The following is a 144,179-nucleotide window of genomic DNA, read 5'->3' as shown; positions in this document are numbered from 1 at the left end:
AAGAGGGTATTTGGGTGTTTAAGTAACAGCAAGGAGACCCATTTGGCAGGAGCAGTACGGGTGAGTAGAATATACTTCAGATGTGTCCAGAGAAGTAGCAGGAGCCAAATCATGAAAGACCTAACAGGCCTAACAACTTTGAGTTGGTGGACATGCATCGTTAATAGATATTTTCACACACATTCTGTGTATTGCTTTTTAAGATACGGTTCCCAAAATAACATTATTTGGCATGAGTCCCAATCCATGTAAGCTTACAGAATTTCTTCCCATTCCAATCCCCCCAAATTCACCCTCTTGCAATCATTCTTTAATGGCTATTAATGACTTTAAGAGCTCTGTTCTTAAAAGCCTTGTTGTTATGTCAAGCAGAGACAAGGATAAAAGCTGAAAACAAAAAGCAAGTGGAAGTAAACATTTTTCTGGGTACAAAATGGAGTTTCCAGAAAGATCAGAATTGGGATCATCTAATGTGAAGAGAAAGCTCCCAGCCTATAAATGATGCTAAGATATCTAAAATGGAAAATGCTAAAGTGATAGGACAAAATGGTAGAAGGATCTCACAACACTGTATAATTTGAGATAAAATTGAGAGATGAATGTCAGTATCTAGAAGTCATGCAAAATGTACCTATCGAACTCCAGGATCTGGATTTTCAGTTTTGCCAAAGAAAAAGTTCAAGGACTGTCTACATCTACTGATCCTTGCCATATTCTTACTTACACCTAGAGGAGTGGCCAAATTGGATGACACCAGAAAATGTATCAGAAGGAAACGTTTTCTTTCAGGAACTATATACTGAACACTATGCACCAAGCACTTTGCTTGCTGTTGGAAATACAAAGTTTATAGTCCAACAGGGGTGAAACATACATTGACAGAGTGGGATGAATGTGCTTCTGTACATAACCAGATGATGCTGTATGGAAAAGGAACTTGTACCCTGCATGGAAGGGGTCAATCAAGCTAAAGAAGTAATGGGAGTTGGTGGGATGTAGATGTGTTATAAAGATCCAGTGACCCAGAAACAAAATTTCTACAGCAAACACCACTTGGGGGTCCATGTGGAACTCATGGGGTGGTTGGAATGCAAAGATGGAGTCTAGAGAAGAACATTCTGATCAGAATCTCCAAAAGATGAGCCCAGGAATTTGTATTTTAACAAGTGTCTCAGATGATTCTGATGTTTGGGTAATTTGGGGGAACACTATATTTCTAAAAGTGTAGGTTGGAAAGTCCGAGAGTAAATAGTACTAATTGCAAAAAAAGTTCTCAGACTGCCAGAGGTTTTTCTTACATGTACTGATTAGCAGTTGGCCGGATTGCTTGGATCCCTTGTAGGGTGGTGCTGATGAAAAGTACAGAAGATGTTCAATGAAAAGGGGTGCACCATGATGGCTGGAGTTATCTGTGGGCCTCTCAACTGATGCCAGACCTCGCCAGCGTATGGAGATATAGAGGTCCAAATAACATTAACATTTGACTATGGCCAGCTCAGTGTCCCAAAGGCTTATGCAAAACCTCAGCCTCCTTCAAAGTTGCCCACTATTGGTTCCCCAAGTTCTGCTCCTAGGAATGAGCCTCAAGGTCTTCTTCTCAAGAGTCATCATGGAAGTTGGAAGCCTACAAGCTGTTCAAGGAAGTCACCACATGGCTACTGCAGCTCCTGGTGTCCTCTTGCTGTCTCTCTACAAATGCCCTTCTCTAAACCCCCATTCCCTCCTTCAGCCCTCATGATGAGCAATGGCTAGAATAAGGGATTAGGACTATTACTACATTCCCATTCCTGGCTTTATCCATGACTTTGCTGCTACAAGGCAAACCCCCTAAAAGGCATGGTTTTCACCTGCTTGTCAAATAGTGGATTTTTGTGACTATCATTTTAGATGGCATTCCTAAGCACGTAACACAGAGATTTTTAAAAACCATAACTAGAGGAGACATTGTTTTGCCAAATTTCAACTTGAGGCGTTTGAAATACTTAAAGTCAGAATCAATAAAATTATGAGGCTTCTGCTTCCTAGAAACCACTACAAGTCCTGGGAGAGGAAAATGCCTTTCCTGGGATTTGCATAAGTTGCCAGCATGTGGAAGATATATGCAGCTTCAAGAATATGGTGCATCAAAAATTCTAAAACACACTTAAACTTTCAATCATTTGTAATAAATGAATATATTCTAAGTAAGAGATCAGTTAACTATAATCATAAATATAACAGTTTCGCAACTCAAATCCCAAACTCCAAAAGTTTAGGACCAGGGTAAGATTCTCATTAGTGTAAGTCAAATTTGATCCCAGACCATGACATTTGTGAGCGCCTGGGTGGTGCAAACAGTTAATGTGCTCGGCTGCTAACCCAAAGATTGGCAGTTCAAGTCTACCCAGAGGTACCTTGGAAGAAAGCCCTGGTGATCTACTTCAAAAAAGTCCGCCATTGCAAACCCTGTGGAGCACAATTCTACTCTGACACACGGGTCTCCATGAGTCAGAGTTGACTCTGCAGTAACTGTCATTTTCATTACATTTGTATTTAGAAAGGACCGCCGTTCTTTCCCCATCTTCACTGCCCATGACCAGGGCTCATCTCCTGCGTCAGTGAAGGGCAGCCCGCTTGTTGCCCTTGGTTGTGTTAGGGTCACCATCAAGCTTTATTCCTCAAAACAAATTCTTCTATTCCCAATAAATCCTTACACTTTTCTTAATGACTTCATAAGAGTGTTCGAAACTCTTTTCCATTCTAATCTACATAAGAATGCAAGTTCATAGAAGACCAAGACCTCACCATGTAAATATTCCCTACAGTATCTATGATGTGGTAAAGATTAAATTTCCTAAACAATTTCATCATTTGGAATATTTTGCCATGTCATGTTTCAGCCTACACTCTGTTATTCAGATATTCTTAGTTGTGGAAATTCTGAGTCTTCTCAGTTTTTTTTATTTTGTTTTCCTTGCTTTTTGGTCATTTCTCTGCTTGCTAAAACTTTCAACAAAAGGCAGATGGAAGAAAGGTCACAAATCAATCAATGATAGATGTTGATTCACTATGTACTGACACCCACAATCTGAAATGTCTGAAGTCCAAGACCAAGATCAGCTTACTACAGCCACGTTACTTCTTAGGAGAGTTATATGAATTTCCTATAGGGAGAAGAAGCCATCATCAAACACAGGCACTTACATGTGCAATCTGTTGTTTTTATATAAAACACATATTGCCCACATGTGGCAAGTGTGTAGCCTTGAATGATAATTCTTCTGTTCAGACGCTTGCCCAGGAATGGGATGTGCTCGCTCTATCACTTCTCTTTCCCCCAAGTCATTAATAACTGGCCACTTGTAGATGTATCTTCTTAATGAGAAAAGAGGATAGTTTTCTCAAGATGATGTCAGGCCCCATTCTTAGGTACCTGTCAATCACTTCTCATTATTCAGTATTTTGTATTACAAGATCTTTTTCAAAATAAATTATGAGTCAATATATTTGTTCATCTCGTACGTTTTTAGAGCATAGACACACATCAATGTTGAGTTCTTATTTCCTCTTCAATTCACTGGATCATAGATCTTCATGCTAAAATGTTTCTTCCAATTAAACTTATGCAGTAGATCTAAAGATTTGGGACTGTAAGCTCATTATAATCAGAGCAACATGGGAGAACAATACCATTGCTGTTGGTCCTGGATACCCAGATGTAAGCATGGGAGCATTCTTACAAGTTTCAAATTGAATCTTGGTGTGAGTGGATTCAATTCCTGCGAAGGAGACAGAATCAGACATGAAAAATCAATAAAAGGAAACTCTGGCCATGAAAAATCAATAGTTGTGAAATATTTAACAAAAACCAAATATTGAACTTGGATTTGAGGAAGATTTTGTTCCTTCTGTGACCTGTTGGAGGTGAAATGGAAATACCCAATCTTATATTGAGCCAGACAACAGAAAGTAGGCCCACAATCTTGCTCTGAGAGACCATTAACTCCCTGTGGACAAGGTATGAGAGAAAAACAAGCAGCCTGGTAGTTGTGTTTTTTTTTTTTTTGGTAGTTGTTAGGCCAGAATATTTTATCTTACCATGTAACCATTCTAAAGGTTCCAGATGCTGAACAGGTAAGATGTACCAAGTGCTCTGGACAGGGTTTGCAGACAGATATAACCCTGCATCCTAAAACACACAGGTTTGAGTTTATTTTAGACACACTTCTGTGCTAAACTTCATACATATGTAAGTGCTAATGTCTGAAGAATGTTCTCTTTCCAAGAAGCCCAACAACTAGGATTGCCAGATTTAGCAAATAAAAATACAGAGCACCAGTTAAATTTGAATTTCAGATAAATGATAAATAACTTTTTGTAATATAAGTATGTCCCACGCAATTTTTGGGAAAAGCTCATACTAAAACTGTATTTGGTCTTTATCTGAAATTCAAATTTAAGTGCGTATATTTTACCTGGCAACCCTACCAGCTTCCTACCACAAAAGGAGACCACACTTGAACCTACAGATAAGAAACAGAATTTGAACTTAGGCAGAGAGCAGTAGATCTGGTACAGAGGGAAAGTGATAATCTTCCTCTTCCCTAAAATAGAAAGACACTGCATGTTGTAATAATGCTTTTATTTTATACATAATTTCCTTGAGTTACTATAATACAAAAACCAGAATATTTACATTTTGTAGTAGCCTGTGTGAAACAGGAAGCAAGGCTGAGCTAAGTGCACACCTTAGCTATATTTAACAACAAGAAAGGAGTTGCTGATACAACCCTATGGTAAAAGGTGGCCATTTTTTATCTGCTGTTGGGGGTTTGGGGTTTGCTGTATCTGTGTATATATGTGTGTCTGTGAGCTGCCCCCCTTAAAAATAGGATAAATCTCAGAAAGACACTAAATATTGCACTAGTCTGATCAAATTATTTTTTAACATCAGCAATAAACAAATAAAATTACCGATATGTTAGACTAAAGCAAAACATGTAAATCTCTTTTTACACATAGGTGCCTGTAAAGGGCACAGAACACCTCTCATCAAGCATTTATTTAAACTAAGAAATTAATTTATAGTAAAAAATACCAAGGTGGCTCAAAACCTAGGATTATCATATGTAATTCATTTCCAAATGCATCTTTTAGACCAAGGAAATTACTCTGTCATCTACTGTATTTCTAGGGCATGCTGAGGTTTTTTTTAGTATACATAAAAAATAAAATAAAATAAAACTGAGATGAATTTCTTTATTACACACATTAGTCTCCGTCTATTTAGCTAGAAATCATTTAAGCACAAGAACTTCAACTTAATTGTTTTTTTATGTCCTGGCAGCCTGCAAGTGTCTAACTTATAATAGGTGCTCAGTAAGATATGTTAAATAGATGAATCAGTGATGAATGGGGAAAATTTTAGCATCTTTGATCATAATAGGTTAATAATCATAATAACATATATCTAAAAATAGAGGAAAAATATCCATTACCGTGATAGTAAAAGAAAGGCAAATTGCCCTTTTAAAAAACTACACCCATTGCCAGCTCATAGCGACCCGATAGGACAGAGTAGAACTGCCCCAAAGTGTTTCCAAGGCTGTCATCTTTATGGAAACAGACTGCCACATCTTTCTCCATGGAGAGCTGGTGGGTTTGAGCTGCTGACCTTTCAGTTAGCAGCCCAGCACTTAACCACTGCGCTCCCAGGGCTCCTAAACTGCCGTTAATCATATGAAAAGTTGTCCAAACTCACTCATAATAAGAGAAATGAAAATTAAAAGTATAATGAGAGAAGGCATTCTTGCATCTGACTATAATAAATTAATTGGTACCAGAGTTGCTCTCTCACTAAAAAATGACTAGAACACTGGATAAAATACATGAAACAACTGTTTCAGATATTGGACAACATGCAGCACATTAGCATGATCACAGAGAGATGGGAAACAAAGATGTGAGCCCTACATTCACCCAATGTTCTGCCTAGAGGCACTTCGTGGACCATATTATAAGGAGGAGGAAGCCAGGCAGAGCAGAGTGGTGTCACTGAATTGAGACAAAGATTGGAGTTCAGGGAGGCTAAGGTGCAAGAATTTGTGGTACACTGTACTATAAAGGAGAGAGTTATTCAGTCCTACCAGAGTTTCAAAAATCTATACAAGGGTTCCCTTGAGTCTTTGACTGTATACTAAGGTTCACATGAAGAGGGTGAAAAATCCATGAGACCAAGCAAAGAACTAACAGGAAACTAGGCTAAACAATTACCAGAGCTCCAAAAGGGTTAGGAAATTCAAATTCTGAATTATCAGAGTTCAGAGATTTTGTTGTACTATCAGGCTATTCAGTAAAGACCCCAAAGAATCACAGCTAAAGAGAAAATCTAAACTAGCTCTAGGGTATAGTCTAGGGTATAGAACTGCCCTAAGAAAGATTAAGAGCAAGCCTCCAAAGAATCAAGTTCATCCCCAAGTAACTTAGTTCCTGTCAAATCAAAATTTAATATTCTTAAAGGTACACAAAAACATTCAGACAATAATGTAATATTCACAGTGTTTAGCATTTTATCAAATGCAAATAACTAGGAAGATGTGATCCGTCACCAGGAGGAAAACCTAGAACAGATTAGTAAATGACCTAGAACAGGCAATGACTTTAAAACAGCTCTTATAAATATGTTCAAAATTTTAAAGGAAACTATGAACATAATGAGGTGGGAAACTAAAGATATTTTAAAAAATGAAATCTTTACAGCTTAAAAAACACAACTCCTGAAGTAAAAAATTAATTCACTGGATAGGATTAACAGGAGATTAGACACTGCCAAAGAAAATATCAGTGAACATGAAGGCATAGCAATAAAAGTGATTCAAACTGAAGTATGGAAAAAAAAATTGAGGAAAATTTTAACAAAGTCTTGGTGACATATGGGATAATATCAAGCAAGTCAACATACAAGTATTTAGATAACTTTGAAAAAAGAGGGGGAAACAGAAAAAAAAATTCTGGAAAAAAAAAATTCCCGAAAGTTTACCAAGTTTGAGAAAACTATAAACCCAGAGATCTGAGAAGTTAACAAACCTCAGAAAGGTAAGCACACATCAAAAAAAGACAGAAAAGAAAAATGTACCTAGGTACATCGTAATCAAACTGCTGAAAACTAGTGAAAAATAGAAAATCTTATATACAGTTAGAGAATAAAAAGAAACATTACATTAGCGGAGCAAAACAAAACAAAAAAGAATGACAGCATATTTCTCATCAAAAACAACATAGCAAGAAGAGAATTGTCTTAGTCATTTAGTCCTGCTAACAGAAATTCCACAAGTGTATTGGTTTAACAAAGAGAAATTTATTTCTTCAAAGTAAAATAGGCTAAAAGTCCAAATTCAGGGCGTCAGCTCCAGGGGAAGTCTTTCACTCTCTGGCCTTCTTGTTAACCTTCCCCCAGACTAGGAGCTTCTCTGCACAGAGACCCTGGGTCCAAAGGACTCACTCTGCTCCCAGCACTGCTTTCTTGGTGGTATGAGATCCCTCACTCTCTGCTTGCTTCCCTTCCTTTTATCTCTTGTCAGAAACAATGTGGTGCAAGCCACACCCCAGGGAAACTCCCTTTACATTGGATCAGGAATGTGACCTGGGTAAGGGTGTTACAATTCCACCCTAATCCTCTTTAACATACAATCACAAAATGGAGGACAACCACACAATACTGGAAATCATGGCCCAGCCAAATTAATACACACATTTTTGGGGGGACATAATTCAATCCATGACAAGAATAAAACAATACCTTTGAACTGTTGAAAGAAATTGTCAACCTAAAATTCTATACTGAAGAAAAATATCCTTCAGAATGAGGGCAAAACAGACACTTGTACAGACATCCATAAGAAAACCGGAATGATTATTAGACATGGTAGATGTCAGAACAAGTAATATTACCAAGGATAAGGAGGACTATTTCTTAATGATAAAAGGGTAATTGTATCAAGAAGATCTAAGTAATATGATCCACCTAATAACAAAGTTTGAAAATACACAAAGCAAAAAATGAAAGAATACATGAATCCACAATATAATTGGATGCTTCAATATTCCTCTTCCAGTAATTGAGAGAACAAGTAGAAAATAAATAAGAACTGGAAGACCTGAACAAAACTATCAACCAACTTGACAAAATTGACAAAATTTAAAAGAAAACTATACTCAAGAAAATAGAATACACATTTTTTTTTAAGTGCATATGGAACATTCATCAAGATAGACCATATCCTGGACCATAAAACAAGTCTCAGTAAACGTAAAAAGATTAAAATTATACAGAGCATATTCTCTGATCATAATGGAATTAAATTAGAAATCAGAAACAAAAACAAACCTAGAAAGTCCTCAAATATTTATTAATTAACACACTCCTAAATAACACATGGATTAAAGAAGAAATTACAAAATATTTTTACCTGAAGGCTACTGAACACAACATATCAAAATTCATCAGATACATTGCTGAAGCAATGGCAAAAGGGAAATTTATAGCTTAAAATTTTTACATTGCAAAAAAGAAAGTTCTAAAATCAACTATGTATGCTTCCATTTTTAACAACTAGAAAGAGAAGAACAAATTAAACATAATACAAGTAGAGGGAGGAAATAATAAAAATGAGTGTGGAGATAATCAAAAGAGAAAATGGACAAATATAGAGAAAATCAATTAAACCAAAAGCTAGTTCTTTGAAAACATCAACAAAATTGATAAAATTCTAGCTAGACTGATCAAAAAACAGCAGAGAAGACACAAATTAATAATATCAGGAATGAAATAGGGAACATCACTACAGGTCATACAGATATTAAGATAATAATAAGAGATTTTTGTGTAAAAAATTTATTCCAATAAATTTGACAAGTTAGATGAAATGGACTTCTTTTAAAGACACAAATTACCAAAAATGACACAAAAAGAAATAGAAACTTTGAAGTGCTCTGTATCTATTAAAGATATTGAATTCATTACCAAAAAATTTCCCAGAAAGAAAACTCCAGGCCCAAATGGTTTTGCCAGGATGGGGAATTCTATCGAACATTTAAGAAAGAACTAATACCAATCCTACACAGAAAATAGAGGAGGAAGAAAGTTTTTGTAAATCATTTTATAAGGCCAACATTGATTACCCTGATACCAAAATAAGACTAAGACATTACAAGTAAAGGAAGCTCCAGTTATCCCTCAAGAAAATAGGTGCAGAATTCCTTAATAAACATATGTAATTTGAACTGAGCAATATATAAATAAAAGGTATTAAATCATGACCAAATGAGGTTTATCCCAGAAATTAAAGGGTGTTTTGATACTGTAAAAATCAATAAATGTATTTCATTATATAACAGAATAAAAAATAAAAACCTTATCTCAATAGATACAGAAAAAAAAACTGACAAACTAGGGAAATTGCTCAACTTGTTAAAGAGAGTCTATGAAAAACTTAAAAATAATATCATGTAATGGTGAAAGTCTGAGATCCCTGAGATTGAGAATAAGGCAAGGCCGTTCAATCTCACCATTTCTATCCGACATAGTACTGGAGATCCTAGACAGTACAATAAAGTGAGAAAAAGTAATAATAGGCACAGAGATTAGAAAAGAAGTAAAAACTGTCTTTATTTTCAGACAACATGATTGTGTATATAAAAATTCTGACTAATCTACAAAAAAAGCTACTAGGACTTGTAAGTGAACTTTGTAAAGTTGTAGGATACAAGATCAATACTGAAAACTTAATTAAACTTCTATATACTAACAATAAATGATTAGACAATAAAAATTCAGAACAATTTCAAATATGATAGTATAAAAACATGGAATACTTAGGAATAAATTTTTAAAAATATATGCAAGAACTCAAAACAAAAAATTTAAACAATCTAAATAGAGAGAAATATTATGGTACTTAAGCAAAGGAAACAATATTATTTAGATGTCAGATCTCCTCAAATTCAAAGAAATCTCAGTAAAAATCCCAGCAAGCATTTTTGCTAGAAATTGACGAGTGGATATATAAATTTATATAGAACTGAAAAGGATCTAGATTTTTGTATGTTTGAAAATTTTCGTGATTTAAAAAAAAAAAAAGCTTATTTTAAAATACTATATGTAAAACAGTTGGAAGAACTAAAGATGTTTGGCCTGAAGAAAAGTCTACATCTCTACATGTGAACTAAAAATAGATGTCACATACAAGAGAGATTAGACTTGGTGAAAACTATAACACAATATAAATTTAAACCTCAATCTATGCAAAAAAAAAAACAAATTCCATATACTGAGGTTAACAAGAAAAAAAGGAATGCCTTCTAAGGTTAACCATAAGTAACAATAAGATAATATTTGATAAGTACTGTTTGGTGAGATATGATGCCATTTGGTGAAAATGAATGAATGAGCGAGTGAATAAGTGAGTGAGCATATAAATAAATAGAGCATATATTAAGGCTTTGAGGCCCCAGAAGTAGGAAGATGGACCACTAGGAAACATGGGCCCAAACTAAAGCAAGAGGCAGAAAGAGGGAAACTCAATCTGGAGGGAATAGTTAGCAAAAAATAATAGAGGGATGATGGGGATCCTGAGAAAGCCTGAAACTAGGGAGAAGACAATGGGAATGAAGATGAGGGGATGAATTCTAGAGGTGATTTATAAGAACAATTGACACTACTTGATGATATTGAGATGACGAAGAAAGAGGAGCCAAAGATGATTCAATTCAACAAATATTTACCGAACATCTGTGTGCCTTACACCCTCGAAAAACTGACCGTCTAATTGGGGAGATAGACAACTAAAACAATTAACTATAATATATACAAATGTTCTATAACAGAAGTTAGCATGAAGTTGCATGGGACAGAAGAAGGAACAACTGAATAAATAGTGATACTAACTGAAGGAACAGCAGTCTTGAAAGGACACGTAGAACTTGAGGTGCTTATGGAACACCCAGTTGAATATGTTCAATAGGACGTTAGACATAGAGGTATGGATCTTATATATCAGCATATAGGTGATGAATTTCAAAATAAATGAATTAGTTAAGTTTGTTGGAAGACAGGGGAAAAAAAAATTGTCTTTGGCATCTTTATACTTTGGTCTTATAAATACAATATTTGATTTTATTGTCATTTTCATCAAGTTTAAATTTTTATTTAAATCTTTCTGAATACCAAATAAGAATGTCTCAGTTCAATGCTAAAGACTTTCAGAAATCTTCTGAATCTAATGTCGTATTCCCTGATGTACCATTAAGTGTGTCATTTAAGATAGATGGAAACAACTTATTTGCATATGTTTGTCTCACTGCATATATCAGTAAAAATAGCATGGTGATAATGACTACCTTCAATGAAAAAAAAAGTTCTTTCAATAATGCAAATGTTGGGATTAAATTGACAAGGGCAACTCGAAAGATTAGGTAGGAACTTACGGGGTAGTGAATTTATGTTAATGAGGGAGAAACAACTCAGAAAAGGAAGGTATCTTGGTCATCAAGTGCTGCTATAACAGAAATATCACAGGTGGATGGCTTTAACAAAGAGAAATTTATTCTCTCACAGTCTAGTAGGCTAGAAGTACAAATTTAGGGTGAAGGCTCCAGGGGAAGGCTTTCTCTCTCTGCTGGCTCTGGAGGAAGGTCTTTATCATCAGTCTTTCTTCCCTTGGCCTGGGAGCATCTCAGCACAGGAACCTCAGGTCCAAAGGACATGCTCTGCTCCCAGCACTGCTTTCTTGGTGGTATGAGGTCCCTATGTCTCTCTGCTTGCTTCTCTCTTTTATATCACAAAAGAGATTGGCTTAAGACACTATCTAATCTTGTATAACTGCCTATAATCCATCTTATTACATCATAGTGATAGGATTTACAACACACAGGGAAATCACATCAGATGATAAAACTGTAGACAATCATACAATACTGGGAATCATGACCCAGCCAAGTTGACAGATACTTTTAGGGGACACAATTCAATCCATAACCCAATCCATGACAGAGGGTGAGAATTGTTACACAACTCGAAGAGTGTAATCAATGTCACTAAATTGTACATGTAGAAACTATTTAGTTGGTGTATGTTTTGCTGTGTATGTATACTCTCAACAACAACAAAAATAAAATTTAGAAAAAAAGAAAAGAAAAATGTAAATGTAATAAATCGTAGTTTTAAGGGGTATATAATAAGGCAGATGTAGTTCTGCTGTTAGAACTGAATGGAAGTAACTTCTCCAAATGAAGACAAATTGTATTTCTCTTTAGAAATTTTGAAGTCAATTCTGAATGCCTTGTTAAAGAATGTATAGTTTTCTTGGGGACTTTGGAAAATTGAGGAATTGTCTCCAAAGTTCATTTATCAATTGGTCCAAATATATGTGATACAGCAATGACTCAGAAGTGTTTACAACATTTGCTATGTATGGTTAAACTGTAAAACAGTTTTCAACATCAACTGGCATCAAGAACTCAATAAGTAAAACCTGCCACATGGCATTAAGTGCATACAATAGAAACAGGGACAACATCATCTGCTATTTAATCACCATTTACAGCCATTTGGTTAAGTTGAGAAAGAAATCCAATAATACCATTTATAAAATTTTTAAGTTGGCTCTGAGGTATCATTTAACATTTGAATAGTAGCCTCTCAAATTTACCAGAAAACATACTTAAGAAAAACCCTTATGATGGACCATTTCCTATCTTATACACATTCTACACGTCTGTATACTAAGAAACAAAAGTTAACATTCTCACAAATAACCTCACTAACTTGAAAAACTAAAGATGAAAAATAGTAGAGGGAAAGTTTTATTTAACCACCACCTCATAAAGATATGAAATGGAAGACTGCCTCAAGATGCCCATCCTGTGGAATGTGCATTTTATTTTTATCTAAGCAATGTGCATGATACAGAACATGACTAAACTTAACCCAATTTGATTTGTTTTGCAGTGGTTCTCCAAAGAACAAATCTGTAAAATTACAACATGTGAAAGCTTAACACAGTGATATAAAATGGCAATGGCACGGTTCATATCTTAAACTGACAGACTGATGGTGATTATTGCAAGGACAATGCCTTGCATATGTCAAATGATTTGCAAATAATTTATGTCACCTTCCCCTCCATTATTGTTTTTGCAGAGGACATAAACTGTGTCACCAATATTAAACTGTCTACAAAAAGAGCCGAGCTCAGCTTTCTCCTCTCTGAGAACGCAGAGCCATCTGCACCCAGACAAACATGCATATGGCCATCATTTTTCCAACATCTTACACAATGTGAAGGTTTTTTGCTTGAAATGCCAACCTGTGTGGCAGATGATGTATGTGTTTCCTCAGTCCTGTGATTACCAGGCCTGCGTCGCTGTGCCGCGCTCTCACCTCATCAGTTCCACAAGCTGCGCTCCAAGGTGTGTGAAGCATTTGCAGCAAGATGGCTTCTGACACACAGTGAGGCAAAGGCATTCTGGTGTGAATATTTGACTCCAGATTTTGTTCCAATCAGGGTCAAAGTCTGACCCACAGAAATTAGTGTGGGTAGAGATTTAGGACTCAAAAACAGCAATTTGAAAACTGGAATGAATATATTTTGATAAAGGGGAGAGCAAAGGCTACCACTGCTATCCCCTGGTTGACTGCTATGGCAAATGCCTTAGGGATAGGCTGTGTTTTGTTTCTTTGGAAGAGAATGTAGTATAAAGCATATTTGTTATCACCAGTTGTAAACAGAAAAGGTTACACCTACAACTAGCAGATGTCGTTAGTTTCAGGGATTTGCCATTACTATAGACTAAAAATAGGAGAATTGTTATCCCTGGAAAATGACCAGGCAGCTCTTCTACAGATTTGCATAAACATTTATGCAAATAGAATTTTCATATATATATATATATATTTGTAGTTAGTTGCCATTGATTCAACTCCAATTCATGGCAACCCCATGTGTGCAGAGTAGAACTGCTCCCACAGGGTTTTCAAGACTGTAACCTTCTAGAGGTAGATCACCAGGTCTGTCTGTCGAGGCATTTCTGAGTGAGTTCAAACTGCCAACCTTTCAGTTGACAGTTGAGCGCTTAGCTGTTTGAGCTACCCAGGGATCATATATACATGTGTGCATGTACACACACACACACACGTAAGAGTGAGATTCTAAAACATAATTGTCTGAACTATTGAGATAGAAATTTTTTTGCAACAACAAGAGCTCTACAGAATCCAGACATCAATTCAAGGTAGAGTACAATATTTTTCTCTTAATATGATCCTCTGTTTTTATCAGGGAAGGTAAAGGAGCAATACAGGAACATGACTAAGAAGTTTAAAGATTGTCCCAAAGGAATCCGTTTAGACATCAAATAGCTTTTACAAAACCACACATTTTGATGAGTTAAGTGTAAATTCATCAGAAACACGTGGCTTTATTTTCCTATGAAGTTCACATGGACATAAAATACCTCCCCACCTCTTTTTTTCAAATATGGGTGGGTAGAAGGACTAAAAAAAAGACATGACATTTAGCTCTTGTCTTCTACTATTTACAATGTTTGGACATAAAAAAAGTTTCCAGACATTGGCTTTGAAAATTCACTGGAAAGTACATATTTTTCATAAGGGAAAATAATTCCTCAAAACTAATTTTACACAACAAATATCTATATACTTTCCAAAATGAAAATATATCCCACTTACGACTAGTTATACTCTGGGAGTAAGCTAAATCAAAGCCAGCAAGACCATCTTAGTTATGCACGATATCATTTCCAGAAACTGAATAGTCTCAATTTAAAATAATATGCAGTTAACAGAATTTCCGTCAATATTTGCCACTTCTGATTACCTGTCATTCTTTCAATTAATGACAAGAGGGAAGAAAATGGAAACACACATGTTAATAATAAAATTATAGAAAACAAGCAGGATGGATTTTCTGAATTTTAATTCAGGGAGTTTTTAAGATGTGGCCAATAGTCCCATAGGAGCTTATTCTGACAAGTTTGATTTACATATTTTAAAGTGAGCACTGTCAAGGTTGGCAGAGCAAAATTACACCCAGTATACCCTTCCTCCATTCCCAAGCTTTTTGTTCTCTTATACTCTAAAAATACTACAAACATGTGGATTAAAGATCTCTCTTATGTCACAGGTTCTTTGGGAAATTCTTTAAATTAGCATTGTGAAAATTAATGCCTTTTAAAACTGCTTCCTGGACATATCTACTTAGATATCCAACTGAATGTGTGCAAAACTGGCCTCCACATGAATTTGTTTTTCTATCAACTATAACTATTCTGCCACTAACAGTCTTTGACCATACTTCAACACATCCAATTAGCTATCAGCCCTGTTAGCTTTTCCTTCCTCTCAATTTTTTCTCAGATCTACCTTCTAGTACCTTTTTCTTAGCGACCTTCTAAATTACTTCACGCTTAAATTAATGAAATATCCTTTCATTTTTTTCTCCTTAGCTTGTAGCCTTCCTTGCCCACTCAAAAGCATTCTGCACATCACCTCCTGATCAATCTTGCTCAAAAGCCAACTGAATCATATCATATTCTTCTCTCCAATAAAAATAACACTTTGCACTTGTGGAGCGTTTCATAATTCACTAAGCACTTTCACGTGAATTAGCCCATCAAACCTGTGCGGTGAGCAGAACAGGTATTAACATTTCCATTTTGTAGGTGAAGAAATTAAAACTTGGAAAGGGAGTGACTTTCCTCAGGAAACAAAACTACCAGTTTTGACTCCAAGCCCAGAGCTATTTCCATTATACGATGTTATCTCCGATGGCTCCACATTGTTTAAATGTCTAAATTGGTTAAGTATATACTCAAGGTCTTTTGTAATCTAGTCCAAAATTACATTTATAACTTCATCTTCCTTAAATACCTTACAGAAACTTTCTGATCCAGCCACATTGGTTTAAAAACTGTTTATGAATTTGCTGGACACATTTTATTCATATCTTCTAATCTAAAGGATGTTCCCTGTTTATTCAAAGTCTACTACCTACTTTTTAAAATACAATTCAATTTGCTTTCTCCATGAAGCTGTCTGTAACCATTCCATTAAACATCAGTAACCTTTTACATGTGTAAACTCAGGGTCATTTTTTTAATACTTAAGTATATATGATCTTATGTCCTTTTTAAATTGTTACTTTTTTGAAATCACATTTAACTTTTCACACATCTTTGTCTTATCTACCCATATAGATCATAATCTTCTTGAGAGCAGGGGTTGTGTCTAATACTCTTTGTAGCCCCTTCAGAATCCAACAAATGCAACATAAAAGATATTCAATAAATATTTAATTGAATTGTTTTGTTAGTAGATGGCTTCTCTATTTGGAATTTCCATCCTGGCCTTATCATTGGAGACCCTATATGGATATCCTAACTACCTCCTATTAGATGTTTTTAATTTGCTATATTTTGTTTTAGTTATTCATTTTAAATATCATATAAATCATTATCATCTTCAAAGAAGAAGTTTAAAATAAAGTATATTTGGGATTATTTTAGAAATCAAGATTTTCTTTGGCACATTATTTTCTAATTAGGTATATTAACACAGATGGTGTTCACTAATTCTTGTAAGAAAACTACTTGAAGCTTTTCTTCCTATAGCAAAAATGTACAATTAATCATAATTATTAAATACAATGAAGTTTTGAAACATACCAAATGAAAAAGACATAGGCTTACACTTTGTTTATTCTCTTATATTTTTAATCATCTTAAGATCATTTCTAACACAAGCATAAATATGATAAAGTTCAGCATTTCAAGGTTTTCTACGCTTATTTAAGTGCATCTCCTAGAAAGCCAACCATATTAACCTTGGTTTATTTAAATTTATATAGCCCTTAACACACTTTTAAATTCTATCGTTGATTGTATGTCTAGAATGCTCATTTTACACAGTATTCTCTCCTTGCCTTCTTGAACATATGAAGTATATTTATAATAGCTGTTTTAGTACCCTTGTTTACTATCACCTGTATCATTTTGGGGCCTATTTCTCTTTAATGATTTTTCTCTTTATGGATATTTTTCTGCTTCTTTGCATGACTGGTAACTTTTTATTTGATACCAGACATTGTGAATTTTTCTTTATTGGTGCTTGAGATATTTGTGTTCCTTAAATATTTGGGGGCTTCATTCTGGGATGCAGTTATCCAATTTGATCCTTCTGAGGCTTGCTTTCAAGCTGTTAGCAGGTCCAGAACGGCCATTAGTCTAGATGTAATTTGGCCTTAGAAGTCCCTAGGTGTTGCAGATGGCTAAGTGCTCAACTACTTACTCAAAGATTGGCAGTTCAAACTTGCCCAGAGGTACCTCCAAAGAAAAGCCTGGTTATCTGCTTCTAAAAGGTCACGGCCTTGAAAACCCTATGGAGCAGTTCTACTCTGAAACACATGGGATCACCATGAGTTGGAATCGACAGCAACTGGCTTGGTTTTCTGCATTTTTTTTTTTTTAGTAATATAGCCCTGATACTGAGGCAATACCCTCCTGAGAACTCTATTTGATGCCATATGTGTCCAGAGGTTTTCTATTCTGACTTGTAGGACACCAACTATTTCCAGCTTGTCATGAGCTCTGAAGATTTTTTTGCTTTCTCTTTTCCCATAATTCTTTCCCTAGTCTCTGTAGTTTCTTTATGTGCACGTGCTGATAAATACTTGCTTGAAGGCTGGAAGAGGAATCCTCTACAGTTCTCAAGTTCTCATTCAATGCAGTTCTCTCCTCCCCAGTATTCTGCTCTGTGAACTCTAGCTACCTTGGCCTTCTCTCTTTTTTTTTTTAATTGTGCTTTAAGTGAAAGTTCACAATTCAAGTCAGTTTCTCATACAAAAACTCACACACACATTGTTATGTGACTCTAGTTGCTCTCCCTACAATGAGACAGCACACTCCTTCTCTCCATCCTGTATTTCCCATGTTCATTCTACCAGCTCCTGTACCCCCCTGCCTTCTCATCTCTCTTCCAGACAAGAGCTGCCCACATAGTCTCATGTGTCTGCTTGAGCTAAGAAGCATAGTTCTCACCAGAATCATTTTATGTCTTATAGTCCAGTCTAATCTTTGTCTGAAGAGTTGGCTTCAGGAATGGTTTTAATTTTGGGCTAACAGAGAGTCCGGGGACCATGACTTCTGGGGTCCTTCAAGTCTCACTCAGACCATTAAGTCTGGTCTTTTGACTAGAATTTGAGGCCTGCATTCCACTTTTGTCCTGCTCCACCAGGGATTCTCTGTTGTGTTCCCTGTCAGGGCAGTCTTTGGTGGTAGCTGGGCACCATCTAGTTCCTCCGGTCTCAGACAGATGGAGTCTCTGGTTTATGTGGCCCCTGTTTCTCTTGCACTCTTGTTTCCCTGTGTCTTTAGTATTCTTCATTCTTCTTTGCTCCAGGTGGGTTGAGGCCAACTGATGCATCTTAGATGGCTACTTGCTAGCTTTTAAGACCCCAGACACCACACACCAAAGTGGGATGCAGAACATTTTCTTAATACACTTTGTTATACCAATTGACCTAGATGTCCCCTGAAACCATGGTGCCCAGACTCCCATCCCTGCTACTCTGTCCCTCAAAGTGTTTGGTTGTATTCAGGAAATTTCTTAGCTTTTGTATTAGTCCAGTGGTGCTGACTTCCCTTGTATTGTGTGTTGTCCTTCCCTTCACCTAAAGTAGTTCTTGTCCTTCTTGAACTCTGAACTCTTGTCTCAATTCAGGGAAACTACTGAGCTCTTTGAGTTCCTCTCCTCCGTGGCTGCAGCCTGGGAATGCTCTCTAAGCAGAAGCTGGGGCAATGGAAGGGCTTACTTCCTTTGTTTCCCTTCATGCAGAGATCACTGTCCTGAACCAACTATTGTTCCATGTCTAAAAACTATTGTTTCTAATATTTTGTCTGGATTTTTTAGTTGTTAAGGCAAGATGATAAATCCAGTGCCTACTAGTCCCATATCATGACTGGAAGTTGAAGTTCTTAGACAGCTTTATGAAAGGTTAACTTTGCTTCAGGGACCAGAGTGAAAATTAGCTCTTCTTATTTGAAGTGGTCAAAGAATAAAAAACAATAGAAATGAAAATTTACCCTATCTAAAATAAAACCTTAAGCAATGACATTAAATCAAAATACAAAAAGTAAAATCTTTATACACATATGAAAAGGTAATTCAACATTTTAAAGGTAATTTATTATCTTTCAAAATCGCTTTAGTTTCTTAAAGTTCACAAAAACATTGTTTCAATTGTCAGAAACATTTTCTGATATAATATTAAAATACAAGGTATTTTTTCATTTTTGTTATTTGGTGGCAAAAAAACAAACAATATGATTGCAACACAAATCTATTGACAGTTCAAAAGGAGACAGAGAGACATAGAGGGAAAAAGGAATGAAATAAACAGAAAAATTGGTCTGAGCAAGCTTGCACTTTTTATTTTCTTTTACATGCCCCACTTTGTATTGGTAAGACCAGATAATGAGTAGCACTTTTTCTTTGTAACAATTCATTAATCAAAGAAATGATCCTTGCTAGTGTTTAGATGTTTTACTTAATTTGGTACCTCTGGCCTGCTGCCCCACTAGTGCCAAAATTATTATTTCTCACCCAGCAGGTGATAAATAACAACTTCAGTCGTGATTAATACCACAAATCCTTCAACCTGACTAATGCAAAAAACTTGAGACCTAAAGAACAAGTGGGTGATAATTGTTGTGAGAACTGTTGAAGCTCTTCTTAGCTTGTGAGGGAAGAAATCCACAGGAAATGAAGCGTTTGCTAGCAGTCCAGCTGATCCTAAGAGGCTTCATTAACCCCATCTCAGCGACATTCACCATTTGAATATCAGTGTTAGATTTCTTCACTCCAGACATTAAGTTTTAAGTATCATCAGAAGAAAGAAACCACTAACTCATTTTGCATATATTTAACTATTCATTGAATGGATGGATGGATGAATAATAAATGAGAAAACAGAATTCTTACCCAAGTACTCTACATTGTAATGCTGGTCACTTCAGAGTTAAACCAAAGCCAAACAAGTTGCCAGTGCAGTGGACTCTGTCCTGTAGTGACCCTATGTAGAACTTCCCTATGGGGTTTCCAAGGCTATAATCTTTATAGAAGCAGACTGTCACATCTTTCTCCTGCAGAGTCACTGCTGGGTTTGAACCACCAACCTTTCAGATTGCAGCGGAGCACTTAACCACTGTGCCACCGGGGCTCCTTGCTTGAGAGATATATATGATTATCTCTTGTCATTTCTCTAATAATGCAATTGTGCACAAATGTAGTTTTGCTAAAACCCACAGCAAAATTAACATTCTCTGCTGACAAAAAGACTGTTAGCAATGACCAGTAACTAAAGCCTCATGGTGCCATCAACTTGATTATTATCATTTATTTAGCACTAGATACCAAGGCATTGTTAGCTGCCGTTGAGTCGATTTCAACTCATGGAAACACTGCTTTAAATGGTACTATATATTTTAAGTCACCAATCAACAGATTCATAATGGTGGTCAACTAGTTGAATTTAGCCTACAGACATATTTGTTTGGCAGGCAAAGTTTTTAAATTATTTTAATACCTTTATATAGGGGGCTGCATTGTCCAGTTTGACATAGCTACCATTATTCCCTATTGTCTAATACCCAGTCTGTTCATTATATGCCTGGCTTCTGAATCAAGTCAGTGATCCCTGGCTAAATGGAAAGATTAAACAATAACAACCTAAAAAAAATAAATAACTTGGATACAGATATGGGGCTAAATATATCCAGATTTTCAAAAATAATTTTGCTGGTTTTGAATGTAGAGGGTGTCTTAGTCATCTAGTGCTGCTATAACAGAAATACCACAAGTGGATGGCTTTAACAAAGAAAAATTTATTTCCTCACAGTCTAGGAGGCTAGAAGTCCAAATTCTGGGTTATCAGCTCCAGGGGAAGGCTTTCTATCTCAGCTCTGGAGGAAGGTGCTTCTTGTCAATCTTCCCCTGGACTAGAATCTTCTCCGTGCAGGAACCCCACGTCCAAAGGATGCGCTCTGCTCCCGGTGCTTCTTTCTTGGGATATGAGGTCCCCAACTCTCTGCTTGCTTCCCTTTCTTTTATCTCTTGTAAGATAAAAGGTGGTGCAGGCCACACCCCAGGAAAACTCCCTTTACATTGGATCAGGGATGTGGCCTTAGCAAGGGTGTTATGTTACATCCCACCCTAATCTTTAACCACAGGCAGAGATTATAACACACAGGAAAATCACAAAATGGAGGACAACCCCACATGGCCTTACCAAGCTGGCACATATTTTGGAGGGACACATTTCAATCCACTACAGAGGGGCACAAACAAGAGCAAGTTCCATTTGTGACCCATTTCTGTGAAGTCATTCCTGAAAGCACAACCCAGAATGTTTCTTCAGTACTCTTTAAGCCATTTAATATTCTGTAATAAACTTGCTGGTTAAATTACCTAGAGTGAATTCTCATGGGTTTTGTTTGTTTTCTAATGCTTGTAAATGACTTTGCTTATTCATAGAGCCATCATAAGCTAGCCTTACATATCACACAGGAGCTAGGAATTCAAACAGTAGTCATTTCTAGGACAGCTCTTCCTGCTAACCAGAACCCGAAGGACTTGACTTTTGTTTCCCTTTTCCACAGGAGTTCTGTGCAGTTGGAAATTATACATTTTCAACAGATCTGATGTCAATTTCCCATTGTCTTGCTCCACAGACTTCAACAAAAAGTAAACTGAAATTTGCTTAGCAATTGCAGTGTTCTTTATCAGTATTACTTTTGACATATACTTTTTTTTAAGGTCTCTCCTTATTTGCTAAAGTGGCAAAAACTTACAAGCGGAAAACTAAAATACTCAGAAATATTTTGCTCAACATCATACAATGAGGTTTAAGTGTCCAGTCACCTGCTCCATGGCTGCATCCAGTTGGTTCCTAGTACTCTGATGGGTCCACCCAATGGGTTAAAAAAAAATTTAGGTTATAGAAAATAAGCCAACCACAAGGACTTGGCACTCATTTCCCACAGGAGAGAGTGAAGCCTTCTGAATCATAGGATTCATGGGACCTTAAAACTGAACCTGAATTATACATAAGGGTTGGGAAGGAATTCTTAAACAAGATGCAAAAAGCTTAAATCATAAAGGAAAAGATTGATCAGTTTGACTATATTAAAGTTAAGAATGTCTATACATCAAAAGATACCATAAAGAGAACCAAAAGACAACCACAAACTGGAAGGAGATATTTGTATCGTAAATAATCGCCTATGCAATAATATCTGTATTACTAATAAAACCAAAACCAAAACCCAGTGCCGTCAAGTCAATTCCAACTCGTAGCAACCCTAGAGGACAGAGCAGAATTGCTCCATAGAGTTTCCAAGGAGCACGTGGTAGATTTGAACAGCCAACCTTTTGGTCAGCAACTGTAGCACTTAAGCACTACGCCACCAGGGTTTCCATATTACTAATAAAAAAAAATAGGACTTCTATAAATCAATACAGATAGACAAAATACCCAAGAGAAAAATGGGCAAAAGCTATTATGAACAGCTATTTCACCAAAAAGACAGACAGACTGATAGGAGAAAAGAGAGAGAAAAAAGAAGGAAGGGAGGAAGGGTCAACAAACACATAAAAATATACTCATTTCATTGGTAATCTGGAAAATACAAATTAAAACTACATTGGAAAAAATTAAAGTCTAATAACTTCAAATGTTGGCAAAGATGTAGATAACTATTTAAATGTGTAAACTGACATGAATGCTTATGAAAACAAACTGGAATTACCAAAAAAATTCACTGCATAGAGTTGATTTTGATTCATAGCGATCCTATATTAAATATTCACATACCTAACAACCCAGCAATTCCACTCATAAGTATACACCCTGGAAACATTCTTGTGCATTTGTACCAAAAGATGTGTACAGAAATGTCCATAAGCAGTATCTTTTATAATAGCCAAACTCCGGAAACAACTTAGTCCACAGACAAAAGCACAGAGAAATAAATTGTAGTGTTAGCATATAAAAGAATACTATAGCAATGAAAGCTAATTAACTACTGCTGGGTGGGTGCAACAAGGAGACCTGGTGGTGTAGTGGTTAACAGTTCAGCTGCTAACTGTCATGGATTGAATTGTGTCCCCCCCCAAAATATAAGTCAACTTGGTTAGGCCACGATTCCAATATTGAGGGGTTGTCCTCCATTTTGTGATTGTAATTTTATGTTAAAAGGTTTAGGGTGGGATTGTAACACCACCCTTACTCAGGTCTCCTCCCTGATCCAATGTAATGAGTTTCCCTGGGGTGTGGCCTGTACCGCCTTTTATCTCTCAAGAGTTAAAAGGAAAGGGAAGCAAGCAGAGATTTGGGGACCTCAAACCACCAAGAATGCAGCACTGGGGGCAGAGCACATCCTTTGGACCCGGGGTCCCTGCGCCTGAGAAGCTCGTCTACCATGGGAAGCTTGAGGACAGAGACTTTCCACTAGAGCCGACAGAGACAGAAAGCCTTCTCCTGAAACTGATGTTCTGAATTTGGACTTTTAGCCTACTTTACTGTGATAAAATAAATTTCTCTTTGTTAAAGCCATTTACCTGTGGTGTTTCTGTTATAGCAGCACTAGATAACTTAGACACCAACCAAAAGGTTGGCAGTTCAAATCCACCAGCTGCTCCTTGGAAACCCTATTGGGCAGTTCTACTCTATCCTATAGGATTGTTATGAGTTGGAACCAACACGACAGCAATGGGTTTGGTTTTGAGTTTTTCAGATGCAATAAAAGGAGCCCTGGTTGCACAATGGTTAAGCACTTAGCCGCTAACCAAAGGTTGGTGGTTTGAACTTAGCAGCTGCTCCACAGGAGAAAACACCTGACGATTTGCTTCTGTAAAGATTACAGCCTAGGAAACCCCATGGGGCACTTCTACTCTGTCATATAGGGTCACTATGAGTCACAATTGACTCAAGAGCACACAACAAGGTGCAAGAAAATGAACGAATTTCAAAAATGTAATATTGTGTGAAAGAAACATAACACAGAATACATACAGTATGATTCCATTTACAAAAAGACCAAAAACAGAAAATTAAATCATGAGAATGATTAACTGAAATTCAGTATAGTGACAATATTTAGGGGTGGGGTAGAGGGCTGGGATTAGACTAGATTGGGGAGTGCTACATAGAGATCTTTTAAGATACTGCCAATGTTCTATTTTTTAATCTAAGTATGTATATAATCTATACAATAATAATAAAATTTTAAGGAAAAAGAATGCTTTTGTGTTACACTTTAAAAGAAAGCAAACTTATGTGAACTGATATGCAACACATGTTAATAAAGCATGTAAAAAAGAATGGGGGTAAAGGTTGGTCATGAGTCGATACCTGTTTAAGCAAGAACATGGGAAGTTCTTTTATTCTTTTCTCTACTTTTATACGTTTGACATTTTTCATAATACAACTTGTTTTAAAAAATTCAACAGGCATTGTAAATTGTATTTCTTATCTCAAGAATAAAAAGTGACCTAGATTTCCAGCTTCTTCTTAGAATGTAGAAAGTTGGAAAGAACATTGCTCCTACCCTTACAACAACAAATAATTCACCACTTTTCTTGAACTCATCAGAGAGCTGAGTTTGCAGAGCAAAGCAACACAATACCTAAGGAGAGAAGGGATGTGAGCACTTGCTAAAGGCTGAGAATGGGCTAACAAGAGAATATAAAAACTTTGGGGACAAAGACACAGGGGAATTCATACCACTCACAGGTTCTTTTCCAAGGACCTCAGTGGAAGTTCACCAAAAAATATTGGAGACAGAGTAAGAATCCTGAGAAAGTGTCCCCTGTGGTGCAAGACTTGGAGAGAACACCAGCAGCTGCAGAAAAGGCTCAAAGCCCTGTCTAGATCCTTCTTTCCTATCTCTCAAACGGAACAAAAACCTAAATCACTGGAGGAAGGGCAATACACACTGTTGTCCTTAGGGCACTGGTAAAAGTCCACTACAGCTGGAAGAAGGAAACACACACAAAAAAAGTCTCTGGGAAGGGAGGTGAGTGGCCCAGAAATAAGACCTAGAGCTGGGGGAAGAGCAAAATCACTGAGAACCCCCCATGCCTGAGACCCGGGAATACAGTGCCTGAGGCATAATTGGAGCAGACACACACACACTTAGAAGGCTAGCAAGCATCAAGTTACAAGAAAGCAACAGTCTGCTGCTGGGAAAGGAATAAGAACTTAAAGAGAAACGTTTTAGAGATATAGTGCAAAAGGAAGACCTAAAGCTGTGGGTTGAGTTGACACTGAGAAAAACTGTCTGGCAAACCAGACACTGTTCTAAACACAAGGCAACACTAGAGGAATCTGAACCCTGCAGTAGGTTGACCACAGCACCAACAAATCCCAAATCCAGCTAAACTCCTGACAGACTGACTCAACCCATCACAACAAAAGCACAGCAGAAGGAAAAGGATGCCCATTTCCAGGCATAAAAACTATTTACCTCAGTCTGTATTGTCTTACAAAAGACATCCAGCTTTATACAAAAAAGCACAAGACATACAAAAAAGCAAAACAAAGCCAAAAAAAATCACACTCTTAAACAGACAAAGCAATTTGACAGAATCAGACTCCCATATAACACAGATGTTGTAACTGTCAAAAGGGGGTTTAAAATAATTATGATTAATAGGTTAAGAAGGAGCCTAGTGGAAAAGGTGAAAAATATGTATGATCAGATGAGTAATTTAAGCACAGTGACAGAAGCTATAAGAAATAATCAAATGGAAGTTCTAGAAATAAATGAAAGAAAGATAAAGAATGCCTTCAATGGGCTCAGCAGTAGATTTGACACAGTGAAAAAGATGCAATGAACTTAAAGATAACCCATTGCTATTGAGTCGATTCCGACTCATAGCAACCCCATATGACAGAGTAGAACTGCCCCATGGAAATGCAGAGAAACTAGTATAACCAAAACCATTTGAAAAAGAACATAGTTGGAGGACTCATAATATCTGATTTCCAGACTTTCTATAAAGCTACGGTAGTCAACACAGAGTAGCACTGGCACCAAGACAGACAAACAGATTAATGGAACAGGATAGATAGTTCAGAAATACTCCCACACATATATAGATAACTGCTTTTTTACTAAGATGCAAAAGATATTTTTTCCACAAATGGTGCTGGCTATTTGTATTTAAAAAAAAAAAAAAAAATTAACATCAAACCTTACTTCACACCATATACAAAAATTAACTCAAAATAGATTATATTTGGAATCAAATGTAAAATCTAAAACTACAAAAATTTTAGAAGATGACACAGAAGAAAATCTTTGTCACCTTGGGTTAGGGAAAATTTTTTAGATATGACAGCAAACGCATAATCCATGAAATAAGGGATAAACTGGACTTCATCAAAATTAAAAACATCTGCTCTTTGGAAGACACTATTAATTAAAAAAAAAAAAAAAAAAACAAGCTGCAGTCTAGGAGAAAGTATTTCCAAATCACTTATCTGATAAAGGACTTGTATCTAGTATAAAGAACTCTCAAAACACAATCAGAAAACAACCCAATAAAACAATAGGCAAAAGATTTCAACAGTTACTTCATAAAAGAAGATATTCAGATGGCAAACAAGCATATGAAATATACCCAACATTCACACTGTTATTAGCGAAATGTAAATTTAAAAACCACAGCATGATACCTCTACACACTTACTTGTTGTTGTTAGTTGCCACTGAGTCAATTCCAACTCGTGGCAACCCCATGTGTGCAGAGTAGAATTGCTCCATAAGGTTTTCAAGGCTGTGACCTTTCGTAAGCAGATCACCAGGCCTGTCTTCCAGTGCGCCTCTGGGTGGTTCAAATCGCCAACATTTCAGCTAGGAATTGAGTGCTTAACTGTTTGCACTACCCAGGGACTCCTATACACTTTCTAGAATGGGTAAAATTAAAAAAAAAAAAAGTAATGACATCAAGTGCTAGTGACAATATGGCGCAACTGGAATACATTGTTGGTGGGAACGTAAAATGGTACAGCCACTTTTGAAACAGGCTGGCATTTCTGATAAAGTTATTCATAAGCTTACTGTGTAACCCAGTAATTCTACTCCTAGGTATTTACCCCTATGTTTACACAAAAGCCTGTACTCGAATGCTTATAGCAACTTCATTTGTAATCACCATAAACTGGAACAACCCAAATAGTCCTAACCTGGTGAACAGTTAAACTATGGTATACGGTATACTCATACAATGCAAAAATACCAACACAAAGGAGTAAAATACTAATACACACAACAACATGGATGAAGCTCAAAGGCCTTATAAATGAAAGAAGGCAGATTCAAAACACTACATACTCATAATTCCATTTATATGACATTCTTATAAAGGCAAAACTATAGGAATAGAAAAAAGATCAGAAGTTACGAGGCCTTAGGAGTAGGTGGCAGGGATAACTACAAAGGGGCTCAGGCATGGTTTCTTGTGACGACAGAACTGTTTTACACATTGATTGTGGTAGTGTTAACATGGTGTGTACACGTCGTTCAAAACTTACAGAACTGTACACAAAAAGAGTAAATTTTACCATATGTATAATACTATACCTTAATTTAAAAATGAAAGCAAAAACAAACTAAAAACTAGAAAAAGAGAATTTATTATCAGTTTACTCTTTTGGGACCAAGTTGTTTTTTGTTTTTTTTTTAAGTCTGCACTTGTGAGTCATCCAACGGCCCACAAGCCAAATCCAGTCCATTGCCTATTTTAGTAAATAAACCTGTATTGGAACACAGCTATCCCCACTGGTTTACATATTGTCTATGGCTGCTTTCATGCTACAACAGCAGGGTGGAGTAGTCAATGACAAAAACCATGGCTCACAAAGCCTTAAATATTTACTACCTGCGCTTTTCAGAAAAGTTTGCCAAACCCTGGTCTATACAATATAGTCATAATATGATTTCTAACGCTGGCACCTAGGATCCTGTCTGCATGATAAAGACACACATATGCTTATATTAATGTCTTTTAGGAAGTTTTATTTACCCCCAAGGAAACTTAGGCATTTTTCAAACATTCCTCACAAAATCATATAGGGTATAGTGATTACATAGGAAATGTTACTCACACTTCATGGAATTGGAAATGGAGTCCCAGGAAGATTTACTAAATTATCCCAAGTTACCCAGATATTTAGTAGGATAACCAAAATTGGATACAGTATTTCTAACTTTGTTAAGGTCTGTAACTATTCTCAATTTCATAAGGAGCATGAAATCATACTCTGGAGGGCAATCAGGCCGTTTCAGAAGCATTCAAGTAAGACACCCTTAAGTAAACTGAAGGGATTTTCATAGTCTTATCACAAATTGGATTATCTAATTTGATGAAAATGTAAAAAAAAAAAAAAAATTACAGATAGCAATCTGATCCCATGACAATAAATAATACCAAAGCTATAAAGAATTAAAACCCAGTCTTAGGAGCATAAAAATAAAAAAATAAAAAATGTTTACATCAGTCCAGATATAATAGTTCCTTTTATTTAAGGCTCAAGAAAGTTTACAGATTAAGTTTCATGTGTATGTGGATATAAATGGCTGAGACACACTACAAAATAGAAGCAGAATATATACAAGTATTTGGCAGTAGAGCAACATTCAGCTCTTTTGTCAGCAAACTGAGTAAACGGGAACGAGCATAGCTAACTTTTCAGTGATAATTTTTAGCTACTGTGATTGGGCGACTGGGCATAGAAACCTGGCAGTGTAGTGGTTAAGAGCTATGTCTGCCAACCAAAAGGTTGGCAGTTCAAATCCACCAGGTGCTCTTTGGAAACCCTATGAGGCAGTTCTACTCTGTCCTATAGGGTCAGAATCAACTTGACAGCAGTGGATTTGGTTTTTGGTTGGTGACTGGGCTTTATGAACCCAAATTTAAAAGATAAAGGCAGGAAATTGAATCACCATAACAGGATGACAAGATTTCCATTGTCTAATGCATTCTGTTTTGATAGTAATTCATCTCAACACTGGAGAGAAACAAGACCTCTCTAGCGTAATCCACAGGTTTTGTTCTTACTGTATTTTTACATAAATAACACACACTTTCTATGTTTGCCAACCTCACCCTCTTTTCCACCTCCCCCTGCAAGAGGTATTTTCGTAAGCATGCTATGCTAATTTTTTTTTTTTTTTACAAGTAAAAAAAACTTGCCACAGCAGCGCTTATGAAAATACCTCCGGGGGGGAGGGCGTGGTTGGCAAACAAACATAGAGGGCACGTGTTATTTGCATAAAAATATGGTAGTTGTCATCAAGTCGATTCTGACTCATGGCAACCCCATGTGGGCAGAGAACTGCTCCATAGGGTTTTCAAGGCTGTGATCTTTTGGAAGCAGAATGCCAGGCCTGTCTCCCAAGGTACCTCTTGGTGGGTTCAAACTGCCAACCTGTCGCTAGTAGTAAAGCACATAACTGTTGGCACCACCCAGGGACTCCAGTCCACAAATAAAACCAAACCAATCCAAACCCACTGCCGTGGAGTCGATTCTGACTCATAGTGGCCCTACAGAACAGAGTAGAACTGCCCCATTAGGTATCCAAGGAGCAGCTGGTAGAATCAAACTCACAACCTTTTGGTTGGCAGCCTGAACTCTTAACCATTGCGACACTAGGGCTCCAATTCATAAACAGTCTACCCATTACCCATTGCCATCAAGTCGATTCCAACTCATAGGGACCTTATAGGACAGAGTAGAACTGCCCCATAGGGTTTCCAAGGAGCACCTGGTGGATTCAAACTGCTGACCTTTTGGTTAGCAGCCATACCTCTTAGCCATTACGCCACCAGGGTTTCCGGATAGAAGTCTAGTAAGTATTAAACAAGAGGAAATAACTTGGAATAAACCACCACTGTCTCATCATGTTCCTCAGATTAAGATAAACCACTTGTAATTAATATTAAAATATTACAGCCCATGCTGATATAGTATCTTTATATCCAAAAATTCAAAGAAAAAAGTCTAGATCTTACATACTGAGATACAAATGGTGCTTATATAACTAAATGAATGAATGTGATGGCAATATTGAAACCAAAAAAAATGATTATATACAAAACAAATGCACAAAAATATACAAATAAACCTGTCATGAATATCATACAAAATACAGGTAGCTGCGAACTTTAGTAACAGTATAAAATTAGTTCAGAAAAGCTATAATAGCACTACAGTCTCAAGAGAGAACCCAAAATTGATGTGAGATTTGGATTAAAAGGAACCTAACATATTCTTTATATAGTAAAAATACATAATCCTTTAAAAAAAAAAAAAAGCATAGTGAGTAGTAAAAAGCTAAATGACACCAGACTGCCTGGGTTTGAATTCTAACTCTACCACTTAACTAACTCTATGACTTTGGGCAAGTTATCACCATTTCTGTGCCTCCATTTCCTCATCTGTAAACTTGGGATAATAACCTTCATGGTGTTCTCTTAAGAATTTAACTAGTTTAAAATGTTTAGTATAATACATCTATTGGTCTCTTACCGTCCAGAGCAAAGGACAGTGAAGAAAACCAAAGACTCAAAGGAGCAATTAGTCCAAATGACTAATGGACCACATGAACACAGCCTACACACCCCCAAGACCAGAAGAACTAGATGGTACCTGGCAACCACAACTGACTGCTCTGACTGGGATCACAACAGAGAGTCTGGGACAGAGCAGGAGAAAAAATTGTAGAACAAAAAATCAAATTCACAAAAAAGACCAGACTTACTGGTTTGACAAAGACTAGAAGAACTCCCAAGACTATGGCTCTAAGAAACCCTTCTGAATTGGAACTAAAGCCAGTCCCGGAGGCTACCTTTCAGCCAAACGATAGACAGGCCCATAAAATAAACAATTCCATTCCCAGAGATCACTTTTCAGCCAAACCATAGACAGGCCAATAAAATAAACAATACCACTGAGAGGAACATGCTCCTTAGAACCATCAATTATTTGAGATCAAAAGGGCAATACTAGCCCAGAAGCAAAGATGAGAAGGCAGAAAGGGACAGAAAATTAAGACAAAAGGAAATGGGGAACCTAGGACGGAAACGGGGAGAGCACTCACACATCGTCGGGAATGAAGCCATTGTTATGGAACGCTTTACGTACAAGCTATCCAATGGGAAACTAATTTGCTCTGTAAACTTTCACCTAATGCACAATAAAAAAAATTTTTTTTTTAATGTTTGGTATATAAAAGTATTATTCTACATATTTTCAAGAAATGATTTTTACATCTGATTATAGCATCCTTGGTTTTATTTATAAAGTAGAAAACTTGAAGACACAAAATATAATCATTAGTGCTTATACAGAAATTCCTGTTGATATTTCTGTGAAAACTATCCTCCCTATCCTACAAAAGAAATAAAATGGCATTATTAAAATGTGCTTGTACCAAAAAAAAAAAAAAAGATCTCTTTATCAAATGTAAATTATAGCTGCTATGGTAAACGTTTTTAAGGCAATTACATTTCTATATGAAAAATGTTTTTAAAAGTTAATCTGTTACAGGAATTAATAGCCATGTAAACGTTCACATTTTCTAAGTGCATACTTGTTAAGAATATTTTTCCCATGATTATGTACCTAGCAAAATAATCTTGGAGTATATAATACAAGTCACTTGCTTTTGAAAAAGCAGTTTATTCCACATGTATAAAGCTTAGTGAGTGGTTTTCAAAAGAAAAGAAAGTAAATATAACACCCATATAGTTAGTTAAACTTTATTTTTTATATGCATACACATTTCAAGGAAAAAGATTTCAGGATATAGAGTACAATATGTCAAATGGAATAATTCAGAATTATTTTAATGTGTACAGAAAGAACAGTAGAAAGCACATGTAAAGAATACAATATATAATTTGTTTTGAGGTTTCCAAAGCAGTGTTTTTGGTTTTAAAACTCTGATACCACTATCTATTATAACATTCAAGTAATATATACTTTAAAGGTTAGATTTTTTTAAAAAATAATAACTAAATTCACAAGTAATTCTAAGACAACCTGATAGATGAGCTACCACGATCTTCAAAATAATGATGTTCAATTCTTCTGCAGAAAGCAAGGAGGTTGCTATAGTTTTTCACCTTCTCAGAAAGTTCATCATTAGTCAACTGCGTGGTAAGAATGGTATACAAATGCCCAAATACCAGAGCATCTAGTTCTGTAGGCCTAAGGTAAAAGGAGAAATGAGAGTATCATGAATGGCATTTAACTTTTATGGTAGAAAATATAGTATATTCAAAAAATATTTTATTCATTAATTTAAAAGAAAAAAGTCACAGAAGAAAAAAATCCTACCCCAATGCTATAGAATTTTAAGAGTTCCTACTGTAAGATAGGAAAAAAAATATTTTAGAGTATGATTTGCTAGTTTTATGACTTGCTTTTTTAAATAGTTATATTATTCTGAGGTGAATCAAAACAAATTTTTTGTCATATGATTACCAATTAAATGTGTTAAAGTAATAAAGGTACAATGGATAATATTCATTTTATTCATTAATTCATTCACTGAATAAATAAAGTAGGTCTCCAGTGTGCCAGGAACTATGCTGATGCTAGGGACAGAAAAACAAGAAAGATACTCTAAGACATGGATACAAAACATAAATTACTAAACACAATTTAGTAAGTGCTTTAACAGATATACACACTGCTATCAAGGCACCAAGGATTTCGCTGTGGTGCTAAGGTAACAAAGGGATGACTGGATATCCCAACAATACATTAACAATATGTGTAACTTTAATTTTACCAGTTCTAAAGTTTTTTTTTAAAGTAACTTAGCTTTCTGAAGAAAACATAAATAATCATAGAGATGGCCTCAACAGAAAATTTTTTAGTTTTCCCTTTAGTTATATATTAAAAAAAAAATTAAATTAATCTACCTCACTACTAATGGTCTATAAATGGAGCATTACAATCTAAAAAAAAAAACCAAAAACACAAAACCTGTTCCCCTCAAGTAGATTTTGACTCATAGCAAACCTATAGGACAGAGTAGAACTGCCCCATACAATTTCTAAGGAGCGGCTTGCAGTATAAGGGATTGCTTTTCTGTGGCCTTTCTCTTCAGGGTCTTATAACTCCCACCCAGGTGATTGAGCTGGACTGTGAAGATATGGTAACTGTGGCCCACCAAAGGGATTGGTCAGTTTTGCAATCCCACTGGGTTTGAAATGAGCCACCCCAGAGGCAGGGAAGAGAGAAACCCACCATCACCAAGGACAAACAGCCAAGAGCACAAAGTGCGTCCTTTGGACCCCCCCTGCGCTGAGAAGCTCCTGGAAGCAGGAGACAGAGAGAGAAAGCTGTAACCCTGAAGACAGTGAGAAGCAGTAGCACTACTGTGCCACCAGGGCTCCATTACCGATCTACATTATAAGAAAATAATTACTAGTACAACATTACTTACAGGAGAAAATAACATCCTAAGTATGAACTAATTATCGCTATCGGTCCTGTAGTGAGAAAGTTTTTGAGAAAGTATTTTTTAGACTACCTAAATATGAAAATATGTTGAGGTAATCTGGTTTGACGAAAAGAGAACAGATTTTGGGGTCAGTTAAATTGAAAAAAAAAAAAAAAATTTTTTTTTTTTTTTTTAAATCGAAGTCTGAATCCTAACTATGCCAATTACTAGGTATGTGTCCTTAAAAGCTATTAATGAATGACCTCATGCAGTTGCATGGCTTTATATATCATCTTCATGCCATTAGCTCCCAAATCTCTCCCCTGGGCTCCAGACTCATACATTCAAATGTCTACAAGACATCTTCTCTTGAATGCTGAGTGTACCTCAAACCTATTCGTCCCCTATCTTTCCAAAATAAAAGGCATCACTATCTACTCAGCTGTTCAAACCAAATATCCAGGAGTTGCCCTTGAATCCTCTCTATTACCTTTCTATATCCACATCAGCAAGCCCAGTGAGACAGTACCACCAAAACATACCCTGAACGCCACCACTTAACTCACTCTCCATTATCATCTGCTAGGCTAAGCCGCCATCACCTCTCATCTGGACCATTGCAAGTCTCCTAATATGTTTTCCACTTCTATTTATTCTCCACCCAGTAGCCAGAGTAATTCTTTTTTCATGTCACCTGTTCATGCTACTCCACGTTTAAAATATTCTAATGGATTTCCATTCCACTTACACTAAAAGGCCAAACTCCTAACCATAACCATACAAAGACTAGATGATCTGGCCCGTGCCTACCTCTTCAGCCTAATCATCTAGCATTCTCTCCTTATCCTTCCTCTCAACAACCACCAAGCTGACCTTGTTCCTTTCATTTGAACATAACAAACTCAAGCCAATCTTTGGGCCTTGACAACAACTATTCCTGATGCCTAAAATATTCTTCCCCTGAACTTCATGTCTCTGGCTACTTCTTGTTTTTCAGATTAAGGCTTAAAGGTCACATCCTAAAGAAGCCTCTCCTGACCACCCAAACAAAAGTGGCCAGTCACTTACTACAACATGATCTTATTTTAATTATCCATGTGCCACTTAACATTATCATATTTTTTGTTTATTATCCGTCTCCCTCTACGGAATGTAAATTCTATAAGAGAAAGAATTTTATTTACCTGTTTCCTGCTGTGTCTCCAATACCCAGAATAATGCCCAGCACAAAGTTCTCAATAAATGTGTTGAATAAATCAATAAAAAGGTGACACTTCTCATACCACATTGTAACTGTATTTACTTAGCTATTTCCCCCACTATACTTCAAGCTCTTGAGGATAAACACTGTATTTATCTTCATATCCCCAACTGTTAGCAAATATCTAAGGAATTTAATGAGCATTTGCTAGATAAATTGAGTGAGACAGAAAATAAGGACTAAAGGTATACAGGGTATTTAATTTTTTCAATAGCAGTAATCACATTCTTTCAAAGCCTTCCCCCTTCTGACAGATTCATGAAGTATTCATCAAAATCAAGTGTGCAGTCTATGGCCATGTTTAAGAGGGCAGCCAACTACATAGTTCAAAAGATCATAAGTGTTCTTGGACTAAAGAGCACCATGATCTTATCATCACAGATAAATTATCATTAACAAACTGATCCCTGAAAAGAATCAAGGATGTAAAAGGTGAATAAATATAGAGATGACCTACTTTGTGAGATGTAATACAAACACCGACTCTTCCATATCCTAAACATATTTCTTAAAAGGTATATCTTACCTCACCAATTTACGATTTATTTTCCTAATCTTTGTTTAAGGCCAACTATCCTTCACTTCTTGTACTAGAGCCTAAAAAAAAGGTGACCATATTCCCTGATACAGTGTAGATGGACATCCTTTATCACTACGTAGAGACTTTGACTGAGTTCACGGATGAATATATGTTAAAATTAGAGTAGTTTAAAAGTGCCCCTGAAATGGCCAAAATGTTATTTGCTACAGATATACATCCACACAGCTCCAAAGGTGCTGAATTATATATAGGCATGAGCATACAAAAATTGATCTGATGTTACATATAGCTAGCAACTTTGTGGCAATCTACTTTAGAACATCTAACAGGAAATAAAATACAGTATACTAAGTCAAACTATACATACACACACAGATATATATACACACACACATACACATATAAATACATAAATATACATCACTTTTGAGCTTAGGTATTTATTCCCTTTTTTATTGTGGTAAAATATATTTTACAAAACGTTTGCCATTTGAACCATTTTTAAGTATACAATTCAGTGACATTCATACACATAACTTCTAACCAATTTTTTTCACATAATCCTTACAAATTTCAACAACTGCTTATATTTTCATTGACTCTGACATATATAAATTACCAATGTTAAAAATCTTGGCAACTGCTTATATTAATTGATTCTGACATATAAATTATCAATTCCTATAATTTTTTCATTTTAAAATACAGACTTTGTGATAGTGGTTGCATGACTGTGTACCTTTGTTAAAACTCATTAGAACTATACAACAAAAACTGTCAATTTGTATACGTAAATTACACCAAATTAAACCTAACTTGAAATTAAAAAGACAAGCAACAAACTGGAAAAACTCATATGAGAGACTTCAACAACAACAAAAAATACACTTTACGTAGTTATTTCTACTTAATTTCTTAATTATGTCAAGATCTTCAAATACCACTGGTTTTAATTAACTTTCTTACACAATATGAAAAGAAAACATAACTTTCTACTCTTCTGCTTACTAAAGAGTTTGTGAATTATAATTTGGCTATATATAGCAACTCTCCTAAGAACTCTAAGATCTTTCATATATATTGTCTCATTTATCTTTATAAGCTTTTTATTAGAAAAATATCCCAGGGTGACATACAAATATATTTTTTAAGCCCCAAGAAATTTGTTGTGATCTCATCTTGCATTATCATTCTTTCCACATTTCTGTTGGTTATCTACTATTCTTTCAATTTGAATATCAAAATGAAACTGTAGTGTAAAATGCGAATGTATTCCTAACCTTTCCCATTTTAAATTTTTCTGGTGCTCGTCTTTTTTGCTTTCTTTATTCATTATGATTTCATCTTTTTTCCTTTATGATACCTTCCATCTATCAGTCTAGTATCAAAAACATTAATTTTGTCTGGCTATTCCCTAATTTTCCTTTGCCAATACACTATTAACTTGTTATCTCTTGATACTACTATGTCTAATCTACATATCCTTTCTTTATACATTAATCACTATTCTTTAGGATTGTCATTCAAGTCTGTAAATCAAGCCCCTTGCCATCAACCTTTTTTCTATATTTTGCCTTAGAATATTTTTGAGTGATTTCCCCGTTTTTCTTAGCTGATGACTTCTTAATTGAATAGGTTAATAAAATCCTATTCCTCCTTGAAATTTTCCATCTTAAGACTCCCAGATTTTATTTTTTGCACCATTTCCTTAGTATGCTCTCCTATTAGCATACAAGCATATATCTTTAAATTTTGTCCTTTATTTAATGGTTATTAACAGTATTTTTTCTTTTTCAAGTCTAACTCCTTCTTCAATTTCTCATTCAATTTAATCTAGTTTAACAACATTTATTGAGCTTCTTCTAGCTAACAGGTTTTATTTGGAAAGCATCTAACCTGCAAAAAAAAAAAAAGTAAGGAGTTCATAAATGCTTTAAAATAATACAACTCTTGCTATCCTCATTATATTTAGGAAAAAATATATATTTATTTTATTTTATTTTCTTTTATTAAAATAACGTGAAAAGGTCACTTTAAGAAAAATTTTAGTTTTACCATTCCAAGTCCACATTCACCACCTGAAAGGGATTAAATGCCCTAGTAGTCTTGGGTAGTTGTCTTAACCGGTATCACATAAACAAGATAGCATGGGTGCAACGGACAGTACAGATTTTGTTTTAAAATTATGTTTTAAATAGTTAAATATTCAACATTATGTATTATGAAGGATAAAAAAGCCACCAATGTTACTAACCATCTTGTATTACTTTTTTTTTTTTTCAAATTCATTTACCTTTTTCCTTCTCACAATTTACCTTCTTGTCTTCTCATCCCAATTACTATTATTGCTCTAAGATTTCCTTTAACTACCTTTTTCTTTTCTCTCATTGATTAAAGCCATTTGGTTTCTTGCATGAGTCCTCTCAACAACCCCAGTAGGTAAGCTAGAAGGAAACCTGATTCTGTTGGGGGGAATGGGGCATACAGGAAAACAAAGTAATCTGCCCAAGTTCAGTATAAGTTAGAGCCAAGACTAAAATTCAGGGCCCTGACTTGGCAGTCCAATGTCATATATCTTGACTTAAGCAAGTGCTCTATTCACTAAGCTATAGTGTTTTACAAAGTAATGACCCTGCTACAGATAAAGGGGAGCCCTGTTGGTGCAGTGGTTCAAGCACCTGTCTGCTAACCCACCAGCTGCTCCACAGGAGAAAGATGTGGCAGTCTGCTTCTGTAAAGATTTATAGCCTTCAAAACCCTATAGGGCAGTTCTATTCTGTCTATAGAGTCACTATGAGTCAGAATGGACTCGATGGCAGTGGATTTGCTTTATAGATACAGGAATGAGAAAATTTTTGCCACAACAAAGTGAAAATACAAATTACTTTTTCTTAAATGTAATTTACTTACATTCTAATATTAATTGGGTAAAATTAAAGATTAAATCTATTCCATTCTTTGACCATAATTGCTTGTTAGGGGAAAATGTTTATCAGTTTAAGCTTCAGATAAGATAAAATTATTTCAAAACCTACAATTTCATATTATTTAAGGAGTTCCTCAAAAGCAAGCCTTTGGTTTTGCACGTTCTAAATTTTGAATTTTTCACAATAAGTTTAAATATAATTATTTCCTTATAAAGAAAAAAATTATCTTGATCATGCCACTGAACTATATGCCAAATGACCCCTGATCACTAACTCTTTGCCAGCGGGTTTAAATAAGAAGAAAAATAAGTTAGATCTATTCTCCTGGCCTCCCCTGAAGACAGTGTGCATAACAAAACCAACTCTTAAAACAAAATGATGCACTTCAAACAATAAAACACACTCCTTCTGAGCTTTTCAACTCCAAAAAATTCCTATATCAGAAAGAAAAAGAACTACATAATACTAACATTTGGGTACATTTCTTTTGTGTTAGGGACTAAGCAAGTAGAAAGAATCTGCATAGCAAACGTCACTAGAAACATAGCCGTAGAGTCTTTACCTACCAGCATTTCATGGTTTGAACTTTGTGACCTTTCTGCTTCAGAGATCAATGGAACTCAAATTTTAGTTTAATGTCAGTTTATATATAGTATACATGACTTATGCTACAACGTAATATAATTTAAATATTTCCAGGCTATCATCATAGTCATTTTTATCAAATCATCAAACCTCTATCAAAAGACGTTTGATATGGCTATAGAAGATGAATACCTTTGAAGATAAATAATCGCAAAGAAACCTTTTTAAAAATTACTAAAAAAAAAAAAATTAGCCATCTAAAAATCCAGAAATTTTAATTAAAAAGCCAAGAAAAGGTTAGAGTTTCTAAGCAAACCACTAAAATTAAAATGCTAATTTAAGCTCATCTTAAACTGGATCACAGGATAGCTGATTCTGATATATTAAAATTGTAAGAATGTAAAAGAAGAAAATCCATTTTCACCTACATCAGAGATTCTTTTCAGGTTGCAAAAATATCCTATCTTAATGAAACATGAATTCCTCAGCTCACATAGATATATACACACACTTATTTATTTATATTTATATACATACATACACATATATATTTAACCTATATCCTTTATACTCATTCATGTGTTCACAAATACTTTCATTCATCTTTAAAAGATAAATAAGTTCATAACAGTGCACGTCCACTCAGCAATATTTTTGGTTTAACTTTATTCACTTTTATTCACCCTACATAGACACCTAGGGTTACACTAGTAGCATCTTCATGTTTTAATAGTACTTTACAAGTTGACAATCTTAAGATTTCATAGTTCCATACACAGCACCCCAAATTACCTTTATTAGAACCTTACCATCATTAGACTAGTATACATATCTGCCCTTAAGAGAAACTGCTAATGGCAAGGACTGCATTTGAGAAATCTTAGTCTCCCGGAGCCTAGCACTGTGCCTGACACTGTGCCTGACACACGGGAAGTGCTAATAAATGTTTGATGAGTGCAAATATAAATTTGAAAAAATTAAATCTTTTCAAAAATAATAAATATTCCTTGAAACAGAACTCAGTTTTATATATTATTTATCTAATTTATTAGGCTATATGAAAAATAATATTAAAACATGATAATTTGGCTGTTTATTAATTGAGGAAAAAAAATCCTCTATCATGAAAGAAATTTGTAACCTAAATATATGGAAAAAATAAAATTTCTTACTGCTTATTGAAGAAATACGGTTGTGTTCCCAGTCTTTGAGAAAGAGCTTGACAGCACTGGTCTACATCTTCTAAGACCTAACATAGGTAACAGACCCCAAAGAAAAATATTTAAATGAGCAAAACAATAAAAAGGTGTCTAAAACAATTTATATCACATTTTATAACAAAAACATAAATTAATCTTTTATAATATATGGAGCTGTGGCAGTACAGTAGTTAAGAGCTCAGCTGCTAAACAAAAGGTTGGCAGTTTGAATCCACCAGCTGCTCCCTGGAAACCCTATGGGGCAGTTCTACTCTGTCCTATAGGGTCACTATGAGTCGGAATCAACTCGACAGCAATGGGTTTGGTTTGGTTTTTAATACTATATTTAATCAGACTATAGACTATTTATATAGGATGAGTAATACTTTTTATATAAGAAACAGGAAGAAAAATCGAGAGCAAATTTCCTTTAAACGCAAGTACATTTAAGTTACAATATAAGGATTATCACTGAGAAAGTTTTTCTCTCAAAACTCTACTCCCCGCAGAAATGTTTTCCTTGATCCGTATTTTCAAATGACTTTGCATATACAAAATAATCTGCTTCACAGAGATGACACTGCTGGCCCACCATGAGTAAAAGCATTTGACTTGTTTTCCCACTAGTAGTGATGGATTTTATTTACTCCATCCCTATTCATTTACAATCCCCCTTGTGGCCAATGGCATACATCAGTGAGAAGGCTGGCTAGGATTCGGGAAAAAGAGACATTAATTAGCTTAATGATGCTTAAACTCATGACCCTGAAAAGATATACATTTCTTAAATTTTGCTACTTCAGTAAATTTAGGACCAAAGACAAATACATATACTAAGCACTGGGTGTGTTTTTTTAAGCCCTGACGTTGCAGATCTATATTTATCGACACAAAAGACGACCACAATGTATAGGTTATACAGTGGCAGGTATAATATGGCTCCACTTAAGGAAAATGCTATTAAGATGCATCTAAGAGAAATGTTCTCCAAGTTGTCAACTGTGGCAATTTCTAGGTGGTAGAGTCTCAGGCAGTTTTTATATCCTTTTTAAACTTTTCTGTATTATATAACTTTTTTTTACTTATATAACTTTTTTTACAATTAAGCATGTGTGATTTTTATAAAATGAATCATACAATAAGTATATCATGTTACAGAGAACAATTAGCAAATGTTTTGCTAACTTTATATTATAAAGGGTTTTTTTTTACTTGAGTATCAACTCAAAGAATAAATTTCTTTAATGTATAAAGTTGAGGGTTTTGTCAACTTCAACCTGAACTGACCTGGTCCAGAGTCTTGTTACCCCATCCAATAGCTTTCATCTTACGTTTCACTTTCCACTGTTTCTGATAGGCCAAAATGTGATTCAGAGGCCAAGGGTAAGGGGATCCATACCTAGCATAAGTAATCTAAAGCAAAAAGATTCTGTTAAAAACATAGTTCTTCCTAAAAACAAAGGCTGTTTTTACAACTAAAATTCTGAAGGAAATACATTTTCAGAGAACACAAATAGAACAATCTGAAGAAAATACATAGCTTGCAGTCTAAAAAATTAAAATTTTAAACCATTCGCTTTAAAAATATATAAACTTTTATGTACTTTGCAACCAGTTATATCAAAGAATGACACATAACTTCCCTAAAATGTATGTGCAAGCAAAATTAAAGTAAGTGAAAAACTATATCTCTAATGGTATAAACCACAATGTTTCATTTATGAGCAGGGACTTGCGATTCTGAGCAAAAGTGTTTTCTCATTAAATTTTAATTAAGATAAATGCTGCAGAACCACTCACCTCCCCTACTGTAGCTTCATCGCACCACTGAAGATACAACTAGGAACAAAAGAATAGTCACTAAAACTTCACAATACCAAAGAGAAAATGGATAAAAAAAGTTATTTCTTGCCATAGTAATTTTTTATAAGTCAACTTTATAAAGGTCACATATGAGAGTTTTTCTCCCCTTAGCTAATATTGCCATAGAGAATCATAAAATTTAATGGTAATACTTTATAAAAATATTTCTTATTTATACAGTATATCTCTAAATACCATTAAAGTATTTTATAGATATTATTTAAGTAAACTTCACAAGGCTGAAGTAAAATAGTAATTGGGCAAGAATCACCCCTTTTTATAAATAGAAAAACTAGAACTGAAAACATCAATGATTAAACGATGTGGATAACCAGTTTAGCCCTACAGTTGCTTGACTATTTTTTTTATTTCTCAATAATTCTAAAACAATATAAAAGAAAGATGATATTTTATGGGCGGAAAAGCTTACTTTCAAGCCCTATTATCTTGTATTATACCTCTGCAGTCAACAGCATATTGTTGACTAATTCCATGTAGGCTTTCATTTCTGCTTTTTGGACTTCATCCAGCCCGTCACTAAGCGAATGGCCCTAAAGGGAATTTAAAAAAATTTAAAAGAAGATCATATTAAATACACAAAAACTTTCAGTTATCTTACTGCCAAGTAATATAATATCAATGTTCCTACTAGAGATGTCCAATGGATTAATTTCCAAAATTGATCCTAAAACAAAATTCTTTTATATGAATCCATATTTAATACTCTGCTATCATTAAAAAATACTCATTACTCGTATTTTTCATTATAAAAATGCATCTTTCAGTGGACAAAATTACATTAGTAATTATTTCACAAAAGAAAAAACAATGGTCAGTAAACTTTTTTTTAAGAGACTAAGCTTATTTGTAATAAAGAAATGCTAAAATATTAACATGTATTGTTTATAAAGTGTTCAGTGATGAAAAATAGCATCAGTAAAGGTATAGGGAAACAGAATTCGGAATCAACTCAACAGCAACTAACAACGATACACTATAGTAACTGGTAGATGCATAAAAAGATATAACCTTTAATTTTGATATAAGATTTTAAAAGTACATACACTATGACACTGTAATATCACTCTTAGGAATTTATCCTAAGGAGACAATCAGACAAATGTGCAAATGTTTATGTACAAGAATATGTATCTTAATACTCCTTGTAACAGCAAGAAATTGGCAACAACCTAAATAGCCATCAGTAAAGACTTAAATAAGTAAATTATAACATATCCGTATAACAATTAATATACTATACAGAATAATATACAATTTAAAAAGATGATACATAACTACAGTCATTAACGTGGAAAAATCTCCAAACATTGATAATTTTAAAAGTCAGTTTGTAAAATAACACATATATGCACAGAGATAGTTTTAGAAGGATGGCTCCCAAAGTGTTCATGGCGGTGGTCCTTAGATAAGTATTGAAATCTAAACTGAATAAATGAAAAGTATAATAATTCAAATGGATAGATTAGCACATTCAACTTTTAAACATATCCTATCTCCCTTCTCAAGGGTTAATCTGATATTGTATAACAATCTAACAGTTTTTATGACCAAAATTCTCAAAATAGTAAGCCGGAAAATTATCTACCGTTTTGGAAAGATTAAGCTACCTCTTATGCCACTGATTTATATTATAGAAAAAGAAAAACTTATATTGTAGAATTATTTCTCTAGTAGTTTATATCAGCATTTTATAAAACTAGGTTAAAATCAATGTAAATGTTAAAACGCACTAAAAAATGATGAATGGTTTATTTCTGGGTCATTGTGATCATTGTGTATTTTATTACCTTGGCTTTAACGAATTGGACAATTGGACCAAGTTCTGATACTACTTGATTTCCCACATGAATAAAAGGTACTTTACCTGTTGAGGAAAAAAAATGCATGAAAATACTTAGAAATTAAGTCTATGCTAACAAAAGGAAATTAACATAAAACTGGGATATATTTTATTAATACAGAGATTTCGTTAAACTAAACTTTTGAAAATTGTAGTCAAATGTGTGTTAAGTTCTATAAATTTTTAAACACTGGTTACTGACTGATTTTAAAGCAAAAGAAAAAAGAACAAGTAGATTCATTTCTTGAGTTCTTCACTTGGATAGACCAACAGATCACAGTATTTCCTTTTTCAGAAACTAATGCTAGCAAATCACTATAAAGCAGTAAGTACAAATTATTCAAATTACTAAACTAGGACATTGGTTCACGACCACGTGACCACTGATAAATTTCAAAGAAATTTAACTAGGTTTCTCTTCAGAGTACAAAGAATCAATCTGTATTTTAAACTACATTTAAGAAACGTTCTCTTTTTACATCTTTTAATTTTAAATATCTGATTCACATTAAGCTCAGTATTTTAAGCACATACTGGTACATTAATAAATGTCTTTGGCTCAAAAATACCATGAATTAAGAGAACTAAAAATCTTTGACAGTGTGCTAGTTTCTGAGTTAATAACACAATGTATGTTCCCAATACACGTGGGGTAAAAAGAATATGTAATACGCTTATAAAAGTTGGCTTCTCTAAGTAAATGCCACATTAAAAAAGTAACATCTCATATTAATACATACTAATATTTGATGACATTATCAGAGGTGGTAAGAATAAAATAGTCTCCAAACAGCAAAGTCTATCCCAAATGCCAGAAGATGAAACCTACTGTCAGACCTAGTTCAAATAGAGTTCACATTAACAGCAGGCTTCTTCATGCTCCTTTTCAATAGATTCACTCCTCTCTGGCTCAATCAGCCTAAGGGTAATGGATGGGGTGCACAGCACCAACAAAAGCTTCATCTGCATCCACGGGATAACATGCATTACAAAGGAAAGGCAGGCCTTTTGGAGCACAACAATTCAATAGATGTATTTAGAAGACCCTTCCATGTTACCAATGTAAGAGCACTGAATTCTGTATTCCTTTTTTCTATCTCTTTATAAACCTTGCAACTACTATTATGCTATAAATAATGCAGGCTCTCTGGGATAAAATGATCTGAGAATGAAATTTTGTCATAAATGAGTGCCTAGATTGAAGAGTACTTTGGGGGTGTGACACTTTTAGAGCAAGTATTTCTCATTTTCAATATATAGTTGGAGTCCCTGGAGAAAGAGTTTGCTTTTTTTTTTTCTTCTTTAAAAATATATTGAGCATTGTAGATTCTAAAGCAGGAAAGGAGTATGAGTAGTCAGTGAGTACTCATCTAATATATCTCTAAAGAGATATTTAAAAATCAAGGCAACAAGTTAGAAATGAATAATAATGTTTTCTGATGCTAACCTGACTGAAAATGAAACCAATGTTGTATCTTTATTATTGCAAGTATCAGGCAAAAGCACAGTCAGACAGTTATTCTCTGGTACCAATAAAAGGTCATTTTTCCTATAAAACTGAGGGGACCTCATTTTTCATTTTAGGCAGAATAATCATTTTTAAGAAATTTTACTTCTAAAGAATGCAAGAACACGTTGCCAAGCAAGTTTGTAGATTCAGAGAACAGACCTTGGATGTCATCCAATTCAACCACCTCAGGTTACAGATGTACTCTCTGAGGCTCAGAGGGGGGGGAAAAACCCAAGGAAATAGTTAATATGTGACAAAGTCACAGAAGGATTAGAGTAAATATTTCCTAACTTTTAACCAAGCGGTCTTTTGACTATTCCAGGCTACCGTCTGCTTTAAAAATCGACAAGATCAAATAAGTAAATGAAGTAAAAAATGTTCCTTCGATTATTCAAAATCACGATGAAAGGGAACAGTAATTTGAGACGTGATGAAATTTAAATATCTTACTAGAAAGTGCCATTTTCATCTACCTACAGGCGCTCCTCCTATGACTGTTATGTATGTATATCTCTGTAATATTTATCTGTTTGCCTTTCATATTAAAAAAAAAAAAAACCCATTGCCGTGAAGTTGATTCCAACTCAATGCGGCCCTATAGGACAGAGTAGAACTGTCCCATAGAGTTTCCAAGGAGCACCTGATGGATTCGAACTGCCAACCTTTTAGTTAGCAGCCATAGCACTTAACTACACTATGCCACCAGGGTTTTCTTGTCTTTCATAGAGTCTATAAAAAGAAGATAGATAAGTACTTTGGTGATACTAAGTACAGTACAGTCATTTTAGGAAATGGATGAACTATATGGCTTATCCTCACTTGCCAGAGATTTTAACTTTACTATTAGCTTATTGACCTTTTTATATGTATATACACAAACTCTATTTTGTAAAACCACATAGAGGAAAAAGATGGACAGAAAGCAACATAATTCGTTTGGCCAGAATTCAGTGTTTATAAAAACTTATGTATAATATCAGCACAGAGCGAGTCAATGAATATTCTACAAAAATCTAAAATATGTTTAGGCTTGTAAGTCTAGAAATTCTTTTATGGAAAATTTTTTAATGTATATTCATAAACCTATAAATGTAGATGTATTCATATAAAATTTTCAGGTACAGGGAGCATGTTTTCACACATTTTGACAATTTATTACCACGCTTAAGAACTTAAGATTTTTTTTAAATGTTTAACCAATGAAGAGATAAGTATCTGATTAAAAAGCAATGTAACACATTTATACCAAATGTTTATACTCACTGGATTTACTCATAAAGAAGCGGGAAGCAATTCTATGTATTATTACTGCTCCATTAAAACCATAATCTATATCAAGTATATTTAATATTTAAATTACCAGCTTTGCAGTACTATATTTTTATGCTAAAAGTTATTTTAATCATATTTATTTAAAATAGTACTTTAATCTACTAATACATGACATTGAAGGAAAAGGCAACACTGGTTATAAAAAATAGCACAAAAGTAGAAACTTTAATAAAAAGTTATCTTAAAATCTGTTAAAATAAAGCATTACGGGAAAAAGGTAGAAACAAAAACTTTCAGTAATGACTTTCACTCAGATCTATGACAAGCTAATTATTCCACAATGTCTCTTTTTCCCACCATATAATGGGTGAATATAATTTAGAGAAATGTGATGAATAATGAATGCATTCATTAATATTAAAATTTATTTTCTGACAAGTAAACAATCTTATATAAGGAAGACTGGGGAAATAAGAGGTCACACATTTCCTTAATATTTACTATTTAAAAATAATTCCCATAACATTTCAATAATCATTTCTGACCACAGAGTTGAAATAAGTAGACAGTCATTCCAAGATTGCCAAGTCTGCAATTGCTGCTTCATTTTAACTTTCTTCAAAAGGTTTAAAAAAATAGACATTTTTAATATCTGCGTATAAACTGGACTATCGATAATTTTATCAATGCAGAGTATTAACAGAGAAGGGAAAAAAAATCACACTTACCAGATGGAGACATGTATTCTGCATTTGACCTACAAACCACTTTGATAGGCAGATTACACATTTGCAAAAAGGCCTGTAATTAACAGAAGTACAGTAAGGCCAGTGAAGTACATGCACATTTGAACATAACTTCCCCCCCAAACTAAAGTAGTAGTTGATATAGTAACACAACTGAAGAATAATAACTCAATTTAAAGTAAAGGATTTTTGTTTTCTAAACAAATGCAAAATGTCATGTTAGTACTAAAAATCGATATGACTTAGACACAAATAGATAAATGAAATTTAAAGCATTTATTCAAGTTTAAGGAAGAAAATGTAAATTATCCACATTTCTTTTACTGTATTAGTTTATGTAAGTCAGTGACATTGTATATTGCTTTTGGTTTCTTTAAGAAATCATTAAAGTCCAAATTTTATAAGCCATTGATTTCACTGCTCTTCCCAGGATCATTGTCTTTCTCTTGTGAGGGGAAAAATCCTCAAAATGTTATTCTGCTACTTCAGCATTCTCTCTAATATAATACTCAATATCCTAAACTGTCACTTCTATGTTAATTCACTTTTTAAGGCTTAACTTGTTCATTTTAGCTTTTTTTTTTAATAATAGCAAACATTTTATAATCAACTTAAATATCCAACAATAAGGGAACAGTAAATACATTTATGGTAAATCCAAACTGTGGAATGTTATGCAGTCAGTTTTTAAAATCATATTTTTGAGGAATTTTTTATGACAAGGAATAATGTCCACATTACAATATTAAGTAAAAAAAAATACAAAACCGTATGTGCCAAATCACACTAAATCACTTTTAAATATTTCTAAAATACCAGCGAACTCTTTGCCAAACCCATATGCCTTCTGCCTGGGAAAATACATAACACTCAAAGCTTACTCCCTTGTTCTTTCTGCTGTTACTTCTGGGTAAAACTTTTTCTCCACCCACAAGATTTACGTATGCTCTTTCTATAAACATATTCAACTGGGGAAGACTTAGGTTACAATGGTTCTAATTTATCACATACAAATTAGAAAACAAAACTTTTATCTATTTTGAAACTGAGGAAACTATTTTAAGTAGCAATCAAATGTAAATTAAGATAAATAAATACATTAACAAGGATATTACTTATAATATAGTAAGATTACTAAAATATTAACATCATATTGTAGGATAAGCCTACTCCTACCCAATAGATATTTCTCATAGGGTGTCTTATTACAATTCCTTCCTCAGTTCTAGATTGGAAATCAATCCTGAAGACTCTTGCTGGGTAGTAAGAATATTAAACAGCGCTTGATATCTTATACAAAGAACTCCATTTACCCAAAAGCATGTCAATTCTCTTCATCAAACCTGTCTTCCCAAAAGTCTAGTCCACTGGAAATGCTTTCCTCTAAGATAAACCCCACACAAGTCTGATCCCTCGCTACTTACACCCTCTGATTCATACATTGCTCTGTAAACTTACGTATGTATGACTGATCTCTTCCAGTGAATGTAACCACTTAGAAAGCTAAGAACTAGGTTTTAATTTTTTTTGTAATTCTGTTTCCCCTTCTAATCTTCCTCATTCCTCCACACCTAATATAAGATAGGCAGTCCCCAGATTACAAACAAATTCCGTTCCTAAGTCTGTCTTTAAGTTGAATTTGTATTTAAGTAGGAACAGTTAGGTACAGTTCGTATCTAACACCAGATAAGTCAAATGTTTGTCCTAGTATATAGTATGTAGTGTACCTTTCTATACATAAAAAAACATTAAAGAAACACTTGCAGATACACTAAAACATCTTTAACATAATAATATAGTAATAATAATGTTTTGATATGTGCCACAAAGTAGCACCAGTTTGTTATTACGAATCATTGTACGTACCTCAAAATTTTACAGGGGTTAATTTGTAACTACAGGTTGTGTATAAGTCAGACGTTCCTAACCTGGGGTCTTCTTGTACTTATAATAAGCATTCAACACCGTTTACTGACTGCGCCAGTAATCACTTCCAAGCGTTTACTGTGGCAGAGGCTGTTAGTTATCTCTCCCCCCTACCCCACCACATACATGTTCTTTCCTGTCTCTACAGTGGTGGAACTATGAATTATATCTGAGCACACAGCTACCTGAAATTAAAAACTTTATTTCACTGTCTTCCTTACAGCTGGGTATGGCCAGGGTCTAAACTCTGGTCAATTCACTTAAAGTTCTGTTCAACTCCTGGGAAACTTCTTTCAAAGAGGAAAGTATGACCTTCTCTTTTCTCCTACTGAATAGACTGTAGAAAGGGTTATAGCTATAGCAGTCAAACTGAATCAGGGAGTAGAAACTTAGTATTTGGGATTATAAAGCAGCAATAAAAAAGTGCCTAGGTCCTCAGTAATCGTGTTGTCAATCTAAAACCTGGATTGCCTATGCTTATATGAAAGCGAAATAAAGCTTCTATTTCTTTTTTTTTTTTTTAAGGTAAAATATATATAATGAAGAGTTTACCATTTTAGCCACTTTCAAGTGTATAATTCAGCGACATTAATTACATTCACCGTGCTGCGCTACCTTCACCACTATACATTTCCAAAAGTTTGACATCACCCCAAAAAAAAGAAACTCAGTACTCCTTCAGCAATAACTCCCATTCCATCAGCCCCTCTCCGTCCTTAACCCAAACCAAAACCAAACCTGTTGCCGTAGAGTTGATTTCGACTCATAGCAACCCTATACGACAGAGTAAAACTGCCCCATAGGGCTGCCAAGGAGCAGCTGGTGGATTCGAACTGCCAACCTTTTGGTTAGCAACCGAGCTCTTAACCACTGCACCATCAAGGCTCCCCCCAGTAACCACTAATAAATGCCTGTCTCTATTCATTTGCCTATTCTAGATATTTCATATAAATGGGATCATACATTTGTCCTTTTGCGTCTGACTTATTTCACTCAGCATAATGTTTTCGAGGTTCGTCTACAGCAGAGTATATATCAGAATTTCATTTCTCTTTATGGCTGAATATTTCATTGTATGGACATACCATGTTTTGTTTATCCATTCATCTGCTGATGAGCACTTAGGTTGTTTCCACCTTTTGTGTATTGTGGATAATGCTGCAATGAATATTGGTGTACAACATATCTGAATTCCTGCTTTCAAGTCTATAAGCTAGAGGTGGGGCCAAGATGGCAGAGTAGTCAGATGCTTCCAGTGATCCCTCTTACAACAAAGACCTGATAAAACAAGTGAAGCGATTATATACATGACAAGTTAGGAGCCCTGAACCTCAAAGGCAAAGTTAGGAAATCGGATTGAGTAGCAGGGGTAGGGAGAGATGGTTCGGAAGCAGCGAGGAGTTGCTGGACCTGACTCAACAGGAACTGGCGCCCCTCAGGCATGATGCTCTGGTATGACTGTGGCGGGGCTGGTGGTAGCAATAGGGATGTGGTTTCCTCAGGGAGAGACAGCAAGCCACATAGTCTACTTACGCCTCTGGAATAAGAGAAGAACAGCACTCCTGGCAAAAGCTAAGTACTTCCATCTAATTTACTGCACCTCCAACCACCAAGCTGGCTTCAGTGGCTGTCGATTTCCCTGGGCCTGATACAGGTCCTACTCCATGTCTTGAGCCATTCTCCTGGCCTTGGAGAAGGAATAAATTAACAAGTGGGGGAAAAGATAATCTGCCAGATCCCTAAACTGGGTACTTGGGGCAGAAGCGGCTCCTGTCCAGGCACAAATGGTCCACAGATTTGAATATCTTTCACCCCTGCACGGACCTGTGTGGGGTCATTTCAGGAGTTTAGGCCCTTGTTGGCAGACTGCAATGGTGTGTGTGCCTGAGATCTGACTTCAGCTGTTTCAGTTGTGCAGTGAAGAGGTGACTTTTTGATGTTTGACACCATTTTTTCTATTAAACAGGGTCCTCACCTACCCACATTAGGGGCCTAAGGACTGGTGGATCCACCCATGTCACTTAACCACCCATGACAGGGGTCCAAGGATAAGTGGTGCCTCCCAGTCCTTATAACCAAAACCACTGGGTGCCCATGGTCCAGCTGCAGAACCCACCCATCTGTGCGCTCTAGGGAACAGGGACGCGCCTTCCTCACAGACACTTGGGGGACAGTTGTCAACCCCCTGCCTTGTTCAGAGAGTGACCCCCTGCTGTAATGAGATACGTGTGCCTACAACAATCACTCCTGCCCCTCTAAGGCTGTAGGGCAGAGCCTGCACCACACACTTGGTGACTGACTGCTTGGACAGCTGAGCTGAATCCATAAAAGAAAAGTGGATGGACTCCTAGGCTCATAGACCTGGTAACAGCTCTAACCATCTGGTGACAGGACATTAGAGCTTCAAAGGCATAAATAATCACACTAGCTCACTCAAGCAGCCGATCGGGCATATCAAAATAAAACAAGGCAAGAAGCTAGGATACAGTAAGCAAACATAAAATAGATTAATAACTGATAGATGGTTCAGAGACAACAGTCAATATTAAATCACATAGAGAAGCAGACCATGATCACTTCAATAAGCTCTCAAAACAAAGAATCAAGGAATCTTCTGGACAAAGAGGTCTTCCTGGAATTATCAGCAGTAGAATAAAAAAAGATTAATATACAGAACTCTTCAAGACATCAAGAACGAGATCAGGCAAAATGCAGAACAAGCCAAGGAACACACAGATAAAGGAGTTGAAGAAATTAAAAAGGTTATTCAAGAGCATAATGAAAAATTTAATAGGCTGCAAGAATCCATAGAGAGACAGCAATCAGAAATTCAGAAGATTAACAATAAAATTACAGAATTACACAACTCAACAGAAAGTCAGAGGAACAGAATTGAGGAAGTGGAAGGAAGAATTAGAGAGATTGAAGATAAAACACCTGGAACCAATATATTTGAAGAAAAATTAAATAAAAGAATTTTTAAAAAATGAAGAAGCCCTAAGAATCATGTGGGACTCTATCAAGAGAAATAACTTACGAGTGATTGGAGTACCAGAACAGGGAGGGAGAACAGAAAATACAGAGAGAATTGTTCAAGATTTGTTGGCAGAAAACTTTCCTGATACCGTGAAAAAGGAGAAGATACCTATCCAAGATGCTCAACAAACTCCCCATAAGGTAGATTCCAAAAGAAAGTCACCAAAACATATAATAATCGAACTTGCCAAAACCAAAGATAAAGAGAATTTTAAGAGCTGCTGGGGTAAATGAAAATTTACCTACAAAGGAGAGTCAATAAGAATAAGCTCACACTACTCAACAGAAACCATGCAGGCTAGAAGGCAATGGAATGACATATATAAAGCATTGAAGGAGAAAACTGCCAGCCAAGAATCATATACCCAGCAAAACTCTCTCTCAAATATGAAGGCGAAATCGGCACATTCCCAGATAAACAGAAGGTTTGAGAATTTGCAAAAACCAAACCAAAACTACAAATACAAAAGGGAGTTCTCTGGCTAGAAAATCAGTAATATCAGATATCAACCTAACACTAGAACACAGGACAGAATGACCAGATTTCCGGACAGGGAAATCACAAAAATAAATCAAGATTTTTTTTTAAAAAAAAAAAGCTCAAACAGGGAAATAGCAATGTCCTTATGTAAAAGGTGAACATTAAATCAATAAAGAGGGACCAAAAAAAGGAGTCATAGATCTTTCATATCGAGAGGAAGTCAAGGTGATATAAAGAAATAAAAGTTTGGTTTAAACTTAGAAAAACAGGAGTAAATATTAAGGTAACCACAAAGGAGACTAACAATCCTACACATCAAAATAAAATACAAGAAAAACATAAAGACTCAGCAGAAACAAAATTAACAACACATAAGAGGAAAAGACAATATATAAAGAAAAACTACTCAGCACAAAAAATTAAGCGGAAAAAAGAAACTGTCAACAGCACACAAAAAAAGACATCAAAATGACAGCACTAAACTCATAAAAAAAAAAAAACTCATACCTATCCATAATTATGCTGAATGTAAATGGACTAAACGCACCAATAAAGAGACAGAGAGTGGCAGGATGGATAAAAAAAACATGATCTGTCTATATGCTGCCTACAAGAGACAAACCTTAAAGACACAAACAAACTAAAATTCAAAGCATGAAAAAAATACATCAAGCAAACAATCAAAAAAAGAGCCAGAGTGGCAATAGCCATTTCTGACAAAATAGAATTTAAAGTTAAATCCACCACAAAGGATAAGGAAGGATGCTATATAATGATTAAAGGGACAATATACCAGGAGGATATAATCATATTAAATATTTACACACCCAATGACAGGGCTTCGAGATACATAAAACAAACTCTAACAGCATTGAAAAGTAAGATACACAGCTCCACAATAATAGTAGGAGACTTCAACACACCACTTTCGGAGAAGGACGGAACATCCAGAAAGAAGCTCAATAAAGACATGGAAGATCTAAATGCCACAATCAACCATTCTGACCTCATAGACACATACAGAACACTTCATCCAACAGCGGCCAAATATACTTTCTTTTCCAATGCACATGGAACATTCTCTAGAATAGACCACATATTAGGTCATAAAGCAAGCCTTAACAGAATCCAAAACATCAAAATATTACAAAGCATCTTCTCCGACCATAGAGCCATAAAAGTGGAAATCAGTAACAGAAAAAGCAGGGAAAAGAAACCAAACATTTGGAAACTGAACAACACCCTGCTCAAAAACAACTGAGTTATAGAAGAAATTAAGGACGGAATAAAGAAATTCATAGAATCCAATGAGAATGAAATACTTCCTATCAGAACCTCTGAGACACAGCTAAAGCAGTGCTCAGAGATCAATTTATATCACTAAATGAACACATCCTAAAAAAAGAAAGGACCAAAATCAAAGAATTATCCCTACAACTCAAACAAATAGAAAGAAAGCAACGAAAGAAACCATCAGGCACCAGAAGAAAGCAACTAATAATAATTAGAGCAGAATTAAATGAAATAGAGAACAGAAAAACAATTGAAAGAATTAACAAGACCAAAAGGTGGTTCTTTGAAGAAGTTAACAAAATCGATAAACCACTGGCCAAACTGACAAAAGAAAAATAGGAGGAAGCAAATAACCTGAATAAGAAATGAGATAGGTGATATCACAAGAGACCCAAATAAAATTAAAAGAATCACATCAGATTACTACAAAAAACTGTACTCTAACAAATTCGAAAACCTAGAAGAAATTCAAGTCTGTAAGCTTCTATCTTTTTAAGCCACTGCTACTTTGGGCTTTTCTGTCACTCACGGCCAAGCCGAATCCTAACCAATCTACCAATTACTGTTTCTAAGTTTAAACACCACCTCACCCAACCAAATGTTGATTCCCTCTAAATGTTAAATTTACAACAATAACGCTGTTTCTCGATAGACCCACAAGTGTAAACTAGGGCAGTGGTTCTCAAATTTCAGCAGGCATCAAAATCATCTGTAAGGTTTGTTAAAACACAGTTGCTAGGAGGGAAAGAATTAGAATAAGTATAATCAGCTCTTAAAAAGCCTGGCTGAGAAGAAAAAGAAGAAAGGAGTAGAATGGCCAACTCATTCCTATTACGTATGCATATGTATCAATGATAAAGAAGATTTGAGCCCATTAAAACGCAAATAGGAAAAAACAACAGTAGAAATAGGCTAAAATACAAGAAAGAGGTGGAATAACTGATATATACGATCCAGGAGAAGGTAAACAGAGATGAAGTAAAAGTATGGGTTGAAGGATTTGTTTGTCAGGAAACAGGACGCTTTTCCCACTGTAATATGAGGGAACTGGTCAAGAAGCTGTAAGGAAAGAAAAGAAAATGAGAGAGTGTCCACATTCTGTGAAGTGGAAAGAGAGGATATCTGCTAAGAATGAGGTACTAGGAGAGAGGAGGGGACTGAGGCCTTCGGAAGAGCGAAGAGTTTGAAAGAACTGCTTGATGTATCTTCTCAAGGGCCTGAATGATATTTAGTTGCTAATTAACAATTATAATACTATACGAAATAGGAAATATGGTATCTTTTGCTTAAACTACACACATAAAAACCAAAAAAACTAAACTCGTTGCCGTCAAGGCAATTCCGACTCATAGCAACCCTACAGGACAGAACAGAACTGCCCCATAGGGTTTCCAAGGAGCAGCTGGTGGATTCAAACTGCCAATCTTTTGGATAGCGGCTGGACGATTAACCACTGAAACATCAGAGCTCCAAACTACACACATAGTGGTAACTATACTAATCAATATTCCAAAAAAAAAGAGTTGTGTTTCACTAAAACAAGTATATAAGCAAAATTATGTTTTGCAATCAAACCCATGCTTTTGTCTTGATATTTTTACTTTACTAAAAACTGACTTAATTTTGACCAATTTAACAACACTCAGCTTACCAAAGACCTCAATAGTGATGTAATTCTGGTTAGCCAAAGATTAATTTTACAGCATTTACTACAATTACTCACCACTGATTCAAAATGAATTTTCTGAATTAATCTGAAGTTCACAAAGTTTCATGTCACAAGTAATGTTTTCATTCAAACATTAAAAATGCAAAAACAGAACACTGTCATGGCTATCTTCAAGAACATAAAGATCTAAAACCAAATCAGGCCTGGAAAGTATCTCTCCTTTCTGTTGCAGGATGGAAGAAAACCTCCTAAACCAAAAAAAAAAAAAGAAAAAAAACCTGCCGTCTAGTCCATTCCGATTCATAGCGACCCTATAGGACAGAGGAGAACTGCCCCATAGTGTTTCCAAGGCTACAAATCTTTACAGAAGCAGACTGCCACATCATTCTCCCTCACAGCAGCTGGTGGGTTCGAACCATCAACTATTCAGTTAGCTCTTGAGTGCTTTAACCACTGTGCCACCATCAGCATCCAAAAGTACTCCAAATAAAGCAGGTAATACACCAACTTAAACATGTTTTTATTATCAATTCTGAGATAGTAATCTGCATACTTTTATTCTTATGTAAATACAAAGAAAATGTTATTCTAATTATAATGACTTAGAATATTCACCTATTTTCTGTTCTCCAGGTAGATATTTTATTCCAAACTAATTTAAATAAATCGATAACATAAAATAATTTAAATAAAAAACTTAGAATATTCTATCAGAATAATATTCTATAACTGCACTGTCCAATATGGTAGCCACATTGACTATTTAAATCGAAATTAATAAAAGTACTTTTTTTTTTTTTAATTCAGTCACACTAGCCACATTTCAAGTACTCAACAGCTACAAGCGGCTAGCGGCTATGGACCAAATAGAGAATATATAGAATATCTCCATCATCACAGAAATTTCTAGTGGACAGTGTGGGTCTATAACAATGTCAATTACTGCTTAAGAGAAAGCTTAGTTAGAAAGACTGACATTATCTAAAAGTGATTAGACTAAGCACTATAAACAACATGGGTAATAGTACAGTACCCCACATATCCTGCAAGTGATCAATCAGCTTTTGATAATGGTGAAATATTAAACACTATAATATTTCTAATTTCAGAGAGAACTAATAATATGGTTTACTCGTTTGCTGAGCAACTCCCATTACTAAAATGATCAGGCAAATTTATTAACACATGAAAACTAAAAACTAAACAGTAGATAAAACTGAAACCAATAAATACACTCATTCTTTCTATATAAATTTATTAAGTGCTTAAGCATATAACATGATGGAAAATATTTTAATTTTTTATAATTTTAATTGCACTTGCAGTTCAGTGAAAGTTGACAAATCAAGTCAGTCTTTCACACAAAAACCCATATACACCTTGTTGTTGTTGTCAGGTGCCGTCGAGTTGGTTCCAACTCACGGCGACCCTACGCACAACAGAATGAAACACTGCGCGGTCCTGCACCATCCTTACAATCGTTGTTATGCTTGAGCTCATTGTTGCAGCCACTGTGTCAATCCAGCTCGTTGACGGTCTTCCTCTTTTCCGCTGACCCTGTACTCTGCCAAGCATGATGTCCTTCTCCAGGGACTGATCCCTCCTGACAACATGTCCAAAATATGTAAGACACAGTTTCGCCATCCTTGCCTCTAAGGAGCATTCTGGCTGCACTTCTTCCAAGACAGATTTGTTCGTTCTTTTGGCAGTCCATGGTATTTTAAATATTCTTCACCTACACCACAGTTCAAAGGCATCCTTATTCATTGTCCAGCTTTCACATACCTATGATGTGATTGAAAATACCATGGCTTGGTTTTTTTTTGGGGGGGGGGGGCTAGCGCGCCTCAGTCTTCAGGGTGACATCTTCGCTCTTCAACACTTTGAAGAGATCCTTTGCAGCACATTTGCCCAATGCAATGCGTCTTTTGATTTCTTGACTGCTGCTTCCATGGCTGTTGATTGTGGATCCAAGTCAAATGAAATCCTTGACAACTTCAATCTTTTCTCCGTATGTCATGATGTTGCTCATTGGTCCCGTTGTGAGGATTTCTGTTTTCTTTATGTTGAGGCGTAAGCCATACTGAAGGCTGCGGTCTTTGATCTTCATTAGCAAGTGCTTCAAGTCCTCTGCACTTTCAGCAAGCAAGGTTGTGTCATCTGCATAACACAGGCTGTTAAAGAGTCTTCCTCCAATCCTGATGCCCCGTTCTTTTTCATACAGTCCAGCTTCTCGGATTATTTGTTCAGCATACAGATTAAATAGGTATGGTGAAAGAATACAACCCTGACGCACACCTTTCCGGAATTTAAAACAATCAGTATCCCCTTGTTCTGTCCGAACAACTGCCTCTTGATCTATGTAAAGGTTCCTCACGAGCACAATTAAGTGTTCTGGAATTCCCATTCTTCGCAGTGTTATCCATAGTTTGTTATAATCCACACAGTCGAATGCCTTTGCATAGTCAATAAAACACAGGTAAACATCCCTCTGGTATTCTCTTTCAGCCAGGATCCATCTGACATCAGCAATGATGTCCCTGGTTCCACGTCCTCTTCTGAAACCAGCCTGAATTTCTGGCAGTTTCCTGTAGATATACAGCTGCAGCCATTTTTGAATGACCTTCAGCAAAATTTTGCTTGCGTGTGATATTAATGACATTGTTCTATAATTTCCACATTGAGCTGGATAACCTTTCTTGGAAATAGGCATAAATATGGATCTCTTGCAGTCAGTTGGCCAGGAAGCTGTATTCCATATTTCTTGGCATAGACAAGTGAGCACCTCCAGCGCTGCGTCTGTTTCTTGAAACATCTCAATTGATATTCCATCAGTTCCTGGAGCCTTGTTTTTCGCCAATGCCTTCAGAGCAGCTTGGATCTCTTCTTTCAGTACCATCGGTTCCTGATCATATGCCACCTCTTGAAATGGTTGAATATCGACTAATTCTTTTTGGTATAATGACTCTGTGTATTCCTTCCATCTTCTTTTGATGCTTCCTGCGTCATTTAATATTTTCCCCATGGAATCCTTCACTATCGCAACTCGAGGCTTGAATTTTTTCTTCAGTTCTTTCATCTTGAGAAACACCAAGCGTATTCTTCCCTTTTGGTTTTCCATCTCCAGCTCTTTGCACATGTCATTATAATACTTTACTTTGTCTTCTCGAGAGGCCCATTGAAATCTTCTGTTCAGTTCTTTTACTTCATCAATTCTTCCTTTTGCTTTAGCTGCTCGACGCTCAAGAGCAAGTTTCAGAGTCTCCTCTGGCATCCATCTTGGTCTTTTCTTTCTTTCCTGTCTTTTCAGTGACCTCTTGCTTTCTTCATGGATGATGTCCTTGATGTCATTCCACAACTCATCTGGTCTGCGGTCACTAGTGTTCAATGCATCAAATCTATTCTTCAGATGGTCTCTAAACTCAGGTGGGATATACTCAAGGTCATGCTTTGGCTGTCGTGGACTTGCTCTGATTTTCTTCAGTTTCAGCTTGAACTTGCATATGAGCAATTGATGGTCTGTTCCACAGTCGGCCCCTGGCCTTGTTCTGACTGATGATAGTGAGCTTTTCCATCTTCTCTTTCCACAGATGTAGTCAATTTGATTTCTGTGTGTTCCATCCAGTGAGGTCCATGTGTATAGTCGCCATTTATGTTGGTGAAAGAAGGTATTTGCAACGAAGAAGTCATTAGTCTTGCAAAATTCTATCATTCGATCTCTGGCATTGTTTCTATCACCAAGGCCATATTTTCCAACTGCTGATCTTTCTTGTTTCCAACTTGCACAGTCCAATCGCCGGTAATTATCAATGCATCCTGATTGCATATTCGATCAATTTCTGACTGTAGCACCTGATAAAAATCTTCTATTTCTTCATCTTTGGCCCTAGTGGTTGGTACGTAAATCTGAATAATAGTCGTATTAACTGGTCTTCCTTGTAGGCATATGGATATTATCCTATCGCTGACAGTGTTGTACTTCAGGATAGATCTTGAAACGTTCTTTTTGACTATGAACGCAACACCATTCCTGTTTGAGTTGTCATTCCCAGCATAGTAGACTATATGATTGTCTGATTCAAAATGGCCAATACCAGTCCATTTCAGCTCACTAATGCCTAGGATATCAATGTTTATGCATTCCATTACATTTTGACGATTTCCAATTTTCCTAGATTCATACTTTGTACATTGCAAGTTCCGATTATTAATGGATGTTTTCAGCTGTTTCTTCTCATTTTGAGTCGTGCCACATCAGCAAATGAAGGTCCCGAAAGCTCTACTCCATCGATGTCATTAAGGTCGACTCTACTTTGAGGACTCAGCTCTTCCCCAGTCATCTTTTGAGTGCCTTCCAACCTGGGGGGCTCATCTTCCAGAACTATATCAGACAACGTTCCGCTGCTATTCCTAAGGTTTTCACTGGCTAATGCTTTTCAGAAGTATACTCCCGGGTCCTTCTTCCTAGTCTGTCTTAGTCTGGAAGCTCAGCTGAAACCTGTCCTCCATGGGTGACCCGACTGGTATCTGAATACCGGTGGCATAGCTTCGAGCATCACAGCAACACACAAGCCCCCACAGTACGACAAACTGACAGACACGTGGGGGATACACCTTGTTACACACTCCCAATTACTCTCCCCCTAATGAGACAGCCCGCTCTCTCCCTCCACTCTCTCTTTTTGTGTCCATTTCACCAGCTTCTAACCCCCTCCACCCTCTCATCTCCCCTCCAGGCAGGAGATGCCAACATAGTCTCAAGTGTCCACCTGATCCAAGAAGCTCACTCCTCACCAGCATCCTTCTCCAACCCATTGTCCAGTCCAATCCATGTCTGAAGAGTTGGCTTCAGGAATGGTTCCTTTCCTGGGACAACAGAAGGTCTGGGGGCCATGACCACGGGGGTCCATCTAGTCTTAGTCAGACCATTAAGTCTGGTCTTATGAGAATTTGGGGTCTGCATCCCACTGCTCTCCTGCTCCCTCAGGGGTTCTCTTGTGTTCCTTGTCAGGGCAGTCATCAGTTGTAGCCAGGCACCATCTAGTTCTTCTGGTCTCAGGATGATGTAGTCTCTGGTTCATGTGGCCCTTTCTGTCTCTTGGGCTCGTAATCACCTTCTGTCCTTGGTGTTCTTCATTCTCCCTTGATCCAGATGGGTTGAGACCAAATGATGCATCTTAGATGGCTGCTTCCTAACGTTTAAGACCCCGGACTCCACTCTTCAAAGTGGGATGCAGAATGTTTTCTTAATGGATTTTATTATGCCATGTGACTTAGATGTCCCCTGATACCATGGTCCCCAGAACGCTGCCCCTGCTACGCTGGCCTTCGAAGCATTCAGTTTATTCAGGAAACTTCTTTGCTTTTGGTTTAGTCCAATTGTGCTGACCTCTCCTGTAATGTGTGCTATCTTTCCCTTCGCCTAAAGTAGTTCTTATCTACTATTTAATTAGCAAATACCCTTCTCCCATCCTCCCTCCCTCCCCCCTCTCGTAACCGCAAAAGAATGTTTTCTTCTCAGTTTAAACTATTTCTCAAGTTCTTAGAATAGTAGACTTATACAATATTTGTCCTTCTGCAACTGACTAATTTCACTCAGCATAATGCCTTCCAGGTTCCTCCATGTTATGAAATGTTTCACAGATTCCTCACTGTTCCTTATTGATGCGTAGTATTCCATTGTGTGTATATACCATAATTTATTTAGCCATTCATCCGTTGATGGGCACCTTAGTTGCTTCCATCTTTTTGCTATTGTAAACAGTGCTACAATAAACATGGGTGTGCATATATCTGTTGGCGTAAAGGCTCTTATTTCTCTAGGATATATTCCAAGGAGTGGGATTGCTGGATCGTATGGTAGTTCTATTTCTAGCTTTTTAAGGAAGCGCCAAATCGATTTCCAAAGTGGTTGTATCATTTTACATTCCCACCAGCAGTGTATAAGTGTTCCAATCCCTCCACAGCCTCTCCAACATTTATTATTTTGTGTTTTTTGGATTAACGCCAGCCTTGTTGGAGTGAGATGAAATCTCATTGTAGTTTTGTTCTGCATTTCTCTAATGGCTAATGATGGTGAACATTTCCTCATATATCTGTTAGCTACCAGGATGTCTTCTTTACTGAAGTGTCTATTCATATCTTTTGCCCATTTTCCAATTGGGTTATTTGTCTTTTAGTAGTTGAGTTTTTGCAGTATTATGTAGATTTTAGAGATCAGGCGCTGATCAGAAATGTCATAGCTAAAAACTTTTTCCCAGTCTGTAGGTAGTCTTTTTACTCTTTTGAAGTCTTTGGATGAGCATAGGTGTTTGATTTTTAGGAGCTCCCAGTTATCTAGTGTTTCTTCTACATTCTTAATAATGTTTTGTATACTGTTTATGCCACCTATTATGGCTCCTAACGTTGTCCCTATATTTTCTTCCATGATCTTTATCGTTTCAGATTTTATATTTAGGTCTTGATCCATTTTGAGTTAGTTTTTGTGCATGGAGTGAGGTATGGGTCTTGTTTCATTTTTTTGCAGATGGATATCCAGTTATGCCAGCACCATTTGTTAAAAAGACTGTCTTTCCCCCACTTAACTGTTTTGGGGCCTTTGTCAAATATCAACTGCTCATATGTGGATGGATTTATGTCTGGACTCTCAATTCTGTTCCATTGGTCCATGTATCTGTTGTTGTACCAGTACCACGCTGTTTTGACTACTGTGGCGCTATAAAAAAGAGGTTCTAAAATCAGGTAAAGAAAGGCCTCCCACTTTGTTCTTCTTTTTCGGTAATGCCTTATTTATCCGGGGCCTCTTTCCCTTCCATATGAAGTTGGTGATTTGTTTCTCCATCTCATTAAAGAATGTCATTGGGATTTGGATCAGAATTGCATTAAATGTATAGATCGCTTTTGGTAGAATAGATATTTTTATAATGTTCAGTCTTCCTATCCACGAGCAAGGTATGTTCTTCCACTTATGTAGGTCTCTTTTGGTTTCTTGCAGAAGTGTACTGTTGTTTTGTTTGTGTAAGTCTTTTACATCTCTGGTAAAATTTATTCCTAAGTATTTTATCTTCATGGGAAAATGGGAGCTACTGTAAATGGCACTGATTTGGTGATTTCCTCTTCAATGTTCTTTTTGTTGGTGTAGAGGAAACCAACTAATTTTTGTATCTTTATCTTGTAACCCTATACTCCGCTGAACTCTTCTATTAGTTTCAGTAGTTTTCTGGGGGATTCCTTAGGGTTTTCTGTGTATAAGATCATGTCATCTGCAAATAGAGATACTTTTACTTCTTCCTTGCCTATCTGGATGCCCTTTATTTCTTTATCTAGGCTAATTGCTCTGGCTAATTGCTCTGGCTAGGACTTCCAGCGCCATGTTTAATAAGTGTGGTGATAAATGGCATCCTTGTCTGGTTCCCGATCTCAGTGGGAATGCTTTCAGGCTCTCTCCATTTAGGGTGATGCTTGCTGTTATCTTTGATAAATGCCCTTTATTACGTTGAGGAATTTTCCTTCTATTTCTATTTTACAGCGAGTCATTATCATGAATGCATGCTGAACTTTGTCAAATGCCTTTTCTGCATCAATTGATAAAACCATGTGATTCTTGTGTTTTATTTATGTGGTGGATTACATTAATTGTTTTTCTAATGCTGAACCATCCCTGCATACCTGGTATGAATCCCGCTTGGTCATGGTGAATTATTTTTTTGATATGCAGTTGAATTCTATTGTTTTGAATTTTGTTGAGGATTTTTGCATCTACATTCATGAGGGATACAGGTCTATAATCTTCTTTTCTTGTGGTGTCTTTACCTAGTTTTGGTATCAGGGATATGACGGCTTCATAGAATGAGTTTGATAGTATTCCATCCTTTTCTATGCTCTGAAATACCTTTAGTAGTAGTGGTGTTAAGTCTTCTTTGAAAGTTTGGTAGAACTCTGCAGTGAAGCCATCTGGACCAGGGCTTTTTTTTTTGTTGGGAGTTTTTTGATTACCTTTTCAATCTCTTCTTTTGTTATGGGTCTATTTAGTTGTTCCACCTCTGTTTGTGTTAGTTTAGGTAGGTAGTGTGTTTCTAGGAATTCATCCATTTCTTCTAGGTTTTCAAGTTTGTTTGAGTATAGTTTTTCATAGTAATCTGATACGATTCTTTTAATTTCAGTTGGGTCTGTTGTAATATGGCCCATCTCATTGCTTTCTCTCCTGTTTTTCTTTTGTCAGTTCAGTGGTTTATCAATTTTGTTGATTTTTTCAAAAAACCAACTTTTGGTCTTATTAATTCTTTCAATTGTTTTTCTGTTTTCTGTTTCATTTAGTTCAGCTCTAATTTTTAGTATTTGTTTTCTTCTGGTGCCTGTGGGTTTCTTTTGTTGCTCTCTTTCTATTTGTTCAAGTTGTAGGGATAATTCTTTCGTTTTGGCCCTTTTTTCTTTTTGGATGTGTGCATTTATTGATATAAACTGGCCTCTGAGCACCGCTTTTGCTGTGTCCCAAAGGTTCTGATAGGAAGTGTTTTCATTCTCATTGGATTCTTTGAATTTTTTTATTCCATCCTTAATGTCTTCTATAAGCCAGTCTTTTTGGAGCAGGGTATTGTTCAGTTTCCAAGTGTTTGATTTCTTTTCCCTGCTTTTTCTGTTATTGATTTCCAATTTATGGCCTTATGGTCAGAGAAGATGGTTTGTAATATTTTGATGTTTTGGATTCTGCTAAGGGTTGCTTTATGACCTAATATGTGGTCTATTCTAGAGAATGTTTCATGTGCACTAGAAACAAAAGTATACTTTGTTGCTGTTGGATAGAGTGTTCTATACACGTCTGGGAGGTCAAGTTAGTTGATTGTGGCATTTAGATCTTCCGTGTCATTACTGAGCTTCTTTCTGGATATCCTGTCCTTCACCGAAAGTGGTGTGTTGAAGACTCCTACTATTATTGTGGAGCTGTCTATCTCACTTTTCAATGCTGACCAAGTTTGTATTATGTATCTTGCAGTCCTGTCATTGGGTGCATAAATATTTAATATGGTTATATCTTCTTGGTGTATTGTCCCTTTAATCATTACATAGTGTCCTTCCTTATCCTTTCTGATGGATTTAACTTTAAAGTCTATTTTGTCAGAAATTAATACTGCTACTCCTGCCTTTTTTTGATTGTCGTTTCCTTGATATATTTTTTCCATCCTTTGAGTTTTAGTTTGTGTCTCTAAGGTGTGTCTCTTGTAAGCAGCATATAAACAGATCTTGTTTTTTAATCCATTCTGCCACTCTCTGTCTCTTTATTGGTGCATTTAGTCCATTTACATTCAGGGTAATTATGGATAGGTACAAAAAATTGTTTTGTTTTTGTTATGAATTTAGTGCTATCATTTTTTTGTGTGTTATTGACAGTTTCTTTTTCCCACTTGATTTTATGTGCTGAGATTTTCTTTATATATTGTCCTTTCCTCATATTTGTTGTTGTTGATTTTGTTTCTGCTGAATCTGTATTTTTCCCTTGTATTTTATTTTGATGAGCAGGATAATTTGTCTCCTTTGTGGTTACCTTATTATTTACCGCTATTTTTCTAAATTTAAACCTAACTTTTTCTTTGTATCACCGTATCTTCCTCTCCATACGGAAGGTGTATGATTACATTTCTTAGTTGCTTTTTATTGTTTTAATGTTGTCTTCTTTTATATAATAACATCGCTGTTACCCTGTTTTGGGCTTTTTTTTTTTTTTTTAATCTTGCTTTGTTTTTTTTTGGATTTCCCTGTCTGGGTTGACTTCTGGTTGCTCTCCCCAGTGTTCTAGTCTTGGGTTGATACCTGATATTATTGATTTTCTAAACAAAGAACTCCCTTTAGTATTTCTTATAGTTTTGGTTTCGTTTTTACGAATTCCCTAAACTTCTGTTTATCTGGAAATGTCTGAATTTCACCTTCATATTTAAGAGACAGTTTTGCTGGATATATGATTCCTGGCAGGCAATTCTTTTCCTTCGATTTTTTAAATATGTCATCCCATGCCTTCTTGCCTGCATGGTTTCCGCCGAGTAGTCCAAGCTTATTCTTATTGGCTCTCCTTTGTAGGTGACTTTTCATTTATCTCTCGCTGTTCTTATAATTCTCTCTTTATCTTTGGTTTTGGCAAGTTTGATTATAATATGTCTTGGTGACTTTCTTTTAACATCTACCTTATGTGGAGTTTGATAAGCATTTTGGATAGATCTCTTCTCATCTTTCACAGTATCAGGGAAATTTTCTGTCAACAAATCTTCAACAATTTTCTCTGTATTTTCTGTTACCCCTCCCTGTTCTGGTACTCCAATCACTCGTAGGTTATTTCTCTTGATAGAGTCCCACATGATTCTTAAGGTTTCTTCATTTTTTTTAGTTGTTTTATCTGATTTTTCTTCAAATATATTAGTGCCAAGTGATTTATTTTCGAGTTCAGAAATTCTAGCTTTTACTTGCTCAATTCTGCTCCTCTGACTTTCTACTGAGTTGTCTAATTCTGTAATTTTATTGTTAATCTTCTGAATTTCTGATTGCTGTCTGTCTATGGAGTTTTCCAGCTTTTTAAACTTTTCATTATGTTCCTGAATAATCTTTCTAACTTCTTCAATTGCTCTATCTGTGTGTTCCTTGGCTTGTTCTGCATATTGCCTCATTTCCTTCCTGATGTCTTGAAGGGTTCTGTATATTAAACTTCTGTATTCTACATCTGGTAATTTCAGGAATGCACTTTCATCTAGAAGACCCCTGAATTCCTTGGTTTGAGAACTTGTTGCGGTGATCATGGTCTGTTTCTTTATGTCACTTGATATTGACTGTTGTCTTCGAGCCATCTATAAATTATTGTATTAGTTTATGCTTGCTTACTGTGTCGTAACTGCTTGCTTTTTTTTGTTTTGGTATACCCCTATCGGTTGCTTGAGTGAACTAGATTGTTTTCACCTTTGGAGCCCTGGTGTCCTGTCCCCAGCTGGCTAGAGCTGTTATCAGGTATATCAGTGTAGGAGTCCATTCAGTTTTCTTGTATGAATTCAGCTCAGGTTTCCAGGAGCTGATCATCAAGTGTGTGGTACAGGCTCTGTCCTACAGTCTTAGAGGGGCAGGGGTGATTGGCGTATATACCGGTATCTGATTGCAGCAGGGGGTCACGCTCTGAATAAGGCAGGGGGCTGAAAACTGACCCCCAAGTATCTCTGAGGAAAACACGTCTCTGTTTCCTAGAGTGTGCTGGTGGGTGGGTTCTGCAGACAGACCATGGGCACCCAAAGTTTTTGGTTACAAGAACTGGGAGGTATCAGGTATCTTTGGACCCCTGTCACAGGTGGCTGGGTGACCTGAGTGGAGCTACCAGTTCTTAGGTCCCTGATGTGGGTAGGTGAGGACACTGTTTAATAAGCAAAGCAATGTCAAACTTCAAACACCCACCTCTCCACCACACAGCTGAAATGGTTAAAGTTTGCCAACAAGGGCCTACTCTCCTGAAACAGGCCCACACAGGTCCATGCAGAAGGGAAAGGTGCTCGAGGTCCACAGACGGTTTACGCCTGGACAAGAACCGCTTCTGTCCTAAGCTCCCCCAGTCAATGGAGCTAGCAAATTATCTTTTCCCCCCAATTGCATTTTTTTTTACCTTCCCCAAGGCTAGGAGGATGGCTCTAAGTGCTCACCAGGGTCTGTCTCAGGCCCAGGGATTCAGCCACTGAATCCGGCTTGGGGGTGGGGGTGGGGGTGCGGTAAAATATACCCAAGTACTTAGCTTTTGCTGAGAGCGCCGTTCTCCTCAGGTTCCTGACGTGTGAGTAGGCTGTGTAGCTGGCTTCTTCTTTCTGAGGAAACTGCGGCCGAATGCTAGTACCAGCCCACTGCCACCGCTGCTGCTTCAGGAATGGTGCCTGAGGGCTCCCCGCAATTCAGGTCCGGTAACTCCTCTCCACTTCTGAACGTTCTGTTCCTCCCCCGCCCCTCAGTTCATTGTCTAAGCTTGCCTCTGATGCTCAGGGCTCCCAGCTTGTCACAAATATACTCGTTTCACTTGTTTTTTCGGGTCTTTGTTGTAAAGAGGGCTCGCTAGAAACGTCTATTCCACCATCTTGGATCCGCCTCCGGGAAATTTTTTTAAAACACACACACATACATTCACACAGGACTCAATACAAAGTACCTGACTTATAAACCTCCAAAAAAACCCAGTGCCGTGGAGTCAATTCCGACTCATAGCGACCCTATAGGACAGAGTAGAACTGCCCCATAGAGTTTCCAAGGAGCACCTGGCGGATTTGATCCGGTGACCCTTTGGTTAGCAGCCATAGCACTTAACCACATAAGATCCAAAAATTTAATATGCTTGAAGTAGTTTTAAAATATTGAGTAAATTAATTGAATTCATAATTTCAAAAAAAATTTATTGAAGGGTTAGGGTGTCAGGATATTCTTCATTTTCAAAAAAAAAATTAAAGGAAAAAATAACCAGATCATCAATAATTGGTTAAACATGAAAGACTGAATTTATACATTTATTTTTACAACCTGTTGAAAAACACTAAAATAGTAGTGAAGAAGTAGAAGAGGTATAAACCCAGAAAGACACAAAGAATGGGAAAGGAGACAATAGCAGACCAGAGACATCAACGAATTTTTGCAAGACGGAAAGCAGACAGATGAATGCTAACAGACCTAGCAAGGCAGAGGAAGCTGAAACCTTAGAGCCTGCAGAGGAACAATTCACTGTATTTGTATCACAGAACACTAGGAAGATTTCAAAGCTGGAGACACCAAGTACTACAGAAGAAAGGGGTAAGATATGAAACTGAAAACAGATGGCCTAGATGAAAGTGTACAAGCATCAGACAACTACACCCTCCCTCTTAAATCTGGCAGGAGACAGAAGGTTTATTCCATGGGAAAAGTAAACCAGAGAAGCTTGTGACTCAGGGACCCAAGGCACAGCAGAGGGCCGGGTAAGGTGTCACCCTGAAAATAGATAGGTTAAGTGAAAGCATACACAACGACTGAAAAAACCTACACACACACGCAACCCCAATCTCCCTCTCTGCTCTCAAACACTGGCAGTCAAGTTAAACTCCGCCATGACATCTCTCTGGGAAAGACCTACAAATGTTGACTAATGGTTCAACTCGGGTGGGGAGGGGCAACAAAAATGACAGTTCACTGTGTAATCAGTCCACAGTGAAGCCCACAAGTCAAAAAGCCCCTCCATTAGTTCTTTCCTCATTCCTAAATAAAACTTGTTAGCAGAGATCAATATTCGAGAAAAGCCTCAATCATAAAATACAGAGCCTAATCATAAAACAAACCACAGAAAAAGGAATTCAGAAGAAACAGAGAAAACGTAGAACAGAAGACAACTTCAAAAAAGAATTATAATGGCTGATAATATTTATTGAGGACTTACCATGTGCCAGGTACTTGTGTAAAAATTTTACCCGACGAGGTAGGTACAAGTATCCCTATCTGAAGATGAGAAAACTGGTGTACCGAGAGGTTCAGTAATTTGATTAAGGCATACAGCTATGATGTAGTAGAGCAGATATTTGAAACTAGGTTATCTGGCTTCAGAGTCTATATGCTTTCTCAGGAAGCTAATGAAGAATATGCTTCACCAAAACAAAAATAACAAACCAAGAAGAAAAGAATAAGGGATCCAGAAAACAGGGAATCCAACACAGAAGAAAGGCAAAAAGAACTCCCTGGATGCCGATGAACAGTAGTCACAGGAAAACCACTCTTCAGCCAGCCAAGAAAGAACCATTCCAGTTAAAGCAGAAGGAATGGGGCTTTCAAATGTGGTGTTTCCAAGGGAAAAAAAATAAAGGAACTGATAAACTGCCTGATGTGTTGACCATTGTGAGGCACAGCTTTACAGTTCTGCCAGAGATTGGGAGAGAAATACTAACCAAATGATTATTTAAATAAAGGAATTGCTTATCCAAGAGAAAAAAAAATTATATAGAAAGAATATGTTCACCGTACACTAAGTCACTCATCTGAGAACAATATTTACATTCTAATTAAATGTAAACATTGAATATTAATTTAACCAAAACAGTGAGATAACTATTGAGAAGATGGCAAAAGAGAGGGGAAGGAAAGCTAAATTCCACAGTGGATTTCAATAGATATAAAAAAAAAAAAAAAATAGTTAATATTAAAAGAAAAAAAAAAAAAAGGAACTTATGCACCTTACTTAGAAATACAGAGATAAATACCAGGAAAAATAAAATAGCTGAGACCATTAAAAGGTGTATCAGGATTTGGGGGTGGGTTAAGAGTGGTGCAGTACACTGGTTTTTTGTTATAAATCTCTCATATATTGCTGGTGGGAATATATTTACTATAAGCATATACCTCCACTATGAGCTGGCAATTTCACTCCTAGAAATATATCCAAGAGAAATGAGGCATATGGCACTAACACATACGTACAAGAATGCTCATCGCAACTTTATTCATAATAACCAAAAACTTGGAAACAACTAAAATGTCCATTAAAACAAATAGCAAATTTAACTCTAAAATGCGTAACTCCAAGCAAAAACTAATGCATGATGTGTCACCAATTGCTATTATGAGAAAGGAAAAAGTAAATATAAAAGGATTATACCTTTTTCTTGACTCTAAATTCCTTAGAAATAACATTGAGAATCTTTAAATCAGAGAAATTCCAGAAACAGTCTCTGAAGAAGATGACTTCTGTGATACTCCATGAAGATTCTAAATTTTATTTCTTCAGCTATTATTTCTGCATCGTCTATCTTCTTGGTAATATCAAGTGACTCAAATTTTTTAAAAGCTGGTTTGTTGTTAGGTGCCATCGAAATCAGTTTCGACTCATAGCGACCCCGTGTACAACAGAACAAAACACTGCCCGGTCCTGCGCCATCCTCACAACCATTTTTATTCTTGAGCCCATTGTTGCAGCCACTGTATCAAAAACTGGTTTACAGAAATAAAATATACTTTCATTTACACACAAATGAAAGTAAGGCTAGGGATCTAAAGAAACGAGAACTATCTGTTATCAGTCAGTTCAACGTGTACAAATTTCTTAAATTCAAGATTCAAAAGTTACTGTAAATAGCATTGCCACTATTTTTTATCGCACAGTTGTTAAGAGTTCAGCTGCTAACCAAAAGGTCAGCAGTTCAAATCTACCAGCTGCTCCTTGGAAACCCTATGAGGCAGTTCTTCTCTTTCCTATAGGGTCACTATGAGTCGGAATCGACTGGACAAGAGCAGGCTATTTTTTTTTTTTTAACCATTTTTTATTAGATTATAAACCTAGCAACTTAAACATTGGGAAAAAAACTTTCAAATGTTGCAGGTAACAAAATACCAAGAACATAGCTCAGGATTATATTACAGCATATTCCTTCAAGTTACATGGTGGCCAGGCTTCTCTGACTGCTCTTGCTTCCATTTCACATTCTCCTGTCTTCTAAAATTGTCTTTTTCCTAACAATTAATACAAAGATACCTAAGTTCATAGAAAACTAGTAAGCTCAACGAAGATTTGTTATTTCATGGGTCCAAAGATCACTGCTTTAAAAAGTCAGATGTCACTCCTGTTACATTCAGAGATATTTTTAAAAATCAATAGTTACATATATCAATAAGCAGATATTGTTTTAGAAAACAGTAACAGGAATTTAACTTACAGGAAAATAATTACCTGTGCAGAAATTATCAGAAACTACAATTCAATAAGCATAAAAAAAAAATAAACAGAGCAAATTTGCTACCAAAAATGTGAAATGTTATTTGAAACCATATACAAAGATGGATCACATCAGAAAATAGAACTCACACTCAGCTGCTGACCAAAAGGTTGGAGGTTCGAGTCTACCCAGAGGTACCTGGGGACCTACTTCCAAAAAACCAGCCACTGAAATCTGTGTAGCACAGCTCTAACCTGACACACACAGGGTCACATTGAGTTAGAACTGAGTCAATGACAAATGGTTTGGGGTTTTTTTTTTTTTTTGGTAATGTTAACTCTCATCTGAAAACTATTGCTGGAATACTTGACTCAATTTAGATAAATCAACATCTCACAGCTGTAAAAAAAAAAAAAATCAAGTTCAGAAAGAAAACAAGAAAAAACATAGCCAGAATAGGAAAAGGTATGAACTTTCCATCTTGGAATTGCATATAAATAAACTCGTAGGGTCAAAATTAAGCAAAAGAGTTATAAAAAAAAGTCAAAGGCACAGAAAGAATCATTCTTATAACCCAAGAACTTAACACAATACCACTGCTGGCACTCAATGAACAATCTGGAAGTAAAGAAAGGAAATTACTTTTTTTCTGAGCTCCTACGATTAACATTCTAAAGTTTTGTTAATTATGGACAAAAAAAAATACTCCCAAGTGATAAAAATAACAACGAAAAAAAAAGCCACCAGATTTAAAATCTTTACGATAAGCTAGGTAGTAGATAGCAGGGATATAACACGTATTCATCTCATTTAACTCACTATTGAATCATCTACCAATGAGCAGCACCAAAAACGAAATGAACATTTGTCTCCCAAGTTAAAATACATAACAATATTCTCCTTAAATGCATCTAAGCAATAAAAACAGCATTGTTTACCCAAAAAATGTAAAAACAATTCAAAATTTTAATTATTCTTAATAAGCTTTTCAAAAATTGGGTGCTTTATATTAATACCATGGAATTTAAGGGATTATAAACATAGCTTCTAAATGTATGTAAGCCACATTAACAAAGTTATCCCAAATTCTAGGTAGGGAACAATCCATTTTCAGACCAACCCCATAAAACTATCCTTAGACAGCAGACCTCAGGTTTTCTTCTTTGGGAGAAACCTGCTCTTCATTTCATATTTAAATTTGAAATACTTTATCTATGAATTCACTGAAGACTTATAAAACACACAACACCATTCTCAGGACACAAAGTGAACATGCTTCTGAATCTTAATTCATATCCTGTTTCACCAGGACACACAGGAAAATCTGTGACAACAAATGAAGAATATTTTTCACCTTACTGAAAAAGCATGTTTTAAAATTAAAAACCATGAACAAACCTACCTACAAAATAATTCATTTTTTATATCAAATAGCTGCACATGCTGTAATTGAAATAATGTATCTAAGGTTACAAATGAAAAGTGTTAGGTATCATTCTTGAAGTGACAGATTAAGTTACTAATCCAGTTACGGTAACAGCCATATTTGTAGTTTAACATAAATTAAGACCTTGATTATATTTGTGACTATTTTAAACCAAGTAACAAATTCCTTTGTACCTGTAAATGTAATTTATAGCAAAGCCAGGTTCATTTTCCAAACCAATCTATTTCACACTGTAGAAATACTCTGGTATAATGGTATAATGTAATTCTTGTTGTAGAATGTTGAAAAGAGTAGATTCACTAAAAGCACAGAAGAGGTTTGAAGATAAATGAAGATGCTATTCATTCAAGGGTAATTTCATCTTAGAACTATATGAAAGATGTTTCACTCACACAGGGTAGTATATGGCCTCATATTTAAGTGTATTTCCACTTCAAATATAATGCTACTAGATCGATTATGTTGATACTGTATATCTAATAATGAAGAATTCTAGCCTTTTCCTATTTAAAAAATAAGACTTTTTTTCTTACTGTCTTTTTATTGTTTTGCCTAACAGCAACAAATTTTAAAATCCAACTTGCTCTTTTCTTTTTAAACAAAGAAGTATACCCTATGACTGATATACTAATTAGTAACTCCTGTGAACTATAAGAGTGTGATTATTTGCTGTTAAATATTTATATTAGTAAACCATGTGCAACCATTTCATATTAATATATTTATTTCCTTAATTACTAAAAATGACAACTCTAATAGCCACCTAATCCTGACTATACCTCAATCCCACAAATCCTACAAAACTTTAATTTAAATGTTCTATTTACACCATACCATTTATATATTGAGATGAATACTGAGAATGTTTTTAATTTTCTAAAATCTGTTCGCAGTTTTAGTTCAGTTATCGTTTACAAAGATCACATTTCATATAACTTAATGTTTTATAAAGATCACTGGGAACCCTGGTAGCGTAGTGGTTAAGTGCTACGGCTGCTAACCAAGAGGTCCGCAGTTCGAATCCACCAGGCGCTCCTTGGAAACTCTATCGGGCAGTTCTACTCTGTCCTATAGGGTTGCTATGAGTCGGAATCGACTCGATGGCAGTGGGTTTGGTTTTTTGGTTTCTTATAAAGATCGTATTTTATATATTTAAATCATTCCATATAAGTATAAACCACCAAATATTTTAATACTTCTGCTACATAAAAGATAATGTAATACAAAGCAATCAATTTGAAGAATTTACATATCAAAGAAACATCTTCATTCTCTATTTTGCTAGTTTTCATTCATCTAGAACACTGATAAGGATTTAAAAAAAAAAATTGTCCTCAAGTTGATGCTGACTCATAGTGACCCTACAGGACAGAGCTGAACTGCCCAACAGGGTTTCCGAGGCTATAAATATTTATGGAAGCAGACTGCCACATCTTTCTCCAGCAGAACAGCTGGTGGGTTCAAACGGCCAACCTTTTGGTTAGCAGCTGAGCGCTTATCCATTGCGCCACCAGGGCTCCTTGAAAAGGATTTTACAAGTCCCCTTATTTAAGCAACGTTAACTAAAATCTCTCTACCCCTTAACTTTCCTTTTTTCTCCCAACTCTGAAAGTGAATACAAAAGCCTCATTTTGCAGAGGACAATCAAAATGGGATGAATGAACAAACATTAAGGACTAAAATTTCACACCTTATGCAACTTTAACAAAATTATATCAATTTTTAAAATGCTTTTCATAAAATATTATTCTATTAATTCCCTCTATTAAAATATACCCACTGGTGTCATCCTACTTGTACTTTTATCAGGTTTAAACTGACACTTAAAGTTGCATACAGCCACAAACAACTTGTTTAAAACAAAAATGTATTCAACCAGACTGAAAATTCAAAATACTTCCTTCTAAAATTTTCAGGGAAGCTGTATACTGTGGCCATCTGCATGACAAGACAAGTTTACAGAGGCAGTATTTTCATACTCATGGTTGTTTCTACAACTGACCTGTAGCCCCAAAGAAAATAGATTGCACCCTCCTGCTCTTCCCCATTCACATTAGGATATTACCATTTAACCACTAATTAATATGTCTACCTAAAAAGCACCGTTTGCTAAAAGGAAAAAGCAAGGGTCAGCTAACTATCAGCAGATCAGACAGTTAGTGTTCATGACCCAGCATTAATGGAACCTATAAAAATGCTGGCTTTTTTTTACTGATACAATATATTCAACAGAAAGTAAATTGTTTGTTTGTTGGCTTACTTTTTGCTTTTAGAGATCAAGTATTTATTCACAAAGCGTTGGGGAAAACAAAGTTATCCAATGGAAAAGGGATATTTCCCTTAACCTGCACTAAATGTTATTCTCATAGGAAGATTCCTCTTATAGCATTCTAATAATTGTCATTAGTTTGAGACACTCTCTAAAAATAAATTCAAACTTTTACAATATTTAGATTAAGTCATACATTAAAAGGAAAATCAGTTTTTCAGTTGGCTTCATACAAGCTAAATTAAATTCTTTCTAAAACTTATTAGAAAATATCATTTTATTACATAAAAGACACTTACAAAATATGTATCTAAATCTTCGAAGTCAAAACAGGCATTAATTCAGCACTCAGTATCATCGTATTTCTATTGCTTTCACTTTTGAAAAGAAATTTCTTACTTATTATCTAGCTTGATCCTCACAAGGAGCCCTGGTGGTGCAGTGGTTAAGCACTTGGCTGTTAACTGCAAGGTCGGACGTTCAAACCCACCAGCCGCTCCGCAGGAGAAAGATCTGGCAGTCTGCTTCTTTAAAGATTAAAACCAAAAACTGGTTGGTGTCGAATCAATTCCGACTCATAGTGACCCTATAAGACAGGACAGAATATCCCCATAGGGTTTCCAAGGAGCGGCTGGTGGATTTGAACTGCTGACCTTTTTGGTTGGTAGTCTAGCTCTTAACCAGTACACCACTAGAGCTTATCTGTAAAGATTACAGCCTTGAAAACCCTATGGGGCAGTTCTACTCTGTCCTATAGGGTTGCTCTGAGTCAGAATTGACTCGACGGCCGTGAGTTTGGTTGGTTTTGATTCTCACAATAACCCATAATACAGTTAAGACTGACTTTATCCCATTTCAAAGATCCAAAAATAAGACATTTACCTTTTTGCACTTCAGTATAAATTATAAATTGTAAGAGATTATTTGTTAGGCAATGTCAGAAATAATTTGTGAATTAAATGTTCACTTGCTTTTTGGACAAAATTCAAAGATTTGATATATAGCAAAGTATTATGAATATATACTCTCAGCTCAGACTTCCTGGGTTTACATTTCAGCTCTGCCAAGTATTATAACTTTGGGCCAACAGTTTAACCTCTCACTGTCTTAATTTCCTAATCCATAAAGTGGTAATATAGTAACTACCTCATAGGGTTGCTGTCTGTGAGGATTACCTAGGATATCTAAAGCACTTAATCTGTCTGACACACAGATTAAGTGCTGTGTAAGTTTTAACTACAATTATTATTTTTATTAACATTATCTGTAGAATAGGGATTATAATAACACCTACCTCATACAGGTGTTGTGAGAATTAAATGAATTAATAAGAATCAAGTGCTTAACATAGTGCCTAGCACATAGTAGGCACTCAACCTATGCTGTTGTTTTCAGCTTATATTCACAGCTGTGTGGGCTCTTTGACTTCAGGCAGAGCTTCTCTGAATTTCATTTTCCACATCTTTAAGATGAGAGTAATAATAGCATCCTACGCTTGCCCTGGAAACCCTGGTGGCGTAGTTAGTGGTTCTCAGCTGCTAACCAGAAGGATGGCAGTTCAAATCCACCAGCCGCTCTTTGGAAACCCTATAGGGCAGTTCTGCTCTGTCCTGTAGGTTCGTTATGAGTAGGAACCAACTCGATGGCACCTAACAACAACAACAACAACACTAGGTTGTGGTAAGGACTGAATGTGACACTCTGCATAAAACTTCTCAGTATAGGGCGGTCCAACATGGCAGAGTAGCCAGACACTTCATAACATCTCTCCTACAACAAAGACACAAGAAAACAAGTGAATCAGATATAGATGAAAACTTTGGGACCCTCAAAGACAAGGCTGAAGAATTGGACCAAGCACCAAGTGGAAGGAGAGACAGTACAAAAACAGGAGACATGGAGAATTAAAGATTGCCAGCACCCTGCTAGCCAAAACTGCATAGTGCAGCCATATTTAGACAAAGCAAGGAGCATTCCCAACAGAGATCCCCATCACCTGGTGCAGCCAAGCAAGAGTGACTCTGCACTCACTTCCAGAGCCAGGCAGAAGTGTATCTCACCCTGCAAAATTAAGTGCACATACCTCACCCACCATGCCCACCCCAGCCCCTCATGTCAGAGGCATGGCCAGTGGGGCCCCCCAACCTGCCTTGCCTAGTCCCCCCTCCCCACACAAAATCACAGTCCAGCAGCACCCACTACCACCCCACCCCCTAAGCCAGGACCTCACAGACTGGAGGCACCCGCCCCTTTGCTCAGCCACTTGCACCAGGGACCCACAGACCAGCAACAACTCCTACCCCCTCCAGCCACCTACATCAGGGGCCTGAGGGCCAGCAATGTCTCCCTCGTACTCTCCAGCCACCCGGATCGGGGACCTGAGGACCAATGATGCCTCTACTCCCACCAGCCACCTGCACTGGGGGCTTGAGGGCCACTGGAGCTTTCTACTCCCTCTGGACATCTGTGCCAGGAACCTGAGGGCCAGAGGTGCCTCCTACTCCCTCCAGCCAACTGTGCAGGGGCCTGAGGGCCAGAGGTGCCTCCTACTCCCGCTAACTATCCTAGCCAGGGACCTGAGGGCCAGTGGAGCCTTCTACTCCCTCTGCCTACCTACACAGGGGGCCTGAGGATCAACGGTGCCTACGATTCCCTCTAGCCACCGTGCCAGGGGCCTGAGGGTGGTGCCTCCCACTCCATCCAGCCACCCACACTAGAAGCCTGAGGGCTGATGGTACATTCCACTCCCTCCAGCCAACCACAAAGAAAGTCAACAAACCTACTCATCAAAACAAAAAAAAGAAAAACATAAGGACTCAGTAAACACAAAATCAATAATAATGAAAGAAATGCAAAGAAAATCTACAAACAAAAAGAACTCAGCACAGAAAATTAAGTGGAACAAAGAAACCATCAACTCTACAAAGAAAAAGTACAACAAAATGACAGCACTAAACTCATACCTACCTATAATCACACTGAATGTAAATGGCTTATATGCATCAGTAAAGAGAGAGTAGAAGAATGGATTAAAAAAAAAAAAGACCAATCAATATGCTGTCTACAAGAGACACACTGTAGACAAAAGACATAAACAACTAAAACTTAAAGGATGGAAAAAAATGTATCAAGCAAACAATAACCAAAAAAAAAACAAAAGCAGGAATGGCAATATTAATCTCTAATAAAATAGACTTTAAGGCAAAATCCACCCTAAAAGATAAAGAAGGACATTATATAATTCACCAAGAGGATGTAACCATAATAAATATATACATACCCAATCACTCACCAGGCGCTCCTTGGAAACTCTATGGGGCAGTTCTACTCTGTCCTAAAGGGTCACTATGAGTTTTCATACCCAATCACAGGGCTTCAAAATACATAAAACAAACTCTAACTGTATTGAAAGGAGAAGGAGTTCCACAATAATAGTAGGAGACATCAACATACCACTTTTGGTAAAGGACAGAACATCTAGAAAGAAACTCAACAAAGATACAGAAGATCTAAATGCCACAATCAACCAATTTCATCTCATAGACGTATACAGAACACTCCACCCATCAGCAGCAAAGTATACATTCTTTTTCAACACACATGAAACATTCTCCAAAACAGACCACATTTAAGGCCACAAAGGAAGCCTCAACAAAATCAAAAACACTGAAATAATACAAAGCATTTTCTCTGATCACGATGCCATAAAAGTAGAAATCAACAAAAGGAAGAGCAAGGAAAAAAAACAAATACATGGAAACTGCATAACACCTTGCTTAAAAACCACTAAGTAATAGAAGAAAAGAAAGATGGAATCAAAAAATTCCAAGAATGAAAACACATGTTACCAAAACCTTTGGAACACAGCAAAAGCAGTGCTTAGAAGTCAATTTATAGCAATAAACACACGTCAAAAAATAAGAAAGCGCCAAAATCAAAACATGAACCCTACTACTTGAACAAATAGAAACAGAACAGCAAAAGAACCCCACAGCCACCAGAAGAAAGGAAAAACAACAGAAATAATCAACAAGACCAGAAGTTGGTTCTTTGAAAGGATCAACAAAATTGATAAACCACTGGCCAAATCGACAAAAGAAAAGCAGGACAGGAATCAAATAAACCGAATAAGAAATGAGATGGGTGACATTACAACAGATCCAACTGAAATAAAAAGGATCATAACAGAATACTATGAAAAACTGTACTCCAACAAATTTGAAAACCTACAGGAAATGGTCAGATTTTGAAACATACTACCTGCCTAAACTAACACAAACTGAGGTAGATAAACTGAGCAGACCCATAACAAAACAAGAAATTGAAGAGGCAATAAAAAAATTCTCAACAACGACAACAATAAAAAGCCCTAGATAAGAAGACTTCACTGGAGAACCCTACCAAACATTCAGGGAAGGGTTCACACCAGTACTACTCAAACTATTATACATACACACAATGGAATATTACATAACGATAAAGAATAACGACAAATCCATGAAACATCTCACAACACAGGTAAATTTGGAAGACGTTATGCTGAGTGAAATAAGTCAATCACAAAAGGACAAATATTGTATGAGACCACTATTACAAAAAGACAAGAAAAGTTTACACACTGGGGAAAAAAATCCTCTGATGGTTACCAGGGACGGGAGGGGAGGAAGGGAAAACTACCAAATAGAAGATACATACTGGTGAAGCAAAAAGCAATACATAATATGGGGGAAGTCAGCAAAGCATGACCAAGGCAAGGGAGGACACTGAGAGGAATGCAAGAACAAAGGGCAACAATGGTAATTACTATAGCACAGGCAATCCTGCAACAACAGTATTCACAATAATTTTCCAATAGATACATTTTTTTTACATAGGTAGATAGGTAGCCAAGAGATGTGGGAGGGTTTAAGGGAACACGTCTACCTGCAGACATAGGTTTAGTGGTAGATACTTCTACATGCCTGACTGTAGATGCTACTGATATACTAATATAGACAATAGAGCACACAAGGGCCACAGTCAGCACAACTTCTTAGACATAACCAAATACCTCGTTGGACAAAGTTCCTAGGCTCGAAGGCGAAGGACCATATACTAGGGGGACAGGTACATCAATTGGCACACCAAAGTTCATAAAGACAAAGTTCTGTACCCTACTTTGATGAGTAGAGTCTCTGGTCTGAATAGCTTTCAAGTAGCCATCTAAGATACAACTATTGGTCTCTTACCATCCAGAGCAAAGGAGGGTGAAGAAGACCAAAGATTCAAGGGAGCAATTAATCCAAAGGACTAATGGACCACATGAACCACAGCCTATGTGACCCCAAGACCAGAAGAACCAGATGGTGCCCAGGTACCAGTGGCCACCACTCTGACTGGGATCACAACAGAGGGTCCCAGACAGACCAGGAGAAAAATCACAGAACAAAAATCACATTCACAAAAAAGACCTGGCCAACTGGTATGACAGAGTCTAGAGGAACCCCTGAGACTACGGCCCTTAGACACCCTTCTGAACTGGAACTGAAGCCATTCCCAGAGAACACCATTCAGCCAAACCCCAGGGCCCATAAAATAAATAACACCTGAGAGGATTGTGCTCTTTAGAACAATCAATTGTATAAAATCAAAAGGGCAACATTTGCCCAAAAGCAAAGATGAGAATGCAGGAAGGGAATGAAATTGGAACTTAGGGCAGAAATGGGGATAGCACTGACACGTTGTGAGGTATGAAACCAAAGTCATGGAACACTTCACCTACAAACTATAGAATGAGAAACTAATTTCCTCTGTACACTTTCACCTAATACACAATAAAAATTTTTTTTAAAAAAAGCTCTTAGTATATCAGATACTCCACACAAAAGCTCCCAGTATATCAGTACATAAAAGTATTCGATAAATATTAAATTTTAAAACAAATCTTTTTTAGTACTTTACACAAAGTTATTTTCAATCACCTTGACATATTTAGGTATTACCAATCCGGCAGACTTCCATTACTCTTGCTGACACTGATCACATGTATCTTTGTCAGAGAATCAAGAGAGAAAGTAATAATAACCAACATCCACTGCATATTTACAATATGCCAGGTACTTTTCTAAGTATTTTACATATGTTAGCACATTTAATTCTCACAACAACCCAATCCAAATATCTCTAAATTTTACAGATGAGGAAACCGGAGACAAAGAGTACTATTCAAGGTATGCCACAGAGCCCTGGTGGCACAGTGGTTAAGACCTTGGCTGCTAACCAAAACGTCAACAGTTCAAATCTACCAGTCACTCCTTGGAAACCCTATGGGGCTGTCCTCCTCTGTCCTTCAGGGCCACTATGAGTCGGAACTGACTTTAAGGCAATGGGTTTGGGTTTTTTTGGTTTTATATTTGGAATATCACTTTGAGGACTAAGGTGCGCCTGACCCAAGCCATGATATTTTCAGTTGCCTCATGTGCATCCGAAAGCCAGACAATGAATAAGGAAGATGGAAGAAGAATTAATGCCTTTGAATTATAGTATTGGCAAAGAATATTGAATATACCATGGATTGCCAAAAGAATGAACAAGTCTGTCTCGGAAGAAGTACAGCCAGAGTGCTCCTTGGAAGTGAGGATGGCGAGACTTCATCTCATGTACCTTGGACATGTTATCAGGAAGGACCAATCCCTGGAGAAGGACATCATGCCTGGTAAAACAGAGGGTCAGTGAAACAAAGACCCTTGACAAGATGGACTGACTCAGTGGCTGCAACAATGGGCTGAAATACAGCAACAATTTTGAGGATGGTGCATGACTGGGCAGTGTTTCACTTTGTTGTACACAGGGTAGCTATGAGTTGGAACCACCAACTCAACAGCATCTAACAACAACATATTTGGAACTGAGTCCCTGGGTGGTACAAACACCAGAAGATGTTTTCAACTCAAGACTTTTAAGGATAACAAAAATAATAAAGGATTAGTTGAGGCAAACAGGAGTCCCTGGGTGGTGTAGTTATCAAGCTCAGCTGCTAACTTAAAGGCTGATAATTCAAGACCACACAGGGGCACCTCAGAAGAAAGGCCTGGCAATCTACTTCTAAAAAACCAGCCATTGAAAACCCTATGGAACACACTTCTACTCTGACAGGCATGGGGTCGCCATGAGTCAGAATGGATTCAATGGCAACTGGTTATTTGGTTTTATATTTGAGACAAAGAGACCAAGTGTCCATCACATTTGTGGAATCACCTATAAAAACAGCATATGCTGAATCACTAAAAACATCAACTTCTTGAAGAAAATCAAACAAAACACTTAATGCAAAAAATTTGTAGAGTTCACACATATTTGCTCATACTGTATTTCTAGACCTCCCTGTCCAATACAAGAGCCACTAGCTACATGTGGCTATTGAGCACTCAAAGTGTGGCTAATGCTGAGATGTGCTGTAAATGTAAAATACACATTAGACTTTAATCTGAAAGTGAAAAAAAATGCAAAATATCTCATTAATAAATTTTGTATTGATTACAGGTTAAAACGATATTTGAAATATTGAAGTAAAAATATATTATTAAAATTAATTTCACTCATTTCTATTTTTTTTAATAGGCTACTAGAAATTTTTTAATTACACATGTGGCCCACATATTACACATATTGGACAGCGGGTTTAGGTTTAGGAGGTAAGAGAGACTCATAACATAAAATTATTATCAAAGTTCTTTTCCCAATGAATATAAGCTTAAGTCTTCCAAACACAAGTATTGTGCAGAGGAAAATTTTATTTTCTCTCTCTCCCTCTAAATATATATACACATGCACACATACAGACGTATATATTTATCCTTAAATATACATACATATTTATACACACACCTGTGTGTGTGTGTATATATATATGCACGTATACGCACAAACACATAGCTCATGAGAAACAGAGGAATGTGCCACGCTAATGCTTCACTATATTCAACATACGAGACTATTGCATAACCAGGAAACACTTTAGGTAATGCCAATCCTTTATAGATGAGACAAGGAAAGCAAATCTAAGGAGAAATGGCCACAGGAAAAAATTCATTTTCCTTTTAACTAAAATCATACAGGAGCCCTGGTGGCGCAGTGGGTTGAGAGCTTGGCTGCTAACCAAAAGGTTCACAGTTCGAATCCACCAGCTGCTCCTTGGAAACCCTATAGGGCAGTTCTGCTCTGTCCTACAGGGTCGCTATGAGTCGGGATCGACTCAATGGCAATGGGTTTGGTTTGGGATTAAAATCATAAAGGTTTCTTCAATCAAAAAAGATCTACTGTATTTTAATGCAAATAATGTGTGTGATATGTTTTTCTGTCAACTGTGCAACGCCCTCCCCCATTATTTTTCTAGGCATGCTATGTGCATTATATGTGTGGATGTGTTATTTACAAAAAATACAGTAACCACTTAGTTTCAGGAGTATAATAAATACCAAGTCTATGTGGTAAGTAGATTTTAAATTTCTTGATAGCTTAACTGGCAGACTATTAAAATATCTGATGTTTGATATCTTCTACGAAATATCCAGTTTATGGATACCTGTCATACTGTTTGATCAATTTTATACATCAAAAGTGAGGCCTTTAACTGATTCTTCTAAATGGATACTGGTCCACCATATAAAAGAAAATTACTCCATAAACTTTACATCAGATATTTGGAAAAGTCACATTTATAGTCATGGCTACTATCAGCTGTCAAACTAAAGAATATTGAAGAAAACCAAGACTTTTTAATATATGCTGGTTAATTTATCATCTAAGTGACATATGTAGGATAACAAAAAAAATTGAAATGGTTAAGCAAAATTCTACATTTTAAAAGGTCCTTTTTTCTAGTTTTATTTTTAATTGCAAATACAATTTGAGAAGAGAAAGTAAATTAATAGCAACCATAAAAATGGAGTCACTAAATAAAATACACACTAAGAGATCAACTACTTAGCAAAACTGCTTTTTTATTCCCTTCCACAGATTATCTGAAACATAAATATGTGTGTATGTGCATACACGTACACACACACACAGAGGAGCCCTGGTGGCACAGCAGTTAAAGCACTCAGCTGCTAGCCAAAAGGTCAGTGGTTCAAACCCACCAGCTGCTCTGCAGGAAAAAGATCTGGCAGTCTGTTTCCATAAAGATTTACAGCCTTGGAAACCCTATGGGGCAGTTCAACTCCATCCTATAGGGTCGCTATGAGTCAGCATCGACTCACGGCAGTGGGTTTGGTTTTGGATGTATGTGTGTATTTTTTCTTTTTTAAACAGTAACATAGCGATAGTGGAGCCCGGGTGGTGAAGTGGTTAAGAGCTCAGCTGATAATCAAAAGGTAAGCAGTTCAAATCTACCAGCCACTCCTTAGAAACCTGATGGGGCGGTTCTACTCTGTCTTATAGGGTCACTACGAGTCAGAATCAACTCGATGGCAACAGGTTTTTTGTTTTTGTTTTTTTTAATATACTGATATCTTGGTTTATACCAAAAACTAGTTAAACCATCTATTCCAGGGTTTCTCAACTTCGACACTATTGACATTTGGAACTGGATACTTCTTTGTTGTGGAGCGGGCTGTCCTGTGCTTCATAGGATGTGTAGCAGCATCCCTGACCTCTACACATGAGATGCCAGTAGCACCCCACTACTACCAATATGACGGCCAAAAACGTCTCTAAACCTAGCCAAATGTTCCCTGGGAGATAAATATCTTACCCAGTTAAGAACCACTGATCTATTCCTACCCAAAATACCTTCCTATCTGGTGAAAATTACTTCAGTACTTCCTGAACTACTACTCTTTAGCTTAAGGGGTCTTCGTAGCACATCCCCAGATGGCTTCAGCAGGGAGATCAGTAAACCTCCTGAAAACATATGCAGAACAGCATGGTTATGTTTTTATTTGTGTGTGTGCACTGGAATGTTTTCTATAGCTTTCATCAGATCCTGAAAGACTTACCCAAAAAATGTCAGTTAAAAAAAGGTTAAGAATCGTGCTTCAACTAAAGTATTCACTGTGTCCTGAAGCTGTCTTTTCAAACATATAAAGACCAGAAACACTATACACAGCGATTAATTTACTTGTGCTGTTGGTTATCAGGCAAGATTGCTTTCATCACACCTAAAAACTATTCATTCAGCAAACAGTTCTTAAGTATATATTATATACCAGGCACTATGTTATTAACATCTGCAAGCTAAACTTAAATTCCACCTCCCTCACAGAAAAAGGATTAACATTGTAAGTATAAATTCATTTTTATTGCATATAACCAACTGAGAATTTCTGCCTATGAGAAGAAAACACATTTCTTTCCATCTTTTCCTGCCTTAAACAAAACAAACATGTACTAAATGACATATTATGTTTCAGACATTGTTATTAAGCCCAGAGGATACCAACTTGAATAAAAACGATAAATGAGAAGACCTAAAATTAAGTGCCTAGCATTGTGCCTACAGCACAGCAAAAGCTCAATAAACAGTTCCTTTCCTTCCTTTTCTTTCTGTCCTCAAGAAGCTCACAGTCTCATCTCCAATAAACACGTCTTAAAATTTCTCTAGTATCTCTTACCCATTGCCATCGAGTTGATTCCAATTTATAGCCACCCTACAGGACAGAGTGGGACTGCTCCATTGGGTTTCCAAAGAGTGGCTGGTCCATTCGAACTGCCAACCTTTTGGTTAACAGCCAAGCTCTTAACCCAGGGCTCCCTTTTATCTTTTAGATGTTCCAAAATAAAATCCTCTTCGTGAAATTCAAACTACATAAGCTAACTAAATAAATCACAGCTAAATATGTACAAAATGTTTGAATAACTGTAATTCTATAACCTACATAAACTTTTTTTTTAAGCAAACAATCCCTAAATATCCTATCCTTTCCACAGTGCAGTTTAGAAGGCCACTAATCTTTTTCGATCTTACAGCTGTGATACACAACTTAAAGAGTTATCACATTCAAGAAGTTGTTCGGGATAATAAGTATTAATGTAATTAATAAATATAAAACAAGTGGCTAGAGAAGAATACGTTTGCTTCAAGATCAGCAAAAGGATTAGGCCAGAATGAGTAAAATGAGTAGAATAAAGCTTAAAACTATGTAATGAAAAAATCTTTACAAATAAATTAGAAAATAACTTTGTATCCATAAATTAACATACAACCCCAAATAATCAATACTATCATATCTAGCCAAAAGCAAAACAGCTAAGAAATAGAATGCTAGTACCTAAAAGTGGTTTTTAAAAATTAAATAAACAATGAATAATGAAGATTTTTATATTTATGTATTGACAACAATTAACTAAATGACACTATATACGAATTACGCTTTAACGGAGAAGCAATGTTATGTTGATAATAGTAAATTACACAGAAAATTTTTAAACACATAGTATCAGACTTTATGGAGGGGAAAAAAATAATTGAACTCCAAATGACTCAAATCACCTGGGGCGGTTAAAAAAAAAAAGTCTCCATGATTTATATATTTACCTGCACAGCAAGAGAAGCCGCATTGTCAGAAAGCAAAATCTGCTCGTCTGTGGAAACGCAATAAAAAAGTCCAAGTCAACACAGTGTAATCACTAAACAAGTAAAATATACTTAATTTTTATTCTTAAAAATTCATTCCTATTTTAAAAAAGAAAAGGCATAGCCTTTAACAAATTATGAAATTCTGTATCAATGCTACTGCATAATTATAATTTTGGTTAAATTATCATAGTATGCAAATAAATAATGAAATGGCTATTTCCTCAAACTGTTTAATCATATATCTCATTTTATCGGCAATATGTAATTAAAATTGCTCATTTAAAAACAAATTCATTTTTCAAGTTTTCAAGAAATATTCCTCTCCTTTTTTTTTTCATTAAGTAAAACAGTGCCTATTCAAACCCGTTTAGTTAAAAGCAAAAGCATTCACAATCATATAAAACCAGCCTGCAGTTAATACTGCACAGTGTGTCTAAGTCTGTCACACAAAAGAAAGATGACAAGTTCGCTGCAATAAAAATTCCGTGCTTAGAAGACTAGGGCTGCTGCCTATTAGTCTTCATTACTTTGCAGTCTTCTGACAACTGTAGCAGGCTGCTGAGCCCCAAATGGGGTCCATAATGTGATCTGATGATATATGAAGAGCTGCTAAAGGAAGCCTGAACCATCCTAGTCTATACATTTTAACAGTTCCTTTTTACTGAGAGCCCACTTTACCACAGGACTTCAAAAATCTGCTGTCTCAGCTCTTGGTGCAGTAAATCTGCCAACTGCGCCTGCAACCACATCATTTTACACTGCCCATAGCAGCCAGTATAATGAGTCAATAATAAACTAAGGATCTTACAGGCCATGAATGGTTGGTTTATACTGGCAAGTTTAGGTAAAACCTCCTAGATAAACTATACAAGGGAATCCCTTCTTTATATTTTACGTTCTCTTTGCAATATGTTACTGAAGCTTTTTTAAATAAATATATTTTGATAAAAGGCCATTTTTAATTGTGAACAAGTACCCACCTTTCAGCTGCTGATACAACGTAGCATTTTCAGGCCAAGGTTCTACAGCTGTGGAAACAAAGCAGTGATAATCAGGTGCATAGGACAAAAAAAATATCAATAACCAACCAAAGTAATAATTATGTTTGCCTAGAGCATTTAAAGTCAATTGCCAAGGTTACCTTATACATGGTTACTAATCACACTACCTCAGATTCTATGGTAACCTGTACTAGAGGAGCTGTTTTAAACACGTTTGGTTTATTGTTTGGTGGTGGTTTGTTTTTTATGAGGAGGAGGTGGGAAACAGCTTGTGAGATCAAAATTGAGAATTTAAAAATTAAATAGCCTATATGCTATAATTCCCTTAAGCTCCTTCAAACACAGATCCAAAATGTTACTCATACATATAAAAAGATACCAAATTTCCATCCACTACAAAAAAAAGTGAAAGCATATTTTACTGTAAACTTTTAACTAGGTAAATTTTCAAATAGACAAACTGTACAAAAGAATCAAATACATCTGTATCAGGTTGTGCACCTTTCCTTATAACCTGGTAGTATTTAAAAATAGAGAGGACTCCTGTCGTATTCTAGAAAATTCCATTGTCTTGACACTCCACCACCACTCCACAAAAACATGATGAAATAATAAGTACCCACAACCTGAAATAAAGCTAACCAATCAGCCCATTGTTGTGGAGTAGATTCCGATTTACAGTGACCCTATGGAGCCCTGGTGGCACAGCGGTTGAGAGCTACAGCTGCTAATCAAAAGGTTGGCAGTTTGAATCCACCAGCTGCCCCTTGGAAACCCTAAGGGGCAGTTCAATTCCGTCCTATAGGGTCACTCGTCGAATCACCTCCATGGCAACAGGTTTGGTTGTTGTTTTGTTTTTTATAGGACAGAGTAGAACTGTTCCATGGGGTTTTCAAGGCTGTAAACTTTTCAGAAGCTGACTGGCACATCTTTCTCCTGCAGAGCAGCTGGTGGGTTCAAACCATCGACCCTTCAGTTACCAGCCAAGCTCTTAACCATTGCACCAGCAGGGCTTCTTGAAATAAAGCTAGGAAAGCTAATTTTAGGCCTGAAGTCAGGCTTGACCATGACCCCTTAACCTCTTATAGGCTCCAGGTACAAAGAGAATATTAGCCATCTACCAGTTCTTGGAAAAAGCACTAGATTTGAATTTTGTCTAATTAACTGCACTTGAAAAGCAATGGCACCACTGATAGAATATACAGGATATCATTTGTTGAATTCTTCTTTGTGAAAGGCCTAAGACATCACAAACACCAATTTTAATACAGTAACTACTTTTGACCTCAGCAAGAAAGTAAATCAAATATATAAGATTTGAAAATAATTGATATTTTTCTTATTGTGTTTATACTAATCTAGTTGCTGTGGCATGGCAACAGATTACCATTTTTGAGATATAATTCCGGTTGATTTAAAAAAAATTTATGCACACGAAGTATTTTTTTCTTAAGACTGATCATTTAAGACAGTCCCTCCCATGGGTGAAGGAGGCAAGACTCCTTAATTTGCTTTCACTATACTTCAGAATAAAAAGAAAAACCTAACAGTATTACTATAAATTATAAAAGTTACTTTTGGCTTGGTTTGGTTTCAGCAACATAAAATTAAACTCATACTTAAGGATAATACCACAAAATCATCAAGCAAATAATGGGCAATACATAGTTTTGTATGTTGTTACTCATAATATTATATAAACATGTAAAGCTATTGAGTTCCAACTTACGTACCAAAAAGGTAGTGAAACAATATTATACTTTATTGAAAACTTTTTAACAAAGTAAAATTTCAATAAGAATCCAATTAACCTATATAACACAGTTTTTAAAATAAAAGTCAGGGAAATAAAAACAAGCTGACATCAGCGACTTACTCAAAAATAACCTTTTGGGATAAACTGTATGGTCAGCACTTCTATACTATGTACTAGAAACAGTACAATGAGGTTCATTCCTTACAAGACCTAAATCACCAAAGATTCAATTATATGCATTACATTAATCTTATTAGAGCAATAAAATATAGGAATAAAATTTACAAAAATTTCAAATAATAAAGATTGAAACTAAGTTCCTTGCCAGCACAGATGTGTTTTATGCATCTGTGAATTCCACACTGTGCCATGGTTTGCATACAGTTGGTATTCAGTGTGTGCACAGAAAGAGAAGTTTTTTTTTTTTTAATTTTTATTGTGCTTTAAGTGAAAGTTTACAAACCAAGTCACTCTCTCATACAAAAACTTATATACACCTTGCTATATACTCCCAGTTGCTCTCCCTCTAATAAGGCAGCACACTCCTTCACTCTATTCTCTATTTTCGTGTCCATTCTGCCAGCTTCTGACCCCCTCTGCCCTCTATCTCCTCTCCAGACAGGAACTGCCCACATAGTCTCATGTGTCTACTTGATCCAAGAAGCTCACTCTTCACCAGTATCATTTTCTATCCCACAGTCCAGTCCAATCCAATCCCTGTCTGAAGAGTTGACTTTGGGAATGGTTTCTGTCTTGGGCTAATAGAAGGTCCGGGGACCATGACCTCCAAGGTCCTTCTAGTCTCAGTCAGTCCATTAAGTCTGGTCTTTTTATAAGAATTTGGGGTCTGCATCCCACTGCTTTTCTGCTCCCTCAGGGGTTCTCTGTTGTGTTCCCTGTCAGGGCAGTCATCGTTTGTAGCTGGGCACCATCTAGTTCTTCTGGTCTCAGGCTGATGTAGTCTTTGGCTTATGTGGCCCTTTCTGTCTCTTGGGCTCATAATTACCTTGTGTCTTTGGTGTTCTTCATTCTCAGAAAAGGGGTATTTTTTATTAAATAAACTTACCATACCATTCCATAAATATTCTCACTAATCAAAGTTTTACTGAACCTAATATTATCAAATTATGTTAAGGTAATGGAGTGTTCTGATTAAATACTCTGGTAATTTTAACATCTGGCTAGTTTTTTTGGTTATACACTACACATGGATTACAAATTTTCAAAATAATGGAATAAAATACATTCTTTTATTTCATTTTACTTTGATCCACAATCAACGCCCATGGAAGCCGCAGTCAAGAAATCAAAAGATGCATTGCACTGGGCAAATCTGCTGCAAAAGACCTCTTTAAAGTGTTGAAAAGCAAAGATGTCACCCTGAGGAATAAGGTGCACCTAATCCAAGCCATGGCATCTTCAATCGCCTCATATGCATGCAAAAGCTGGATGAGTAATCAGACAACCAAAGAATTGACACCTTTGAATTGTGGTATTGGCGAGGAATACTGAATATACCAGGGACTGCCAAAAGAATGAACAAATCTGTCTTGGAAGACGTACAACCAGAATGGTTCTTAGAAATAAGGACAGAGAGACTATGTCTCACATACTTTGGACGTGTTATCAAGAGGGATTAGTCCCTACAGAAGGACATCATGCTTGGTAAAATAGAGGGTCAGAGAAAAAGAGGAAGACCTTCAACAAGATGCACTGGCACAGTGGCTACAACAATGGGCTCAAGCAGAGCAACAACTGTGAGGATGGCGCAGGACCGAGCAGTGTTTCGTTCTGTTGTGCCTAGGGTCACTTTGAGTCGGAACCAACTCAATGGCACCTAACAACAACAGCATTAAATATAAGAATAAAAGAAGAATATAATTTAAGCATTCTTTGATAAATCAGATGCTACTTCACTACTACGTAATATTACAGGGTTCTCATATGAACAGTAACTTACATGTCCCAGTTAACTCATCATCGTCCCCATGGATTCTCTTGATTCTAATACAATAGACATATGGGAAAGTAACAGAAATCTTACAACTTATCATTTGACTGCAAATAAGAATAAAGAAGCTGCCTACAAATCTCAAAAGTTCTGTTATTAAGAACCTAAAGCTAGAAAAAAGAAAAAAAAAAACCCCGTTACCATCGAGTTGATTCTGACTCATATTAACCCTACAGGCCCATAGGGTTTCCAAGGAGCAGCTGGTGGATTCAAACTACTGACCTTTTGGTTAGCAGCTGAGCTCTTAACCACTGCACCACCAGGGCCCCAAAGCTAGAAAAGAAGGAAGTATTATTTTACTCGGTCCAAGATACAAACTATGTTCCAACTCAAAAATTACTGTTGAAAATAAATTCTCAGAAAGTTACCCTACCAAAGTGGGGGCAGTGGTAGTTCAGTGGCAGAATTCTTGCCTTCCATATGGGAGATCTGGGTTCAGTTCCTGGCCAATGCACTTTAGGCACAGATACCACTTGCCTGTCAGTGGCAGTTTGTGTGTTGATATGATGCTGAACAGGTTTCGCAGAGCTTCTGGACTAGGATGGACTAGGAAGAAAGGCCTGGTGATCTACTTTCAAAAATCAGACAATGAAAACCCTACGGATCACAATGGTCCAATCTGCGACCCATCACGGGGATGTCACAGAAATTTGCAGCATTTCATTCTATTGTGCATAGGGTAGCCATGAGCCAGGGCCAACTCGATGGCACTTAACAACGACAACCCTACAAAATGATGTTTTCTTCAAAAATACATCAGTTAAAAAGAAAACGCAACTAGACTGATAGAAACCTATGTAATGATAATAACTGAAAATTCTACAGTATCATGAATGAGTAGGCAAGAGACACAGTGTGCGAAGAATAACCAGATGCCTATCTTACCCATGAGCAGTACTCAGAGTATACAAATATTACTGACATATATATTGCCTATGTGAACCAGCTCAAATAATTATATTTTAAGCATAACATGGGAAAAGAAATCACTAGTGTATCATCCGATAATAGTGCCAAAGGAGAAATCCTAAACCAGGTGTCATGGCAGTGGATCCACAAATAAACCATGCAGGTATCATTCTGGGAAATGAGCTCTATAACTATCTTCATGAGTAAATCCATGAAAACACGAACATTATCCTCTACACATAACAAAGCCTATTTCTTGCTTTGAGTAATATTAATTCAAGTCTTTTTACTGAGAATTACGTATTACAGGAAACATACTCAAAGTCCAAAAAGACAATTTCTTTCCTACTCCTTTCTTTCCCAAGGTCAAACAAATCAATTCCCACCCCTCATGACTGGCTGTGTATAAAAACCAGTTGCTGTCTAGTCTCCCTGACCCATATGTCAGAGTATGACCATGCTCCATAAGGTTTCCAATGGCTGATTTTTCAGAAATAGATCACCAAACCTTTCTCCCGAGGCACCTACAGGTAGACTAGAACTCCAACCTCTCAGTTAGCTGCCAAGAAAGTTAAAAAGGTAAAAAAGGGAGGGAGATTAAGAATTTAAACTTACGGTACTAACAATAAACCTTAAAAATCTTACAAAGAAAAATATTTTAAGATAGTAATAAAGCATTTTCATCTTTTACTAATTTTATTTCAATTGACTTGAAATGTGTTAGACCACCAACTACTTCAATAGTGAATAAAACTTTATGACTCACCTACTCTGCCTAGTCTCAATTTCTACCACCAAAAGCCAGTCTTAGAATAAATATCGATAGTGATATTTAGTTTCAGAAACTAGAAGTTTCTGAAAAGGAGGAAATGATAGGAAATGGGAGTGAGGGAGAATATTTATCCAGTGCTGTCAAGATGCAAGTTACTGGTATTATTAGCACATCAAAAGTAAACTTGATGCTCGAGACACATCAACAGTTACGTGGGGCTCTTGGAATAAAGACCAGAATCTTCAACTTGGTCTACGAGGTCCTACTTGGCCTTACACATCACCATCTCTACCTTCCTGGCCTCATCACACCTCCCCATTCCACTCTCTGTGCTCCAGCCACACTGGCCTTCACCCAGTTTGTGAATGTGCCATACTCCTTTCTGCCCCACAGACTCGCTTGTGTTGACTCTTCTGCTTGGAACAATCTTTCCCTCCTACTGTGTCCTCACATCTGTGTGCAAACATCACTTCCCCAGGCAGAGCCAGCTTCATGAGGCTACAACCTATGCAGCTGCACAGGACCCCACGCTGGCTTTAATCCTCTGCTATTGCAGTCTTGAAATTTTTAATAATTTTTGAACAAGGGGTCTCACGTTTCCATTTCACACTGGGCACTACAAATTACATAGCCAATCCTGCCTTCAGGGAAGCCTTCGCAGACATCCTTGAACAGTTCAAACACTCCAAAACACTCTCTTTACAAACTTTTATACATTGCACACCCCTTTATACTACCACTTGGAACCCTGGTAGCATAGTGGTTAAGAGCTTGGCTGCTAACCAAAAGGTAGCAGTTTGAATCCACCAGGCACTCCTTGGAAACTCTATGGGGCAGTTCCACTCTGCCCTATAGGGTCGCTATGAATCGGAATCAACTCGAAGGCGACAGGTTTTCTTTTTTTGGGTTTTGTACCACTTATCACAGTCAACATTTTCACATCAACTTGAGTGACTATTTGTTCATTTATCTCCCCTACTAGAACATAAGCACCAAAAATCCAGAGAGTTCATGCTTGATTTTTGCTTATCACTTTATCCCTAGCACCTATTATATAGCAGGCAATCAGCAAACAATGGCTGAATAAATCTTTGTTTCTATTACTACCATTATCTTTATTGTTATTACTCTGTACCATTTAGGGTAAAAATTCAGCAAAGAAGCTAAGGAAACTACACAATGTGACAAAAAACAAAAACAAAAAAAAGGACACTTTACCTAGAGAACTTTAATACTACAATCAACAACACAACTCTAAAAATATTAAAACAGCTGCCTAAAATAGTTGACAGAACCTGATTCTATAAATTAGCTACATATTTCCTACCTTGCACCAACCCTAAAACTGGAAATCTGTTTCAATGTTTTATATGAAAACATATAAAACATATAGCCTTCATCAGATGTTACCATTGTTACACTTCTAGGCCTAACAGTCAAGGCCCTCAACCACGTGACAAGCCATCTCACTATTCCCTTTTCCACATCCTAGGACTCTAATCCAGAAGTCACCATTTTTTTTAAATCTAATGTCTCCATCAATAAAATATTTGCACAAGCAGCCCCAAATGGGTTAAGAAATCAAATGCTTGGTATTTCTGTACTAATATATCATGTACATTTATAAAACATACACTTCAAAAGAAAGTTAAAAAAAGAGGTTAAAAAAAAAAAAAAGATCAAAATTCGAGTTCCAATATTTTCTTCCTGTACTGCAAAGGACTGTCTTGTACCACAGGATGCACACACCCCACCCCACTTTGGAGAACATCGCTCTTAATAAATAACTAATTATTTGACATTTTAGCAGGGAACACAGCCATTCACGTAAACCTGAGCAAGGAAAAGTCCTCCTCTATCTATCCTGGTGAAATCATCTTCTTTGACCAACCAAAAATCTTGGAGAGGAAATCACACACATGAATTAGTGAGGAGGATGAGGACGCCTGCTTGCCCACCTACCTACCTAACAACAGGATCCTCATATCCAGCCAGAGTACTTAAAATTTCCCCAACACACTTCATACATTCTCACCTTCATGACATTGCTCAAATGGTTCCCCACAGCCCAGAATACTCCTTCACTACCACACGTCCAAATCTTTTTCAAGACCAGGTTTAAATGCCACCTCCTTCAAGAAGGCTTTTGTAACTAAACAAATCTAATTTCTCCTTTATCTATACTGTTGATAGCAGTTTGTACTTGTCTTATGTCTTATGCTATTTTCTAGTCTATTCTAATGTGATGACAATATCTTATCACTCCAGAGTAAATTCCAAGTGTGAAAAATTCCTATGGTCTGGGGGCATTCATTAAAGACTTGGTTTCTCAACTGCTTCAAACTGAATATGGCATTTACAATAATATATACCACATATGAAATTCAAATTAAGCAAGATTTAAATTTTTTGTCTAATTACCATTTAAAGCTAGTATCTTTATTACAAGAGTTCCAAAGTAAAACTATCTACCTTTCAGAAGTTAATTTTTTCAGGATAAAGAAACTACTATGTATATTGTTTTTATACCAAAGCACTAACTTACTCTAAGGTACTCTAGTGACCTGCATTAATTCACTCTTTAAAATTAGAATTACTTCTTATTCACTAGCAAAACATCCATTAAATTTTCTATAATTTTTATAAAGAATATATTCCTAGTGTATAATATAACGAACATCTAGAAATAAAACAAATATCAGAGCCCCTCACAAATAAGCTCACATCCAAATAACATTACTAAAAGTCTTTTACTCAGTTAGTCTTTTACCTACTTTCCAATTTTGCCCAGACCTACAGCCTACTTATTTTACATTTAGTGTCTCCTTTGAAGCCCTGGTGTTGCACTGGTTAAGATCTCAGCTGCTAACCAAAAGATCGGCAGTTCGAATCTACCAGCCGCTCCTTGGAAACACTATGGGGCAGTTTTACTCTGACCTATGAGGTCCCTTAGCAGGAGGAAAAGAGATGCCTCTTAAAGTTTCAGTGTTTAGCAGGGATGAAGTGTTTTGTATTCAAATAAGTACTTCTTAAATTAAAAAAAAAAAAAACTTTCTCCACTCCTATAAGCATTTATGTGAGAGAGTAACAAAGCACACACTCTTGGACTTTTCGAAAGCGTAAGATAAATAATGCATAAACAAATACATACATACATATTTTTTAAAAGTATTAAAAATATATATATTTGCTTCTTATTTATTTTAATTGTCTTTAGGCTACCTATTTTTTAAGCTTTATCATCCAATGCAATATTTTTTTAATCAATATTCTTTACTACTAGTCCATTATAATTTTTAGTCAAATGACTGCTGGCCAATAAATTCACATATGTATACCCCTATGTCTCTTAAAGGCTCTATATTTATCTGCAGTATTCTCTTTTAACTTTCAAGTTGAGTGATATGTCATTCTGGTGGCAGATGATCTATCTATTCCATTCAACTCAGAGTATTTCACAGTATAAAAGCACTATGACCCGATAAACTAGTCATAATTCCAAAGTCCATCTTGCAACGATCTAATCTAAGAGGACAAGAAAAGGGTCACGAAAAAAGGTGCCCTCTTTTTCCTTTTTTTTTTTTTAAGTTCTGCATTCTTAATGTACATCACGACTCCTCTGGCATATGAATGTAGGTGAAGACATAATTTGTAGAATAATAGGCACTAATATTACATGCTGCTTCAATTCTGTCATATTTCCAATCCATCAAATTGATTAATGCCATAATAACTCTATACAAACCTATCATTTGTGCACTAATGAAGTCAAACTCAATTTATCCCTAGGCAACTGGATTCCAAAAGCTCATAGACATCATCTTCTCAGCCTACCAAGACTACTTAGACAGCATTACATATATGGAGCAAGAAACACGTGTAGCATATCTCCAAATTTGCATGGCTTTCTGCCAAAGGTGTAAATGCCAAAAGTGTAAACACTACTAATACAACAAAAAGCTCAAAGAGCATTTGGCAGCTCTTTAACATGGACAAGTTGCTGCAAGACACACAGGGAAAAGAAGGAAATAAATTTACTAGCTTGCCATGAATACTATAATGATGCTCTCAGTGATATCAACCTAGACAAAAAGTTCAAAACTCATCAAGTTTTAAGGCAATTATGATATGAAGGTTTTATTTAAAACAGATTTTTAAGATGTTTACACTTCGTCAAAACTAAAACTTAAAAGGGCTATGTATTATGTTTAACAGCAATTCAACCTACAAACTCCAGTATAATTCAAAGATAACACCATATCCCAGATAATACTGATTGTGAAATTATTAAATAGTAATACCCTTGAGCCACTGTCCCATAGGGGGATGTTTAATGATATTACACAGGATGTATAAGCAGGAAGTGACTCTTCCCACAAAGCGGGTTTAAAATTATTCTCCCACCACCTCAACAGTCAAAGATCACAGTTCATGTCAGGAAGTAATTCATTTCAAAAATCAGACTGGGCTATGAGACATAAAATGATACCGGCAAGGAGTGTGCTTCTTAGCTCAAGAAGACACATGAGACTATGTGGGCAGCTCCTGCCTGGAGGTGAGATGAGAAGGCAGAAGGGGCAGGAGCTGGTTGAATAGACACAGGAAATACAGGGTGGACAGGAGGAGTGAGCTGTCACATTGTACGGAGAGCAACCAGGGTCACATAGCAATGTGTGTATGAGTTTTTGTATAAGAAACTAACTAGGATTGTAAACTTTCACCTAAAACAACATAAAAAAAAAAAGAAAGTGGCTTATCTTGGAGAAGGAAAAAGGGAAATGCAGTGTCATGCTGTCATTTCCATAAACCTAAAAAACAGGCAGTCAGCATTCTGTAGCATTCTGTAGCTACTTAAAGAATATATTTCGAGCAAGTGCAGATACAAAGATTAAAGACTACATTAGATTGAAGTAATGGCTCTGAACCAAGAAGCACATGTTCTAAGACAGAGAGTAGACTGGAGAAGTGTGAGATACAAACACAAAAGGATTCCCAAACTCTAAAAGAAGATTCAGACCAGATCTATTCCCTTGACTACAAGTTATCATCAATCCTTATGGAGATATGACTTGGTGACTGACATCAGAACCCACTGTATATCCTTTATTGCTTGTTGTATATAAATATGTATAGTAAATTGTACATAGTCCTCATTTCGAAAAGTGAATTTAGCTACATTCTACAAATCTGTTTTTTTCATTTATTCCGTAAATACTTACTGAATGCTTATAATGTGCCAGGCACCATTCTAAATGCTAAAGATACATTTATAAAGAAAACCAAGTAACTGCCCTTAAGGCACTCACACTCTAGTGGTATGTATGGCCAAGCTCCGTATTTCTGACCTTTATAACATTTGAAGTTTAAAGAAAAAAAAAAAATAGTAGGATCTACTGACTATGACAATAAAGATTATCTGGCATACCCATAACAAGGCTTACTTCTGTTTGGGCTACATGTTACATAAGAACTCAGAAAAAATTACATACAACAGTACACAGTCTTCAGAATGCCTAATGACTGCCAACTTACTGAACCCATGACAAGTAATTCACATAATATCCCACAAATTCCTCATCAAAACTCCAGCCACTCATTTGTAGCAAAGTGGTAAACAAAAGGTTAAAATTACTCTAAGTGAAGTCACATGAATGAATGAATGATGTAGTAGAATTAATATCTATGGTACATACTGCCATTCAAGAACCAGAGCATGGAAAGCAAAACAGCCTGAAAATGCAGGAAAACTCCCTCACATCCAAACTTGAGGCCCAAATGAACCTAGAGAATAATGACAATCTATCCCTTTCCAGTCACACACTATTAGACTTCCATGTAGGTGATAATTATAATTATGAAGGCGGTGATAGCCGTAAAGATTCCTCAAGACTCACAGAGCTTATATCCAGAATATATAAAGAACTCTTACAACTCAATAATAAAGAGACAAATAACCCAATTTTTAAAGATGGACAAAGAACTTGAACAGACATTTCTCTAAAGAAGATATATGCATGGCAATAACACATGAAAAGACGCTCAACATTTAGTCGTTAGGCAAATGCAGATCAAAATCACAATGAGATATCACTTCACACTCATTAGAATGGCTATAATCAGCAAGACAGATAGTGTTTACGAGGACATGAAGTAATTGAAATTCTCATACACTGAGAATGTGAAATGGTGCAACCACTTTGGAAAACAGTTTGGCAGTTCCTTAAAATGTTAAACATTGAATTACAAGACCCAGCAATTCCACATGTAGCTATTCACCCAGGAGAAATGAAAACACATGTCCACACAAAGACTTGCAAGTGAAATGTTCATAGCAGCATTATTCACAATAGTTAAAATATAGAAACAGCCCAAATGCTCCTCAATAAGTGAATGGTAAACAAAATGTGACATAGCCATACAATGGAATACTACTTGGCAATAAAAAGAAACGAAGTACTGATATAAGCTACAACATTGATAAACTTAAAAAGCATTATGCCCAGTGAAAGATGCCAGTCACAAAAGAAAACACACTGTATGACTCCATTTATATGAAATGTCCAGAATAGGCAAATCTACATAAGTAGAAAGTAGATTAGTAGTTGTCTAGGGCTGGGGGTGGAAATAGGGAGTGACTGTAAAAGGATAAACCAAAACCAAAACCAAACCTAAACCCATTGCCATCAAGTCAATTTCAACTCATATTGACCATATTTGGAAACCTTTGTGGCGTAGTGGTGAAGAGCTACAGCTGCTGACCAAAAGATCAGCTGTTCAAACCCACCAGAAACTCCTTGGAAAATCTACGGGGCAGTTCTACTCTGTCCTATAGGGTCGCTATGAGTTGGAAGCAACTCAGCAGCAATGGGTTTGGTCGGGTATGGTTTATTGACCCTATAGGACAGAGCAGAACTGCCCCACAGGGTTTCCAAGGCTGTAATTTTTACAGAAGCAGAACGTCACATCTTTCTCTCACAGAGTGGCTGATGGGTTCAAACCACTGACCTTTTGGTTAGCAGCCAAGTGCTTAAACACTGCACCACCTGGGCTCCTATAAAAGAGGAAGGAATGTCTTTTCGGGATGATGGGAACGTTCTAAAATTAGATTAGTGATAGCTACACAACTCTGTAAATATACCAAAAAATCATTTAACTGTATACTTAAAAAGGGTAAAAATCTTAATAAAGCTGAGGCAAACAGAAATTTTTAAAAGACTCATATTGCATTCACTGTGTGTAATGTGCATTGTTCTAAGTGCTTGACATATATCAGCTATCTCACAATAACTTTATGAGGCAGATACCATTACCATTATCCCTATTTTACAGTAAGAAAACTGAGGCACAAGCACAATAATTTGCCCAAATTCACAATGCTGTTAAGTGACAAGAGTAAGCAAACACACAACTAAACAACTAAGCAGAGCCCATAAATACACATTCTCTGGTAATACTTATTAGAATTAAAGCAATTATACTCACCCTAGGACAGTGATTCTCAAGCCTTTGTATGGAATATTGCATATTTCCGCCAAGCCTTAAACTCAGAGATTCTGATACCGTAGAGATAAGGACCAAGAATCTGCACTTGCAAAAAGCACCCCCAGTAAATCTAATGCAGATGGTTTGTGGACAACACAAAAAAAAGGCTGTCCTAGGGACCTACATTGCACTTGGAATAAGATTAAGTTCTTTTCACCTTTTATATGCATTTGCCTCAGACAACGTGGTACTGGAATTTGCAAGTTAATTTTACTCAAGAAGACTTTTGCCCACCTTATTCCACTCAAGTTTTGTGGACATGGCTTCAAGCTGTGTTTTAAAACACGCCTTAGTAACACGTTGTCATTTTATAGCGTTCAATAATAAGCCTTTAAGATTAATGAACTGAGGCTGCACTGGTTTGGGAACCAAAGTAGTTAAATGATAGCTTTTTCATTAGATTTAATCAATAAGGAAAGTAAAATTAAGCTAGTAATTATAAGACTTGAACATCAACCATCTAAGCCTAGAGATCAATTTCAAAATGATATTCAAGGATCAATTTCATAAAACTGACAAACTTCTAGAGGTTAACAAGGGTCAAATAAAACTCACAACCATCCACAAGCTAATAACACAGACTAAAGGGAAAACAAGTCAAATGAAAAACCTTCCATTCTTGCTAAGTATGCATGTGTCAGGTTCTCAAGTGGTTATGCTTAGACTTTGTCTCATTATAAAAATGATATGCCATTTTTCATTAATTTACACTAAAAAGCAGGCCAACCACACATGGTTATTATGAATTAACAGATATGAACTTGTTTTTTAACCTTGTAGCTAGAACTCAAAACTTGAATTCTCTTTCTAAAAATGACAGTATGAAATTCACAAAAGAAGAGAAAACACTGACACCATGTCTAGGCTTTTCTCGAAAATAGAGATGAACCTGACAGCAATAGCAGAACTGTAGGCATACCTCGTTTTATTGCGCTTCACAGATACTGTGTTTTTTACAAATTGAAGGTCTGTGGCAACCCTGAGTACAGCAAGTCTTTCGGTACCATTTTTGCAAAAGCATGCGCTCAATTCATGTCTTTGTCTAAATTTTGGTAATTCTCGCAATATTCAAAACTTTTTAATTATTATTATATCTGTTATGGTGATCTATGATCAGCGATCTTTGATGTTACTATCCTAATCGTTCTGGGGCTCCACAAACCATGCCCATATAAGACAGAGAATTTAATTGATAAATGTGTGTGTTCCAACTGCTCCACCGATCAGCCATTCTCCCATCTCTCTCCCTTCTCAGACCTCCTGATTCTGAGACACAGCAATATTGAAATGAGGCCAATTAAAAACCCTACCAAACCAAAAAACAAACCCAGTGCCGTCGAGTCGATTCCGACTCATAGCGACCCTATAGGACACAGTAGAACTGCCCCAAAGAGTTTCCAAGGAGCGCCTGGCGGATTCGAACTGTCGACCCTTTGGTTAGCAGCCGTAGCACCTAACCACTACGCCACCAGGGTTTCCAAAAACCCTACAGTGGCCTCTAAGTGTTAAAATGAAAGGAAGAGTCGCAGGTCTCTCACTTTAAATCAAAAGCTAGAAATGATTAAGCTTAATGAGGAAGGCATGTCAAAAGCTGAGGCGGGATGAAAACTGGGCCTCTTACACCAGTCAGCCAAGTTGTAAATACAAAGGAAAAGTTCTTTGAAGGAAATTAAAAGTGCTACTCCGGTGACTACACAAGTGATAATAAAGCAGAACAGCCTTATTGCTGACATGGCGAAAGTTTTAGTGGTCTGGATAGAAAATCAATCCAGCCACAAAATTCCCTTAAGCCAAAGCCTAATCCAGAGTAAGACTCTTCAATTCTGTGAAGGCTGAGAGAGGTGAGGAACCTGTAGAAGAAAAGTTCGAAGCTAGCAGAGGGTGGTTCATGAAGTTTAAGGAAAAAAGCCACCTCCACAACATAAAAGTGCAAAGTGAAGCAGCAAGTGTTGATGTAAAGCTGAAGCAAGTTACCCATAAGATCTAGCTAAGATAACTGATGAAGGCGGCACAGTGGTTGAGAACTTAGCGGCTAACCAAAAGGTTGGCAGCTCAAATCCACCAGTTGCTCCTTGGAAACCCTATGGGGCAGTTCTACTCTGTCCTATAACGTCACTGTGAGTCAGAATCAACTTGATGGCAATGAGTTTTGGGCTACACTAAATGACAGATTTTCAAGATAGACAAAACAGCCTTATGTTGGAAGAAGATGCCATCTAAGACTTTCATAGCTAGAGAGGAGAAGTCAATGCCTGGCTTCAAAGCTTCAAAGGACAAGCTGATTCTCTAGTTAGGGGCTAATGCAGCTGACGACTTTAAGTTGAAGCCAATGCTCATTTACTATCTGAAAATCCCTTAAGAATTATGCTAAATCTACTCTGCCTGTGTTCTATTAACAGAACAACAAAGCTTGGATGACAGCACATCTGCTTACAACATGATTTACTGAATATTTTAAGCCCACTGTTGAGGCCTACTGCTTAGAAAAAAAGATTCTTTTCAAAGTATTACTGCTCACTGACAATGCACCTGGTCACCCAACATCCATTCTGCAGCCCATGGATCAAGTAGTAATTTCAAGTCTGATTATTTAAGAAATACATTTCACAAGGCTATAGCTGCCATAGATATGATTCCTCTGATAGATCTGAGCAAAGTAAATTGAAAACCTAATGGAACAAATTCACCATTCTAGATGTCATTAAGAACATTCGTGATTCATGAGAAAAAGAGTCAAAATATCAACATTAACAGGAGTTTGGAAGAAGTTGATTCCAACCCTCACGGATGACTCTGAGAGGTTCAAGACTTAAGTGGAGAAAGTAACTGCAGATGTGGTGGAAACAGTAAGAAAACGAGAATTAGCAGTGGAGCTTGAAGATGTGACTGAATTGCTGCAATCTCATGATAAAACTTTAACGGATGAGGAACTGCTTCTTATGGATGAGCAAAGAAATTGGTCTCCTGAGATGAAATCTACTCCTGGTGAAGATGCTGTGAACATTGTTGAAATGACAACAGATCTAGAATATTACATAAACTTAATTGATAAAGCAGTGGCAGGGTTTGAGAGGACTGACTCCAGTTTTGAAAGAGGTTCTACTGTGGGTAAAATGCTATCAAACAGCATTGCATGCTACAGAGAAATCTTTCATGAAAGGAAGAGTCAATTGATGCAGCAAACTTCATTCCTGTCTTATTTTAAGAAATTGCCAGAGCCATCCCAGCCTTCAGCGACCACCTCCCTGATCAGTCAGCAGCCATCAACATCAAGGCAATACCCTCCACCAGCAAAAGAATTACAACTCGCTGAAGGTTCAGATGATGGTTAGCATTTTTTAGAAATAAAGGATTTTTTAATTAAGGTATGTACAGTGTTTTTTTAGGCATAATGCTATCACACACTTAACAGACTACAGTATAGTATACATAACTTTTACATGTACTGGGAAACCAAAAAATTCATGTGACTCACTTTATTGTGATACTTGCTTTATTGTGATGGTCTAGAACCGAACACACAATAATCTCCGCGGTATGCCCACATACAAAAATAGCTGGTTAAGATTAAGAGTGCAATTTCTGGCCACAAAATGCAGAGAAGACAAACAGCCCCACATAAGTATTAGACCTCCATAATGTTAACCTTCAAGGTGCAATAGTTTAATGGTTCTCTGAATGTAATCCCAGAAAATGCAAAATAGATACCCCCCACACTAAGGAGCAGTTCACCCCACTACTCCAAAACAAATAAATATCATAAATGTTAATAATAGCACCTATTTTTAAAATTTAAGTTCCTACCATATACTCCCTATTTTAAGTACTTACATACACTCTCTATCTCCCATCAAGCTAAGTAAAAAATCATCTATTTCTCCTTCCTCACTCCTCCCAGCTAGCTATGAAACAAATGATCCCCTACAGAGGATTTGACTTGTTATTATACCCCCTGAAATCCTGGCAGAACTGTAGGATTTCCTAAGAAGAAAAAACAAGCAATAAGGTAACTTAGCCTTCTCGTCACAGAACCCCTTCATGAATATGAGAACAGGGATAGAAAAACCTCAGAGATTAAATGTATTTAACTGAATAACAAACACAGGTTATTAAACTTCTAAAATGTACCAGGGACTATAATAAAAGACAAAAATGAAAATAAAACTTTTATTGCTCTCTGGGATCTAATTTTCTCGAGTGGGTGGAAGGCCACAAAAGGGGATTAGAAAGGAGAGTGATTGGGATACATATAAACAATCACTGACAATATAAAAAGTGAATACATAACCCAAACAAAAAAAGAGCAAAGGACTTGAATAGACATTTCACCAAAAAGGATATTCAAATGGCCAAGAAACACAAGAAAAGATGTTCAACGTCTTTAGCCATCAGAGAGATGCAAATCAAAACCACAATGAGATATGACTTCACTCCCACTAGGATGGCTATGATTAAAAATAATAACAAGCGTTGAAGAAGATGTGGGGAAACTGGAACCCTTATCCATTGCTAGTGGAAATGCAAAATGGCACAGCCATTCTTCAAAAAGCTAAAAATAGAACTTTCATAAGACCCAGCAAATCCCATTCCTAGGTATATACCCAAATGACTTAAAAGGAACAACACAACAGAAATATGTACACCAATGTTCATTGCAGCACTATTCACAATAGTCAAAGAGTAGAAACAACCTAAATGTCCATCAACAGATAAGTAGATAAATAAAATGTGGTACATACATATAATGGACTACTACTTAACCCTACAGAGAAGACCTGATATATGCTACAATATGGATGAAACTTAAAAATATTATACCGAGTGAAATAAGTCAATCACAAAAGGACAAATACAATCTCACTTACATGAAATGTTAAGAACAGGCAAATGTATGGAGACCAAAGTTATTTGTGGTTACCAGGGGTAGGAGGTAGGGGCAAAGGGGGAACCACTATTTGGGAAGCAATGAGTTTTTGTTTACATGATGGAAAATTTGATCTTGGTTAAGGGTAATGATTACACAACATGATGAATGTAATTGTAATTAGTATCACTGAGCTGTACATCTGAAAAAGGATGAATTGGCAAGTCCTGTGTTACATTTATTTCTTCAACAACAACAACAAGAGCAGCTACTGAGGCTGATTGTGTAAAACCAAACACTTCCTGGGACTTATTTTCTTGGTTTGTTTTCTTTAGGAGCATGGTTTCACTGGACACCAGTCAATTGGCCTAACACTGTTTTTAGTGTTTCTATTCTACCTCCCATTTCGTTGCATAGTGCCTGGGGTCTTAGAAACTTGCAAGCAACCATCCAAGGTACAACAATTGGTCTCTAATTGCCTGGAACAACAGAGGAAGGAGAGTCAGGAATCAGAGGAGGAACTGGAATGCTAGAATGTGTCCAATTGCCTCCAAGAACAACTGTTTCCTTTGCCATGAGACCAGAAGAACTACATTCTGCCTGGCTACCGTTATGAAACATTTTGATCAAAGATTCTACAGAAGAATTCTCATCAAAAGAAAAAAAATGTGGAGGAGAATTTCAAATTCTCTTGGAATACAGAGTTTCAGGAGGAATTGAGGCTGGATGACCCGGAAACTATTACCCTGAGATAATCTTTAAACCATAAACTGAAACTAGTCCCTGAAGTCATCTTTAAACAAAACAATAGTTTAATTAGTAAAGAATGAAAAGGATACCAAGAATGGTTGCACATCTTAAAGAGTGTAATCAGTGTCACTGAACTGTACATGTAGAAATTGGTGAATGTTTTACAAAGTATATTTTCACCAAAATAAATTAAAAAATTTTTAAAGTGAATACAAGCATAGATCTTGGAGTCAGACATACCTGGGTTTCCTTCCCAACTCTGCAACTAACTGTCTGAATGACCTCAGGCAAGCTGCTTAACCTCTTCTTGCCTCAAATTTCTCATTTATAAGAGAGGAAATATAAGCTACTGTGTAAAGTTGTTAGAAGAATAAAATCAGATAAATTATGTAAGTGCTCTATTAATATAAACATCAGCTGAGAAACGTATATAAAGTACTGTAGGAATACTTAAGGAAGTAACTAAATCTGCCTGAAGAAGTCAGAAAAGAATTCATAAGGAGATGAAATATGAACTGGGTCCAAAAAATATGTAGAAGTTAGCCAGATAAAAGGTGAGGGGCAGGAAGAGGAGATGTTTACCAAAAATCTAGCACCCCTAATTTAGCTGGGGGGGAAAGAATGTAAAATTCTCAGTAAAGGATTCCAGAATTAGGTGCCTTTGTGCACATTTCTATTATAACATACACCAATTTATACTGAAATTATCTGTTCCCATGAATGTGTCCTGCACAAGAATGTAAGCTCATCAACGGCAAGAATTGTGTTACTCATTTTTGTATCCCCAGCACCTGGCAGAGCACCTAGTATGAACTAGGTACTCAATAAATATGTATGTTCTGCAGAAAAATATAAGCAAATCTTCCGCTGTCTAAAGCCTGAAAGATATCTAATGGCAAAAAAAATGCTGTAACTCTGGAAATAAGCCCAACAAGCCAAATTACAGAATGATAATATCTCCACAACGTATACTAAATTCAACGGTATAAACTCAAGATACTCACTTTCTCTCCAAATTGTTCAATAGTTCTTAACTAGAGAAGCATAGCCAAATCATCCATGGAGTATTTGAAAAATATACTTGCCCTAGAGTCATCACCCTCAACTTTTCCATGTAATAGGCCTGGAGTGAGAAAAAAGAGAATACATGTGTGTGCACATGCTCACATGCACGTGCTGTGGGGAATACAGCACAAAGCACACATCACTTGTTTTAGAGAGCTCTACAGATAACTGATTGTAATGTACAATACTCCCTTTAAACACTATTCTACCCACCCCCGACCTCCCATGCATCCCACCTGTTTTACAACCTCTATTAGGAGTTCCCAGCCCTTATTAAAACTGGCTCAGCAGGGCCCTCTGCACCAGTAATATTACCACATTGGTTACTATGGCAAATTATATTTCTTAAAGATAGCCACAACAATATCTCCCAACCCACAAGCTCTTCCATACCCTTACCACTCCCCCACTAAGAAGTAAAGTTTAATTCCCATCTCTTGAATCTGGGCAGGCTTGTAACCCTCTTGACCAACAGAACATGGCAGAATTGATGTCACCTGACTTTCAAAGCTAAGTCATAAAAGATGATGCCACTTCTATCTTGTTGGCTTGGACACTTCCCTTTGGAGACCTGAGCCACCATGTAAAAGATGTGACTACCCTGCAGCCCCCAGGCTCTGAGGAAGCCCAGGCCACATGGAGGGACCACCTATATAGGTATTCCAATAGACTACCCCAGCTGTGGTCCTAGCCAGCACCAACTGCCAGGCATGTGAGTACAGAAGCTTCCATATGTTTCCAGCCCTAAACCACTGAATCACTTCCAGTCTTTGAGACTTCCCAGCTAAGGACCCAGACATCATAAAGTAGAGACGAGCCATCTCTGTTTTGCCCTGTCTGAATTACTGACCCACATGACCCATGAACATACTAAAATGGTTGCCTTACTCCCCTAAAGTGTGGGGTGATTTGACACACTGAAACAGTAACTGAACAGTTACAGTTTTGATCATGACTATTATCACAGATTTATCATTAATGAAAGGCAATTAAATGCTGATTCATCTGAAGCCTCAGAATTTCTTCTGTTCATCTAAATCAGTTACCAAGCTGGCTCCTGACCATATTATAAATTCCAAGTTACTGCTTCAGATATATATTTTGACATTTCCACCTTCGCTCCAGTTTTTTTTTTCTCCAGTTAGTTTCATTTTATTAACCCATTACCTTGAAACTTTGCCTTCCTGAAATCTCACCCCACTTCCACCTTCCTGACAACATTACTAGTAGTCCCAGCTACTAGTCCCAATTTGGTACCCAGTGACCATAATGGCTTATTCACATCAATAAAAATTCTGACCTGATGGCAGTTATCTTATTCTGGGATTGAGAAAAGAGAGAATCTCAGAGAAAAAACAATTTAATCCTGCTAGCCCAATTCAAATCATGCCATAATCTTTTTATAAAAGGCAGACCAGTAAAGTCATTTACCTATGATACAAAGATAATCCAAAACTGTAAATAATAACATATTTTATGTCTTTAAACTGTACCCCATGATTTTTAAAACATCTAAATATTTAATAGTCAATTTTTATTACAGTCTCCAAATAACCACTAAATGATAGTATGAGAAAATCAGTACAAATACCTGGCAAGAAGAAGTGAGTTTAGACAGAAAATCCGTCAGGAATAACTCACAATCTCAACTGAGGAAGTTAATGTTAACAAATAGTTAACATTAAGTAACTGGTTGTAGTTCTTAACCATTGGCCAAACCAGAATCTCAAACTGATGAACTGTAATAGAAAAATTACAGTGGTAAAAATGACTACTGAAAAAATCAGACAACTTTTATTTTTACATTATTTCCTATTGACATACATTTTTAAAATTTATAAATAAGAAAATTAGAAACACTACTTAAAATGCATGAGTCAAAACATTTTCCTATATCATTATAACTAATAATCAAAAGAAAAGGACGTCAACAAAAGGCCAGATCATTAAAGAGTTAGCTGCCAATATTACTTCAAAGAAATAAATACTGGAGTAATGATGGCCTCTTCATGTTTAACAACTGAAACATTTTATTTATGTAAAGTACTAGTCATGCTCTAGGTTGACCCAGATATTATGACACATGGGGGGAAATTCCATTACAATATCGAGAAATACTGACCCAGTGGATCAATATGTACACCGACAATCTTTCCTAAAAGTTCAAACACAGGTTAAGTCACAAAGAAACTTCTTTGGCTTATAGAAGTTTAGAGGTAAGAATATATTACCAGCACAAAAACATAGCTAAGTGTGTAACAACAATGAAATGGACTTTATGGTTTCTATTTTGCTAACGCAGTTACAGTTAATGGGAATTGTCATGACAAAATGATTGTTTTTTATGAAAAGAACCTTATTACTAACGAATCAAATTTCATTTTTACTACTGATGTAAAAAAGTTCAAAACCACGATTCATTTATACAGTGTACAAAAATAAGAAAATTGTTCAAGAATAGAGTAGAGGATCATTTTCAAGGCAATAAAAAATTAAAGCATGCATTTCTCTTACTGGCAAGGCAAATACTTCCCTTCTACACATAAATGCAGCTGGATTTGCTGAAGATTATTTTCTGTCTCTGAACAAAAAATGAGAAGCCTGAACTTTCAATATCTCATCTTTGTTTGATAACTTAGTCCATCTGTTACGTGCTTATCAAGAAATTTCTAAAATGTTTGAAAAATGTTAAGTTTGATGACAGTTTCTTTCAATTTTCACTTAAAGATGGGAGGCTTGGGCCCACATTAATAACTCAAAAATCATCAGAGAAATAAGACTGACAAATTTAATAGGGCGTCCATCACCAAAATCTTTTAAATTAAAAACTAAAAAACATAATTCCAGAGTATGAAATAACAATAAAACATACCAGAAAATTAAAACCCACACTATATCTAAACTATGGACTATTACAAGATCAGAAAACAAGCCTTTCAAGTGATTTTAACATCATATCAAAGTCTTCTAAAAGGTAACAAAGCATTGCCTCTAAGAATCTGGTTTCCATGCTATTCACAAATATAGTACCATAAAATAAAATACCCCACACTACTGTCAACAAACTTGACTTCGCCTCTAAAGGGAAGTATTAACATATTTTGTCTTTGTTTTACTTTACCATCTGCCCCTTTAAATTCATAACATCAAGTTCATATATGTACCAAGGTGATAGCACTATCCACCCAAAAACCCACTGCCGTCGTTGATTCCAACTCATAGCAATAGCACTACAGTATGAGACTATTCGTATGACTAATACGAATGAAAAAAAAAATTCTCTGAAATGTGATAGCCAGTTCAACAACTTCTCAAAAATTCCTCAGTGCCTTTCTCAATACTGGAAAATCCTCCAAATATTGAGTAAAAATAACTAACAAAATATATTTTCAAGAACAAAAAAACCGATAATTGCAAATTACCTGTTGCAATTACCAACATTAAATATTCTGATATGCAGATGCAAGAGCCTTTACTGTCATTTCATTCATTCTCTCCTCAACATACCTTGTGAGCAACTGCATCACTTCTAAATTAAGGACTTTTAGCTTATATCTTCCACTTCTTTGAACCCTTCTGAGAAGATGCTTTTAAGTCCAGATTCCCCAGTACTTATATGGAGGAGAGAAGGGATAGAAAACATTTATTACTGATACTGAAAAAAAAATTTTTTAAACATGTCTGTTTTGACCACACTTACTTTCAAGATGCTTACATATGGGTTCCACGGGACATTTTCAAAACTACTTTCCTAGATCAGACTATAAATTAATGCTACTGCTAGAATGAAGTTATTAATAAATTTAAATAATTAAGCACCCACATGCCCACAATGAAATATTCAAAGTCTTCTTTTTCCATCCTTTATATAGTTTACTGAGCTTCTAAGAACAGAACAGATGTTGTCCTGATTTCAAAAGATTAATAAAATACAGTATGATGAAATTAACTGAAATGCTTAAAATATAGCAAGGCACTGGTAAAATAATAAGATAATTCAGAAAAGATGGTATAACAGTACAGGCAGTCTCCAAGTTAGGAACATCCAACTTACATACAGTCTATAGTTACAAACCAACCCTGTAAAGCCTGTTATGTTAAAAACTCAAGGTACACACAATGGTTCATAAAAACAAACAGGTGCTACTTTGTGATGCACATCAAAACTAGTTGTTATTATTACTGTATTATTATGTTAAAGATAGTTTATCTGGAAGTGTTTAACGTTTTTTTATGCATGAAAAGGTACCATATACTAAGACAAACATGTGACTAACTGAGGTTAGATGTGAACAGTACCTAACTGTTCCTACTTACATACAAATTCGACTTAAAGACAGATTTAGGAACGGAAGTCGTTCGTAATCCAAGGATTGCCTACAAATAAATATGAAGACACTTTGGACATTTTTCTACCAATTACCCAAAATGGTAACTGGATACCAGAAGTAAAAAGGTAACACCCTCAAAGGCACCCCTGCTATAAGGAGAAAAGTTTTTAGAAAAGTAAAAATAGAAACTACCATGTATGAGCCCTTATTATTTACCACACTATACTAGATGCTTACTATACATTACAAAATATATTATTCTTACTCTTTTAAATGAGGTAACTGAGTCCTAGATAGGCCTGCCCAAGACCACAGAACAAGAGGCAGTGCAGAGATTAGAACTCAGCTGTCTTCCTCCACTGACCGCTTTCTTCAGTTTCAATAGCCTCATCTACAAAAAAGAATAATGCCTATCTACAGAATTAAATTGTTAATATTAGCAACTATATATATAAATTACCTACCACAGCGTCTCAAAAATGGAAGCTTACTCTTATAATTAGTTAACCAGCTACCTGCCAGCTAAGTTCTTAAGACTAAAACTTTTTGGCAATGTCTAATACACAAACCTCCACTGAAAAAGACCCAGAGCATACACACTTAGGACCTATACCCAAGGTTCAATTTTATAATGAAGATAAACATGGCTGGAACTTACCAAATGTATAATCTTAAAATAAATATCCTAGAATAATTTGTTATAAGAGTAATTTTAATTATTGTAGATTTTTATATTGCTGAAATAAATTATGTATTCTATTAAAAACAGTTTCTAAAAGCTTTATAAAACTTGAATCTGTACACAGCTGGAGGCAAAGTCTGGTAAAAGAGAAAAACTGACCAGTATGCAGCTAAAAATAGCATAAACAAACATTTATTGAGTGCTTACTGTGTTCCAGACACAATGCCAAACACTTCATATATTTTCTCATCTAATCTTTAAAATAATATATATATTATCATCACCATTTTACAAATGAGGAATCTGAGACTTAAAAAACCCAAGGTTCCATGGCTAGCAAGTACATAAACAACACCCAGGTCTGACTCACTCCAAAATCCATACAAAGTATAAAAACAAGGTGAAGAAAGCAATTAACACGGTAGCAGATTTCTGTTACTTAGTACTCAGCTTCTCTCTTCCCTTGTTTTGTGTATATCTGATGGCACTGAAGCACCCTAGAGCCTGAAAACTCTCCTGGCACAGGAATGGACAAGTGAGTCAGACCTGTCCATCAGAGTATTCCATCTTTTTGACTACAGCGACTGCTCTAAAAGGAGCCCTGGTGGTACAGTGGTTAAGCACTTGGCTGCTAACCAAAAGGTCGGTGGTTTGAACCCACCAGCCACTCTGCGGGAGAAAGACACAGCAGTCTGTTTCTCTAAAGATTTACAACCTTGAAAGCCCTATGGGACAGTTCTACTCTGTCCTGTAGGGTCGCTATGAATAGGACTGACTCCACGGCAACAAGTTTTGACTGCTCCAAATGTGGTCACACAACCCAAATTGGGTTACTCAATCCTCCCCTAGGATATAGTCATACCCAGCTGATTGCTTAAAAAAAAAAAAAACCTCAAGTAATGTATTGGAAAACCTTACCATTAAAAAAAAAAAAAGTAAAAATTGAATATACACCAGTTGTTATAAAAGATTTTGAAAACCACTCAATATTCAGAACTTTTTTTTATCCTCCTTTAAAGTTCTAAATCCAACATATCACCATCTAGAGTTCCAAGATATTCATTCAAGATTATAATTTACCATTCTTTTCCATATTATTGGGAGCCCTGGTGGCACAGTGGTTAAGAACTCGGCTGCTAACCAAAAGGTTGGCAGCTCGAATCCACCAACCGCTCCTTGGAAACCCTCTGGGGGAGTTCTGCTCTGTCCTCTAGGGTTGTCATGAGTCGGAATCAACTGGACAGCAGTGGGTTTGGGATTTGGTTTTCCATATTGCTGAGTCAAAAGAACAATTCAAAATCCTCTTCCACTTTAAGAAATTTATCCCAAGAAACTATTGAGCCAATGCATATTGTATATATAAACACAGTTTACAACAGAGAAAATAATCCATATACACCTGTGATGGTTTTGGATTTATCAACTTGGCTTGACTGAACTACCTTTCTCAGACTTCCTTTCTAGCATGTTTCTGGTTAGAGGCGGCTACAGTGTATATTCTCTAGCAGGAATTAGAAAAACAGAAAGAAGATAGCAATTGTTTTGTAGGGTACGCATATCTTCTCCCAGTTATTCAAGCGCTAATCTAGGTGCTGCTGTGAAGAGATTTTGTAGGTATAATTAAAATTCCTCATCAGTTGACTTTACATTAACCAAAAGGAAGATTATTCTAAGTGATCCTGACTTAATCAGTTGGAAGTCCTCTAAAAGAAGGCCTAACTCCTCCCTGATACCAGACACTACAAGCAGCAGCAGGGCCCACTAGATACTCCCTTCCTGACAGCCTGCCTGTAAACTTCTAGCTTCAGCCTGAACTTGTGGGGTTCTAGCCTGCTCATGATGTTCCCTTTCTGCATGCCTGCCTGCCTTGTAGATTTTTCACTTACTTGGCTAGCCCCTACAATAGTATAACTCAATTCCATACATATATAATTTCTTACTGTTTCTGCTTCTCTCATTAACTGACTGATAAAAAATAAAACGCCCAAAATATCCATCAGAAGAAGACTAGATAAATATAGTTTCTTCATTACAATGAAATGTCATTAAAAATGATGATGTATAATTCCATTTATGAACATGGAAAGAGACACCAAATGTTATATGACAAAACAAGTTATAGAAAAGTATGTATACTATACATTATTTATGTCAATTTTTTTTTTTTTTTAATTTAGGGAAAGAGAACAAGATGACTTTTGTTTACCAAAATTTGAATGATGATGGGATTTTAAAGTCTGAATCTAGATGCTGCAATTTCAGGTGACTTTTGCTTTATTCTTTATACTCTTCTGGATTGTTTTTATTTTTTTACAATGGCTACGTATCATTATTATCATCAGAGGGAAAAAAAGAAGCTTTCTCATTTGACAGGAAAAAAATAAGTCAGGTAGACATACAGTTTAAAATGGTGCCCTGAGTTAATTCTTAAACGACAAAAAGGAGCTATCCTAGGAAAGCAGACATTTCAGGCAGATAGCAACATGTGCCAAAATTGGAAACTACAAATAGTTTAGAAAGTTCAAGGAAAAGAGTGACAAGAGATGAGACTAGTGAGACTTGGGCTAAGTTATGGAGCTTCTACGGGACCAGTCCCTAGAGAAGGATAGCATGCTTGGTAAAGTGCAGAGTCAGCAAAAAGGAGGAAGACCCTCAACAAGATAGACTGACACAGTAGCTGCAACAATGGGCTCAAACATGGCAATGGCTGTGAGGATGGCACAGGAATGGACAGTGTTTCATTCTGTTGTACACAGGGTTGCTATGAGTCGGAGCCGACTCAACAGCACCTAACAACAAGTTGTGGAGTGTCTTATATGCCTCACTCCAATGGAGAGCTAAGGAAGGTGTTAAAGCAAGAGGCATCACATCAGCATTTCAGGGAAATAAAAACAAAACAAACCATTAAGGCTTTCAGTGTGGAAACTGTATTGGAAGGGGGCCAGACTGGAAGCAGAGAAGCTTATTCAAAGGCTACTACAGTAACCCAATCAAGAAATGACAAAAGGCCTAAACTAAGAGAAGAGTAGTAGAGATGAAGAGAACAAGTCCTTCAGTAATATTAAGGAGTAAGAACTGGCAGTTCGAATCCACCAGGCGCTCCTTGGAAACTCTATGGGGCAGTTCTACCCTGTCCTATAGGGTCGCTAGGAGCCGGAATCGACTCGACAGCACTGGGTAAGAACGGACAGAACTTGGCAGAGGATATATTGGTAGCAAAGAGACAGAAGTAGTTCCCTTAAACTTGAGAGTCCAGGGAAGACTTCCAAAATAATGTCCTTAAAGGTCTCAAGGAGTGCACTTTAAAAATATTACAGATGGATACAAGTTGCTTTTAAATATTTCCAAAAGAAATACTAAACACAGTGTTTTGGCTTCACTGGCAGGAAGAATAAGTAAATTGTTAAATACACTAAAAGTCAGAGCTCTAAACTACAAAAACGGATTCATGATTACTTCTTAAGTTATAATCCCACTGCCGTCGATTCGATTCCGACTCATAGCCACCCTATGGGACAGAGTAGAACTTCCTCACAGGGTTTCCAAGGAGCGGCTGATGGATTTGAACTGCCGACCTTTTGGTTAGTAGCCTAAGCTCTTAATCACTGCACAACCAGGACTCCAATAATAGGACTAAGTATATATATATCTCTAACATCTTCAGGTTGACCTCTTTCATGAAAGCCCTATTACTGCCAGAAACAGAATACTGTGAATTGTGGTCGGATTTGAGTCACACTGATATGTCAAACACAGGGTTTCAGATAAATTATCATTTTAGCCCTCCTTTTTTGGTTTCTTGTTAAAATATAATCTTTTAAGTTTTTATAATTACAATCATTTAAATTACAAAAGTAAAACACGCTTATTATAGCAATCCTAACAATTCAGAGGTGTAGTTTAGTCTCTCCCTCCACCCCGACCAACACCGCAGCCTTATGACCCTGAAGTTACTGGTTTAAGTTAGTTGAATAGTCTTCCATAACTTTTTCTTTGCTTACATAAACATATACATGTCTACATAGGATTTATTTACTTAACAACAATGTATTCATACCAAATATATATTACTCTGTAACTTGTTTTTACTCAACATAATCATGGCTTTCAAGCCAAGGTATTTAACAAGCACACCTCACCATTTTTTAGCATCTGCAATATTGTATAAAATTTATCATACCATAATTTGCTATACATTTAGGATATTTTTAGTTTTTTGCTATTACAAATAATGCTATAATTAATATTTTTGTATATTTCTTTAAGTGCTAGTCCTTGCATCCCCAGAAGTGGAATTCCTAAGTCAAAGGATAGCATGTCTTTAATTCTAATAAACATTGCTAGATTAAGTTCTAAAAAAAAAAGTCATGTTTACAAACCTACTTAGTTTGAAGGTAACTGTTCTCTGCATGCTCTTGTCGGTACTAGAAATTATATTCATTTTTGCTCTCAGTAGATGAGAAAAATTCTCTTTACCGTTAGTGATGGAGAGCATCCTTTAAAATGTTCATTGCCATTTGCATTTCCCCTTGTGTGAATCACCTGTTCATATTCTTTGTCCATGATCCTGTTGGGTCGTCTTTTTATTAATTTGTAGGATCTTGGGTATAGTGTTTTTTATTACATAAAGTTTTTAAAATTTTTCTGCAATCAAACCTGCCAATTTTTTTCTTTTATGGATTCTGTGCCTTACTTAAAGCCTCCTCTACTATCCAAATAATCTATAGTTTCTCCTATAAAACCCAAAACCCTCTACTATCCAAATAACCTATACTTTCTCCTATATTCTCTTCTAATTATTTTATTACGACTTGGTTTTTGTTCTTATTTTTTATCTTTAGTCTATCTGGAATTTATTCATGTGGTGTCATGACTGAGGAATTGTCCCAACACTATTTATTGAATTATCCATCTTAGAGCAATGAACCCACTGTTGCCTTGTCAATTGACTCACAGTGGCCCTATAAGACAGAGCAGTACCGCTCCATAGGGTTTCCAAGGCTATAATCTTTAGCGAAGCAGGCTGCTACATCTCTCTCCCACGGAGCAGCTGGTGAATTTGCACTGCTGACCTCTCAGCAGCCAAGTGCTTAACCACTATACCACCAGGGCTCCTTCTTAGGGATATACCAAAACCAAACCAAACCTGTTGCCATCGAGTCAATTCCCACTCATAGCGACCCTATAGGACAGAGCAGAACTGTCCCATAGGGTTTCCAAACAGTGGCTGATAGATTCAAACTTCCAACCTTTCGATTAGCAGCCAAACTCTTAACCACTTCTTAAACTTCACTAATTGAAGGATTCAAAACATTAAAAGTTTACTGAAAGACATTCATCATTCTCTCTTTAAAAGAAATTACACATTGGGACACAAGCATACATTACACAAATATCAGCATACACTGTAAAACGGTCAATTTTCTTTAACTTAGCAGCAATCTAAATCTAATTATCTTACCATATAAAACTGATCTTTTTAATGTAAATGGTAATAACAGCAATAATCACTGAAATCTCAACATTATTCATTGGTTCAAGTCACAAATATCTATTAAGCACCGTCTGACAGGTGGTCAGGATACAACGGGGAACAAAAGTATGACCCCTGCTTTCATGGAGCCTGCAATCTAGTGGAAGCTTCTCTATTTTAAAAAACAATAAATTTATTCTAAGGTGGAAAAGGAAAAAAGAAATGTTCACACAAATTCAAGGCAATGAAAACCATTTTGGCAAATTTTATGACACTCAGTACTTCCCACTTCCTAAATACTACCTTTTTATTTCAAAAAGAAACCCTGGTGACATAGTAGTTAAGAGCTACAGCTGCTAACCAAAAGGTCGGCAGTTCGAATTCACCAGGCGCTCCTTGGAAACCCTACGGAGCAGTTCTTCTCTGTCCTATAGGGTCACTATGAGTCGGAATCGACCCGACGGCAATAGGTTTGGTTGTTTTTTGTTTGTTTGTTTCATTTCAAAAGTACCTACTTAATCCTGGGGACTATCTGATTACTGGTCTTATGCTGAAAATACTTTCAGGGATTTAACAGTAAATCCACTTAAAGATTAATTATTACCTAACCATAACCAACACTTAGAATACCTATGCCTAGTTCCCTTGTTTTCTCAACAATACTTAACTTCTTTTACCATAGTAAAAAAAACAACCTCAAAACAGAAAGCATCGTAATTTTAGATCTACCTGCATCAGTCATGCTCAGTCCACCAAATTAAAGGTGCTTCTTAAAAGCATACGTAGATTTTAATACGTTTCAATGAATCCTAGAGACCTGGAGAATGCGAGTGTTGTGTTGCTTGGAGAGGAAGCAAGAACTTCGGTGGCCCCTCAATGACAAGAGATAACAAGGGCGACTTATCAGTGGCAGTCACCTTAAACTTGAGGTCCCAAGACCAAGAGGAGCCCCCACTCTCCAAGCCTTCGGTTGTTCAACCCCTGTGGCCACGCCCCCTAACTGAATCCCAGCCCAAGGCCTCCTCCACACACACTAGCCCCTCGAGGCTGAACCGGGCCAAGGACAAAGCACCGCCCAGGAGACGAAGACTGGAGTTCGACCCTGGCGGGGTGACCTTAGCCAAGTGTCTCCACCGCAGTATTCTCATCACTGAAGCGAGGATACTCCATGCCTGCCTCTACCCACAGGCCTGGGTTCAGGACCTAGCGCCTCAAGGCTAGAGGGAAACTCCAGTTCTGTACCCCACGCTGCTTCCTGCGACTGCCCGGCGCCAATCCCCCCGCCTCGGTCCACAGCCTGGGCCCGGGGGCACGCGCGCTACCTGCGATCTGAGAGACGAAAGCTTCCGCCACCAGAGACATTTCGGCTAGGCGGCCTCGAACCCGTACTTCCCGCTCCCCGCGGCCCCGAGCAGCCTCCTCGTAACTCCGGCAGCTCCTGGCAGCTCACGAGCCTGGCCTGGACTGACGACCCGACTTGCAAAGCACAACCCGCAGCAGCGGCAGCGGCGTGAGCGGCGGCAGCAGCGGCGCGGCGGCAGCGAGGCTCCCAAGGTTACCGCCAGGCCCAAGCCAGGAACTTCCGGTGCAGCTGACAGCCGTGCGCGAGCGCTTCCGCCGGCCCCGCCCCCGCACCCACGTATGGGGGCTCTCGGAATCGGGCGGTCAGGTGCTCTCCGAGACCCGAGCTTCTTGCCAGTCCGCGTGGGTCTCGACTCGAATCGCCAGTTTAGCGGGCAGTCTCCAAACTCCGGGAACCCTGGGGGCTTTTAAGTATCCTTTTTGTGAGCAAAAGGAAGGAACTAACATTTTTAAAGCTCCCACAGGTACCAGAAACTTTAAAAATACATATATTCTACTTCAGTTCATACTCAACAACCCGATAAAATGGTATTGTTATCGCCACTTTACGAATAAGGAAATAAGCGTAGAGAATTTAAACGGCCTGCTCAGGGAGTCAGCGCAGGCCCAGATTAATTCCCTTTCCACTGTACTGCTGAGTTGATGGGTCCGTGGGCAGCCATTAGTGTTTAATTATTTCTTTAGTCAAACATGCTTGCCAGAGATAAGGACAGTACCCACGCTGGGAGATGGTTTTCGCTTCAATTTCTGTACACCTAAAATGAAGCTTATCTTGGAGAAGAATCCTTAGCTCCACACACTTTTCACCGTTTGGGAGTGGTGCGACAGGAAAAGGAGAGTATACTAAATTCTACAAGCGATCTTTTCTCCCTTAACCTAGTAACTTCATATACATATACAATTAAATAAAAATCAGTATATATTATAGATTTCCAAACCACCAAACCCAATGCCGCAGAGTCGACTCAGACTCGTAGCGGCCCTATAGGACAGAGTAGAACTGCCCCATACGGTTTCCAAAGCTGTAAATCTTTAGAAGCCGACTGCTACATCTTTCTCTGCCAAGCAGCTGGTGGGTTCCAACTGCCGACCTTTTGTTAGCAGCTGAGTGCTTTAACCGCTGGGCCACCAGTGCTCATTCATTATAGATTCGTTCTTATTGTTAGGTGCCCTCGAGTTGGTTCCGACTCATAGCGACCCTATGCACAAAAGAAGGAAACACTGCCTGGTCCTGACCCATCCTTACAATCGTTGTTAAGCTTTAGTTCATTGCAGCAGCCACTGTGTCAATCCACCTCGTTTAGGGTCTTCCTCTGTTCCACTGACCCTGTACTGTGCCAAGCATGATGTCCTTCTCCAGGGACTGATCCCTCCTGACATGTCCAAAGTATGTAAGATGCAGTCTTGCCATTCTTGCTTCTACGGAGCATTCTGGTTATACTTCTAAGACAGATTCGTTTGTTCTTTTGACAGTCCATGGTATATTCAATATTCTTTGCCAACACCACAATTCGAAGGCGTCAGTTCTTCCATCTTCCTTATTCATTGTCCAGCTTTCACATGCCTATGATGCAGTTGAAAATACCATGGCTTGGGTCAAGCGCACCTTAGTCTTCAAGGTGACATCTTTGCTCTTCAACGTTTTAAAGAGGTCCTTTGCAGCAGATTTACCCAATGCAATGTGTCTCTTGATTTCTTGACTGCTGCTTCCATGGCTGTTGATTGTGGATCCAAGTCAAATGAAATCCTTGACAACTTACTGTCTCTTCTCCATTTATCATGATGTTGCTCACTGGCCCACTTGTGAGGATTTTTGTTTATGTTGAGGTGCAATCCATACTGAAGGCTGTGGTCTTTGATCTTCACTAGTAACTGCTTCAAGTCCTTTTCACTTTGAGCGAGCAAGGTTGTGTCATCTGCATAACACAGGTTGTTAATGAGTCTTCCTCCAATCCTGATGCCCCGTTCTTCTTCATATAGTCCAGCTTGTCATATTAGTTGCTCAGCATACGGATTGAATAGGTATGATGGAAGAATATAACCCTGACGCACACCTTTCCTGACTTTAAACCAGTGTCCCCTTGTTCTGTCGGAACAACTGCCTCTTGATCTATGTAAAGGTTCCTCATGAGCACAATCAAGTGTTCTGGAATTCCCATTCTTCGCAATGTTATCCATAGTTTGTTATGATCCACACAGTCGAATGCCTTTGCTTAGTCAATAAAACACAGGTAAACATCCTTCTGGTATTCTCTGCTTTCAGCCAGGATCCATCTGACGTCAGCAATGATGTCCCTGGTTCCACGTCCTCTTCTGAAACCAGCCTGAATTTCTGGCAGTTTTCCTGTAGATATACAGCTGCAGCCGTTTTTGAATGGTCTTCAGCAAAATTTTGCTTGCGTGTGATATTAATGATATTGTTCTATAATTTCCACATTCAGTTGGATCACCCTTCTTGGGAATAGGCATAAATATGGATCTTCTTCCAGTCAGTTGGCCAGGAAGCTGTCTTCCATATTTCTTGGCATAGACGAGTGAGTACCTCTAGCACTGCATCTGTTTGTTGAAACATCTCAATTAATATTCCATCAATTCCTGGAGCCTTGTTTTTCGCCACTGCCTTCAGAGCAGCTTGGACTTCTTCCTTCAGTACCATCGATTCCTGATCTTATGCTACCTCTTGAAATGGTTGAATGTTAACTAATTCTTTTTGGTATAATGACTCTATGTATTCCTTCCATCTTCTTTTGATGCTTCCTGTGTCATTTAATATTTTCCCCATAGAATCTTTCGCTATTGCAACTTGAGGCTTGAATTTTTTCTTCAGGTCTCTCAGCTTGAGAAACACCACGCGTGTTCTTCCCTTTTGGTTTTCCATCTCCAGCTCTTTGCACATGTCATTATAATACTTTGCCTTCTGGAGCCGCCCTTTAAAATCTTCTGTTCAGTTCTTTTACTTCATCAGTTCTTCCCTTTGCTTTAGCTGCTCAACGTTGGAGAGCAAGTTTCAGAGTCTCCTCTGACATCCATCTTGGTCTTTTCTTTCTTTCCTGTCTTTGCAATGACTTCTTGCTTTCTTCATGTATCATGTCCTCGATGTCATTCCACAACTCTTCTGGTCTTCGGTCACTAGTGTTCAATGCATCAAATCTATTCCTCAGATGGTCTCTAAATTCAGGTGGGATATACTTAAGGTCATATTTTGGCTCTTGTGGACTTGCTCTGATTTTCTTCAGTTTTAGCTTGAATTTTCATATGAGCAATTGATGGTCTGTTCCACAGTCGGCCCCTGGCCTTGTTCTGACTGATGATATTGAGCTTTTCCATCGTCTCTTTCCACAAATGTAGTCAATTTGATTTCTGTGTGTTCCATCTGGCGAGATCCATGTGTACAGTCGCCGTTAATGTTGGTGAAAGAAGGTATTTGCAATGAAGAAGTCATTGGTCTTGCAAAATTCTATCAGTCAATCTCCGGCATTGTTTCTATCACTAAGGCCATATTTTCCAACTACTAACCCTTCTTCTTTGTTTCCAGCTTTCGCATTCCAATCACCAGTAATTATCAATGCATCTTGATTGCATGTTCGATCAATTTCTGACTGCAGCAGCTGATAAAAATCTTCTCTTTCTATTTAGAGACATAAAATATTACAAGTGGGCAGACTTCAAAGGCTATCTGGTGAGCCAAGGCCCCTTTCACTGATGTGAAACGGTGAGTGGCATGAGTCATTTTAAATCGCACAGTAAATCACAAAGTCAGACAGCTTACTAAGTTTTTGCAAAAGAAACCTGGTGTTCTAAGAATTGCTGCCCATGACATTTAGAAATCTGTCTGCTTTCCTTGTGCTTCCATAGCCCTCTGAAATTCTATGACAGTTGAATTGTTCATATTTATGCACCCTTAACGAGATAATTTTTTTAAGGATAAGCCTTAAATCAACACACCCACTCCTCACTTACTGACATCGTTAGATTCCAAAGACCAAGTTGTTATGCAAAAATTGGCATTATGCAAAAATGGAGAATGGCCACATTAGATCACAAAATGGAAGATGACTGTATCATTACATAACGGCCAAATTACGTTGTTATATAACTGCCAAACCACTGAGAATTATGGCCCAGCCAAGTTGACATATAACCTTAACTATCACAGCCAGCATTAATCTCACCTCATACTTCGGTGATCATTACTGCCAGACATACGTCATTAGTATGGAAATGGTCAAATAGTAGATTTTTTATTATTGATGTAAATGCAAAATGCCAGATAACGAGATAGTCAATAAGTGAGGAGTAGGTGTATTTGTATTCCCCTCAGCAACTAAAAAAAAAAAAATTTTTTTTTTTTTTCCAGCAACTAGGAATCTTGTTAAACTAAATTTAAATTTACCCAAAAACTTCCATGAACATAAACACAGCAGTGTCTTCTGTCTGGCTGAGACTCAAAGTTGACAAGTGCCTGTGAATGGTAGAAATAGGAGGAGACAATAGGCTTTTCTTGTTTGTACTGAAGGAGATAAGGCTGATAGTAAGAGTATGCTATGCCCAGTTTCTTCCTCCTCATTCCATGGGCAATATTGGCCAAGATAAATGAGCTACTCCAAGTATTTTGGTACCAGTGAAAAGAAAAGCTTTTCATTCCTGTCTGTGCTCATCACAGTGGAGAATTATGTATAACTGTAAAAATGAAGAAGATCCATTGTCACTTCAAGTTCTATGACCATGTCATGGATTGAATTGTGTCCCCAAAAAATGAGTGTATCAATTTGGCTAGGCCATGATTCCCAGTATTGTGTGATTGTCCACCATTTTGTCATCTGATGTGATTTTCAAATGTGTCGTAAATCCTATTTCTATGATGTTGATGAGATGGGATTAGCAGCATTTATGTTAACAAGGCAGGACTCAAGCTACAAGATTGGATTGTGTCTTGAGCCAATCTCTCCTGAGATATAAAAGACAGAAGTGAGCAGAGAGACATGGGTTCCTCATACCACCAAGAAAGCAGCACCAGGAGCATAGTGCATCCTTTGGACCAATGGTCCCTGTGCTGAGAAACTCCTTGTCATGGATTGAATTATGTCCTCCCAAAAATGTGGATATCAATTTAGCTGGGCCATGATTCCCAGTATTGTGTAACTGTCCTCCATTTTGTGATTGTAATTTTATGTTAAAGAGAATTAGGGTGGGATTGTAACACCGTTACTATGATCCAATGTAAAGGGAGTTTCCCTGGGGTGTGGCCTGCACCACCTTTTATCTCTTAACAGATAAAAGGAAGGGGAAGTATCAGAGAGTTAGAGACCTCATACCACCAAGAAAGAAGCACTGGGAGCAGAGCGCATCCTTTAGACCTGGGGTTCCTGCGCAGAGAAGCTCCTAGTCCAGAAGATTGACAAGAAAGACCTTCCTCCAGAGCCAACAGAAAGAGAAAGCCTTCCCTGAAGATGACTCCCTAATTTGAACTTCTAACCTACTAGACTGTGAGAAAATAAATTTCTCTTTGTTAAAGCCATCCACTTGTGGTATCTCTGTTACAGCAGCTCTAGATGACTAAGACACTCCTCTACTGGGGGAAGACTGATGGCAAAGATTTTCTCCCAGAGCCATCAGAGACAGAAAGCCTTCCCCTGGAGCTGGCACCCTGAATTTGGACTTCTAGCCTCCTAGACTGTGAGAGAATAAATTTCTGTTTGTTAAAGCGATCTACTTGTGGTATTTCTGTTATAGCAGCACTAGTTGACTAAGACAACCGAGTTTGATTTGCCACCATTATAAAGCTGTTCTACATTTTTAACAGTTTCGGGATTTTTAAGGCTTCTCCATACTGTAGAACCTGAGCCAAATCCTTAAGAGAATACTGTGGATCGGACTGGAGAAAAGAAAATCAGATAAGTTAGATAAGCGCAAAGGTGAGCCCCAAAGTGGGAGAGAGGGACAAGAGCCAGGGACTGGGAAGACATGCAAGAGAAATGGAGCAAGATCAGAGGCAAAGTAAAACGTGCCCTGAAATTTTGGTCAGGAGTTTATCACTTGGTGCATTTGCATGAGTGAGCTGACTCAAAGTTCTGGGTTGGGATGGATACCAACCTTTGCTATTTTGGTGAGCTTTTTAGAAAAGACAGGAACCTACTGGGGGCACTATCTATGCTCAACCCTTTCTTCATTGTAACCAAGGAAGCAGAATCACCAGTGCCATATGGATTCGCTTTCTCTCCCTGACTGATGGTTCTTTTGCTTCCCACACAGGAAAGTTTAGGCTGGAAAGAATCTATAATGTGGGAGGTCTTTATAACTAAAAATTAAATCCAATAAAATGCAGATGTCCTGACAGTGCCCACAAACAAGCTCTCTTTGTAATAAATAGCCAACTGGAGAAAATAAATTTATGCATCTGTATTAGAACAACTGGCAGACTTAAAACTGAAGATCTGTTAAAGATCACCACAACTAAGGGAAATACAAGAAACAAGCCAATGGAATTTTTAAGAATGAGGTTATAAAACAAAAGTGCTAGGAAATCCATATGTTACCAAAAGGATACTCACACAGTTATTTAAAATAAAATATCGGTGTATTGACAACATTATTGTTTGCCTCAATAAAATCACTTTTCTTGCAAAACTGCTCTGTCGTAAGAATATTTCCATGCCTCTAATCTTTTATATTTCTTTATTAAATAGTCAGAAAACATACAGCTATTGTGATGAATATATACTGTATTAAGTAAGATTAAAATACAAATATACTTTTCTGCAGTTCATTTTTCTCTGACAAAATGTTAATATTTAAATATTAATATTTTCTTTTAAAAAAAATGCCTACGAGAGGAAATTTTTATCTGAGATTCCTTCAAAATTATACTATTTATTGGATATATGATAAATTCAGGTCTTTTTTCAAGTTAGTTTCTCCTCAGTCAACAGAATTATCCAGATGTCAACTCCAAATAGATGGATAATACAGTTAAAAACATTAACCATGCCTTTTTTTGCCCTAAAGCTTTTCTGTTCGTAGGTAACAGTCTTTAATTCTTCAAGAACAATGAATCTATCGACAACTCAAACAGTCTAACATATGGGGTTTATAAAGAAATTTTTTTAAGGGTAAAAGATTATGGCAGACTTTTGTCTTTGTGTCTTTCCCCTTTCCTCTTCTTCTGCCCCTCCGCCCACCCTTTTTCATTCCTAAGAATTTATGACCAATCCAGGCCTATTAGGTTCTTACCTTTTTCTCACTTTCTGATCCTATTCCTGTATATTTTGAGCTAGTACACCCTCAACAAAGACTACCAGCCAAACTTTGGGAAATATCTACATTGTTGTTTCAAGTGGGCCTAACTAACGAAACTAACTGGTTGCTGTGGAGTCAACTCTAACTCATGGTGACCTCAAGTGTGCCAGAGTAGGACTGTACTCCACGCAGTTTTCTATGGCTGATTTTTCTAAAGTACATCACCAGGCCTATCCTTCTGAGGCTCCTCTGGGTGGACTCGAACTGCCTGCCTTTTGGTTAGTAGCCCAGTGCTTAAGCATTCGCACCACCCAGGTACTCCTAAGTCAGCCTAGATTCTTCAACTATTAACTGATTTTCAAAGAAAATTAAAACACTAAATGTGTATAAAATAGTCTGCCAAATTGGGCCTATGCATTGTCTCACTTTTCCATTTTTTAGAGTTTTATTTTTGATTGTGTTTTTATTGTTTCCTTTTTTTTTTTTTTAAATAACATTCTATTGTGTTTTTGGTGAAGGTTTACACAGCAGTTTAGGTTCCCGTTTAACAATTTCTATACAAGTTGTTCAGTGACGCTGGTTACATTCTTCACAATGCATAATCTTTCTCATTATTTCTGTTCTGGTTGTTGTATTTTGTCTCACTTATTATTGGGAGCACAGCCCTGGTAGCACAGTGGTTAACAGCTCGGCAGATAACCACAAGATCGGAGTTCAAATCCAGCAACCGCTGCTTGGAAATCCTATGGGGCAGTTCTACTTTATCCTCTAGGGTCACTATGAGTCAGAATCAACTTGATAGCAACAGTTTTGGGGTTTTGGGTATTATTTGGAAGCCAAGTCTTTTAACTACATCTACTGATGGTGCTCTTTACTGGTGGTTGATAAATGTCTTATCTACATTGATAGGAACTCTACTAGTTAGAACTTTTCTGGTTGCAAGTGACAAGAACACAATTAGGCAAGTTTAAAATTATTGCTTCACAGAGGTAGAAAAGATACCGGGATAGTTCATAGAACTGAAAGAAGAGCTCTCAGAGTCAGGATGTTAGTGCTTCAGCTCTCTGTCTCTCTCTTCACCTCTCATCTCTATTTAGCTTTATTCTTTTTAACAGAACATAAGCCTTCTCCCAGGTGGCAGGAAAAATTATGCTAGCAAAACCAACTTCATTTCCTCCTAGCTTGGCAATCTCAAGAGAAGAGAGACTTACTCTCTTCTAGCTTCCCAGTGAAAAACTATAATTGGCCTTGCTTGGATGTTCTTACCCCAGGATCCCTGGATTAAATACTTTGTCCAAGTGAATGAGTTAGACATTTCACCAGACTAGAAGGTAAGGGGAGTGGGAGGAGGCTGTTACAAGAAGAAAAATGGGGAAAATATACTGGATGGCCAACACAGTAGTATCACGATCCACAATAAGAATCAAGGGTGTTATGCTGCAGCTACCACTTTCTTTAAAATTTGACAAATCATGTAAACTCATTAATATTTTCCATTTTCATAAAAGGCTTATAAAATGTAGCAAAACTTTAATTGTAGGCCCTGGGGTGGAGAAGGAGAAATTCAGAGACTGTGTTAACCAAAAAGAAACAGAGCTGAGAACACCTTTATCAAATTATGATATAAAAAAAAAATTATGTTAGTTATGTAAAAATACCTGCTTTTACATGAATATGAACTAACCCAACCCTAAATCACTATAGCAGTAAACTTACGGGTTTTCAAAACAAAACAAAAAACTCACACACAGTTGTCTCATCCTTTGGTGTAAGTAATACCCTTCCAAACCTGGCTAACAAAAATATATCCTTTCTGAGGCTATAAGTAACACGTATGAAGTCTGTATAACAACATGGAAAACATGAATGATACAACGTTAAGTAAAAAATAGCAGAATGCAAGACGGATTTTATTGTGAATACAACTATATAAAAGCATATACTATTTTAAAAAACTGGATGGGATTTCTCACATGTGATAATGTGTCAGGGGGTGAGTTTTTTTGTTTTTTGTTTTGTTTTGCTATCTTCTAAATTTTATGTAATACTCTTGTGCCACTTTTACAATTTAAAAAAATACATATTTTTATCACACTGGGTAAAACTTTTTAAAATGTGACTATTAAGGATTGAATTGTATCTCCAAAAAATATGTATTGAAGTCCTGACTCCTGTACCCTTGGATGTGACCCTGTTTGGAAACAGATTTTCTTTTGTTATGTTAATGAGATCATACCAGAGTTGTGTGGGTCCTAAACCTAATCACTTCTGAGTTATAGAAAGAACAGAATAGACAGAGACACACACTGGGGGAAACAGACACCAAGGAACTTCCAGGGCTACTGACAAGGAAGGACACTTTCCTAGAGCTGATGCTCTCTCATTTGGACTTCTACCCTCCAAAACTATGAGGTGATAAATTTGTTTTTTAAAGGCACCCATCTGTGTTATCTTTTGTTACAGCAGCACTAGGTAACTAAGACAGTAACTACTGTGGCAAGTATTCTGACCTGTCTACATCTAGGCCTGTTGCAATATAGGTCTCATTAGCTTTAATTTAGTGCAGAGAACCTATCTTAAACCAGCTCCATGATCTATAGCAGAGATTCACTCCTAAGGTAATAATGAGGGAAGAACATGTATAGACAGGACAACATCAAAATACTTTATTGTTTGTATGTCTTTAATTAAGACTTTAAATGGGCAAGACACATCTCAAAATGTGACTCTTATTGTTGAATATTGAGTGATGTTGAAAAGGGAGAAACTGGCAAAACATGTAGACCAGTATCCTCCTCCAGCAGTCTACTTCAGGCCTTCCTAATCGTTGTCACCAACCTTTCAACTTTGTTTAAGCATTATAAAATAAAATATAACAATTTGGATAAAGCTTAAAGCAAATGCCAAATCATCATCAAAAGCAAGAAATTCTACAATATGTGAGTCACAAACAACTGGTCAAGAGATGGGCCTCAAACAGTAGAAATTTGAAAGGACCCTGGAGTACTTGGAACCACTTTGAGAAAGAGGGTCCTATGATGGAGAGATCTATCACCTCTGATGTAAAGCTGGCTCACAGAGGTTATGCCAGGAAACATGGCTGTCACTTTCTTTACCTTCTTTTCAAATAAGAATCTATATTACGGCATGAAATTCATTCACTCATTTATTCATCAAGTAATTATTGGGCCCTATTTTGAAATGCTGGGCACTCATCTAGACCCTGGAGGTAGTACAGTGAACAAAATTCAGTGTTTGCTCTCCAACAGTTTACAAGCCAATCAAGAAGATTGCTTGTAAAGCAAGGAAGGGCAGGGACACTAGATAAGTGGAAGCAGAAAAAACAGAATGGAAGTCATGAGAATGCTGACATTGCAAAAATTGTAACCAATGTCATGGAACAATTTTTACAAAAGTTATTAAATGGGGAACTGATTTCCTGTGTAAACTTTCACCTGAAACACAATAAAATATTCAAGAAAAATGAAGACAGAGTGAGCAAAAGATGATACCTAAAATAATAAATTTACTTTGGTATCTAACAATAACTTAAAGGTCATATGAATAGCCTATATATTTTTTCTTATGAAAAACTAAAAATATATCTTTCAACTTCCCTTTAATGCCCACTATCATGTTGAAGTGAATATTAACAGCAAGACAAGCAGGTATGCTTCGTAGCCTTGTTTTGGTACATGTTGAAACCTCACAATCTCTAAGAGGCACAACAGGCTTCTGTTCGCAGTGATTATTTTTTTTCCCCTAGATAAAATAAAAACATCTCATCATATAACTCTTCAGAATTATCCAAAGCAATCATTTTAAGCTGTTGTTCAGTTTAAGTGTCAGTGCAAAATATTTTATATCTTGCCAGCTTCCTTTAAAAAACAACAGTATCCCGGAAATAAAACACAGGAACTCAAAAGAAATACCAAATGAAATCCATTGCTGTCGAGTCGACTCCGACTCATAGTGACCCTACAGAAATAACTAATATCAGATAGCAGCACCTCCTTCCAATCATAGCAAATGTTCCCATTTTCCCTCAGGAAAGTTTTGTTTAAAGTGGCTGAATATTCTTTCATTCACATGAACCACATGGACTCTATCTAGATCTTCTGTTTAGTTTTGCCTGTATTTTATGTAAGTAAAGACATAATTCTAAGCCTCTTCTATTCTAAGTTGTACTTCTAATAGTAGTAGTATCGTCAGGCTATTACTCCAATTCAGGAAAAGAAGATAAGGTGTGTGTAGCACTCAAAGTACATTAAACCAAAAACCCATTGCTGACAGGTCGATTCTGACTCATAGCAACCCTATGGGACAGAGCAGAACAGCCCCCATAAAGTTTCCAAGGCTGTAATCTTTATGGACTCTATGGGGCAGTTCTACTCTGTCCTATAGGGTCACTATGAGTAGCTATAAGTTAGAATCGACCCAACGGCAACGGGTTTGGTTTTGGGGGCCCTGGTGGCTCAGTGGTTAAGTGTTTGGCTGCTAAGCAAAAAGGTCAGCAGTTTGAATCCGTCAGCTGCTCCTTGGAAAGGCTAGGGCAGTTTTACTCTGTCCTATAGGGTTTCTGTGTGTTGGAATCCACTTGTGGCGATGGCTTTTTAATCTTTATGGAAGCAGGCTACCAAATCTTTCTCCTGCAGAGTGCCTGGTGGTGGGTTCAAACCACGGACCATTCGGTCAGCAGCCAATCGCTTAACCACTGTATCACCAAAGCTCCTTACCAAACTACATTAGTTGCATTTGGTTTTGATGCAAAGTACATTAGTGCATCTAAACCAGAATCTAAACCTGAAGCATTAAAAACCCAAGTAAGAAGTTCTTTCACTAGTTTAGGAAGGGATAAGTGAATTCAGTTTCTCCATACACAACTCCCTATCAAGTTTTCTCCAGAGAATTTGTAAGCAGACCCCAACATAGCTGAGAAAAGAGAGCCAGCTTATATAATGTACCTGTGTAAAGGTGTTTGGTAAAGTAGAGGGTAACTGAAAACAAGAGAAATTCTCAGTGAGATGAATTGACACAACAGCCACAACAATGGGCTTAAACCTATCGAGGATGATGAAGATGGCACAGGACTGTGCAACGTTTCATTCTGTTATACATACGGTCGCGGTGAGTCAGAACCAACCTGATAGCAACTAACAACAACAAGAAAATGTAGGTTTAGTTGCACATATACATAAACACAAATATGAAAAACAAAGTATTTCAGTGTCTTAAATGAGATGAAGACAGACTGAACAAAGATGATACCGAAGAGGATAAATTCTTAAAAATAATAATAAATTTACTTTGATATCTAACAACAATTTCAAGATCATATAAGTAGCCTATATATTTTTCTTATGATAAACTGAAGATGTATCTTATTTTGGTGTTTGCCTGATGGTAACTTTTGTTTTCAACATTCTTTTTACATTTATTATTAGAATTCTACTGTAAGGGTTCTTCCATCTTCCCCTTTATTTATTCAGTTGTTTATTATATCACTGTGGATTCATGGATGTCTATTTTATTCTATAGGTTATAATCCAAAATTATTATTATTTTGTCTCTCAATTTTTCCCAGATCTGGCTATTGGGTTATTCTTCAAGTTGGTTGCTGTGTTCTTTCAAATCTAATTTATCCTTTTCCCTTTTTTTTATTGTGAAAATTTAGATAGCATCACATTTGCCAATTCAACATTTGTCACATATACAATTTAGTGAGCTTAATTACATCAATCATGTTGTGCAATAGTTACCAATGTCATTTGCCAAGTTTTCCATCCCCTTAAACAAGCACTGTAAGATACTCCAGGCTCATCTTGTATTTTCCTTGCCCCACCTTATGGAATCAACCAATTCTCCGAAGAGTTCTGGTTTCCTTTATTAGGGAATAACGTTTAGATACCAAAAGGTCTGGGTGCTAGGTATGCCAGCTGATACTGGATTGTCACTGCCTCTAGGCACTTTCAGTGGACGAATACAGTGAAACATGTGAGAGCCAGAACTCGACGGAACTGCCTTGTTTTTCCAGGTCTCGAAAGTTTTCCACCTTTGACAGGGTGCAGTCTTACCACTTTTCTATCACTCCTTCTAGTGGAGAATATTTGGATTTTCCTTCTCTGACAGGTTTCCACCATACACAGGTTCCAGCTTCCACAGGTTTTGCTGTACAGGAAATAAATGTGTGTGTATTATATATTAACATGTAAGTATGTATGTACATACATAATCTATACTTATTTCTATACCTATCCATCATATATATGTTTGAAACTGTGAGTTCATACTGATAACTTCAATTTCAATCCCACACCACAAAGCTCAATTGAGCCCTCCCCTATCCTTATTTGTAACTTCTTTCCCTAACAGTGGAGCCCTGGTGGTCTAGTGGTTAAGCTCTCGGCTACTAACCAAAAGGTCAGCAGTTCAAATTCACTACCCACTACTTGGAAGCCCTATCAAGCAGTTCTGCTCTGTCCTATAGGGTCACTATTCCAAGTCGGAATCGACTCGATGGCAGTGGGCTTGGTTTTTGGTTTTCTCTAACAGTGAGAAACCTGGCTGTCATTATCCACAATATATTTCTTATTTTTTCCATACAGGCATACACGTAAAGCAGTTTCAGAATTGCAAACCCATATCTCCAGGAGAAACAATTTTACTAACCAGACTACATTTCTGACCAGGTTTTTTTTTTTTTTTTTTTTTTTGTCTTTAGCCTTACAGTTTATAATCAAAATACTGTTTCCCAAGGTTGTTTAGGTTAGTTTCCTTTCTCGCCCACTTCAATGTGATGATGTTATTCACTTAATACGGCCAGGTTCGTTTCTTACTCTTCATATTCGGTTTTGAGTTCTTCCCACATACTGGTTCATTTTAATTATGTATTTATTTGAGGGGTATGCAAAACATCACTATGTTTCTAAGAGTCAAAGCCTGGCAAGAAAAGACACTCAAAGAAGAGTCACTGCACCATCCTCCCTATTCCTACATTCTTTCCACCCTATTCCCACCCACCTCCATAGGTAAGCAATCTTGTTATTTTTGGTTTATCCTTCCTGGATTTCCTTTGCACAGATGAGCACATATGTACATTCTCTTATATCCCCTTCCTTTGTACATAAAGTAGTTTATCTTCTTCAACGTTTTTCTTTCCTCATAGTTTCTGTCTTTCAGGATTATCCTGATCATTCCTGCATGTCTGCTTTTCCACATGAACTTTAATATCAATTTATTTGTTGTTGTTGTTAGGTGCCATCGAGTCAGTTCCAACTGACAGCAACCATACGTACCACAGAACGAAATACTGCCTGGTCCCTCACCATGCTCAAAATTGTTTTTATGCCTGAGCCCATTGTTGCAGCCACTGTGTCAATCCCTTGCGTTCAGGGTCTTCCTCTTCTTCACTGACCCTCTACTTTGCCAAGCATGATGTCCTTCCCCAGGGACTGATCCCTCCTGACAACATGTCCAAAGTATGTAAGACGCAGTCTCACCATCCTTGCTTCTAAGGAGCATTCTGGTTATACTTCCAAGACAGATTTATTTATCATTCTTTGCAGGCACCACAATTCAAAGGTGTCAATTCTCCGGTCTTCCTTATTCATCGTCCAGCTTTCACATGCATATGAGGCGATTGGAAATACCATGGCTTGGGTCAGGCGCACCTTAGTATTCAGGGTGACATCTTTGCCTTTCAGCATTTTAAAGAGGTCTTTCGCAGCAGATTGCCGGATGCAATGTGTCTTTGGATTTCTTGATTGCTGCTTGTATGGGTGTTAGTTGTGGATCCAAGTAAAATGAAATCCTTTACAATTTCAATCTTTTCTCCATTTATCATGATGTTCCTTATTGGTGCAGTTGTGAGGATTTTTGTTTTCTTTATTTTGAAGTGTAATCCATACTGAAGGCTGTGGTCTTTGATCTTTATCAGTGTTTCAAGTCCTCTTCACTTTCAGCAAGCAAGGTCATGTCATCTGCATATCGCAAGTTGTTAATGAGTCTTCCTCCTGTCCTGGTGCTCCATTTTTCTTCAAGCAGTCCAGCCTCTCAGATTGCTTGCTCAGCATACAGACCAAAAAAGTGTGGCAAAAGGATACAACACTGACACACACCTTTCCTGACTTTAAACCACGCAGTATCCCCTTGTTCTCTTCAAACAACTGGCTCTTGATTTATGCACAGATTTCTCATGAGCACAATTAAGTGTTCCGGAATTCCCATCCTTCACAATGTTATCCATAATTTGTTATGATCCACACAGTGGAATGCTTTTGCATCGTCAATAAAACACAGGTAAACATTTTTCTGGTATTCTCTGCTTTCAGCCAGGATCCATCTGACATCAGTAATGATATCCCTGGTTCCACATCCTCTTCCGAATCCAGCCTGAGTTTCTGGCAGTTTCCTGTTGATATGCTGCTGCAGCCACTTTTGAATGATCTTCAGCAAAATTTTACTTGCATGTGATATTAATGCTATTGTTTGATAATTTCTGCATTTGGTTGGATCACCTTTCTTGGGAATAGACATAAATACAAATCTCTTCCAGTCAGTTGGCCAGGTAGCTGTCTTCCAAATTTCTTGGCATAGACGCTGCATCTGTCTGTTGAAAAATCTCAATTGATATTCCTGGAGTCTTGTTTTCTGCCAATGCCTTCAGTGCAGCTTGGACTTCTTCCTTCAGTACCATCAGTTCCTGATCATAGGCTACCTCTTGAAATGGTAGAATGTCGACTAATTCTTTTTGGTATAATGGCTCTGTGTATTCCTTCCATCTTCTTTTGATTCTTCCTTCATTGTTTAAGATTTTCCCCATAGAATCCTTCACTATTGCAACTCAAGACTTGAATTTTTTCTTCAGTTCTTTCAGCTTGAGAAACCCTTTTGGTTTTCCATTTCCAGCTCTTTGCACATGTCGTTATAATACTTTACTTTGTCTTCTCGAGCCACCCTTTGAAATCCTCCGTTCAGTTCTTTTACCTCATCACTTCTTCCTTTTGCTTGAGCTAACCTATATTCAAGAGCAAGTTTCAGAGTCTGTTCTGACATCCATTTAGGTCTTTTCCTTCTCTCCTGTCTTTTTAATGACCTCTTGCTTTCTTCATGGATGATGTCCTTGATGTCATTCCACAACTCTTCTGGTCTTCGGTCATTAGTGTTCAATGTGTCAAATCTATTCTTGAGATGGTCTCTAAATTCAGGTGGGATATACTCAAGGTCGTACTTTGGCTCTCGTGGATTTGTTCTAATTTTCTTCAGTTTCAATTTGAACTTGCATATGAGCAATTGATTATCTGTTTCTCAGTCAGCCCCTAGCCTTGATCTGACTGATGATATTGAGCTTTTCCATTGTCTCTTCCCACAGATGTTGTCCATTTGATTCCTGTGTACTCCATTTGTCGAGGTCCACATGTATGGTCACCGTTTATGTTGGTGAAAAAAAGGTATTTGCAATGAAGAAGTCGTTGGTCTTGCAAAATTCTATCACATGATCTCCAGCATCATTTCTATCACTAAGGCCATATTTTCCAACTACCGATCCTTCTTCTTTGTTTCCAACTGTCGTGTTCCAATCACCAGTAATTATCAATGCATCCTGATTGCATGTTCTATCAATTTCAGACTGCAGAAGCTGGTATAAATCTTCAATTTATTTATCTGTGGCCTTAGCAGTTGGTACGTAAATTTGAATATAGTCATATTAACCTGGTCTTTCTTGTAGGCATATGGATATTATTCTATCACTGACAGCACTGTACTTCAGGATAGATCTTGAAATGTTCTTTTTGATAATGAATGTGACGCCATTCCTCTTCAAGTTGTCATTCCTGGCATAGTAGACCATATGATTATCTGATTCAAAATGACCAATACATTTCAGATCACTAATGCCTAGGATGGAAACCCTGGTGGCAAAGTGGTTAAGTGCTACGGCTGCTAACCAAGAAGTCAGTGGTTCGAATTTGCCAGGAGCTCCTTGGAAATTCTATGGGGCAGTTCTACTCTGTTCTATAGAGTGGCTATGAGTGAGAATCGACTCGACAGCAGTGGGTGGCGGTGTGGTGGTGTAATGCCTAGGATATTGATGTTTATGCGTTCCATTTCATTTTTTACTATCTCCGATTTTCCTAGATTCATACTTTGTACATTCCATGTTCTGATTATTAATGGATGTTTACAGCTGTTTCTTCACATTTTGAGTCATGCCATATCAGCAAGTGAAGGTCCAGAAAGCTTTACTCCATCCACGTCATTAAGGTCGACTCTACTTTGAGGACGCAGCTCTTCCTCAGTCATCTTTTGAGTGCCTTCCGACCTGGAGAACTAATCTTACAGCACTATATCAGGCAATGTTCCATTGTTATTCATAAGGTTTTCACTGGCTAATACTTTTCAGAAGTATACTCCCGGGTCCTTCTTCCTAGTCTGTCTTAGTCTGGAAGCTCAGCTAAAACCTGTCCACCATGGGTGACCCTATTGGTATCTGAATACTGGTGGCATAGCTTTCAGCATCACAGCAACACACAAGCCCCCACAGTATGACAAACTGACAGACACATGGGGGATCAATGTGTTTGGTTCCATAAAAGGCCCTGTTGTTATTTTTATTGGAATTGCTTTAAATCTATCAATTAATTTGGGGAGAACTAATGTCTTTATAATATTGACATCTTTTTTTTTTTTATCCAAGAATAGTGGGTGCTTTTCAATTTGTTCAAGTCTTCTTTTTTGTCCTTCAGAACCCAACCCCCTGTGCTGTCTTGTTTTAAATTTTCCACATATAGATTTTGAACATTTTTTATTAAGTTTATTCCTGAGTTGTTCATCTTTTTTATTACTATTAAACAGGATTTTCTTACCCTTTATGGACTGTAACTGGTTATTGCTTGTGTATATAATGGCTATCAATTTTTGGCATTTTATCTTATATTTTAAATGTCAAAGAATAATGTTGGTAGTTAAACTTTGTGCTAAAAGAGAGCACCAACTGTGCCATTATTTCTGACAACAACAAAAAAATGTTTGGGTTTGGTTTGTATGTATCTTGGAATATACTTTGGAAATTTTAGAACATCCTGTAAACCAATTTTCCTTAGACTCCTCTGTGCCCTCAAAGTCAAACACAGAATCTAGGAATTTTATTTTTATTCTACAGGAAACAGCATATTCTAACTCTAGAAGACTGCCAAAAGGTACTCCTACTACATTCACACCACAGCCCCAGCTGAACAGCATGCTGAAAACTCTAAAGTAGGAAACCGAGCTGGAGAGTGAGACGGAAACAGCAAGAGGGAGAGCTGAGGAAAAGTGATGGCTCTGCTGAGGGCAGAGGAGAAGAATAAGGAACCATCTGAGTCAAAAGGTCCAGGAATATTTGGAAACTCAAATGCAATCTGGCAGCGTCAGTTCTCAAGATGTCTGAAGGAGAAGGATCAGAAAGACCCTCTGGTTTTCAGAAGTAGACCCTCAGTCCTGGGAGTAGGGCTGCTACAGCTGTTTCCAGGGGGAAACAGCTCCTACCAGGGCCTGTGCAGACTGAGCCTGAGAGGGGCACATGGCTAGGCAGTTAGGGTGGGGACCGGGCTTGCCTGGGATTTCATCTCTCAAACAGAAAACATTCTAAACTCAAAAGTAATTGCAAGAAAATCCAAAATGAAATTTGCTAAATGAAAATCATTTTTTATTAGCAAAGAAAAAATGCTTGTCTTAATAAACATCTTAAAGGAAACTATAGTGACAGTGGAAGCCAAATAACAAAGAGTTGGGTGGATTTATTGTAAATCTATTCACTGAGATGTAGCATTCATTTAACAAGAAGTCATATCGTTTGCAAAAAGAAATATTTTGCAGTAAATTAAGGAGGATGACAATCACTTTGTTACCAAATACTAAGATTCTTCACCTAAAGGCATTGCACAGTCTAGGGATAAGAGGATATATAATATAGTTGACTGTATCAAAGCTTGCCTTACGGAACTCCCCCAGCTTTACTTTCTAAATTTTCTCAAATTCTGAGCAGTCCCAGCAGTAAAGCTAGCAGTATATGTATATACATAGAGAGAGAGAGATTTATATCAAGGAAATGTCTCACATGGCAGTAGAGTCTGGAAAGTCCCAAGTCCTTGGGTCAGGTGTCAAGCTAAAGATTTCCCCTGACTCAGGTAGCAGCAGGGGCTGATGAACCCAAGACTGGTAGGCAGACAGCAGGCTGCTGGCTCATGGGCTGCAGAAGATGATGAATCCATGATCAGCTGGTAAGACGGCAGACTGCTGGCCCAAGTCCCAAGAATTGGAGGTCAGATGATGATGAGCTGAATGCAGGATCCAGAGAAGAGCAAAAGCCAGCAAGCTTTGCCAGAAAGTCCATATTTATTGGATACAGGCCACACTCTCAAGGAAACTACCTTTCTGCTGATTGATTGCTCATAGCAGATTTCATCACGGAGGTGATTACATTGTATAAGATTTCATCCGGGAGGTGATTACATTATTACATAACTGCCAAACTATATCATAGCTGCCAAACCACTGAGAATCATGGCCCAACCAAGTTAACCATCACAGGTGGATATACCCTTAACGCACGTTATATATAATTTCCCAGAGCAAGTTGCATATATTAGAATTACAAAATATACAAAGAAATAATTGACTGTGAGAGTCAGCAGATACAACAGATCACATGATTAGACCCTCAAGCACTCAATTAATGGAAATATCGTCCAGATATTACAAAACATCTGATTTACATAATTGTAGACTTCACAGAAGAAATAAATATAAGAAAAGAACAAGCCATAGACATTTGTAAAAGGTATTTTGGGACCTCATTCTGGGCAGGTTGTTTGGGAAAGGGGAGTGAGCTGGGCACAAGCAGGGCTAAGAAAAATGGTTGGAAGTTGCCAGTACTGCAAATCATAACGTCCAAGGAGCTGTTGTAAACTTTCATGTTATTCAATTAATGTTAGATTTTAGATATTAAAAATGTTAGATTTTCTGGGTGAGGTATAGTGGCAGAGATGGCCATGAATTGGTGATAATTTAAGTCAAATGGTGGAAGAATAGTGGTTGTGTTCAGCTGAAAGCTTGGTAGAGTGTAGAGGTCGTGATGGAAGGTGAAAGACAGCAGTTAACAAGGGCTAGACAGATTGTCAAGACCCTAATCAAGAAGGCTTGGGTTTAGGGCAAATATCTAGTCTAGGAGAGAAACGGGTTGCAAAAAAATTGGGCAAGAATTCCTTTAATGAAGATTAGGCACGTATGAAGGAGATCAACAGCCGGGAAGACATAGTTCAGGGCCTTATATGTCTTATATGACATATATACGTCACTGTTGTTAGGTGCCTTCAAGTGGATTCAGACTCATAGTGACCCTAAGTACAACAGAACGAAACACTGCCAGATCCTGAGCCATCCTCACAATCGTTGTTATGCTTAAGCCCTTCATTGCAGCCACTGTGTCAGTCTATCTTGTTGAGGATCTTCCTCTTTTTCGCTGACCCTCTACTTTATCAAGCATTATGTTCTTCTCTAGGGTCTGGTCCCTTCTGATAACATGTCCAAAATACGTGAGGCAAAGTCTCGCTATCTTTGCTTCAAAACTAAGCCACTAACCAAAATGTTAGCAGTTGGAATCCACCAGCCGCTCCCTGGAAACCCTATGGGGCAGTTCTACTCTCTCCTATAGGGTCACTATGAGTCAGAATCGACTGGACGGCAACAGGTTTTTATATATATATGATCCACTGGTTTTGCTTCTCTACAGAAACCTGCCTAAGACACCCCTGGAAAGGTTTCGCATTTGCTACCACGAAGCACTCCAGAGTGTTACTGGTCTAGTCTAGACCACTTTTTTTAGGTTGATTTCTTAGCTTGATGGTGAAAGGTTCCTGGACTTCTACAGGTACTGTAAATTCACATGATAAAGTCACACTAGGGTAGGCATGTGGTCATGAACTTTAAAAGGACACTATTTTTCTCTACCCAGAGAACAAGTGAAAACCATGAAGCTTCCTTGTTGTCTTCCTGTATTGGTAGGAAGATTTTTGTTAGTCTGACCTTTCTTGAAGAACACAACCTTATGAAGGTAATAGCATTATGTGAGGGTCTGAGCTGACACAAGCCCAAGGCCTTTCATGTTCTTGCAAAAGATAATAAAACCCAAGCCTCTGTGTTAACAAGACCAATATACTCTCTAGAGCAGCAGTAACATCAGCTTCCATAATACCATTTTGGTTTTCAATCCTCTCTTCTTTTTTGGTACATGGGGATGTTTTATTTTATCCTGAATTTCTGTGTTTTGCAGTGAGAGGGTTTTCCAGATTATCTAATAAACTGTTTTGCTAGAAATAGAAGTGTCCGTATGCCTTTTTCATGAGAAACATTTTATAATTCTATCAGTATAATTATATATCATTAAATGTATTTTTAAGTACATAAAAAAATGTATGTTCAAGAAAAATAATGGCTCTTCCTAATGAATGTATTTCAGAGAACATTTCACTGTAGTTTATATATTTGTTACATATCAGACCTAAAATACAATTTCTACTCTGTGAAATAATAAAATATCATTCATTTCCTATTATCTTTTCCCATTTTTTATATACCCACTAACATTCCGATTTAAGCCATTATCTTGTGTCACAACTTCTGAAATAGACTCTTAATTGATTTTCCTGTGTCTAGTCTCTCCTGACTCCAAATCATTCCACAGATCACTCCATATTAAATCTTCCTAAAATGCTCCTCCCAAGGTAGCATGCTTTCCACATATCTTCTGATGCTTCTCTGTACAAATTCAAACATCTACTCACTATCTGCCTGTAACAAAAACAAAAAAAAAAACCTGTTGCCCATTGAGTTGATTCCGACTCACAGCGACCCTATATGAGCATTCCCCCATACCTAATAAAAAACCTAATACTCCTTGTTAATTCTTTTATTTGCTCATAACTTTCCTCTCATCTGGAATGCCCTTTTTTTCTCACTTCTTTTCCAGTTCCCACCCATCCTTAAAGACTCTGCATAAATCTTCCATCTGGAAGTATTTTTTTACCTTCCCCACTGAAAGCAATTTTGCTCTCTTTAGTATCTAGTATGTGAAATAGAATACATATAATCTCCAATTTACAGACAGGTTGTATTACAAAAGCATGTTTGCAAACTGACTGCTTGAAACGCTGAATGCTGTTTCCCTTAGAAGTTAGATTATAAATGCTGGTCATATATCGAAGCTAGCTCGCAAAATCTATTCAGCCCTTAATGAAACTGAAGCAAAGTACTAACAGTATCTGTTAAGAATTTGGTGTCAAAGTTTATGCTACCCAGGAAAGAGGAAAAAGATTAATATTAATTTATTTCCCCCTTTTGACAATGCAATAATTTCTACACGTGGGCAAATTTCTATTTAATCAATAAATATTTATTGGACAATTACTAAATATGAGGTACTGTGCTAGGTACTGGAGAAATACAGTAAGCAGGACAGACACACCCTTGGCCTCATGGCAGTCCTTTCATCCCTGTTGTTGTGCTGTTATGTACCATTGAGTTGATTCTGACTCATAACAACCCTATAGATGGAGTAGAACTGCCCTATAGGGTTTCTTAGGCTATAATCTTTACAGGAGCAGTTTGCCAGGTTTTTTCTCCTGCAGAGTCACTGGTAAGTTTGAAACACCAACATTTTTGTTAGCAGCTGAGCGCTTAACCATTGCACTACCAGGGATCCCTACCCCCTTGTTTTATGCAGTCCTCCCCACTTCGTCATGTGCCTCTCTCTCTCTCTAACCTGATGACTGAGTTGTTGGAAGTAGTGTCATTCAACAAGGGAAGAATTGCCAGAGGAACAATGAGTTTTGTCTGGGGTTTTTCGGTGACTGGTTTTTTGTGATGGTTGTAGCAATGGCACTGGTTTCTGCTTTTGTTATATTTTTCTGGAGAAGAGGTGGTGTGTTGGGTAGAGAAGATTGTAAATCGAATTGGAACTTAAGAGTGTGGCATGCTCGTGGGATACCAGATAGAGGTCTGCAAAGGAAAAGGACAGAAACACTTTGGGGAAAGAAAGTGACCTAGACCAGATCTAGAGATTTGGGGGTCATTGGTGTCCCAAGGTAATCGTCCTCATCAGGAGTGTGGGTAAGATCATTTTTGCAAGTATGGGTTGCTTGAAAGTTTATTTTTTAAAGTGTTAAACTGGATGTATAGGCTTGGGTTTGTTTGTTTGTTTGTTTGTTTCCCTTGAGGGCATTTTATAACAGTAAGTAGCCTGCTCCCTAAAAAAAAGCAGATTTTCCAATCCAACTTTATGCCCCTATGAAGACTTGAATACTATATGGATTCGATAAATATTTGTCAATTGTTCCACTGTGTCAATGTTAGATTCTGAGACATATAAATAATTTCCCTAGGGTTAATATAAGTAATTGTAAACAGTTGGATAGTATGATGTATCACAGGCTGACTAAATATAGCAATAATAGCTACCACATTTGCTAAAATAATGGCTAAACTGCTGTGCACAATCTGAGATTAAAGACTAATTAAATAATAATACAATTCTTTCCAGGCAAACCAGCCTGCTCGTTATTCCAGAACAGGCCTTGAATAGTCCTGCTCCCGTGCTTCTGGTGACTTCATTTATTCCACCTGGAAAGACCTTATCACCCCTTTCCAAGAGCCTGCCCTTCTCAGCCTTGTTAAACTCTCCCAAGTTCCAACTCTCCCAAGTCCCATCTCTCCCAAGTCCTTCCCAAATATTCGTTTCCACCTCTCAGTTCCTCTAGCTCTGTACATATTGCCCTGTTTCCTTTTTTATCCTATCTCCCTAGCCAGACTGAAAATGAATCTTTTAAACCTTTTGGTATTCCCCTTGCCTGGCACAATATGGTGCACATAATAGGTACTCCATAACTCCATGATGTTGATGATGATTGAAAGAGTTGTTGTTGTTGTTAGCTGCCATTGAGTGGGTCCCTGAGTCATAGCAACCCCATGCGCAATGGTTCAAAACACTGTCCAGCCTTGTGCCATCCCCATGATCAGTTTCAGATGAGACTGGCTGATTTTCGGAAGTAGATAGCCAGTCTGTCTCAGTCTGGAAGCCCTGCTGAAACCATAAACACCAAAAAAGTCACAGGGTTATAGACTGTTAGAGTTGGAAGAAAACTTTGGGAATTTGGCCTAATACCTAACAGATAATGCCCATTTGTTCTCAAATTGACTATATAAGCTACTCAAAGGTTCCCAATTAAAAGTCCCCAGACAACTGCTGAAATGAGGATTTCTGATAGTAAAACCAAACCAAACCCATTCCCATCAAGTCTGATGGTGAAGGAGGTCAGAAAAACTGGACTAATCCAACCTTTTTATTTTAAAAATCAAGAAACATAATCCCAGGTCCAAGATCATACAACTGGTTGATGATGGAGTTTAGAAACCCAATTTACAAAGCCCTCCCTTTTGCACAATGGTCCATGGGTGGCACAGTTAAGCACTCTATTACTAGCCGAAAGTTCGGTGGTTCAAACCCATCCAGAGGCACTTTAGAAGACAAGCCTGGCAATCTGCTTCTGAAAGGTCACAGCCTTGAAAACCCTGTGAAGCAGTTCTACTCTGCACTCAGGAGGTGACCATGAGTCGGAATCAACTTGATGGCACTAAGGACAAAAACCTTTTGCACAATGTCAAAATGTTTGAAGACTGACATCTTGGGTACATTACCTACCTAAAGG

At 37.0% G+C, this 144,179-nt stretch overlaps 1 protein-coding gene and 1 long non-coding RNA gene across 5 annotated transcripts in view; both read right to left on the bottom strand.

Moving 5' to 3' along the window:
* LOC126077832 (uncharacterized) overlaps nucleotides 1-3,753 on the bottom strand; it is a 9,184-nt gene extending 5,431 nt beyond the window's left edge. Inside the window, exon 1 of the long non-coding RNA XR_007517877.1 lies at nucleotides 3,184-3,753. This is a non-coding gene — a long non-coding RNA (uncharacterized LOC126077832). The remainder of the gene's footprint in view (nucleotides 1-3,183) is intronic.
* Nucleotides 3,754-31,895: 28,142 nt separating this feature from the next.
* Nucleotides 31,896-119,425, bottom strand: MTX2 (metaxin 2). 4 transcript variants are annotated; one of them, XM_049887518.1, is made up of 13 exons: nucleotides 119,163-119,425; nucleotides 110,862-110,965; nucleotides 108,946-109,093; nucleotides 107,294-107,412; nucleotides 87,665-87,712; nucleotides 86,643-86,689; nucleotides 47,318-47,390; nucleotides 43,755-43,831; nucleotides 42,405-42,497; nucleotides 41,884-41,922; nucleotides 41,371-41,496; nucleotides 40,057-40,133; nucleotides 31,896-32,327 (listed from the first exon to the last, which is right to left on the bottom strand). In XM_049887518.1, exons 7-13 carry the CDS (start codon nucleotides 47,376-47,378, stop codon nucleotides 32,150-32,152), a joined length of 651 nt encoding a protein of 216 aa, XP_049743475.1. In that variant the 5' UTR covers nucleotides 47,379-47,390; nucleotides 86,643-86,689; nucleotides 87,665-87,712; nucleotides 107,294-107,412; nucleotides 108,946-109,093; nucleotides 110,862-110,965; nucleotides 119,163-119,425; the 3' UTR covers nucleotides 31,896-32,149. The 4 variants fall into 4 exon arrangements, with proteins under 4 accessions (XP_049743475.1, XP_049743476.1, XP_049743471.1 ...); XM_049887519.1 differs by lacking the exon at nucleotides 107,294-107,412; XM_049887514.1 differs by lacking the exons at nucleotides 107,294-107,412; nucleotides 108,946-109,093; nucleotides 110,862-110,965.
* Between the last annotated feature and the right edge of the window lie 24,754 nt (nucleotides 119,426-144,179).

Source organism: Elephas maximus, chromosome 6 (genome assembly GCF_024166365.1).
Source record: "Elephas maximus indicus isolate mEleMax1 chromosome 6, mEleMax1 primary haplotype, whole genome shotgun sequence".
Classification (NCBI taxonomy): domain Eukaryota; kingdom Metazoa; phylum Chordata; class Mammalia; order Proboscidea; family Elephantidae; genus Elephas; species Elephas maximus.
Note: the sequence above shows the minus strand (reverse complement) of the source record. Positions and strands in the feature narration are given on the sequence as shown.

Bases quoted from the DNA above. Each gene is read 5' to 3' on its own strand.
- MTX2 (XM_049887514.1), bottom strand. From the start codon at position 119,202: ATGTCTCTGGTGGCGGAAGCTTTCGTCTCTCAGATCGCAG. The intron at 86,690-87,664 runs GTGGGTACTTGT...GCGTTTCCACAG, and splicing joins GTTGTATCAGCAGCTGAAAG to ACGAGCAGATTTTGCTTTCT. The intron at 42,498-43,754 runs GTAATAAAATAC...AATTCCCTTTAG, and splicing joins TCCAATTCGTTAAAGCCAAG to GGCCATTCGCTTAGTGACGG.